At 36.9% G+C, this 144179-nt stretch overlaps 1 long non-coding RNA gene across 2 annotated transcripts; it reads right to left on the bottom strand.

Annotated features, from left to right (window-relative positions):
• Window positions 1-68617: 68617 nt before the first annotated feature.
• LOC116183323 (uncharacterized) lies at window positions 68618-113880 on the bottom strand. Of its 2 annotated transcripts, none has more exons than XR_004147926.2 (3): window positions 113729-113880; window positions 111758-111907; window positions 68618-68696 (listed from the first exon to the last, which is right to left on the bottom strand). It is a non-coding gene; the product is annotated as an uncharacterized LOC116183323 (long non-coding RNA). The 2 variants fall into 2 exon arrangements; XR_004147925.2 differs by lacking the exon at window positions 68618-68696 and adding an exon at window positions 73840-73891 and having other exon boundaries at window positions 113729-113879.
• Between the last annotated feature and the right edge of the window lie 30299 nt (window positions 113881-144179).

A 144179-nucleotide genomic window follows, 5' to 3' on the forward strand; every position in this document is an offset into this window, starting at 1 on the left:
TTTTTCTTGATTAAGGAGTCTTTCACATTTCTGAAAATAAGCTATTGTGCATGTAAATTTTAGAAGCAAGAAGTAATTTTAGAAGCAAGAAAGTAATTAGATCTAATGTGATCACTAAGCTGTAATAAGGCTCATGAAAAAAAATCAAATGGATTTTTTTGATAACAACTCAAGATTGGCATCAGTGTTAATATCATATTTGCTGAGACCAAATCTTGAAATTAGTTTAAAAAAATTAGGTCTGATTTTATCTGTATTACCCATAGATCAAGAAGCTGCATGAATTTCTCTAAAGCCACTCAAAAAATACTTATTGCCTTCCTTGTTAATGAAGAGCTCTTACAATAAATCACTCTTCACATGTTCAAATGCATTTTAACAGTTTTTTATCACTTTTAGCTGCTAAATTCCCAAGATAAATATGTAAGGGAAGAAAGTGAAAATTTTTCCATCCAAAATGAAAGATATTTTTTTTTATCATTTGCTATACTATTTTTCCTCTTAAACATTAAGAAATATTGGGGGAAAAAATGAAATGCAACAGCAACTGCAATTTCAAATTACTTTGAGAGTATACAGATCAATATTGAAAAAGAAATAATGTTAAAATGAACAAATCTATGAATGCAAATACAGGGAAAAAATCAGATAAAATTTTCAGATTAAAAATTGACTTGTAATGTCACTAGAATATCAGTATGTGAAAATCTAATAAATTAAAAAGTTATATGATTATTTAAGCTTTAGAAAACAAAGGTTATATGCTAGATTCCAGATAGGTCTATCTTCATTTTTAATCTCTTCCACTAATTTTTTTTTACATATTGGAATTCCTTGCCTTGTTTTTATTTTTCTAATATGTGTGGTCAATTTCAAATAGTGCTAATTAACCCCATGTTAAGCCAATTGACCCATTCAGATTTAAAAACTGTATTAATATACTATGAAAATGAAAGTTTAAAACTTAGTAACTTTTCATTAAGTTACATAGACCTTTCCCCATTGAAAGAGTGTTAAATCTCTCTCTCTTCCATAAAAATCTCTTTCATAGAAAATTTAAAAAAAGCTCTTGAAATTACACCTGGGGATTAAAACGGTGCCTTCAAAATCAAAAGTTGAACTCTCTTGGCTCTCAGCAAGTATCAGTGCCAGTTTCATCACTGAAGCCCCTCCAGCTCTTTCCTCTGCAGTTTTGCAAAAACGCAACTAACATAGTTCATATCTTTCTTTGTTTCTTCCTGTGAAAACTCCAATTCTGTAATAATAACGCTTAAAATCAATAAAGGTAACTTTTGCATTCCAGATTTTGTATTATACTGTTTGATCAAGTAAACACAATTAGCCAAATAAGAACAAAGAAACACATGAAGGTCATGCTGAAGCAAGTCACTATGTCTACCATCAGATTAGGATCAGATTAAGTGAGACTGAACTGGCATTTGCTGTTCCTATTAGATTTAATTCTGGCCAGTCATGAGGAATTATTTTAGGAAGTAATAGGATTAACTAAGCAAAAACCAAGATGCAGAATTCACTTTCTTTACTAAAATAGACATGATATTAAAAAGCTTATCAGCCCTTTATTATTAATTCACACTTATGACTGGTTCTAGTAACAGATGTTTGTGGAAAGAATATAAAAATAATAGAAAAACAAGGCAGAACACAACTTGCATATCTATATTTGGAAATGTTCTTAGCTGACTGTGTCTGACCAATAAAACACACCTGAGTTAACAGGAGATGAAAGATTTTCCAGCTACTTATGCCAACTTTCCAAGCATTTTTGTGTATTTTACTTTTTTATTTGGTTTTTGGTTTTATTTCTTGTTTAAACATTTTCAGAAACAAGAGACTCAGATAGAATTCTGTGTGTGTGTATACATATTCACAATGGTCATGGTAGGGAGAAGAAAATCCTTAGCATGTGATCTATTCATCTATCCATCTAAGACAAAGATGAGAAAAGAAGTACCAGTATTCTATCTTTGAGCATTGAATATACATGTACACACACATATTAAAATGAGGTAAAAAGAGGTCAGAAACTGGCTGCAAAGGTCAGGCAAAGAATTCTTCTTCAAAGAGAAATAGATTGGGAGGAGAAATGGATTTTCTGACAAAGGAATGCTTTCAAGTACAGAAGAAGATCTCAATTTATTTTTCTTATTTCATTTGCAAACCAAACATCTCTCCATCTCCCAAAATAAAAAGCTCTGTTTTGTTCTTGTAGGAGTTATCAACTTCTAGTTTGAATGAACAGCATACTGAAGAAGAGAAGCAAAAGAAGCAGATTCACAAATTCCATTTAAAATGTCAGAGTACAGTACAAAAGTAAATGTGATCCTTTCACATATGAAAGGTCTTTTTTAAAACATTCCAGTTTAAAGCATCTGTTTAGTGAGGTAAATTACGTAAGTAGGATTTTGGAAAATTCCAGTGCTATAGCACTCATGAACCAGCAACTCAGTTGGGCCTGTAGCAGCTGCTTTTTCCCAGCCTGTGCTGCAGGAAGGGGATCTTCCTGAAATATAAATGGGCACGAGGAACCAGAGCTCCATCACTGCACTGAAATAAGGAGACATATTTTAGTGAGCACAGTAATTGCTGTAAGTATTGGCAAGACAAGGGCTACAGATTAACTAGCTGTAGATGGTTTTATAATGCTCCACCTATATCTCCTATAAGGAGCAGAGAGAGTTCACATGTTCCTTTTGTGTTTGAGTGTGTCTGATGTGGCTAAGTCTGTGGAACATTTGATTGCAGATACAGGGCTTTTTCAGCAAGAAGGCTCTTGAAATTTTGAAAAATGTAGAACACTTAACTGATTCCTGCCAAATGAAATTACTTTAGTGCTAAGGAGTAGCTGAGATTGGTGGATGAATCTTGAAACCCTGGTGAAATCAGTAACATTTCAAATCCCTACTGCGCATTGACTTTCAGGACACTTCTACTAATCACCAATAGTACTGTTTTCTATTGGTTAGCATGTTTCTCTGTGCATGCATAATTCTGTGAAGTACTTCTGTCTCAGTCATAAAACAGAAGAGCCCCAGAGCTTGAAATTATTTGGGCCGTTTAAAAACTCCTTAGTAAATGGCTAATTTTCAACAATTAGCAGCTAAAAATCTAAATACAAGGCAATTTAGGGATTTTGTACATAATCAATATTTAGGGAGAGAAAAAAACGTATGGGAGATGAAAGATGGGAGAAAAATTAAAAATTAAGGAGGAAATGGGCTCAGTTACTGAATATATTTCTATTTTCTTGTTTGCACTTACAAATCTAACAAAATGCTGTTGAAACTTAATATTTCACTACTTTTTAGGTCAGACCTGAGCTATCTGCTTGATCCAGTTAGCTCACAGGCAGCTCCAGGTTAAAGAACAACAAAAAATCCCGCTTGGACCTCCCCCACAAAATTCTCACTAAACCCAAACAAAAAAACCCCCACTAAACCTTAATTAGGATTTATTCATCTCCTCTTTCCCAAGCATTTACTTCAGTGACTGTTGGTAATTCTTTTACAAATATTTTAATTAATTTGGAAAACTTGCAAATGTAACAACAACAAAAAAATTATTTACTCACAGATGTTAAATCTAAATAATAAATTGAGATCTCATATTTTTAATACAACAAAATTAGGTTCTATACAACCATCTCATTCCTGAGTTTTTGTGCTCAGATGAATATCCTAGACATTTTCCAACTTCATTTGCTGAGACAATCAGGGAAAATACCAGCCTCCACACACAGTGGTTTCAGTGATGAAGAATTCCAGAAATATGCAGAAAGGAGGAGTTCTGCTGCTCTGGACAGCAGATGCTGAGAACCTGAAGACACCACAGCACACGTGTATGAGTCAGTTTGGAAGGAGTGTCTGACCATAGGTATACATCCATCTCCTGAGGAGTTACCTCAGACTTTCTGACATCAGTGGCTTCTTTTTTGTGAATCAAAGCACAGATCAGGGAAGACAATACCACTCATTTTTTGAAGTTTATGAGAAACATTTTGCAACAATGTACCAGAATTGTGTTGGCTTTTAGGCTGGCCATGTAAAGAGAACAAGATGGAAAAGTCCTTTTACCTTGCTGTCAAGTGTATATATCTACACAAGCACAGTTATGCAGCCAGAATTCTTTAAGTGCTTTCCAAGGCCAAGTGGGTCTGATACAAATGAACACAGGCCCACTCCTGTAAATCAAAAGACATCTGTGTTAATGTACAGTATATGAAAATCCAATAAAATATTCTACCAACAAGTAGATTTTTTAGCATCAGAATTTGTAGCATTTTTGCAACTGTTCTTTTTCCTTACTAAAAACCATGGAAAAGCGAATTCAGTTTTGTTTCCCTCCAAATTACTCAAACATTGTACATTTAAATATTAGCATTACTTGCATTCTACAAAATAAAAAAAAAAAAAATAAGAAAAGAGAGAGGCAGACAGAGGGGGGAAAAAGCAATTCCTAAATCATCTGAGTCAGAGGCTGTCTATTTAGAATATTTTTATTCAAAACCTAGAACAATGGAGCTCTGTTCACATAACTGGCCTCCTCTATGTTACTGTGCTACAAATAATAAATTGTTATAACCACAGAAAGTAAAAATTTTTATGCATCCAAATGACAAGGAAACTTTGACCCCATTTTCCGAAGCACCTAAATTGCCTTCAGAGTCTGAATGCCATTTAGTTCTTTACATACAATGGCATTTTTCAAAATATTACCTAAGATGTAAAAATGGATCAGTAAGTGAGCCAAGACTGAAATACTGTGAATAAAGAAGCTCAAAGAAGGCAAGAGGAAAATCCAATTTAAATATATAATACCTACACACACACATGCGTACTTGCAAACATACATACACACATATGTCAATTGAATTTATTGTGCTTAAACACCGTAACGTTCTCTTTACCTAGGAAGAATTTTGCATTAGCTCAAACATCTTTCCAAGTGGCAAGTAAGCTTACATTACAAGAAAAACAGTACTTCTGGGCACCAGCGGCCTTTATGAACTTTATGAACTCATAAAATACTTTGTGAGGCGTGCAAAACTTCAAACCACAGAAGCAACAAAGTAATCTAGGAAAAAGAAAATAGTCTAGAGTGCCTTTTTTGCAAGCCTTTCCACTTCCCCTGCTGTTTTGCTTTTAGTTTCTCTGCCCTGACAGCTATATGTGATATACCACACATACTGCTAAGTGTCTGCTGAGCAAATTCAAAGCTGCCATAGGGTAAACCAGGCAAGTCATATATATTATTTAAGGTGGTCCAGATGGCTATGGGCGATTTCCTAAATTTCTTCCCTAAAATTTTAAACAAGTTTTAAAATGTAAAAAAAAGGGAAATTACTCAGTCTTTGCTAGCACCATTTAAACATTTGTAATATTGGAAAATATTGATATGCACTAGAAGATTTTCTCAAACTTGTTTGGTTTTTTCACAGTTTTGGTTTCTAATGAGAACTTGCCAGATTTAAAATTGGGATGACCTAAATTTTTCTGCATCATATCAAAACTCTACCAAGGTAATGTTCGATCAGGCAGAAAGTATTGATAAGCCTCTCAGTGAACAGGAACTTCAAACAAATTAAGTTTTGCATTGCCAGATCATGTCAGACTTCAACAGGATTACTCAGGGGCTGGACAGCTTCTTGCTGCCAGGATTTTCCCAGGAGTAACATCAGGATATTTTTTATTCCCACAATGGTCATAAGGCCATTTTTTGAACTCTATGTTTCCAACACATAACCAAGAACAATGGATAAGCTTAGCCAAGCCATGATAAAAGTGATGATATCACCACTGTCATGAGGGCAGTTCTGAATTCCTCTTCCAGAAGGTCTTTGTCTTAATATTTTCCTGAAATGGAGACTTGGATAAAAAACAGTCTGGATGAGTCAAAATCAAGGTAAGACAGAAATAGTTTACTAGAAACATTTTTTTAAAGATCTTGGAAAAGATCTTGGCAGAGATTTGAGAAATAAGATTTGCAGCATAATTTATTTTAATTTATAATTATATTCTTGATTGCTCTATATTCCTGAGAGGTTTTCATGCCTTGTAGTGTTTTTCCTTCTTAATTTTATGCTCAACAGAACTATTTCAACAATGTCTTTTAGATGGGAATCTGATCCTAGTTACTGGTACCCCTGTGACCTACAAAACAGAAGAGTAAAATGCACCTCCATAACTTTGTCTCCAAGGAAGAAGCTTGGTCTAGAGGGGACTATCATGGAGAGTCAGCTTCATTACACAGACCACAGGGACCTCATTAGGCCTTAAAATCCACTTTCAGGAGTTGCTCAAGGACCAAAGCCATTTTTTAAATCCCTAGCTCTGCTGACTACTGTGTACCCAGGAGGTTACATCCTTCCTTATGGCAGTCCAGTCCAGCTGTTGCACATTTGCCCACAGTGTCTGCAGAAACTCGATGATGACAAACTCTGATTTTCAGACAGCCTTAACTCTGCTTCCTTTCAGCTACTTGATGCTGAAATAGCAGGCCATCAAAGAAGATTGCAGGACCCAGCCATATTAAGGCTTCTGCCCAATGACCTTCCTTTCAAGCTCCCAACTACACAGTAGTTACATATTCTTTTGATATAAACTTGGGGGAATATATATATTTTTAAATGAATATTAGTGGGACAAGACAACAATTACCTTGCAACTATACTCCTCCATGTTGAATATATCTCCCTGTGAATATGTTATTCCAAATATTTTCCAAAGAGATAAATATCCAGTTCATAAAATGTTTGGACTGCTCCTATTAATTAACAGCCTTTTTTTATACTGGTAGATTGGATTGGGATTAATAGATTATGAAGACCACTTAGACCTGTCATTCCCTAAGGCATTGGCGGAAAATCCAGCTGGGTCCTGGCTGACAAGTATGGAAGGTCATCCAAATTACACTAAGAAATAAAATGAATATAGGTCATTGCTAGTTAATGGCTGTTTTGAACCAAAATATAGTTTCACTGTTCATGCATGTTATTTTTATGATGTATTCAGGGACAACAAGGCCTGTCTGGTGTCCCTGTTGACTTCAATTTACAATACTGCTATTTCACGGTCCCACTCTGTCTTTAATTCAGTCACAAAAGGCCATGCACTGGAAAGTTATTATTATTTATATACACCATGCCACTGCCTAGGCACGTAATCAAGGATCGATTGTACTGTGTAGTGCACAGACATATAACAAAGAAAACAGTCCCTGCCTCAGGCACTCGCAGTCCATGCAGCAAGTACAGCAGGTAAACACAAGTGATAAATAGCACAGAGCTAGATAAGTGAAAAATAAAATGCATAACATTTATCAGAAAACAGATGTCCCAACTTCTTACCTAGGTTTTATATTTGTCTTGTCTTTGGCATCCCACTCCAGCAGTTTTTTTCTGTATGAAAGTTACTACTTTATGCTCACATGCACATAAATTCCATGAATAAAAATATCATAATAATTTTACGTATGCTTAGAAACCATATGTATATGCATTACACAAAAAGTTAAAAATTAGCGAGGAAGAATAATGTTAATCACAAAGCTTTGCATGCATATCAGAATGCATGTAATTATGAGTGCATGTAGGTGTTTTTACTGCATACCTCAGTTCATTGCATGTGTAGAGCTAATACAGATTGATATACTACCACATCATTATTCTGTTTTATACTTGTAAGGATAGGAAAGTCACGGAAAAAAAAGCTGGATCAACGGGTTGCAAAAAAGTAGACTAGACAGTTTTTAGAAGTTAAAATGAGTGACAAGGTCACAGCCTTGAATCACTGTCCATATATGTACTCACTAGAAAAGTCTCCCTAATGTTCATCATAATTGTTGTTTAGGGTGTACATTTCATCAACCTAGTTACATTGATCCCAGGGAGAGATAATTGATGGATGACATTAGACAAACAAGTGCAGTCTGACATTCAGGTCTAGCAATCACAGAAGGCCCAGTAGCGAAGTGAGTCAGTGAAAAATTCAACTATCCTACTGTAAAATACTCCAGAATTTAAAAGAAATTTGTCTCACTGAATTCATTGAGTTGACCCTTCAAATCAGGCTGTGCACATCTGAGGTGAAAACAGGATCTACGGTCTCTGCGCATGCAGTGCTTGGGCTGCTCAACAACATCTTCATATGCTGCAACTGCTACCTTTCTCTCTTCATTCTCATTTTAGCAAGCAGAAGGCCAACACCTACTTCATGTATTTTATTATTTACTGATATCTAGTGCCTGTTTTTTACACATGGAGAAAGGTACATGAGCAGACCCAAAACAGACCCAAAATGGAAGCAGAATGAAGGCTTGCTGACACTCCATCTGCTGCTGCACTAGAGACAGGGAGAGATGACATCTGTTTCCAGATGTTTCTTTTGTAGACTGATCTCTGTGAAAAGCCCACATATACAGAGGGTAAGTGAGGAATGATTTAGCCTACACCTATCCTACTACATAAAATAAGGCCAGGACAGAGTCAGAAGTACAGTAAAGTACTGTACCAGAATTGTTGCACTCTTTTATTATCACACTCCTTAAGATTGTTTTGGCATATGCCAAATGATGCCTGGATGTGGTTTGTGGGACAGCACTTGTCAGGAGAAATTTCCATTAGACAGCCTGAACACTGTGATGCCTTCTGAGAGGGTAGACACAAAATCCAGATTAGTAAATTCTCATGGTCAAAAATAATTTGTGCTAGGAAAATATTGCTCACAAGGATCACATTCACACTGCACCTACTCTAAGGATCTGCTCATGGCCAACACTGTTAGGAGACTCCTGGAATAGACCTGATTAGGTCACTAAATTAGGTCACTAAGTTAGGTTTCAAGATGTATTGTGTATTTGTACATGTATGTATGCACACACAGACACAGACAGACACATATCCCCAAAAATGAAAAGGAATGCTGTAAGTGTTCTAAAATCATAAACTTGGAAGGTCAACAACTAATAGTAACATTTTCTAGAGGCTAAAAATATTTCATCCAGAGTTCAAATAAAATATTGAAACAGAAGGTCAATGACTACAAACTAACAGCCTCAGAAAACTAAGTCCTTATTCCTGATCTATTATTGGCCAGAAGAAAAGAGTAAAGCAATGCATTCATATTATATGCCTTTTTTATCCCCATACCCCACTGAGTAAATGATAGTTAAGCACACTTAAACATAGTATCTGAAAAGAAAATTAGCATTTTTTGCTGGTTAATTTGAAGTGTAGCTTTCTGATTAATTTTAATGCAGTTATTCCCTCAGAAACTAGTTTATTAGGAGAGGCTGTAAGTGCTACACTTCTTCCCGAGATGTTGTCTTTTATACACTTTCAGATATTTTCCATTGATGTTTTTCAGAAAAGGAATAAAGCACTCTTATCACCAAATCTATGTACTTTGGGATATGCACCTCAGAGATTTTTCACGAACTTAAAAAAAAAAAAAATAATTTTACAGAGCTGAGCCAGGAAAACAGAGACACAAGGTATTGATATTAAATAACATTAAAAAAGACATAAATCATTTTTACCTCTCTGCTTACACAGAATATTTTTATGTTTCAACACAGTCTGTGTGTTCCTTTTTGTGGAAGGGGCCTTATAGCTGGAATTCTGAGCACAGGCTGAGGACATTCAGTGGTAAAATGCTTTATCTCTCTTGTGTAGCAAGAAAGCAGCCATTCTGCCTCTTGAATCTAAATGTCAGTGATCACGACTGATTGTGCCCAGATTTTCTGTCATCCCTGTTAACTGTGAGCAGAGGGATCAGCATTTGGCACCCAAATTAGCAGATATGGCCAGCAACACTTTGTGAGGACGTGAGGAACTCTTTAGGTGACTATTCTTGCTGCTCTATAATGACTGTAAACAGGACAGTAAAGCAGCCATGGAATTCACTGATTCCAGCTACAAGTTTCAAATCCTGCCAAGATTTTATTCCCCTATGACCATTTTTAGTTGGTTTTTTTTTTTTTTTTTTTTTTTGGTCACCTCCTCCGCACTCCCCCCTTAAAAAAACTAGAGAGATTCTTCAGCTGTTCTGAAAACCTGACACTTTGTCTGCTCTTCCGAGGGGAGGGCTCTTTTACACTGTATTCATCTTCAAGCTGGGACTGCCAATTATAGCTCCACCTGGGCTCAGGAATAAAAGATGTCAGACTGCAGCCTTTGTCCTTTTTTGACTGCTTCATACTGCTATTACATTGATTGCTCTTTGTTTCCCTGCAAATGGTGTTTTACAATTGCAGTCCACCTCCTTCCCTCCTTCTACCACACTCCCTACTCCTTGTTACAAGCTTTTTTTCTTTCCTTTTTTTTTTTTTTTTTTTTTTTTTTTTTTTTTTTTTCCCAGTTCTACTATTAATTTTTGGTAGATGTTGACTTTTGATGAGAATCACTCACCTAGCTCTGAACCACTTCTTTATGAGATTTTAAACCACACTTAGACCAGCAAAGGAAAGTCAGCAGAGGGATCAACACAGACATATCTCTATCCAGGAATAATTCAGCACCCTATGTCTCATTTACACCTTGTGATTATGACTGGTTTTAATATGATTTTTCTCTCCAGTTTAGAGACCCGGTGTGTATTCTTATGAATTAAAAGTGGATCCCTGCCTTTTTTTTGGTTTCTTCACATCTGTCCAGAAAGCAGAAGAGGAAAGCTTTAGCCAACAATGCCAATATAACACTATAAAGATTAATAGGGTACCTGAACAGCAACAAGGACTTTGAGTGATTTCAAGGATTCCAAAGACTCAAGAAATCAATTTCAGTGAAAATGTCCTTGCTAATTTAGTACCTGATAGTATTTGACACCTCTGTGCTCCAGTAAAAACACTAAGCAATATAAGGATTTCTGGGTATGCCTTTTGCAATCAGGATTGCAAATGAAAATTAATGTTAGCTAAATCCATACAGACAGAAAAGTAAAGAATACCTTCTAATACCTATCTATTTAAAATAAAAGTTAACTCTATTATTATCTTCAGATCTAGCAAAAAGAAATAAATCAGTAAAGGAAAGTAAATTATGGACACTGGCTAAGTAAGAGTGGAACATTGTTGAAGCTATTAAATCTTGCATATTGTGTTAGAATTGCTGCAGTATTGCCTTAGCACTGTAAGGCTGCTGGGGGAAAAATCCCACAATCCTGACATGAGACAAGTTAGATGCCAGTTGACTTGATCTTGTCATTGTTTCATTGCACATTAACAAAAACACCAGCTCATGCTAGATGCTCAAAACAGGATAAAAGCAACCCATAAAATAAAACCTCTCTTCTGATGATGTCGTAGGTATTAAAATTCTGTTTATAGCGAAGGTTTTTATATGTCCTAATTATGTGCTGGAACAAACTATTGTCAGTTCTGCCATGCTGAAAGAGCCTTAATGATGACATTATAGTTTGAATAGAATTTTTAAGCAGATCTAACGTAAAAAGAGATGTAATTAATCAAATTTAAAGTTTATCTAGGAATAAAGGCCTGCTATATCATTCCCTAAGACTATTGCAATCTTTTTGATGCAAACAAGGTCTAGATCTATGTACTTACAAAAACAAAATAGGAAAGTAAATTGCAGACAGAGGGCTGCAGAAGGGACAAAATACCTAATAAGGGACACATTCCTTCTTCTAATATCTATAGAAGATCCTATGCCCTCTTATTTTTCTAGGAAACATATTTCATCAGCACTAGCAAGATCATTATTCACATCCCACTTTTAGCATGCCAAAAAATTTGCACATAGAGGAATAACACAAAAGCAAGCAGATGAAGAGGGTTGAGGGGAGAGTGATGTGATACACGCTATTGGATGTTGGACGATATAAGCCAGATATGTGAAGGTTTTTTGTCAACCACTTGCTGGCTTCACATTGCATTATTTCATCTGGGGAAAAAAGGTATCATACTGGACTTCTCTTATTTCAATTTCAGGTTAGTTGAGAGTAAAGATAAGTATTTCACAGAGCTTCACAGAAATCTGTTGTACTTTGTTACATGCCGTATGCACGCTCATTTTGTGTCTAAGTACATATGTTCTCCTTACACAGACACACACATACACCACAGACTCAACATATAGAAGTATGAATAAAGATATATGTACAGTCACACGTGACCAGCAGCACACACCAGTTTATAATGTAGCAAACAACATCCCTCTGTAAGGAAAGAGATAACTGCTGGCCCTCAAAGCATATAAACATTGTGATCCTTAGCTGTATGCCAAAATAAATATTTTATGTTTTAAGGCTAGCTATGCATAGTTCAAGTTAAAGCTTTAGGTTTTATGTTTGGATCGTACCTACCATCCAGCTTTCTCCGTGTGTCTAGTCCTGTGTGAATAATGCAGGTTAATCACCAAGGCACATAGCAGTGTGAGGACAAGGCAAAGCAGAGAGCAGCCCCAGCTCTCCTCTCTCATCACTGCTGGCTGTGCTCTTCACCTGTATGCATTGCCTGGCTTGGCACTGTGGCAAGCTGCACCCACATTTAAATAAAATGTGTCTAATGAGCAAGTCTCACTGATCTATTTTATATTTTTTTATGTTCACTGGCCTCATCGGTGCTGATAAAAGCTTGTGAAAAACTTGTTAAAGGGAAGAGAAAAAGAAAATCAAGGCAGTCAGAATTAATATCTGCTGTGCTACTATGAATGGTGCCAGAAGCGGCCCTTAAAATACAATTACAAGCTAAAACTCAGAAAGAAAATTCTCAAGCAGATACAACAAAAGGTAGAGAGAGGTCATTTGTGCTATTCAAATAACCATCACATGGAAATGGGTCTGCCAGAAAAGTGGCATTTCCAACAAAAATATCTGCTTCTTATGAGTCATCTCAGTAACATCCATGGAGCATACCAAGAAAATGTATTTGAAGGAGAGATGTGGGAATTAAAATCTCTGTGATCATTATTGAATTTGCCACCATGTTCATACAGGACCTTGAACACATTGCTAAATGTTGCTAAGCTAGTGGGTCTTACTCAGCTAAATAAACAGACTAAAAGGTAGTACAGTTAAAATAGAGTTGATCCCACTGAATACATCAGGAACCTGCTCTGGATTAGAAATATCAACCCACCTTCTGCCAGCTAATTTATAGGCATTACTGCTGATGATGTATTTCACAGTTCTTCGATAAATAGGCAGACATGGAAAAAGGGCCACTCAAAGACCATGTTTTACTGTGCTTTGTGCTGATGACTCATTATTTTTCTGGGAAAGAAGGTCACTGCCTCTTGAATCATCAGCAAAATGGCAGTAAATTCTGATTTCAGACTGTGTGCAGTGCCTGGGGGAAGAAAGGAGAGAAAGTAGAGAGCATTTTACAGATGATTCCTGAGAATTTTTTCCATCAGAATTTTCTCCACATTTTTATTGAGCACAGGCAGGAGGAGAACCTGTCCTGTCTATTAAAAAGGCCAAAGACATAGTCCTTGTACCTTGTCACTTAAGAGTTATTGGAAGAGATCTTCTAGAGGCCGTAAGATTCTCTCCAGAAAATTTCAGCTTCAGCACTTCTTTCCAGGTGTCCATGTGGTTTCTGTAGCTTCATGTTAGTCTCTGTTACTGCTACCCCAGTTTATCTGAGATGTGTGGGAAGACCAATTCTACATAAAGGAGCCATATTGAACACTGTGGCTCTGTAAATGGGAGAATCTGTGAAAAGTAATTGAGACTGAGGACTAAGATCTTCAACATCACCACACTCTGTAGATAAACAAAGTATATTAAAAAAAAAAAAGTCACAATCTACTCTAGGTCTTATAACTGGCCTTGAAAAATTGGCCTGTTTTGTGATTCCATTTCTTTTCATTGTTCCATTTTATTGGAATTTTTGACCATTAGAATTTATTTAAAATAGTATGAAATATGCCAAAAGGAATAAGGGTCAAACCTTAACCTATTGTTGTTAAAAAAATAATACATTTTGATTTATATTATGTTATTGTTCTACAATCTTCAACACGATCAAATTTTAAAGTTCTCTGCATCAAAGTATCAAGAGGTTTAGTTTTCTATATGTTGAAGTAAGTTCAGAAACCTGCATTTCCATTTGGAAACCCTCTTGAAACAAAATGTGTATACGTCATTAGTAGCAACAAAGTCTTTTCCTTCTGAGTGCCTTGGAATTTTAATAGGTCAATGGTGCCCATACTATTTTTTTTATTTTCTATTTTCAAAAACAAGAAAATGAAGCTTTCTAATCTGCTGGTTTCAGGTTCCCTAAACTAAATTCTTCAAATAACCAAAGCAGGGATCTAGCACTTCAAAAACCTGATAGCTTTGTCTGAAGAAAGAATTGTCATTGGCATTCCTTAGTGCTTAGTTGTCTTTAGTTCTTACACTTTGTTCCTGTGCTTCGAGCCTTAGCAGTCAAACTAGTCTTTGAAGTCCAGTAGATTCGCAACACTGAACCAGAATCTGACCTAATGATTCTCCCCCTCAAGTATTTGCTAAGCAGTGGCTAAGTTTAATACAGTCTTCTCTTTTCTGTGTATTTTTGCAGGCAGATGAGTCTGGAATTAGACCAACGCATCCATCCAGAAAACAAACTAATGTCAGGCCAGCATAAATTATTAGACAGCAGTTCCAAATTTATTACAAAGGGCAGTTATGTCAAAAAAAAGTTTAGGTTTGCTTTTTTGGATTTTTTTTTTTTGATTTTGAGAGTAGGTTGCTAATTTCACTTCACCCCCTGCTTAGCAACTGTGAAAACAAAATATGTCATAAAATGGCATACTTAGCCTCAACGTTATAAATTGTAAACTGAACATAAGTGACACATTCATCATGTTTTTGAAAGTGTTCTCTGCTCTCCCTTACCCCATGTTTTCCTACCAGCACTCCTCAGGGCAGAGGCCAGACCACTGTGAAAGATAAGAGTGGGAAACAAACACTGTGGAGATGGAGCCCTGAGGAAGAGAGATGACAGACTGCATAGCACAGCCACAAAGGTAAAGTCAGGATGGGAAAGCCCACAGCTTTTTATCCACTCTTGTATGAATCAGAATAGTGCTGAAAACTGCCTGATTTGTGTTCTCTTTGGCTGTAAGTTCTGATTGGAGTTTACATGCAAATTGTGTTCTGTTCTTAGCTAAGGTTTTTAGTAGCAACAGCAACAAGTCAAAAGTTTATACCTTTGCACAAGACGTCTACTAGATTTAAAGGCAAACTTATTAAAAACTCAATCCAAGATATCTAAAAGAATAGATTTACACAAAAGCTGTCTGTTTTTCCTGTGCTCATGAAGTCCAGACCTACCAATTGAAAGAATTTTGTATGGAGGTGCTTTCCAATAATTTATCTTGTACGTATGTATGTATCTTATGATACAGAAGTAGGAATTAGTTTAATTCCTATTCAGTATTGTAATTTCAAACTCTTAATATAAAGCAGGATTGGGGAACTAGTGACCAGAGCTTGACTAAAGCTCTTGACTGATAATCAAACTGAAAATGCAAACCAGAGAGGAGGTAAAATTCTGCTTTCTAGGAAGAAAGTAAGTTCCACCAATTTTCTTGTATCATCACCAGAGACTGGACACCATCAAAAAGGAACAGGAGAACAGCACTTCAACACCTGACTTCAGGGCAGCGTCAGGTTGGGTCTGTATGCTCATGAAAGAAGCAGACCAACTACTGCACATCTGTCTGCCACAAAGGTGTCTTCAACATCAACACCATCATTGTTTGCTTCAAATCCCATGCCAGAAGGGCTTGTTATGAGTTTTTATGAATTTGGGGAGGTTATATAAAGACTGATTGAGAAGAAATGTACATCTGTTTTAAATGAACAAGGAAAATTATCATTTTAGTGGAATGAAAAGGCAGGGGGAACATGGAAGAGAGACACATAAAAGGTAAAAAGAGAATATGCAGGGCAATTTTAGGGCTTTCACTTTACCCTGGAAGTCTGCAGAGAAGCATATCTTGTGTGGTCTTGTCCACACTGCCTGTTGGGAATGATATAGCCATGACTTGAATCATGTCTGATTTTTCTACTGGAAGGTGATGACTAGCAGGAACATGCTGCCTATTAGGAATCTAGACAATCAGTAATCTGTGCTTGAGCTTATTCTCTGGTTTAGTTTTACGTAGTATTATCATTTATAATTTATAATATTGCAAAACACACAGCCCAGAGTAATGCTTATTACTCCCAGAGATTTTCCTTCCAACTTTAAAAGTGAACAGTGCACATGAGACACTGATACTGTGCTTTGTTTCTTTAATAGTCTGATAGTGCTTTAATACTAAATATTATTAGATGGGGTAGTAAGTCAAGAAAACCTGGAGATAATACAATACTCCTAAGAAATATTACGACTTTTACATTCTCATATGTTTTTATTCCAATGTAGAGAAATATTTCTATTCATTTAAGTGTGAGGTTTCTCTGAGTAGATTCTGTTCAAATCAAGGCTTGATGATGGCCCACTGGTGTTCCCTATGCAAATCTGACAAAATGTAAGGGAATAAGGATCTAGCATTAGTAAAAAACTTGAGTGGGCAGAATATACTCCCAACACCAGGATTTGACCCGCAGGACTGTTGAAAAGAATCTCACTTCTTACTCATCTCAAAAGATCTCAGCTAAGCTATCAAAAGTTGCGTGTGTGAACATGTGTTTGTGTACAGGGACACGTGAGCCTCTGTTTATTTATTTTCAAATAACCTGTCAGAATCAGATCTGCAAAAATCATTTTAAATTGTTTTTCTATATGGAAAGAGATGAAAAATATTCATGGCTGTCCTTTTCTTGGACACCTTTCAAGATGCTACACCTAAAACACTTTCCTTTTATGAACTGAAATCAAAGTGGGTCATTTGGCTTGTAAGAGACATCATTATATTGAGCTGTGTGCTAATTAGTTCACATTCACTGATTATCATTAATACCTCTAGCTGTATGATTCGCATAGGCCAATAATATGCACATAAATCCAAGAGAATGCAGATAAAAAACTTAGAGTGACTTAAAAAAGATTAAACACAAGCTGCAAATACGGAAACATAAGAGACCTGAAATGAAAAACCGACATATTAAACATCAAATTTAAATCTGCTTTACAGAGGGATTAAATGCTCACTGTGGACTGTGAGAGAATCCATTTCTAATGGTGAATTTGTATCAGTCCACAGGGAACCCTATCAAGGCACAGCTGACTAATGACTATCATTTTCACTTGATTTCATTAGTATTTAAGTTATAGCATGAAGTACATTCCCTTCGGTGCCCTGAAAGTCAGTGATTTACATACATTTGCTGTGAAGCTTTTGCTTTGACTAATATAAAAATGATTTGCTAGTAGAGAGTGTATGCTTTCTCATGCCTACCCAAGTCTACTCATTCAAAAACAAATGTTAACTTTTCAAATGGTTAGTCACAACACATTTCAGAGGCATGTTATAATAAAAATAAAATAATGCTGTTAGCCTGAAATCATTCTGTCTTTCTGGATATGATGTAACACTCTCTGTTAGTCAGCCTATAGTTGTTTGTTACCAGGTTTTTCTTTACTGTGTGTGTGTGCAATATGTTTTTTTCCTCTGTAGTGTACAAATCCACAGTTAGAGAAAAATATCATAGACAAGCTTCAGTTTATAGACAGCTGATGATGTGTGTCTTTGCAATAATGCCTGTAAAAAAAATTCTGAATATTTGGTCAAGATGGATACCTTTTTGAAAAAGGATAGAAGAAAATGCTGAAAGTAAATGACTGCCTGACTGTCCCTTGCCGACACCTTACTCCTGCATTCCTCATCCAATTAAAAATAAAACCACTCATCTTCACCTCCAGTCTTTCCACCTATTCTCTCACCTCCCATTACTCAGACAATACAACCTACCAAACTAGCTGCTCCTCATACATTTTTTCAGACTTTTCCACCTTTTTAGCTTTACTCATACCCTTCTTTTTCCTGCTGCTTTTCATCTCCAGCTGCATTTTCAACTTCCTCCCATAAAATGACAAATAAAACAGGTAAAAGCAGCACTACTTCAGTATTTTAAAAATAACTCCATTCACACCAGCTTTCTTCAGAATATCCTTTTCTTCTGATCCTTTTTGTCTAAACCATGCACAGATACAGCACACAGTCACTGTTAAGTAAATAATATTCTCTATTATTCTTAATAGAAAATCGCAAAGCCACTCTATACATGACATTAGCCTAAATGTATGTTGTTCCTCTTTTTAAAATTTCATTTAATGAGGCTACAGGAAAGCTTAAAATATTACGCTTAGGTAGGGAGACATATCTGTAAAATATCAGTTCTATATGCATAAAAAGTCCAGGAAACCCTGAGTCTATGTTCAGAGATGAAAAGGGATTAAATCAAAATACAGTTCAAAAAGAAGGCTTAAAAGTGCATGGTAAGATGGTTCAGCAAATGAACAGAAACAGAAAACAAAGGTTATGTGGAGAGGGAGCAAGAGGTGTGGGGGGGCAAAATAATGTGTTTGCTGTGTATAATCACTTGTAAATCCTGGCCACACAGGAAAGGTCCATGCAAAAGACTTTTGATTTATATTAGTACCATCAATTATGAGTGCCAGCCAGATACCCCCATCAAAACTGGAATGCTGCAAACAGACACTGAGGTGAGCCCATGTGTCAGGCAACTGACAGGCTAAATAGTCAGGGTGGAAAAGGGAAACAGAGGAAGGATTGCTATTCCTGTGTTGTACCTGGACTACTAAAATACTGAAATCTTATACAATTTATTCAAATCACTGAAATGTTAGACAGAAACAAGCTGCAAACCCACATCTGCTCCATATCCTTTTGCCCCAGCTAATCAGATTTTTCCATCTTCTTCTTTGATTTCCTCCTGTATTTTGATTTTATGGGATATTTTTATTAGTGGAACTACTCCAGGTTCAATTATTCCAGTAATGGAGCATGCATGTATCAAGATTATGGTGGATTAAAGTATTTTTTTTTTTTGAGATGAATGCATCAAGTTTAAATGGTCCTTTTTCCAGATCAGCTACTGCTTCTCTCCACTCTATATAACACTCCTCTGCTTCGATGCTCTTGACAGAATATTGCTGCTTCAGCAAAAAGCTTTGAAGGTGAAAAAGTTTGTTCCAAGAATGGGGTGTGTATGATCATGTAGCCTCTAAGTGGAGAAGTAATGCTGAACTGGCGAGCTCCTGTGTCTGTTCTTCTCTCCCTACCAATAGAGTCAGAACCTCCTGTTAACCTCTCTAAGCTTATAGAAACCATGATGAAGATTTATCTTGGTTTATGTAGTGGTTGGATCACAGAAAAATAATCAAAACAGGTTTTCAACACTAGAAAAGCAAAAATTTAGTGAAAACTTTCAGTATATAGATAGCATACATTCCAGGGAAATTATGCTAGACCTCTCAAAGTCCATGAAGAACGCATTGTTTTCCCACTTGATACTGGCTTCTGAGAATACTGGGAATCCAGTAGTTCCTTATTTTCTTAAAAACTCAAATCTTAATATACTATTTCTGTAGAAGTTCTTTAATTTCTAAATCCCAGTATAGACAAGACTTTATTGTGCTGCAGAGTTCATCTGAGACAGTAGCTCTGTCTATGTTCCTGTCTGCAAGCAAATGCCCTTTAGCAAATGACACTGCTTTCAAACACTGAATTTCCCTTTGAATTATTTGCAATACCATTGAGTGGTCTGCAGTTTGTTCTCCACCCCACACCCCACCAATACAGTTTCAAAACTAAAGTGCAATATTTTAGATTAAAAAGGAAGGCCCTGAAAATTAAGATTGCCAACATGTCAGGCATGCTAAATTCTTTCATAAATTCTGACCTAAAAAAAAAGTATTGCTAGTTAAGCACAAAGAAATATATTATTTTAGTCTAGTGTTATTTTTCCAACCCTCAAAAATAGATTTAAGTGAACTGAAATCAAAGAAGTATGTGAAAAAATAATTGTTTTAGTGATTGTTCACAGTAGCTGTTGACTGCTCTTTGCATTTCAACTTCATCTATTCATAAGATAATTTGTGAGCAATACTGTCCTTGAGGGTGAAAATATGTGTAGAGAGAAATACTGGCAGGATTTTTTGAAAATGTGGCTGAAGATTAACTGAAAGAATTTATCTTATTTCAATATCCATTATTAGCTGAAACTTTTACATCTCCATTACATTTAATCAGTTCACTTTCTGCCTGTATGAAAGATCAGATTCAGGTTAAAACTTGAAATAGAAAATATTTTCCCCATTATCTACAAATAAGAACATTATTGAAAGTGGCAATGTATATGAATAAACACTGCCTGAAAGTGCCACTAGGGAGGATGATAAACTAGCAAACAGAAAGGCTTTTTGCCTTAGAAGTCAAAACAGAGATGGAGTTTTTCAGTGCCTGGTTTTTTTTGTTTGTTTTGTTTTTCTGTGCAGAATCACAGGAAGAATTTCATTCATTTGTAAAGGATGTTGAACAGCACAGCATGCTCTAAATGGTTGAAAATGCTACCTATTTGTTTAAACTGTGATTAACACTCTGCAGAACTCAGGCTATCCAAATCCCGATGATTAATTGAACCTCATAATTTTCTTATTGTATTTGCAGTAAACCAGACTCTAAAATCTTACACTAAAGTACTTAATCATTCTTACACATATCTCAGCAAGTCTGTGGTTTTTTGTAAGGTGAGGCTGTAACTAAAAGCTTGTAGCTAGTCTAGAAAGGAAAGCATCCCTGGCTGAGAAAGTTTAGAATTTTTTTCAGAATTTAAAAGTCTTGCTGCTTCATGAGATCTGGAGTCCTCTTTGTTACTAGTATGAAATGTAGACAGATTCTGTTAGATTTCCTGGGATTCATTTGAGCGGGCCTCCCTGAAAACAGAATTTCTGAATATTCTTCTGGTCCCCACTGCTTAGGAACTTTATGCTACGCTGGTTCTCGAATTCCTAGCCAGTCTATTGCAGGGTAGCTTAGAGTCAATTATTAGGTGGGAGTTCACCACTGTCAGTGGGAAGGTGGCATACAATTATTTGGAGCTTTGGACACCCATGGATAATATTCCTGTCAATTTAAAACAGAGGAGTCAAAATGACATTTGAAAACCATGGCAGACTTAACCTTAAATGAGAGGTACTTTGATAACAGGATAAAATGATTCCTCAAGAAGTGGCATCACTAGAGGTAGCCATTTCCTATCCTCAAATAAACAGATTTTCAAAAAGTTTGGTGTGTTGCCACTGATAGTGCTCATATGAATGACATCCATGGACCTTTGGCTGCTGTGACAATGGCACAAAGTATACAGAATCGAGTAATGCTTTATTCTACCAGACAGTAATAAGTATGTAATTATATTGTAATTAAAAAGTAATTATTTACTGGCAACTATTGAAGACGTCTTTAATGGTAATTCGGAGTGTGACTACCATGTAATTTGTAGAGAGAAATAAGTGTGCAATTACCCTGTTAGTAACACAGTAATTACCAAATACATCCATGCATCTTTCTATTTTCTGACATGGAGTTACCGACACCTGCAAAGTATAAATTACATGGCAACTACATATGCAGCTGCCAGGTGATGTACAGTAGAATGAAAAGATGGCAGATACCATTTCAGAATTAGGGCTTGATTCATTAATATAAAACTGGCATGACAGATTACAAAACAGTAATCAAATCTGAAATAAAACCAAGCCACTGTAATCCACAGGGCCTGAGAAAGTTATAACTGTGCTGCAAATCAACCCCAAATCTTTGTGTAGAATTATGGGTAAAATAAAATATACTGTCACAAGTCTGGAATTAGTAGCTTATCCCTTTCACATGAATTGGATATCCTATTCAGAAGAGAGAGTTTCTGTTGTTTCTATCATGGGTTCTTATAACAGATGAGCGACAGAGTCTTGCTGTACATGGAGCCTCAAATGTCATCTTCTCACTTCCCTCTTATGTCATTATTGTAGTGACATTTCCAAATAATGGGTTTGACAGAAGGTGGGCCCTGAGCAGAGGAACTTACCAAGTGAGAGGAAAAGCAGAAGGAAAAACCCCAAGGCAAGATATGTCATAAACATTTCATAGAAAACACTAAATACATTATTTTGAAGCAAATGATGTGTAATTTTTTTGACTGGTGTAGGCTACATTCATTCTTGTGACATGGACTCCCATTCTAACAAAGTCCTTTTTTATTCCACATAAATACAGCCTTAGTCTTAGGCATGAGACTTGAAAATAAATTGACTACTTAGGTGTTCAAAGCTAAAGATACTTTTATCTACACTAGCCCACACATCATCTCGGTCTTTAAAACAGTGCATCTAAATCACATCCTGAACACCAAAAGATTCCTGTTAAATATTACACTAAAGCATATGCAGAGCTTAATTTTAAAAAGTCTTGGCAACTAGAAACTAAATGGTCAGAATGTTTGAATGTCAGTCCAATTTTATACAACAGCCTACAATAAAGACATGTGTTTGAGGTTTATTTATAAGTAATTTATCTAAAATGAAAATAGTCTTTGTTTTCCTCAAAGAAATCATTAAAATAATAGAAAAACACAAGACTGCAAACCCCTTCTGAATCACAAATTCTAAACCCTAGAGAAGAAATTTATTGCAACTAATCCAGAGTAATATGAGACAACACATGCTGGAGAGATTTCTCTCTATCTGTACTCCACTCCCCTTTCTTGGTCTGGGAAACTAAGGTTCAGCAACAAAACTAAGTATGACTATTATTTACTTAGCCCTCGGATTTCATTTATTACTATCATATTACTTAGACTTTGCCATCTCATTTTTTATGCTTGCTGAATTTATTCAGAATATAGTGCCAGAATATAGCCACTTAATATTTACAGCAATTCATTTGATGATCTGTCATCCATCAGGATTTACAGCAATACTGTCCCAAGATACCTGAATCCTATATAACAAAACACAAAGCTGTTGATTACAAAATAGAATGGTGAAAGGGGGGCTGAAGTGTCTTTCTATAAAGTTGTGGAAGAAAATGTGAGTCATCTTAAAGCACTGAAGAGAAGCAGGATAATCCCTTCCTTTCACATCCCTGATAATTTAGAATGATATCGATAATTAAAGTTTTCTCCAACAGCTATACTGTGGGAATGCTGTAATCCTTCTTTGTCCACACTGGGTGTTTCAGGATGATTAATTGTTAATTGACAAATGTCAATATGCCCTGGAGCATATTTTACTGAAAACATACAGCCAATGATGGCCATTAATTTTTTCTTCTTGTTTGCAAAATCTCACTGAGAGGCATTCATGTCTTATAATTTATCCAAAGGTTTCTAGGGAACAATAACTTGCATTCTAGATGCTGGTAGTCTATTAAAACCTTGAAATAGGTACAAAGAAGGGTGAGTGTGTTTTGTCTGAAAGACTGGATTCCGCTAAGACAGTGCCTACACATAAATAGATAACTATTCATTTGTTCAGTTAGACATGTGCCTAAATGTGATGGAATGGAAACCAGAGAGTGATTTCATCACAAGCATTCTGTGTCTGCTGCTGCTGAAAATCAAAATAACAACCAAAAAAAAATTTTTAAAAAAATCCACAAAAAAAGAAACAACCCAGCCTTGCTTGCTTCTTGAACTGGCTTCCTGCCGTTTTGTTACCAAAACAACTAGAAAGACTATTAAGCCATGGTGTGGGCTTTTAGTGACAATACAGCTATTGCCCAGTTCCTGTTGCTTTGTTGTATCATTGTTACAGTCCAGTAGTTATAGTCAGCTGCAGTCCTTCTGGAGTCGGTGTGGAGGTTGCTGCTTCTGCAAACATCTATGAAAAAGAAAACCGCTTTTGCCACTAATGGATATCACCGTAGCAGTGTAAATGGAGAGGTCAAAGCCTGTGAACATGAAAACATGGTAGTACAAAAAAAAAAAAAAAAAAAAATATATATATATATATTCTTCTTAGTGTTACATTACTATTATATGTGGGTTCATTCTTTTTTAAAAAGAAATTAGTCAAAACAGCCTAGGTTTGTGTGCAGGGTATGTTTAGCATTTGTGATTATTTGGACTGACAGTGTCTGTATGGTTTCTTTAGGCTGTTTAGTAAAGGTCAAAATACATTACTGTGCTCCCAATCCTACAAGTTCTCTCCCATAACTGTGCGGAGGAAAGTCACTCCTCAGTTGTCTGCTTTTTTGCCTGTTACAGAGATAAACAGAAACCTTCATTCTCTGGAGCTGTCATCCTCATATCTTTCATGTGTGCTAAACTCACTCAAAAAATATTTCAGAGGAAAACAATGGAAGTGCTTTATAACTCCTACACAGTAATTGGTGTCCTGATGAAGTCTGGAGCCTCATCTTGAATTCATAGTACATTTTATGTTTTCCAGGACATCTCACAAGGAATGTGGCACAAGTGTTTGTTGCTGATATAACTTTCAATCCAGATGTACAATATTCTTATTGTTTACTTTCAAAATATTTATAGATATTTTTAAATATATATACATATATATGTGAAAATTTCAGTCTAGACATGTAATGAATAAAGAATCTCTGAATCTTTTAAGGGTATTTTTTTCCACTCTTTTTAGATATGAGACCTTATTTTTTCTATTTTAAGTAACAAGACCTTCTACAAAACCTTGGATGGCATTATTTAATCTTAAAATAGTCTGTATATTTTAATAGGTATAGAAAATAATAGGTATAGAAAAAAACATTATTTTATTATTTTACTTTAACATTATTTTAATGTTTTAAGAGTTTAAAAACTCCTAAAAAACCATGATGGACATCTATCATATGGGCTTTTCCTATTTCTCCTACATGAAATGAAAAAATCAACACTTTTTTCACTACACACTGAGCCCTACTGTGTTACCAAAAGGCACAGCAGAAATTTCAGATATGGCCCAAATTATGATTGTGCTTGGAAAATTATTCCTGTAGGATATATCTGTATATTCTTTACCATTAAAAGAACCACAAGGTATCAAGTTCAGGAAAGTTGCATGTTCTTATCTTGGAATCCAGAAATCATCCCAATGGTATGATTTTTGTATACCTTGTATTTCTGTGGTAGACAGAAGGTGATAAAGAGAGTGTGAAGTGGGGCTGGAAAGTGCCTGTGGTACACACAGAGGGAATCCTGCATCCATAGTGTAGAGGTGACAGAAAATTGGAGCACAGCAATCTTCCTCTTGGGTTGTATATGTTCTACTTCATGGCTTTCCTACAGGGAACTCACCTTGTGTCCAAATAGTAGATTTTTGTCACCAGCAGAAAAAATGAAAAAGAAAAATGGCCATTTCAGAGGACTCAGCTGCTCTGGTAGAAACAAGTAGTTTTTCACATTGTCTGAAAATGTCTCTGTGAGTGGAGAAGAGAAAAACAACAACCAAAACACAGCTCCTTTTCCATTCCTCAATCAGCTCAAAATTTAATGCAAGACTCACCAAGCCTAACTCATTCTCCTTAAGCACCTGCAGTCTTAAGCCTATGGGATCAACTTCATTGGGAAGCCCAGTCACTGATCCAACCTGTGTCTTCTCAAAGATGACATTTTACTTCTAAAGCTTCCATCAGTTCTGGAAGTCAAACCTTGCTCTTCCCAAGAGTGCTGTTCCTCAGGCAGGAAGGTATATCACAAGGAAGTCTTCACAGATTAAAGGAAGCTTGGAGAGAGATGGGGTATGGGACTCCAGAGCACTGACTAGCTCCAGGGAAATGGCTATAATGAGAATAAAAGCCCATTGTTCTCAGGATCAGACATCCGTCACTGAACTTAAAAGGAATAAAGGACAATAATAATAATAATAATAATAATAATAATAATAATAATAATAATAATAATAATAATAATAATGTTGTGTTGTTGTTATTATCATTTTTATTATCACAATAAATAGGTTAATCAGGTCTGCTAAAATAAGAGCAGACCTGAACTCCCACTGAGCCTTTTTTGAGTTTTAAAAAAAGTTAACATTTTTGTGCACAATTTTTTTCCTCCATTCTTCCAACATACAAGTCAGGTCATACTACCAAACATTAGTATTTCTGGAACACAGAGAAAACACCTGTGTCCCTAGACTTCCTAAAGGAAAGATAAGCTATATCACATGTTACATTTCTCAGCTGTATACTTTGCTGAATGTTTATGTATAAATTTAACCACAAATGAGAAGTTTGTGACCATCTCTTTGTCTGAAATGTGTCCACACATAGTTCACTGTACTTTTTCAAATCTGTATGTGTCATTTCATTATTTCCAGCCTATTCAGACTCAATTTCTTATCCTTTCCATTATCTTCCTGGAAAAAATGGATGAAATTGGGTCACTATTGTGCTTATGACATCCCCTGGGCTGCTGGACACCTGGGTTTTTAGGACACTATAATACGACAAATTTAGCAAACTTTTATTGCTTTTTATGTCCAAATTCAATATCTTCAAGATATTTCCCAATATAACATCCACACTAGGATGAAGTGAAAGTATTTCGAGCTCTTTTCCAGTTAATACTTCCCAGCTGCTTCTTTGGAACAGCAATTTGATGCCTCAAACAGCTTAAAGAGAGCTACAGGGTCACACCTAAGCCCACTGCACAGACAATAAGATTCATCCTTGTCTCTACATTTTAGCAAATCTGGTGCAATCATAAATCTCACATAACACAACAATTCCAAATCCCATTGCATCATAATAGGAGGGAAGAGTTTGGTTGGATGTGGTTTGGTTTGTTTTACTTTCTTTTTAATTTGCTTTTAAGTGTGAACTTGCTTTAGGGACAGTTTAACTCTTCATAGGGGTGGTCCCATGTCAGGTTTTTAATTTTACCAACATGCAAAGAAAATTAATGCATCCTTCAATATTTTTCCAAACAATTTTCAGGATTATTTAAGCCTTCCTTGCCTATATTTGGAAATATATTTATAAAATAATCAGTCTATTCCTAATATTAATCAAATTCATCAAACTTTGAGTGGCTTTTATACTAAAGAATGTTATTATACTGCAAAACAAAACAAATAATTAATTTTAATGAAGTCTTTGCTTCACAGACATTTGGATTTGCAAAAACCCATGTGGGGCCCTGTTTTGCTGGAGTTTACAATTATATATGTAATTACTAAACATAAGTGAGACAAGACAACTCATAGGTGTATTTTCTTTTGCTTGTGCACCTACATATAGCATGCTCTTGTTTTGAAGGTTTGTAACTGGTGGAAGATGGTATATTTCATTTACAGCTAGAGCACCAGAATAAGTGGCATTCAGAAGTGTAACCTGCCTTCCTGTCCCAGTCCCATTTCATTTTAGATTAAATTATATTAATACTTCAGTTCTAGAAACTTTTAAATCAACAAAAGTAGGAACAGTGGGCATTAATTTACTTTATAATGTTTATTCGGCAATATAGGCATTTCTGCATAAACTAATATATATTATTTGAATAACTTATAACAGATGGTTTGTATTTCCCTGAAATAAAAACGCAATAAGAATAAGCCTGTAAATTCAAACATTATGATCAGATTTGCTAAAAAGGAAAATCATGCTACCCTCAAGACCCAAGCTTTCAGAGAGCTGGAAAATCTGCAATCAGAAAGGCACAGGATACACAGGCCTGTCATGCCCTATCTGCTACAGAGCAAAAATGGCCTCTGTTGCAATTAGGGAAACACAGTGCTCAGGCTCAACCTGGCACTGCTGACCTCTGGCATTGTCACCAGAACACAGTGCCCAAATGATGTTAACAGGAGCAGACAACGCTCACCCAAAGCACCAGTGGTTTATCGGCAGCACACAGCCAGCACCCAAGCCACCACCAGCTCTACACCAACACTTCCACCCCCACATTCCAACTGGTTCAGCTCCACTGATCATAACCACAATAGGAAGTACTTGGGAAAAAAACACACACTGCTGTAGGAGCTGAAAAAGAAATTCCTCTCAACCATGTGTTTAATGCCTAAAATTAGAATGCAAAAACTGTGTTAGCAAGCGCAGAATGACTTAAAAGGCCCCAGCACAAAAGAGTGAGATCCCTGTCATTATTTAAATATGGCTCCAAATTGATGAGTAGATTTCATGTGGGTTTTTTCTCTGGGTAATAATACAGTGAGAGGTAGCCAGTGAATCAGACTCTGATATTACCAATTACTATGGTCACTAACAGCTAAGTTTGCAATCACTAAAGGCTAAAAGAGACATGGTTTAAGTTGAATGGAACATTGGTAGAGAATAAATGACACATTTTATTAACAGACTATACAAAATAAAGCAGAGTATTTACATGAACACAGGCAAGATTAGGCAAGAAGGACTAATTTATACCTTATCTGAGAGAGGTAGGGTGTTAGTGAAATTTTGAAAGAAGAAACTTGTGCTGTGACAGATAATGTCTAAATATTAGGGAAAATTAAGAAGCTGTTAATTCATTTAATGATATATTCACTATATAAGTTTTCAAAAAGTAGTTTTCCTTTTATCTTTTTTTTAGACACTTGGTAGACTAAAAGCTTCTTGGCTCTAACTGAAACATCTGAAAGCTGATTGCTTTGGGAAAACAATGAGATTTGTGGCTTTATCAGTCAGGATAGAAGGAATGGAGAAGGAGAACAGGTATTTCTCAAGGAGAAAACAGTATTAATACAACTTTCATAGGATGAATCTGCATCTTATCAAGTAATAGAAACACATTCCTCCACATAAACCTCAGCACTATAGTTTAATTTTGTGACAGCATTCATTTGCTGTAATGGCTTGTCAGCCTCCAGCTGCTCTACTGGCATATTGAGATTTCAGCTTTGGTAAGAATGTCAAGACACACAAAAAACCAACAAAGAACAGTTAAATGTCTGTCAAAACAGGTCACAGAGATGCATCTGTCCTCTTTAAGAAAGGAGTGGAACTGTGGGAAATGAGTTCAGATTGGAAAGTTAGAAAGCTGACATTGATGTGGTCACCATAGGGATTCCTAAGATTTTTTAAGTTCTTGTCATCAGTGGTCCAAGGCAATGTAAGGCCTGAAAAATAGAGGAAGTAGTCCTGAGATTGCAATGTCCTGCCAGACAATTTATTGTTTTAATGAAAGAGGGAAAGAGAGAAGTACAATTAGGTATTTTCCAAAATTGTGGCTCAGCAAACCACTTTACAAAATTTTCCAATCCCATCGTTTAAACCTGATGACCCTGGTTCTCCTAGGACAGTGATGAAATGACCCAAATCCAAGGACTATTGTTTTCTTCCCAAATAAGATGTAAGGGTTGCATTTCTTCCAACCTGATTTTCACTCAAAATCTTAACAACTCTTACCCTGTATTGATCACATGCCTTTACAATTCAATTAAAGTACTGTATATGGCCATTGTTCTCAGAGAATTGTGTCCACAAATGCTATTCACATGCTTTTAATCACAGGAACAACATTCATCAACAGTACACTGAAATTGCTATTTTTTTTCTCAGTTCTTGTCATTGGTAAAATAAATTAAGCCTCTCTAGTCTTCAGCCTTCCTTCAATTGATAACAGGCTACTTAAAAAGAAAATATTAAATTTTGTGTCAAAAGTCTTCTGATTCAGATTAAAGAAGCACTTAGTAACTTACCTTGCCTATAGCAAACACCTCCAGAGGAAAGGAAGAAAAGAGTGCAACAAGACAAAAACTAGTTTTTATTGACTTTTAAGCTGCTGAAAGTAACAAGGCGCTGTAGCACTTTCATCAGCCATCAACATCTTGGCTCTGGGGTAACAGACCTTTGATAAAGGGAGAATTCTCCCCAGCCAGATAATATCAGAAAAAATATGCAGGGAACTTTACTTCAAAGATAATCTGCTGGAGCTGAATTTTAAGGAAACTGTCTTGTAACTTGCCACTGTTTCACAGAGCTTTTACTCATCATGGTAGAGGGGTTGATAGATAATCCATCAGTGGCTTCACAACAGCTCCTGGGCCATGTTTGATAGGAAAAAGCATTTCAGAAACATATGCTAAGATACTAGTAGAGTCTTTAGTTACATTTTGCTGGCATCTCAGTCCACTGTACTATGACATCTACACTTGTGAAAGGCAGTGTGATAAATCTCAGCTATTTTCTTTTCCTAATGGGAAGCTATGATGATAGGCTGTCTTTACTAAAGCTACAGACCAGATTTATGATTAATTGACTTTAGTACTACAGTTTTATGTTTCCCTGAATATATACAGAATGGTAATATATGTATAAAAAGTTTGCATAATTAACAACTTAGATTAATATCGTTTCAACAAAAGCCAAACCAACAGAAAGTTCTCACAAAATAATGATACAAAATACAAGACTCCAATTCATAGATCAATACTAATCCATGTCAGTAATACCCAAAAGCCAGCACCAGCTGATGGCTCTTTACTGTTTCTCTGACAGCTATATCCCCAGGACAGGCTGAACGTCACTGTTTCCATCTGGTGGAAGCAACACTGGATGAACAAACGCTAATTTAGTTCTCACATGCACTGACACTAGCGTGAACTAGGATGAAAACTACATTTTAAAAATTTAGCAAATCAAAGGCAAGATCAAAAATGCATTGCTAGCCTCCAGGGTTACCACCAGAAGTACTCATTAATTCTGTGTGTTTCCAGAATTAGGCTTCTGTGGGACTCCCTGCTTATACCTAGCAAAAAAGGAGGTGTGTAAGCCAAATCAATGGTGGAACTTATATGCTTCAATTTTGTATTCAACAAACCACTGATGCAGACTCATGGCTTAAGAATTCATGTTAATTCATCTTTTCTGACATCCTGCTAAATAAGAACTTCCTTCTCTTCTAAATCCAATCCCCTTTGTTAAGAAAAATTCTGCATTGAAAAGTACTTCTATTTATCTTTCTTTTCTGTAAATAGATATGGTGACTCACCCCCATAATTTGACAGGAATCTATTGTAAAATCACACTTGTCAAGCATTCTTTCACTTGACCCATCACCCAAAGAACAAAAAAAACTTCCAAGCAGGAAATATCCATTCCCTCTTCTTGAAGTTGCCCAAGGGCTACAGCTTAGGCCGAAGTTCATGGTATTTATGGGTGCATTCTAAGCCCTATTCTCTAATTGGATCCCCATTTCAACCATTTCCAAACTGTGAGCTGAGACACCAAGGCGAGTAGCAGCTCTTCAGTTCTCTCTGGATATGCATACACTCAGTCCAGCTTATAAATAAAGAAACAGAAAGATAAGGTGCCCTTAAATGGCATGTAAATCAACGCATTGTGTGTCAAACCTCTCTGGGTTGCATATTTGCATAATGTAGTATTAGCTATATAAGTAATTATTATATAATTAATTATTTATTTATTTTCCCCTCCCCTGGAGAGCCAAAGTGATTCTTTCTCACAGCAAGCCTTATTAAATGCACAGCGAGTCCCAAAGCTATGGCACAAAGTGATTTCTGCATACAAAGCAATACTTTGTTTTTCTATAACATACTATGACCATCAAAGACAAAAATGGTTTCACAATAAAGATATATATTATTCCACATGCTTGTACTCTCTAGAAACATATACAACAGGCATGTCTTTTCTGTTACTTGTATCTAAATTCTGCCTACTAATCCTATCTCAATATTTTAAGATTACACTTTTGTCAAAATCTATGTCTGCTCTAGACTATGGTAAACAAAGGCATCCTTCTGTGCTCCCTTGACAGCTTAAATGGCTATAGAAACCATCCTTTCTTTTTTGAGTGGTACCTCATGGCTACCATTTAGGACAAAGTAAAAGCACCTTGACTGCACAGCGTTGAATTCCTAGTCTTCCTATTCCTCATAGGTGCATGAGAATATTTGCTACCAGTTGTAAAAATCAGATGAGTGTTGATTGCCCTCATTTGTAATTAGCACTGAATACACCAGATTGCCATGATCACTTGGAGGCTGACAATGTCCATGTTGCTCAATTCATGTCATTTGAAGGATATTCCCCAGCTAGGTCATCATTAAAGGGATTAAAAAGCTACAAAAGGGGACAATGCTTTTAATTTGTTTGGGGATTTCTTTCACACTTTCCAGTGTCTTTGAAGTTTCTCAGATTTAACAGGTGAAATTTCCACTTGAACATTGAATACAAATGTTCTATTAAACATGGAGTCTTAGCAAAATTTATATTGATAATCAGACCAGGAAATATATAGATCTATATCCACTATCTTCTAGAAATCATCATAAATTCAATCAATAATAAAAGCTCTTTATCAAAGTGCCTTTTTTTTGTAATGCATTCTCAGGCTTGGCAAACATAATGTGCTTATAACATTTCAGTATCCACAAAATCTTGGGGAAGGGAATTAGCCTTTCATAGAAAATAAAAGAATGCACCCCCTCCCTTTACCACAGGTAAAACCAGGTGGAAAATACCTTTCTGTGCCTTTGTAATATAAAAAAGGTACACCTCACTAAGTTATGACACCAAGTTATCAAACCAGAAATCAACTCTTGCCCATTAACACAGTATGTTGTACCATCACTGCCATGCTATTCTCTTTTGCAGTACTCTTTTATTTCTTACTACATCCAATATTCTTTTGTGTCAAGAGTGAAGAGAGAAAAAATAATTAACTATATGACTATGCACTATTGTATAACATCCTGTTAATTTTGCTTAGCAAATACCTCTGCTGGAAGTTTTGCTGGAGAAAGAAATACAAAACTCATCCCTCAGCAATGACACTTCCTACTAAAATGAAGTGTTGGAGTCAGCATATGATCTTCAGAACATGATTAACAGCTTGACATGTCTTAGTAATTCCAGGAAACTGAAAGTGCATTAATCTACTGCACAGCCTAATGTATTTGTTTTCCATAAAAATGTATGTGTCCCATGGGATGAAATTTCTATTTCAGTATTTTGCTGTATTACTCAAGCTAACACACATCTTTAAGAAGTACCTTCAGCTGTCTCATTGTCCTTTGGAAGTCACACACATTTCCCACATAAATGAGTCAGTACTTACCTTAGAGATGCCTGTAAAGGAAAAGAAAGGTATACTTCTGACTGCTGTGGTAGCTCAGGACATACTGTTTTAAGATCTGAAAACAGGAAGATGGAATGTATTTTTATTTTTAGTTGAAAGTGACCTTTCAAAGTACCACTTATTTCTTCAGGTAGCTTCAAAATGTTACTTCTCTATTGTATAAATTCTCTTCAGTAATCCACCAATTCTCAATGACTCTTATTTGGGGGCAGGAGGGAAATGACATTCTTGGAAAGCATCAAATAAAAAATGAGAATAAAGTCTTGCGCCAAAATATTTTTTAAATATAAACTTCAACAGCATTAACTATTTCCAAACCGTATCAATATGCTTGTCTATGTACTGAAAACCAAAACACAAACCATCAGATTATAATAATGACATTTTTAAAGAATTCGGTGTGGCATAGGAAAAGCTGAGTTCTTGTTTGTATGAACTCTTCTTTTCCAAACCCAGTGTTTAATAAAGACAGAGAGTACAGCAATTATTTAATCTGCAAAAATAAACAGATAGCTATTAAATAGAGCAAATATTTGGTTTTTAAAAAGAAAGTGTTTTAAAATATTGCATATATTTGCAAATGTTGTACCAATTTACTTATCCTTGTTTATCTACATTATGACCGAATTTAAGATTGCCCACATTCTGTTTAATTTCTTGTTTTGAATTCAGATAAGCAACATTGAATTTTTCTAATTTGTTTACTTCTGCTGCTTTGCTTAACTGACAAAATATAGTAAATGGCTCATAACAATCTCTGCACCACGAAGGTATTAATGAGCTGAGGGTGCCAGTGAATATCTGGATGAACAGTGTATCTTATTTTCTTTGCCTTCAAGTTATGTTACTTACTTATGTTAGAGCTTGAAGGTCAAGCTCTAGTACTTCCTTTTTCTTGCCCCACACACTTATTTTTCCTGAAATTTTTCTCAGTGTTATATTGCAGTTTATAGGTTCCAGTGCAAGACTAAGCTGATAGAAATGCATCAAGGTTAGTCTATTTACAGTGGGAAAATTTCTTATGCTTTTTGTTAATGTATTCAGAATAGTTGAGGTTTGTTATCCTGTAGTATTTGTATTACCATAACAGCAAGCCTATTTAGGGTCTTGCCAGGAAAAGAAAGAAAAAACTGTTTCTTCAGACATCCTAAATCTTACACAGAAAGTTTAACAATGAGTGGAGAAGAGGAAAAAACACAAAGTCTCAGAGTAAACTATTTCCCAAATAAAAACTAAAAATAAAAGAATAAAAATGAAAAAGCATGTCAATAATATTTAACATATTGATTATGCCATAGTCAAGTATTAGCACTGTAATCACAGCTGAGATGAGCAAAATAATATTTTCTAACTCACTGAAGTTAGGCAAGTCAACAAAAGGGGAGCATCAATAGCTTTGCAAAAAAAAAAAAATAAACCAAAAATCCTGAGACATGAGGGAAACAAACTTCATCCATTATGTGCAACACCACTGTTGCACTTGTATTATCTGTGGCTTCAGTCATGGACAAGTATCTGAGTACCTTAAATAATTTGGCTTTTTAATTCTGGTTTTTCATTCAACATCCCAGAAATTTTTTTAAGTGGGAAGTTAATACAAAGGGAGAGTCAGGGTATGGGTATGATAAGGTAAAATCCCCTTCCTAACCCAGAAATTTCAGCACTGAAATGATTGTAAAGCAGGCTAAACCCGAGGGACAGAATGGAAGGGGGAGAAAAAGAGAAGCAGAACTGGTTGGCAAGAGAACCCATCAATGGAAAAAAAAGCAGTTTCACATCTGTTGAGCAGACTATAAGGAAATCTAAAGCTAGACACCTTCTATAAGTTATCCTCAAATTGATCTGTTCCTCCTGAAATATTATCAGGACTAAATTTTTTTCTAAGATGTTCAGCAACAGATAAATTAATTCCCATTCTCCTAAATCTCACTCATTATTTAGCAATTCATCATTCTCTACTTGATACTGACACTGAGACTGTCAAATATTATCACATATCAATGAAGATTTTTCTCCTGACTAATAACAATTAAAGTAGATGTGTTTAACAGTATTGCATCAGTAGAATCTGTTGCAAGAATGCAACTTTGAGGTAGATTATAAACTAACAAACATTTTCAGAAATATTTTGGCCAGTTATTTCTCTTTGTTCCTTCAGGAACCATCACTGGAAAATAAAGCCTAAGGCTACAGGATTGTGTAGCAGATGGTGTATTTTAATATAAACAATATCATCTATAAATCCCATGTATTTATATTTTTCTGATAAGAAAATATTGACAGTTCCTCCAATAAGTGAGCTGAACTGCTATTTAACCTTAATACACTTCACTTTTTTCTAATTATTGACTTCTTTGTTGAAGTGTTAAGGATAGGGTGGGAATTTTTCTTCTTTTTTTTAAGGAACAGCATCCTAAAAGAACCAGTCCTATATTTCTATGCTTAGTCAAAACTGATTAAGTTTCCTTGTCTGTTTCATGCCCTTTATATATTTGTGTCATAAGCTTTCAACTAGATATCATTGGCACATTCCTTTCAAATCAAAGAGATTGAGCTAGTACTAACCTGGATGCAAATCCATGCTCTGCAACAGATTTCCTGTTATAGCTGACATCCAAATGTTTTAGCGGATCTGGATGGAATTGACTTGTCTCTGCAGCTCATAAAATTTAATACACATGAAATTAATTGCAATGTGTCAGGGAACAGAAGAGGAATTGCTGGGGATATCTCAATGGTATTTTCCTCACATCATATGAAGCCTGAGAGAAGCCATAACTATTGTTAAAAGTGTAGCTATTAAAGAGGGAGAAATATATAATATATATTTTATATATGCAAAACATATATATTCCACATTTACACGTACATAATGTATGACTTATTTTAACATCAGATTTATAGCATTTTCTCTTCTTCCTCTAGTTTACAGAATATAATCCTTTTCTGTAAATAGCATTGTAACTAGGCAGTTTCTGAAAACAGAAAACAAGAATGCCAGCAGCCATGAAAAAATACCCAGAGATGTTCACTGAAAAGCCTTATTTAAAAAGAAAATGAAAGAATAATAATGATAAATATACTAATAGAGGCTGTAGTATAGGAGAAACACTTCCAGTATTTCTTTTTCATAAAGGGGTCTGCTAAACCAGTAATGAAGCATCCAGTGAAACTGGAAAGAGAGCATTTTTTTAAATGTTGAAAGAAAATTCTCCATGCACACAAAATTCACCTGCAAAATCTTTGCCACAGGGGTGACAGTTCAGCACAGGACTGAGCATTACCAAGAAGACAATGAACAGCTGCATTTCCAGTAAATGGAGACTGCCATAACTAACTTAGTGTTTCTTATTAATCCTCAAGCTTGTAAGCACTAGCTGTGACATGACTGGTTAGGATCAAAAAAAGAATGCTTCCCTATAAGAAGGTTATTGACCATTGAAAGTTCTTGGAGTTGCCTTTAAAACACTTGGTAAGGTTCAGTTTGTAGTATGCACAAATTTGAACAATTATGGCATGCCCAACATTATTATATTTGAAAGTAGGATATATATTTAATTTCAAATTACTAATTTGGTTATTAAATTGTGGAAGAAACTTGTGTGTTGCATTTTGAAAATTCTAGGTCCTTTTACAATTTACACGATTTATAATATCAGGCTTCTTAATAGAAAGATTTGGTATGACTTGACATTCTTCTCTCCTAGTATTATTATATTTTCTGCTCAAATTTCCTTTTATATTTATCCATCTGAACTAATGTAATGTTTACATCTGTAGAAAATATATTGGAGGTGAAGTAAACATAAGCAACTCATTTATTACATATTTATTTCTTACAGTACCCTATTGGTCGGGACAGTTTCCATTAGTATTTTCAATAGACAAATAAATAAAAATCAAAATCTGTTTCTATGATGATTTTAAAAAAATGCAGACTTAATGAGAAAGTACTGATTTCTGTAACAGCTACTATACAAATTCTCCATTTAATAATTGTAGTAACGGAATTTAGCCTGACTAACATTTCACTTCTCCTAGATTTAATTTTGACCCTGATAGCAATTTCCTTCTCCTCTTACACATACTTGTGTTGCACCACTTCCCCTATTTTTTTCAGCTTAACCAGTATATTTAAGTTCAACAGACACTGGCCACTAATAGTTGCAGCCTATCAGTGGCTGCGGTTACTGTCAGCCTCTGGTCCCAAGCCATGACTGAATTTTTACTTCAAAAACCACAAAACCCATCTCTTACCAGCTGAATTAAAGAATATTGTAAGAGATGAGAAAGTAGTAGATTACAATTCTTGTGAAAAGCAAGTCATGGTCATGGAAACAAGGTCAGTGTATTTTGCATTTCCCATTATTTATACATTCTGAGCCTTGTCCTAACATTCTCTGTGGCCTTTAAGAGCTCATGTCACTTCCTGAGACCATCTTTATTATAAATGCAGCTATATTTCTTGGAAAGTGTGGGATTGTGATAGTCATTACTGGAGAATGGCATTGTCATCTTCTGACAAATGCTTTAGCCCCTCCCTATCATTTACTGCCTGCATTTCACTCTTGGTCCTAAGTCACAGAAAAGTTTAATTCCTCTGGAAGCCAATAGTGTGGAGGAAAGATGGGGATTTACTACCTACTGACCATGTTTTCCTGAAAGTTGACAGCTTCATCACAGACTCCTCCGTGCTTTGGAGCTGGTCCCCACAGTAGAAACTATTCCTGGCTCTGTTTTCCCCCAGACAATGCGAGTTCCAAGAGATTCTTCAGGGATTGCTCTAATGGCCCTGCAATCCACTGTGAGATGGTTTTAAATGAAATAGCATTTCTTTGGCAACTCTACAGTGAAAGCAAGAAAAGAATGAAATACTGGCTGAAAATAATCTTTTCTGGAAGCACACTGTGGAAAACATTGCTGGGGAATGCATACCATAGAAAACTCACCTACCAGGTGCTGAAATATTAACTTGGACATGTAGCATGCTATGACCCAGTGCTTTTCTTAGACTCTTGTCATAGCAGCATGACACTGTCTGAAGGCAAAAACCACTCACACAGTTTGCTTTCAAGATCACCTATGGTAACAGACACTTGAGGCTTTTGGAATGCTCTCAGCATTTTAGGGTTGAAAGTGGGTTAACTAAGCTAATTAATTTCTTTGGACCATATCATTCATATAGAAAAATTACATTCCTTGTAAAACAGCTGTCTTGATTAATTTTTTTTTTCAAGTCCCTCAGATATGCAGCAAGAATACATTTCTTTTTTATGAGTCTTCTGGCTTTTCCCATAATACCATTATAATGTTCTTTGACAACTGACATTACTAGCATTACTTATATGCCCAGCTCATTGTTCTTAACTTACAATTTTTCCAAACTAACATTACCCAACTAGCTGAACAAAGTGTGCAGCACAATTAATTGCATAAACCTTTCAAATCTATATGAAGAAACACCATGAATCATGGTGCCATAAATATTTATTGTCACCTCTTCTTAAATACCTTTAGCTTTTAGACATATCCACAATGGATAGTCCAGTTTAATGACCCTGAAAAATAGCTATGGTATTTACAGAAATAGCTGATAGACATGCACAGTTTCCTTCCTCCCAGTTCATTTGAAGTAGTGGCAAGGTGCCTGCTCAGGGTCTTCTCAGATTCTATCCCATCATAAAATGTAGTAAATTTGCATAAATAACTTGCCAGAAAAAAAAAAAAATGTCTTTTTGATAATGTCCCATCATGTGCCAACCGTGCCACATTGATACCACATGCCTCTTTTCAAAGGATTATATCAGTCCATATTTAATTGCAGAAAAGAGCTTACATATTTTTTGTAAACAGCATATTTTCAAACCAGAAGTGTTGTGTATAGCTGGTTAACACATAATAAGAAGAACGTTAATTCCTAAATAAACAGCATATGAGTCTTTACCCTCTGCCCCAAAATGAAACAAATAGAACTTGAAAAAACATAGGTGCCTTAGATAAGTCTAATACAGGATTAAAGCCTGTGTCAGTAACTGCAAAAGACATCATTATCCCATGACTTCTGTCTAACTTGCATCTTCATTTAGCTGTAGTTTTGATGCCATATCTAAATATATAGTCATTAATGGTTGTTTTATCCAGGTTTACTTCTCCTTGTGCAAGGTACATTCTTCAGCCCTTTTTAATATTCTTACATGAAAAAAATAAAAAATTACAAATACCTGCACTAATGAAGGAAGTGTATGTGAATGTGCATAAGAAAGGAACATTCTCTAATTAAAAAATTAAAAACAAAATAGCAGTTGCTTGCAATCTGTTCTTGGGAAGAGAATAAGAAAAACAATTTTACCTACAGCACAAAGTTGTCACCCTGCTAAATGAACTGCTCAATAGTATTCAAATATTTGAAGATATTAGAGTGATTGCAGAACTTATGTAATGGGAGTGGAGAAGGTCTCCTCCACACCTAGAGAAAAGGAATTGACCAGATGTATGCTGATGTATAGTTTGATGTAAAGCACTAGACTTAATGTCAAGGGTTATCTGCACATTATTGGAATAAATACATTCTTGAGACGAATGAATATCTGAATGGAAGAATGAGTTATACAAAACATTCACATTTCAAAATCCAAACTTCCTGCCTAAAAGGCAAAGCGTTTGAAACTGGACTTTGAGAAGAATCCTGTCTACTTTACTGCAGCATGAATTTTGACCAGGCTCAGGATAAAAATTCTTGTAATGAAGTCTACAATATTTATGTTGGTCAGATGGAAGAAATATCAGATGCTTCCAACTAGAAAGGAAGTAGTTTTTCTCAGACAGCTCAATGTTTAACCAATCCATCCAAAATCACTCGAATGATATAAAATCTTTTATATCATTACAGCTGTAACTGAAAGCAGATAACATATTTGTTTCCTGAATAGTCATGTAAATGCTGACTCCTTCCTTACATCTCTAGACCCCCTGATTCCTTCTTTGGCATATCCCAGAATATCCCACACAGTATATGAAAACATCACCTGGTACAAAACAAAGTTCAGGTGTATATCTCTTCTTCAAAACTCAAGCTATTTCTCCAGAAGAGATTTCTCACAATCTACAAGTATTCTAAGAGTTAAAAATCAAGTCTTTAAAAGGTGCCACTATTTTTAGATGTTACAAACTCCTATAACACACTTTCAAAAGTATTAGCCGTATCAGCTGTTCTTTAATGGAAGCAGCACTTATACAATTATGTTCACCTTCTCCTAAAAGCTTGCAATCTATACAGCATGGAAAATATAAAACATCCTGAAATACTTGCTTTTCTTTTCTGTCCAACATTTTTATTTCAGTAAAACTGCATTGTATACTAGATGGGAACAATTACCTCATGCCAGTCAAAGGCCAGACTGTAGCCATCATTTTTTCAGCTTGCATTAAAATTTTAGTGCAGGAATCTGAGCAAAACATAGGTTTGCAACTGTCACAGCAGGTGCACTGTATGCAGTGGTCTATTAAAGGAATAAAGATTAGTAAAGTAAGTGCAACACAGTATAATGCTGTAGGGTTAGTAAAATGTCTCTTAAAAGTATAGCACTTATGATGCTGTCAGACTATCGACTGGTGTGACATAAAAACCACTTTTCCTAAAAGCTGAGAGTACTCGGCTTCTCACAAGTCCCAGCCCCATCTATTGGTGAGAGAAATTACAAACATCTGGAGTCAGGAGCAAATCTTTACTCCCTGAGCATCTGCAACTTTAGTGTAGGGAGTATGGAAAATGGAGAAAGGTTTTGGTTTCCTTTTCCTCACACAGAAAGGTACATGTCAGGGATGGCAAAAAGCAAGTCATATTAAAATAATGAGCATGTTTGCTCTGCTTAAGGCTACATAGGAAACTCAGAAGATATATTCCTGATGTAGAAGACAGTAGACATATTGTAAAATTTTATCACTACTTTCCACTGCAAATAGTCTTGCCACTTACTAGTGTTTTCTTATAAATATAACACACATTGCTCTTTAAAAGTATAATGATATTTCTATATATGAGATTAGTTACATTATGTTAGTTTGTCTTAGACTTTGTTTAAGAGGGAGCCACTATTTTTTGTGGCTATTTGTCTTACTAAGCTGTGTTTGCTTAATAAATCTACTTCTCCAATTCCATCATACCTGATTACTAACCTCTCTGAAAATGGTCATTTTAAGTTGTAGCCCCTCACAATTACAGTTGTATTTTGAGGCTATCAGGAGCAAGGAGCAGGCATAAACATACATATCTAAGAAAGATAAGCCTTTTACTAGGGATCAGGTGATTTCAGAGGATCCAAGCAAGAGCAGCAATACCCATGACATGTAATTGCCTCCAACACAGACAATTGTGAGAGATGTTCACCTTATATTCTCCCTGCTCTTTTGGAGCAACCATCACATCATCACCCTAAGGCCAGCAAAGCAGCCAAGATAAGCCAGAGGTCCTGGCTATCTCCTTTTGTATTATTACAGCTATTCAGACTGAAACTGCAATCATGGTTGAGTAAGGGATGAGGTGTAGAAAGCCAAGTCTTACAAAGGTAAACCATTAGACCTTCAGTCAGTTGACAGTCCTCTCACTTATTTGAGTTAAGTGCTGAACCGGGGCTTTTCCAAGCCATCTGTGACTCATCTATGCGGTTCTCTCATTTCAATGTGCTTGCTTCTGCATTTATACCAGCCTTACCATGCACCACACAGGTGTGAATCACCTGTGAGTCACTTCTGCCACAGTGCTGCCACCTGTTTCTGTGCTGTGCAACCACATATCCCAAAACAGGTTAGCCACTAAATTTCAGAGTCCTCTTTATGGTGTAAATGGAGTAACAGAAATTCCACCAGAGGAACCACTAGAAATAACAAAAGAAAGTAAATACAAATTAAAATTTTGTCCTGCATTAACTTAGTAGCATGCTCAGTTACTTGCTTTGTATAACATGCATATAGGGACATAATCCAAATTTCAGCAGAAAAGCTGACATGAGGTAATATCCTAATGTTCAGTCTATCAGTCATGGAGCAGAACTCTGTGCATTAAAAGCACCTTTCACCATTAAGGAACGCAATAGCAAATTGACTGATTTGCATAAATGTAAAAATGTGTTGTCTCTCAAGAGCTATTATCATGCTTTCCAAATGCAGTTGTTTCAGTTTTTAAATTTACGAATTCTCCTGGTTTTTTTAATATATAAATCTTGGCACCCCTATCACACATACTATGATTCCCAGTAGGTAGGAAAGCCCTGAGAAAATATGAAATGAACTTTTAAAAAAATATGTGAAGCTGGGGGATAAAAAGACAGCAATTCAGAAAGGCAATTAGTGTTGGTAACAGTCTCAAATAAACTTTGGATTGGGAAATTTACAGAGTTTAGTCCAGTGAGATTTTGTTAAGCCTTGATATAAACTGCATAAAGCAAATAATAAATTAGTCTCTTCAATCTTTCACTTCTAAAATAAAATAGTGTCCTACTTCTGGTATAGAATGACACACACACACACAAAAAAAAAAAAAGTATGTTGATATTCATAAGACTATTCCCCTTCTGGAGAAAAAAAAAATAATCAGACCATTATCCCTGAAATCCAAATGTGCTAATCAGCTGAATTCAAGTGGTCCTTTCCCATGAAAAGGCAAAGAAACCCTGGCACTAGTCATTCCATTGACTTAAATAGAACCACTTGAATAAGTGAGAATCTCCCAACTGGGCCAGAGCTTTCTTAGCACTACATTGTAAATTATAAAAAGATATACTGTACTGTATCTCTTCCATTAGGCATAGTTCAGCTGTTGAAAATTGTACTGTTGGTGCCTTTTTTATCATCTAGTGAGAATATATCTGAGATAATGAAATCATACATTACCCTTTGAGATTTACAAATCTGACACCACATGTAATGTCTGCTCTCTTTTCTTTACATTAATATATATGAAGACATCTCTTTGTATGTGGAAAATAATTTCTTTCAGTTCTCCATAATTTTAGAGGTAATTTAATGAGGAGAAGGATGATTTGATAGAATCTTTCTCTCATTGTAACTAATCTAATAAGTACCTAACATTTTAGGTAGTACTGTGCTATCTGTATTGCTGCTCAATGAGGCTGCCACTTGTTCCAAAGACAAAAACCAGACTGGCAGGGAAGCAGCAGTTTGGCTAAACTTCACATACTCGCCTGTCGGAGAAATTCAAATCACCCTTCATATCTTTAGTGAGCTCATTCGTTCAGGAGAAACAGCTTGGGCTTGGCAACGGATTTTGGAAGTACATATTTCTCTGATGTTCTATGGAGTACTAATTTGTGCCTTATAAATTATACAAAGTACCTATCAAGCAGTAAATAGGTAAATGGAAGTGAAGGTCAGCAGTGTTTGAATGAATCTGCTGTTGAAGATTTGTCCTCTGATATTTTAATTGCTCCCCTCTGATGCATTCAGAAGGCATGATTACCTTTAAATAATGGTGAAAATATAGACCCTTTTAAACTCCCTCTGCTTGATCAACCAAATCAAGCTCAAATTTTATGTATTCACCTATAAGGGACCTCACAGCTCTGTCTGCAGTACTAGCTTATTTCTTCTCTTTCTCCTCTCCTTGCCCCTTCAAACCTGTCAAGCTGCAGGTTTTTATCTTGATCTTTTCCCATTTTATATAACCATCACTGCACCATTTTTCATCTTGCACAATAGTATGTGTAGTGATATTCTGACTAGTCTTAATAATTTGCCAGGTAATTTAAATTATATACACATGGAGCTCTGCTGTTGGATGTACATTGCCCAGTAGATTAATGCCTGTTGTTTCCAGTGCTTACAGAAACACTTTTTCAAGTCTTGATCCTATTTGCAGGGCAGAGCAGCGTGTTTTTAATGACAGGAAGATGAAAGGAACAGGTTAGCAGCTGTTTCCATACTGCAGCTCTGTAAATCCCCTTGTACAACAGAAGATTGGAGGGTTTGAGCCAATGGTTTGAAACACATCTCGTGACTCTGGGATTTTATAAGTTTTGAGGAAGAGGCGATGATTATTTTTTTTTTTTTTTGTGAAATGTTCACAGCCACCTCCATGTGGTGATCAGTCCTAGGTCAGAGTGAATTTTGCTTAGACTCACAGTCATCATACACTTTAAAGAGTTTGTTAAGCCCTAGGCAAAGACCCAGAACTCCACAGGTCACTTTATTACTGCTGCAGAGAGAAGTGACTGTATCACCTTCTCTTAAAACCTCAAAGCTGTTTGTTTTGAAATTTCTGATTTTCAGAGTTTTTAAGAGGCTACTAGTTGAGTAGTGACAATGATTGTCTTTCAACCTGTTTTATAGATACAGGTTTCTTGTCAGTAGGTTACAAATTAAATTCCCCAGCACACACAGACTGTTCAGTAATTCAGCACAGCTTTTTAATCATAACTCACAGTATGTGAAGTAGTTCTCCACAGGAATGAAGGATTGTCAGAAAAAAAAAAAATAATACAGATACAGATTATTCTATCATTGAGCAAAGGTTAGAGATGATGGACTCTTGAAGGTCTTTATTAGGGCTTCTTTAAAATATTTACTCCTTTTTTAACCTGCATAGTTTGCAAATACATGACTTCAAAGACTACAATTCCCTGATAGTAGAAGTATTCTTCAGGCAGCTTTCTATCAAACTGGAGGATGTTACCGAACTATCACAGTCATCGGGACTTGTTAACCAGAGGTTTGAAGCCTACAATAAAGATAATGTACAAGACAAATCCTCATGCATTCACCACTCACTGTAGATGGCTTCTGCTGTGAGCCACTTCTATTTCTTTTGATCACAAACTTCCCGAGGAGATGAAATAACAAGTATGCCTACGTGTATGCTGATTGTCTACATCAATTCACTGAAATCTGTGGGAGAGATGCAGCACAACAAAACTGCTTACAACAAACAGGTTGTTAAAGAAGTCTAGAACACTTCCTTTTTATTTCTCACCCACATCCCCACACACTCCCCTCTGGTATGTAAGTGGAACCCCTAGTTTATAGGGAAAGAGGCCAGGGAAAGTTTCACTAAACCCAAGGTGTTAGACCTCTGGATTTCTAAATTGTCTGTTTCTGAAGCTTCAGTGCAGCGAGCATCCAGCTCAAGCACTTCATCCACCCACAGACGTGATTATCAGAGCACAAACTGAAAGGAAACACAGAGATGACCTGCCTTAGGTAGGCAGCAGAATGAGCGGCAGAGAAGAAAAAACAAAGCACACCTCAGGCTCAATAAACGCCCACTAGTGGCAGCCGCCTTCCCTGTGCCTTCCCCAACCAATTTAAAAAAGTAATTTAAATCTGAGGATGAAAATCAATACCAAAATTTGAAAGAGAGGGGAAGGAAAGTGTCTTATTATCCTGACTAAACTGCTATAATTCACTCAAATCAAGACATTCCAGATGGTTTGGTACTAAGGGTAGGATTTCTGGTTTATTTAAAGAAGGGAGTTAGTTCTTAGCATTTATTATTTACCTTGTACTTTATTTATACTTATATGTACAAATTTTTATATTAAAATCTTATACCTGCAGTGCTGAAAATATTTTTGTCTGGGATGGTTAAAAATAAAGGTAAACTGAAACAGCTTTTGCTCTTATTAATCTTAAAACAGAAATTGGCTAGAAGAGTCTGTGTTTGCCTTAAGAATAGAATTGTGTAAAGAATATTTAAAATGACATAGCCATTCTTTCCTGGGGACCTCCTGATGGCTCCTGACATTTCAACCTCGTAATGTACCAGGCTGATTTTATTTTGTTTGTGCAATTAGTCATGTTACTTATCAGTACAAAAAGTGCTTTTTACACTAAACTCCAGGGAATAAAATATGCAGAATTCATGAGATACAAAACACATCAAAATTCATTTCCTGAGCAGAAGCACTGAAACACTGTGTAGCAAAAACTATTACTTTTTTCATTGTGTTTGTAATAAAGAACTCAAGCAACCATGCCCTTCAGGGCTGGGCTCCTCACCACTCCACTTGAACTCAGCCTCAGCATTGAGCCATGGCATGTGAAGTTAATTACTCTGGGCATTGGGGCTCTAAACAGAAGAATGACCCTATTTGCAGCTCCGTGTACCGTGTACCACGCTACAGTGAATTCTTTCAGTACCTACACACCGCACACTCAGCGGCTCCGAGTGGAGTAATAATTCTCACGCTCTGGAGGAAAGCTCAGCTGTCATCTCATTTTCACAGGGACACTTGTCTTCTCTGATAACCATTTAATGGGGGCTGACATCAGTCCACATCCAGTCACTGTCACCCTCCCAGTTCAAATGGCATGAAAATGCAAGGGTTACAGCTTTCAGAAACTGTCATGCAGAAGGGCAGGCTTGAAGCAGTTTCCGAGCCTGGATCTTGTGATCATGATGCCTTTCTATCAGCTTTTGTGATAAGGACATCAGAATTATGTAAATTCAAAAGTCTGTGGCTGGGAGTGACTCCCCATCCAAAGAACCAAACACTGTCTGCAGGATACCTGGTTTACATAATTTGACAGGACGGTTGACTGACCAAGAAGATGAATATTTTCACAGGAACTGCAAATAATTTAACAAAAAAGGCCATTAGACATGATTGCTCATCAAATACTACTCTCAGTTACTGTTGGAGTGAGAACTTCCAGCACCTTTAACAAATGAGAAAACAGAAAAATACCCTGCCCCTCTACATGTGCTGAAATGTCTGGCATTATCTGACAGTCAAAAATTATGTCAGATGGTGTGATGTATATCAACAGTAACATTAACCTACAAGAAGAATAAAATAAGTGAGGAAAGATCTATGCCCAGTAAAATATTTTGCAAATTTAACTCAAATAATAGAAGCATTTGGTTTCTTTAGCAGGATCTGTACTATTTTATTTATGTATACTATGATACATTTTCAACTTGAAATAAAGTTCTTAATGCTCAGGATTTTGAACAGTATTTGCAGGGAATTGAATAGCCACTTGGAGGTAGAAGACAAGAGCTGGACAATTATTTCTTGAGATACTCCATTTTTCACCATCGTAACACAATAAGTTTACAAAGTTTTTTCAATCCTTCTTGAGTTTTTATTTTTTTATTTCCTGATATTGGTTAATTATTTTATTTATTTATTTATTCATTCATTAATGTATAACCTTGAAAAGGTTATTTTGCAGCTTCTGATTTTAATGCATCAGATACATAAACTTGCATGTAGGGAGAAGAGAGTACAAAGAAGAACTATGAAATTGCTCTTGAATATTGCTTTAATTCTATATAAAATAGGAAAATAAATTATAGATTGAACTTTTAATTTACTAGGTCTGGACTAATAATCCAGGTAGTTTTTAATCCTGGCCACCATTTACTAATATTCTTTTGTCAATAATTATTCACAGGCCTTTGCTAATCTGTTATCCACCTCTAACAGAAGCAATGGTGTTTGATTGGATGTAGAGAAAAACACACTTGATCCCTTCCTGACACATGAATATGCTGAGAGGGGTTGCATTCAAAGAAGAATTATATGATTAAAAGGAAGAACATTAAATATTCTACCCTTGGGAAACTGTTCCCACTTTTGTATAGCCCAGATTAAGTTATTGGCTATTTCTTCCAATACAAGAAGGACATTCTTGATATGCTTATTGCAATACTACGTTATCAGTAGCTGTAGAGAACTAGATTTCCTCATTACAATTACCTGGCACTTCTTTTCTGATTGTTGACTCAGTAATATCACCATTTATTTCTACTAGATTTTTTTCAGGCCAAATGACAATGTGGGTTTTGGTTTTGGTTTTGGGTTTTTTTGTTTTGTTTTTTTTTTTTGATTAAGGAAAATGTGAGAAAGCATGTTCCCATCAACAAATTTTTTGTCTGAAACTTTCAAAATTCTAAAAGTAATCTCCCATATCTCCTGAAGCATCATCAGGAACAGAACTCTCCTATTTCTTTCTTTTCTTCATTCATTTTTTCTTCTGTTTTCAAGCTCTGAGTCTTTTTTTCTCCCAGAGCAAAATCTGAAGCTTCAAAACAGACAGCAATGAAGGTGACACTTTAAGAAAGCTAGAGTAGGTTAGATCTGGAATGGTTTTGCCTGAAATGACACTTTAATGTACAGAAGTTTCAGGTGACCCTGCAGAAAAGGAAGCATATTTTTCCTGACATACTCAGTGAAGTTACCACAAGCCTTATATGGGCATAACTTGATTATTGAGAAACATGCACTTCCATAAACCTTGATCAGCTGCCTTTATATTAGAAGAATAAACTGGGTTTCTTCCCACTTCCTTTTTTTTTTTCCTCCAAAATATAAGCCTTTATTTTCTACTTTATAAGGAACTGTTACAACAATCCAGATTATGAAATTTCAGATTAATCTATGTGATTTTACATGCTGCTTAGTCACAAATTGTCATAGTAAACCCTGATCTCAATCAGTACACTTTTCAGGTAAACAATACTTCACATAGTATCACTTTCTCTTTTTTATTATTTAGTATCTGTTATAGTCAGTGGCTTGGTTACATGATAATATATTTTCTTCTTATACCTGGATAGCTAAAACAATAAAGCCAGAGAATAAAGACCACAGGGTTGTGATATACAGCATATGATACTTCTAGGGGGATTTTTAAGAGTAGTATTTATTTTGGAATATACTTCTCAAAGTTTTTTACCTATGCATGGTTTTCAAAACTCCTAGACTGTTGTCTGAATAATCATCAATAATATTGAACTAGTTGTATAATGGGACTGATTTAATCTTTCCTTATTTCTGGTGAAAATTGACCTTTAATTTCATGTGTTTCTAGCCATCCTAGCTTACTTCCAATAAACCAAATTTTTTCTCTTATTAAATCAAATCTGATCATATAAAAAAGTGTCATAGTCTGTCAAGCATAAAACATACTAATCATTAATTGATATTAATATTTGACCCATTCCAAAGATTTTAAATGTTCCCATTAAGATATACAATCACTTGGTAGATTTAGAATATATTTAGGATATTTAAATTAATCAATTTGCTATGTCATCGCCAAATGTTCAGGGAAAAGTTGGCTTATGGGATCTAATTACAAATAAAATCACTCTAAGCATGCAGAGATTTGCTGGAAAAACAATACATAACTTCCAGGGTTCAATTCATATTATGTCATGCTTTGTGTGACAAACTCTCTGGATTTTGAAATCTGCAGTTTTATGAAACAATATTGAAAGGTTAAATTTAAAGAAAACACACTAGCAAGCCTCCAAGACTATAGGAAAAAATCAAATGCCATAATCTCACAGAATGTCTACAGCACCCAAATGAAAGGCAAATGTACTGGTTTAAGAAGCAACTGATTTGTGTGTTCTGCAGCAGTGCAGCAATTGCTGATGGAAAGATCCTTTGTGGTTTGCTTCTATGAAATGGAAGCAATTGATCTGATTAATATTTTGCAATTCCATAATTTCCCCTAAAATAAAACTTAATTCATAGAAAAAAAATTGTAAGGAAAGAAGGAACCCACATTGATAAGTACCTTTTAGAGCTCAGAACCAGGGACATGAAAGTCCCTTTAGAGAAGCAGACTCATGCCATTTTCAAAATGTTATGGACTGTTTTTCAATGAGATTTTCCCTTCTGCTCTCATTAAGTTTATTGATGAAAGCCAAAGGCAAAGCATATTCCTGAAAACTTTCCATTTTTATAAACCATCACAGCAAACAACTGGAATTTCCCAGGTACAGAAGAAGCTTGTTATTTGAGACAGAGCCACTCCTTCTAATACTTATTAAATATGCATTAATCTTGTTAATCTGTTATCCCACCCAGTGAGAATCCTGGACACATGGGATCAATTCTAAGGAGAGTGGTGGAGGCACGCTCTTAGATTGGATCTGCAAAATTTGTTCCCTCAGGTTCAATATGGTAGCAGTAAAAGTTGTATAATGGGAAGTCTTTATTGAGTATACAAAATCTACCACTGATTCATGGAATCTGCTGTTTCTGCAAGGAGTGTAAATGATGTGCTGATTTCAATTGAACTATTCTTACTAGCTAGCACCAGCTGAAAATCAGGTTCAGGACATGTAAAGTGTCATTATTAGACACAGCATTTACATAGGATATGTTTTTATTATTGTTTATCACTGATGTATATACCCTTTCCTCTTCTACTGTCATGGTATTTAGAAAGATGAAAATTAAAGAAGCAGCCATCTCACTTCTGTGCTATTCCTTTTTCTCTATTCTTAAGAGTACTGAGCAATGTGCTTTTTTTCCCCTATGGATGTTCCAACTCTACTATCTGTAGAGCAAATTATAGTAAAAAAAATTATAGTAAAAGACGGAAATAAAGTCACTGGATGTCAACATCTTGATTTGTTTTCTAAAAAAAAAAAAAACCAAAAAACAAAATCAGTGTATTTCACAACAAAAAAATAAATTTAAAAAAAATTTTAAAAGGGAAGAAAGGAAAAAAATATGCTGTTGACAAGTGACAAGAGAAAATAACTTGTAGGAAGGTTTTAAGCCCTGAGGATTTATTTGTACCTGCTGGGTTAGAGACGGCCAAAGAGCAGAAATAATGATCAGACAGACAAATACACAACCACAAATAAGCCTGTGCCATTGCTCCTGGCAACTGTTCATTATTTAAAACAAACAAAGACCTGTTCTTTGTATAAAGGTAATGGAAGGCTGTGTTTAAAGATTGAGCATCCTGAGAGAACTTTGAAGGTAAAAGGCAGTCTTCCAGAAACATTTATTGTGACAGATATTTAGAAACAGGATGTGATTTGTGTAAAGTAAATCAAAAGTGTTCCAAAATCTGCAGCTCCATATCTATAGCAATTCAGAAGGGGTTGTAGATGTCCATGTTGTTTTGTTGCCATTTACTGAACCAAATAATTTAATTTCTGGTATGATTTACATGCTCAGCATACTGGGTTTATTCAAAGAATGCAAATAAACTAGTAAATGTAGCACTTTGAAGGAATGGAAGGGGAAAATGGCATACATGAAAGCTTTTCATTATATACACCACAGAATGAATCGGAAGCCCTAGGTACAACCTGGATTCTGAGGGACAGCATGTGACCCTTCATGCATCCAAAAAGGTTGTTTGAATATCCTACAGGTGTAAATACAACTTGCCAGTTCACCCAAGGAGTAAATGGTTTTTATAGTGTCACTTGGAGTGACTCCTGGGATGGTGCTGCACAGGCCAAGAAGTTGGGCCCGGTGATTCTTGTGGGTCTCTTCCCACAAGATAAGAGCAACTCAGCATATTCTGTGATTCTGTGAACTGCTAGTCACCTACACCATGAAAAAATCTACTGGGAGCCAGTAGATTCATTTATCCTTTCTATTCTGACTACTCTGTACTTGAGTTAATTCAACACACTTGCTTAAATAAAAACAAACTTCCCACATACAAGAAGGGAGCTTGATGCAAGAAGCTTGATGCAACAACATTTGCTTCTTTTCTTTTTCCTTTTAACTTTTGAAGAACTACATTGTTCAGCAGTTTATCATACTGACACATCTAGTTGTGTTACTGCCTGATGTGATGTGGCACAGCCCATCAGGTACTTGAGAGTCAAGTTCCACTTCTCCATTTTGGCAGCAGCCATTCAGTCCCAACACAGGTTGCTTTTACTTTCTTTGTTTCCTTTGCTGGTGTCACACTAACACATATTTGAGTGTGAAACAACAGGAGCAGAGCTAAAGTCACAACCTTGTGATGACACATTCCATACCTATGCTTCCCGCTCAGTCCTTCATGGCCACACTGGTGTCTGTAGGGTTTATCTAGATCTTTCATTTTAAAGAATAACAGAAAAATTGTGTTTGTTCTTTCCCAATTCCATATTAAGCTTAATAGTGCATGTCAATAACACTATCATGTCCAGGCAAGTGAATATACAGAGTTTAGGTTAAACCAGCAGGACTGCAAATCCCACAAGAAATTTCCTTCCAGTTTCTTTGTCCAGCATAAATCACCATCAGTATTCTTACATCCCAGACTTATTACTGGGATGCTTCACAACATTACAGTGGTCTTTCTACACACAGCCTTTGGAAATTTTCCAATAAAATGAATCTGAATTTCTCCTTTGAAGACAATGAGTTTACAGACAAAAAAACTTGTGCAGTTGAGGAGCTGACACTCCTCTCTCCTGTTGTTTCTCAGTTTCATTTTAAGTGAATAAAAGGAAATCTGTGTAGTTTGAAGTCCCTAGGAATTCTCTCAACTACAAAGAAAGAAGCTCACGTTGCTGAGGTGACAGCAGACAGATAAAACCAATACTCAGGAGAGAAAATACCAGCAGATCACATGGCTCAATTTGAAGCATTATTTTTATTATTTCCAGCTAAATCAATTATACCTAGTATTTTTAGCTGTAGATCAGATCTGTTCCTAGTTTTATGTGAATGCTGATGAAAGCATCACTTTTAGCACACAGTGTGAAGGTTTCTTTGTAGTGAATAAAAAATATATTCAAGCGATATTTTTCCCATTGAAACAAATATTTAAACAATTTTAAACTTCTCTTTAATTATGTATAACAATGCCCACTTTTATCCTCAGACAAGCCTCATGATTCGAAGATAAGCTTTGCCCAAGGTCTGGAGGCAATTCTAAACAAGTGTTTGAGGACCCCTGAAAATGAGCCTACTGCTATTTGCCTGGAGGGTGGTTATCCCAGTTACATTCTCATATACTGCTTAAGCTAAAGAATTAACCTTTTCATCATACAAGAATGACTTTTCAGTGGCTGCAGCTGAATTAAAATAACAAAGGGTACTAAACATTATAAATTTCATAGTGGGTCAACTGAGGCAGGAGAGAATATAGCACAGATCACTTGCTTAAATAGGTGAGTTTAGCAGTTACTTGTTTCCAAATTGAATTGCCTCTCTCTGGGAAAAGTTAGAGTAATATTTGCAACAGAAGAATTTTTGCTGAAATTTCTTCCCATATATCAATCTTTTCCTCAGTAATGTGGGAAGTTTGTTTTTATGAGCTCAGAAATCTATTTTATAGTTGTGATACTTAGAAGCAAAGATTACTCAGGGTCTGTTTTCGTTTGGTTTGATATGTGGGGTTTTCTTTACAGAAATTAACAGTTTAGATTTCCTTTGCCTTGTGATTGCCTAACTTAAGCAAGGTCACGAGGATAAGTTGAAATTTAGAAAGGAAATGTACACAGTTCTGGGGATCTGGGCTCTGCTGTGCAGTTGCATGATCTCATCATCCACAAACTCATCCTTTCCCACAGATCTCCCCTCACTTTGCCACTTTCTCCTCCTGCCCTCGTCAAGCAGGATGTAAGAGGACAGGCTCACACTCATCCCACACTCATTCCACAAAGCACAGCCAGCAGGGTCACAAAACAAAAAAGATTATTCCTTTCTCTTCCTCTCTTCTGCCATTTTGCTGTGAAACTAAGGGGACTGCATCAAGCAATAAGTACAACAGGCATGTCTGGAACCAGATCATTAGTGCTCACTCAGCAAACTTAAGAGGTATAAGAGGAAGGAAAGCAGAAGCCGACCCATGTAACGAGTAGTTTCATTGACTTGTGGGGCCAGATGTGGCTCTACTGCAATTTCATTGACGTGTGAGATTACCCCTGAGTGAATATGGACTGTAGAGAGATTAGTCCTCTAGGAGAAAATGACACCTCATCAGCCCATATTTTGCTTTCTGGAAAACTGCTTATGGCTTGAGTGCACAGATTTAGGCATGAAAAAAAAGAAAAAAAAAGAGCAATTACCAGTCAAGGTGACTATAGCTAGGTCTAAATCAGTGTGATAGAAATTAAATAGCCCATTTTTGTAAGATAGGAAGCTGTGTGGGACATAAACAAATTACAAAATTTTCTTTCTTTATGCAGCAATAGAGGGTCCTTGGAAAGTAAACAAAGAATGAGCACTAGGAAGGTTTATGTCATAGCACTAGTTTAAATCCAAGCCAAGAAAGGGGAAAATACCTTGGATTTAGCTATAGCAACAAAAATATTTTTAAAAGAACATACAGATATGCCTTCTGATAAAATCCTTAGATTATTGCAGGAAAAAATAGGGAATAAAAATGCACGTGCAGAAGAAGGAAAATACATGCTATATGAAAGCTCAGAATTAAAGAACAAGGTTGTCAGGACTTGGTTTTAGCAAATGCAAGAACCGAGGATCTCTTTAAGCATTTGATTGCCTCCCAGTCACAGACTTAGAAACAGTCTCATGGCTCCAATATAGACCATTAATAGGCCAGATTCTTCATCCTTACTAACTGCATCTGCAGCTGTCAGCCTGTGACTCCTCCAGGGGACAGAGAAGGAAAAAACATTGCAAATCTCAGTAGAGCTAAAACAATAAAAGCCTTCAACGTACATTTGTAAGCTAAACTGGAACAAGGGAGGTGTGGATGAATGTTCCCTTCTGCAGCTGTGTAAGAGGGGTTCTGCTCTCCAGCAGGAGTAGCAGTGCAGTAATAGCCAGCTGGCAAGGTGTGAGGCATGTGAACCCCTTTCACCATCTCACTGGGTTGCAAGGATTAAGTTTTAGAATTGAAGCCCATAAAAGTGATTAAGCACTCACCATTGTTGTAGGTTAAGCCAGGATACTGAAGAATAAAACATCCAGAAGGTGGATCAGGCTGCTAAGATTGAAGTGGCTCAGGTGGATCTGGCCTGGCAACATAAGAGTGAATTATTCATAGTTCTGTTGTAGTTTAACCCCAGACACACTAAGTACCAGCTGCTCATTCACTGCTCACATCTCCACAACCCTTGTGGGATGGAAAGGAGGATCAGATAAAGTAAGAAACAGTGGGTTAAGATAACAATCAATACTTGAAATAAAATAAAATATAATCATAATCATAATCATAATCATAATCATAATCATAATCATAATCATAACATAAAAAAGAGAGTGGGGAATAAACAAAAAAATCTAAGTAATGCCCAATGCAATTGCTCACCACCCACTGACCCAGTCTGTTCCACAGCAGTGATTGTTATGCCACAACTGATATCTCATTTTTCTCCATCCCTTTGGTAGAAGAGTGAAGGTCAAAATTTGCTTTCACTCGGAAGGTGTCCAGTACACCTGGAATCAGCTGCCCCAGGGGCGGAAACACAGCATTACCATCTGCCACAGACTGATCCAGCCTGCACTGGAGCCGAGTGAAGCTCCGGAAATCTGAGATACATTGATGAAATTATTGTGCCATGCTGTATAGCAGAAGAGGTTTTTGGGAAGAGGAGGAAAATGGTCTGAATCCTTCTGAAAAGTGTGTTGCCATAGAACAAAGTATTGAACCTGAATAGGAGAATCGGTTTTTAGAAAAAATATGGCAAGATGGACATCATCAGATGCCAGTGGATCAACTGATGTGACCAACAAAATAACAACTATACTTTCTTCGGCACTGTGAGTTTTGTAGAATGTGTATTCCAAATTACAGTCTGATTGTCAGTCCTCTCTATCAAGTAACCCAGAAGAAGAACAAACGGGACCCTGAGCACTGACAAGCATTTGAAAAAACTCAAACAGGAGATACCTCATGCAGAAGACCTTGGGCCACTTTGGACAGAGCAAGACATAAAAAAATTGTGCTCTACAACTCAGCCAAGAGAAATGTCTCTACCAGGAACCTCTGGCAAAAAGCACTTTGTGAGATTCTAGGTCAACCATTTAGGATTTTGTGTCTGGGATACAGAGGATCTGAGGCTTGCTATACTCCAACTAAAAAAAAAAATAGCAGTTTTATCTGCTTCAGAAATTATTTGTGCTGAAGCCCAGCTCCTGCTAGCACAGTGCTGGGTCGGATGTTTCAAAGGAAAGGTACCCTCTACACATCATGGACCTGATTCTACATGGAGTAGATGGGTCCCACTGATCACACAACTAGCTTGAATAGAAAACCCCAGTCATTCAGGAATTTTGGAAGTGGTCATGGACTATCCAGAAGGCAAAGATTTCATAAGATCACTAGAGAAAGAGGTAACAAGTGCTGAAGAATCCCCTGTTGGACACCAGTAAAAGACCATTGTGGCTTAAGCAAATAGGTGTTTAAATACCACACAGTCAGTCACTTACTCAGAGCCCTGTGGGGACAGGGGAGACAAATGGGGGTGAAAAAGTAAAATTCATGGCTTGAGATAAAAACAGTATGACAGGACAGAAAGGAAGCAATAATAATAGTAATAATAATAATAATAATAATGATGATGATGATGATAATAATAATGATGATAATAATAATAATAATAAATAATTGTAATTGTAATTGTAATTGTAATTGTAATTGCAATTATAATAATAACAATCCTATATACAAAATAAGTGATGACCTCTTGACCAATGCCCAGTCAGTTCCAAAACATCGCCCCAAAGCTACTTTTCCTCCTGGTTTTTATAGTGAGGATGGTGTCATATGGTGTGGAATATACCTTTGGCCTGGTTGTGTCAGCTGTCCCAGCTGTGTCCCCTCCCAGCTTCTTCTGCTCCCCCAGCCTCCTCACTGATCAAGTGGCATGAGAAAAGGAAAAGCCCTTGATAGTAAAAGCCCTTGATAGAAAGTAAACACTGCTTAACAATAACTAAAATATCCTTTTTTTTTTTTTTTTTGGTCAATAATCTGGTCCAAAAGCTAAAATACAGCACCATATCAAATACTAGGAATAAAATTAGCTCCATTCCAGCCAAAACCAGGAACCTGTTTTTATCAATCACAACATAATATATAATTATAATATAGTAACTATTATCAGTTTAATATAATTGGAAAGATAAATTGATCTGATCTATTGTAGTTGAGTTTGGGAGGAGAAGAAACAAAAAAGTAATGAAAGCAAACAACAGAAAGACTGGTTTTTCAAAAAGTTGTTAAAAGTTTTTGCTTCTCCTAAAATACTTGCTTCTTAATGAAAACTTACAGCTATTCCAGAGGTTTCGGGAGTCTGTTTTTGCATTTCCTTTTGGAAGGGAACTTACTGCACTGTTGTAATTCAACCACTAAAATTTCCACACCAGGAACAGGCCAGGGGCAAAGTTACTTTGTTCTTTACTCTGTCCCAGAACTGTGTTTTATTACTGTATCCCCTCAGGTCCCTAAGTTACAATAGATATCAAAGTCAGCTTTCCAAATCTATTTTCACAATAATTCAAAGTGGTTTCATGCCTTTTTTTTTTTTTTTTACATTTTCCATCTGTACCATGTTTAATATATGAAGTTAATTATATGTGAAAATGTAAAATTGTCTGATTTAATGAAAAAAATAAATATCACATGTACACTTCAGTAGAATAAATTGTGTTATTCCTTGCATTTGTCTTATGCAGCAGAATGTAAATACAGGATTTTGTAGCTTGTTCAAAAGTGTTGTTGATAATATTTTTTTTATTCCCTTGTCTCAAATTTATTGAAAATGGATGCAAACAATAAATAAAATTATTGCCAAGGTTACTTTTCCTAAAAGTGGCTGTTATAATCAGAAACCGGATGCTATAAAAATGGTATCTAATATCTCACATTTATTCTCCCTCAGTGACTTTTTTATCAATTGTGCTCATTTTGCAAGTCAAAACAAGATCCTACTGACTGCCAATACTGCAGTTCCACATGTTACTTGGAAAGCAGACAATATTCTTCTACTCTCTGTCAGTGATAAAGATTGCAGAATAAAAACCATACCCACGCATCTGGATGATGATGCAGGAGGAAAACATAAGGGTTTGAAATTCTGCTTTGCAGTTCAGATAGTGGAAAACATATTTATAGTTAAATGTAGGAAAATGTTAAAAACCTGAGGCAGGTGCTTGGGCTGCCAATTTGTGATTGTGCTTCTGGTGCCAGAGCTTTGATTCCAACAGCATGGCAATGCTTGAAGAATGGCAAGCATTGACATTGATGCAGCAGCAATTTTGAGCACACATAGCAAAGTTTAAAATAACTGAAATTATACTGAACTGTTGTCTTAGTCAGCATCTCCAGTGAGCTGATTGAGAGCTCAAGTCTGGGTCTGAACCACAGGGTTTTTATGGCATAGTTTCTAACAAACTGTCAGACCCTTTGCACCTTATTTAGCCCTGAGTAATGTAGTTACAGAAAAATCTCTAAATGTAAAAATAGTCAAGACCCTAATAAAAGTCAGTGTTGTGTTGGCTTCCAAGTTTTCTGGTGGACTTTTGGCCTATGCATAGAAGAACCAAGGAATTCTATGATCAATGTAATAGAAAGTTTTCCACCTTGAATTTCCTTCTACCTTCTTCATAGCTAGCCTATGCCTTTTCTGATTCTTTATTGATGATCAAAGATAATGGAATTAGTACTCTATTGCTACACCTGAAAATGAACTTTTTCTTTATAGCAGATACAGACTGCTGGAACAGAGACAGAATTAAGGCTGACATTAAAATGCCACTCTGCCTTTTTTAATGTTAGTGTTTTAGAGATTTTAGGGCTTCTTGTTTCAAAAGCATATCTTTGGAATTGTGTGTTTCTTAATAATAAATCATGTCTTCCTGTTTTGCATTGAAAAGACCAGTTCATACCCCTTGTATGAACCTAAAGACTTATGTTAAAATAGCGAAGGGAAAATAAATAAATAAATAAATAAATAAATAAATAAATAAATAAATAAATAAAGTTTAGGAGGCTTTGCTTTGGGAATGATGCTTTGTTTGGTTTTTTTTCTCCCTCATAAATTTAACAATCAAAATACTGTTTTTGCTGCAGTTTTAGAAAATTTGGAACTTAAAATATTTTCAAGTGGCTGAAACATATTATTTAAAGAAATTATTTGCTCTAACTTGCTTTCTTTGACTTACTTGGAATCTTTTAAAAAAAATGATCTTTCTGATAACTATTGACAATGTAACCTCTTGTTTGTTAAGCAGTCAAGATCAATTTACAACTTACCTTTTGTTTAAAGAAACATTAAACAGACAAAATTCATGGCATATTATGTGCTGCTTCAGTTAAAAAAATCAGCAATACAAACCTAATAAATGTTCTCAAAGTTCCACTGAACTGCCATTGGAGCAACTGCTGTATTGATTATTCTCTCTTTTCTTCTGTTTTAAAGGGCTACTTTAAAGGGCTACATTTATACAGCTCACATGTCTATCAAAAGAATAATCTTTACTTCAGTAATTTTTATTTTGTCTGAGCTTTTAGCACATTTAATGTGCTGCTGCTCTTTACAGCCTAAAATTTATAAACAGCATTTTGAGTGGCACACAATGGTTCAGTGTGAGGTACCTAAACATATGCACTTGTTTAACTATGGAAATTGTCACAGCGTCTTTCACAGCTCTACCTGCAACTGTGAAATTGTCTGTGCTCAAATACTTTGTTGAATGCATGACTTAGAGCGAGAGATATGCTGAAGATTTTTGCAGTGTCAAACTCTAATTATCACCAAAGATCTTCTTCTAGGTGTTTGTTTACACATATATCACCCCAGCAAACTTCCAGGACTTAACTTCTCTCCTATTTATTTTCTCACATCCCATTGTATGTACCAAGATCTAAACCAGCTTCTTCTTTAAATTTCAGTGAAGGAAACCATTGCCATCAAGTTGCCCACCAGACATTGGTGCAATTGACATGGTTTGCACTAGAATAAGCAACAACCTAAGTATGTTTACAGTGGATGCATTTTATTTTAGATGTTCAGCCTTGGGCACTGTCAGATTACCCTCAGAACCTTCTCTAGATTGACCTTTCCTTGATTATGTTTTTTCCCCTGGCAGAAACCTCTGAATAAGCTTTTCCCTTTGCTATTGTTTTTTTTTTTTTTCTTTTTTTTATAGCTGCCTCTCTTCCTAACATACTGTTCACCCACCACAAATAGTTGTTGTATTTTTAAATAAGGCAGACAGACAGATACTGACTCGTAGCGACATATAGACCACCCAAATTATCTGTAGCTCCCTCCACATTTCAACTTTCTTGTCTGAAATGAACAATGACCAAAACTGGCTGCTATTAAAGTTCTGCAAAGCATAGTAATGGCAAACTTGCCAGTAAAGTTTAATCATGTTTTTCTGAGCCATATTTATCTGGTTCATATTACTGGGATTTATGATGTCTGTGTAGTGCTGGATCTTTGCCCCCTACTTTCATTTCTTTTCCCCTTAACTGAAAATGTAGCCTAGGTTAAACAAAATCCATAAAAAGCTATGATCAGGAAAAAGAGAAAATCAGATGCAGTGAGTGATATTTCAGTCAAGCAGCACAGCTAGAAACTCAACCCAGAGGTGCTGTTGATTCAGTTTATGTGTGATGCTGAATAAGCTGGAAGCTGCTCTCAAGATTCTTTGTTTCAAAACTGAATACCAAAGAAAGAATTTCTGCCAAGTACTGTCTCATAGCAAATGTAAAAGTAATTTCATTCCTTTTTAATTTCCTCAGATTACAGACAGTCAGGAATCATACAAAGACAGAAAATCTATTCTTAGCTCCACTGGAATGGTGAACCAGTTCAGATTAAAGAAGAAACAGCACAAATCTTTCATAGAAACTTCAGCCAAAAAAATTTAAATATTCTAGGATAAAAAGGGGCATAGTTAGCTCTGTGCTATTATTTCTATCAGATAACTTCATCTTTTCTAGTGAAATCAAAATACTAAAATAGCAAAAAAAAAAAAACAAAAAAAAAAACCCTCATGTTGTTTCAAAATACCTACAGGTTCTTTTTAGACATATACCTAACAGTATGCAGAATGTTTTTTCACATCTGGCTGAGATTGAAAGCAAATTAATAGAAAATGATAAGAAATAATTTTGAAAAATATTTTAAATTGTATGCTGGGGCAGATATGCAAATTAGTAATTTGCAAACAAGCTCCTCAATAGAGTAGTGGCAGCTGGGTCCATACCTCTGTCCTTGTTAGAACTGATGGGCAGCACATGTGTCATATTTAAATCCTGCTATCTATAAACTATTGTTTGAGTGTAAGCAATTCATTCTATTTAGCTTTAAATATAATATACTATACAAGAAAATCTAGTAAATTATAGAACTAGACAAAGCAGAGCAGTGCACATTCTAGGGCTCCCCATTTGCAAAAGAACCTTTCTGAGCTTGTGCTACTAATGATGTTACTGTGTGCTGCTGGAAGCTCTTTTTCAAAAGCTTCAGGATTAATTTGCTATCAAAATGGATGACAAGTATTCACACAGAAAATAATGATATTTTTAATTCATAATTTATCATGTCATGTGATGCCATAAATTAAATAAAGCTGTATTAATTCTAAGTGAAAACATCCTTTCAGGGGATAGCAATCAATTCACACATTATGTTTTTCAGACGAAGTGGGAGGGTCTGTGAAATATTTCTCCCTTAAAAAATGTATTTTCAAAACCTGGTGAGAAAGTTTACAGGAAGAAATGTCTGGAATGATAAACTGAATACAGTCATTGTTGGAACTAAAAAAAGCAAAGCAGATTAAAATATTTTTTAATGTAGAAATTAATTTGATATCACTTTTCAGTCTCTCATTCAAATAAGATTATTTTTGTTGCCAGTAAGATCATTTTCAGTGTGGATAGGATAAAAACTGAGGGCCAGACTGAACAACCCTTCCTCTAGTGGAAAACATATGAATGAAATAATGACAAAATTTGATATAAAAAACGGGCAGAAATATTTCACAAAATACATGTTGTTCTTTCTAGTTCTTTCACTAAACTATGAGGGACAAGAAGCAACATAAGCTAAATATATTCAGAAAAAAATTGGTCAGCTAACCTTCCTCCCAGACATAACGATAGAAAGCATAGCACACTGCATTTAAGTGGGAAACTGAACAAAACCCAAGCAATTCTAACAACTCCCATGCTTCTGCTGCACTTGTGAATATCAGAGTGCCTTGGAGACAAGGCTTCACTGCTGGCTAGAGGAGTCCTTGGGGAGGTGGGAGCTCTGGCTCAGATGTCTCTCTTCAGTTTGCTTTCCCTCCCCTTGCTGGCTGTCCTCATTCTCCTCAGAGAGCTCTTACTGCGTCAGAGAGAGCACAGAGCATTATCCCCTTTGTTCCAGGAGATAGCTGGGAAGTTGGAAGTTGGAACTGAGCTGCTTGACTGCTTGACATGGCTCATTATGAGCATACCCCAAAAAAATTACACAGGGAAAAATTGCAATCAGAACTTAAGGTGTACCTAGATATTTAAGGGGTGAACGGAGATATAAATGCCAGTGAAACACAAAAGAACATTTTGGCACCTTGGAATTCACCTAGACTGTGCAAGGGCCGGGCAGAAACTCATCAAGCTAATAGTGATCAGATTTCTACATCCACACGTTTTGGGTCAGCATGATACAAAGATGCAAACTAGGTATTGAAAGCAAATACTGTCTTGCTAATGCACAGCTCTGACTATAAGTAGAACATGTTAAGCCAGACACTCATTTTGCAAAAAATGGAAACGTAATCTTGCAGTCCCAAATCCAATGCAGCCTTCTCCGGTTTAAGCCTTGTGCTCCTAGGAAGTTCATGCCCACTACACATCTTCTCTGTGATTATAACTTTGGATTAGATTTTCAGGTCTCTTAAAACAGAGAACTGTAAATGTGCAGGTCATTACGGATGGAGACAGATTAAAACATCACGTGTTTATAGAAAAAGTGGAGTCAAATAATTCCTTCCACTTTAATTTGATATTAAATTTGTTACTTCTTTTCATGTTGTAAATACCATTGACACAAATATTGCTAGAAATTTTCTGATCGCACAATGATTCTTAATCTAGCAGGAAAAGGCATAACAGGATCTGAAGGCTGGAACTCTAATGAGAGGCAGAGAACAGTATTATTCACATGAAGAGGGGTGGTACAGATCATAATGGTAGGTCCCCAGCAACATTTGTACTAAAAGCTGGTATATTTGTACCAAAAAAATGAAAAAAAAAGAAGAAGAAAGAACCAAACCTAGTGTTTGGATCTTCAGCCCAAAGAACTGAATTTCATCTCTGATTTTGTCAACAAATTCCTGTGTCACTCATAAATCACTCTCCTAATTTCTAATTTTCTGAGTAACCATCTTAAAAACATTTAGTTTGATTTTAAGATGATCTTAAAAACATTTAGTTTGATTTTCAAAGGTCCTGAATAGTTACATCTGTAATTAAAGCCATGGGAAAGACACACAGAAAATGCTTTAAGTATGCTAAAGTCTTTGAAAAAGCAATATTTTGTGGTACAATGTTTGAAAGTTTAAATCTTTCAAACTGCAGCTATTTTGGTACGCATCTGGCTCATATGCAAATGGAGATTATTGTCTTACATTACCTAATGGGCATTTCAATAATAAATTCATTACACATATAAGGCAAAATTTATTCAATACTTGGCTACCTAAGAAAGTCAGATGGAAGGCTGGCAGTATTTTTTTAACACATCACATATCCCTGTGGCTGCACATGAATTCTATACTTGTATGTCTCCTCACACAGCAGTGATATGAGGGAACAAGTTTCTGACCTATACCATCTCTACTCCCTTTTTTTATTTTACATTTTTTCTTTGTGTGCTGCTTTTCATGGAAATTTAGTTGAGCTGATCACTCGTTATATACATTAATCCTCATATACTGTTTAATAGCTTTACATAAGTATAGTGGTGCTTAGAAATTCAGGAAGGCATAAGGCTTTCCAGTTTCATCAGACATGTTCTGGGCAGACAACAGTGTGTAGTTAAAAATATGATACTGAAACAAAGAAAATTACATTCTGTCCATTTTTCACTTGAAACAACAGCCAAACACATTGCTTATAGCAGTCAATCTGGACATTTCTAGGGCCCTGAAGAGAGATGGGAAAGCTGTTGGGCAGAGCCATCAGGTGTAGTAATGAGATAAGGGAGCTGGAGAGATCCTTTGAAAATAGTTGTTGGAGAGGCTAGGAGGAGGCAGTTTGGAGGTTTGGGTTTTTCATTTTGGGGCCACATATGCTCCAGGAAAGATTCATATTTCCTATCTCAAAGGAACACACATAGTATACCAGTAGGAAATACCAAACAATCATAAGCAGTGCCCAGCAACTTCTGCTCTCAGTGGATCTAAGTACAGAGATGATGAAAAGGCAGCTAAACACCAAATTGAATAACACTGACTCTAAAATAAATCACAGTACTCAGTTCAAGTGTAACCAATATTATCCACATTCTTTTGCCAAAACAATAAGAAATTATTGTCAACTCTTCACAGACATTTTAAGGCAACACTGTTTTTCCTTCACTTCTAGAGAATAAAATAATTGTGTGGAGAACATTTAAGAATGAATCTTTTTCCCTTATCAGACATTCCATAACTGACTAACCTGTTTATTCTCTTGGAAAAAAAAAATAAACCGATAAAAAAATTAGTTGAGTGGAAATTATATGTTTGACAGTTCAGCAAAAGTTCAGTTTTTTCCAAATGTGGGTATACTAAACATTGTGGGTGAATTCCAGTAATCTAGATTATTCATGCAAACTAGAAATTACTCAGGAAAATAGACATTTTATTTATAGAATTATCTAATTTTTCTTCCTCTTGATTATAACCTCTACTTGCTTAAGACATATACAGATTGCTCTAAAATCATACTTGACCCAGAAAATAGAGATCTGAAGTATTTTCAGTATTTCTTTTTAGCTTGCAACTTTTCTTGCCAATCAGTTCACACCCATTAAATTTTATATGTATTTTTTTCCCACTAATGATGACAGAAAACTGATTTGGAAAAGTAATTATGCTGGATTTCTTCCATTTAAGGGACTACTTCATTTTCATATAATAAAAAAAGAATATGAATAAAAACTCACATGTTCTCTTATGTTCTTTCAAAGTTAATGCTCCTTGTATCTTTTGTCTCATAAACCTTTGGGTTTTCTGGAAAAATGTTCACACAAATAAATGCTTTGTATATTTTTAAAAATAAAAATAACTCATGCTTTTTTATGAATATGAGATAATCATATCTCTTTTGAAACACCTCTATGCAAGTGTAAACTACAAAATGCTCTCAGATCTTTAGGAGATCAAAAAGCTCATAGCTTTGAAAGTCAGTCTCTGTTAACTGCAGAAACTTCTACACATTTGGATGTTTTATGATTGTTAAAATTTTGAATATTTAAAGATAGAACTAAGATTGACAGAAAGTGGGGTAAGGTACTTGCATGTATTTTTTGTCATATGGGTTCAAAGGAGACTAGTGTACAAATCTGCTTGTAGAAAAATTAATTTTGGAGGTCTTAGCCAGTAAGAATTAATTTATTAATTAATTAACATTTTCAGACAATTTTATATAGATTTATTCAGAAATTCTTTCTCTAATGATCTCACCCAGACTTTGCTTTGATGTAACTGGGGCTTGTGTATCAAGCTGCTGAAGATTACTAGATTTGCCCTCATTCTATCTGAGGAAGAATATTTCCTCCTTCCATCCAAATGAGGTCCTCCCAGACCAGTCTATTAGGTAATGAAAGGAAGAATGGGGTCAGCTAAAGATGACAGAATACCATGGAAAACAGATGTCTCTTGAGACTAATGCATTACAGGATCTTCTAATAAAGGAAAGAATTCATGAACTTCTTCTCTTCTCTTCTCTTCTCTTCTCTTCTCTTCTCTTCTCTTCTCTTCTCTTCTCTTCTCTTCTCTTCTCTTCCCTCTTTTTTTTTCTGTTCCTAATAGAAGATTGAAATTGAAAAACCATGTGTTTAAAAACAAAGGCAAAATTCATGTCTGTCATGTTATATCACTTATAACTTTCATAATGAAAATTATGTAGTGTATATTTTTCTCAAAACTTGAATCAACTCTAAGGGTCAAGGACACTATAATTGACTAACCCAGCAATTAACTTCTCTATTTATTTATTTTTCAGACACTATCTCATAAGAAAAAATAAAACCTTATATAAAAAGAATACAGAATAGGAATGTGGGGAAGAATGGGAGGAAGCCAACACAAACCAAATCAAGGATAAACACAATATCTTAGAGTTATATTTAGTCACATTCACCTGGGACATGGGAAAGGAGACTAATTACAGAGGTTAGATGGGTCAGAAGTTAGGAAATTAACCTTAGATTTAGAAGACTCACATTCTATTCCCTACTGTGCCACAGACTTCCTAGGTGAAATTGGTCAAATCCTTTTACTTCTGTCTTGATTTCAATTATTCATATGAAAAACTGAGGATAATAATACTTCCCTCACACATTCTGCTAATGATTTTCATTATTTCAACATTACAGTGGTTTAGATTGTATAGATTTGGATAAGGGCAAAGAGAAGGACAAAAGAAATGGTGTTTTTTTGAGAAGCTGAACTGCCTGCAGGGAAAAAGACTCCAAAATAATAATAACCATTAAGACAAACTCTGCCTTCAATGGGTTGCAATTCAGATAGCTGAAATTTATGCTGTAATGTCACTGTAGGTGTTTATTTCCTTAAATCTCCTCTTTGTTTAAATCAGAGCCCTACCATTACTTTGGCAAAGTTTTTTTGTGCTGAAATAGAATGGTATTTATTAATAGGTTGCTTTTTTATTTTAAGTCTATAATTTAAAGTAACTATGAAAGTCAAGATTCAGTAAAACCTGTGTCCAGAAGTTCACAGAAGCTCTGGTAAGGGTGGCACCTTTTTTGAAAGTGTTCCTAAATTATATCAATTGCATGGTTTGTGGTATTATATACACTTAACAGTTTTTAAAGAATTAGCTGATGATTGAATCTGTTTATGTACATTCATTTAATTTAAAAAGATATCTTTTATGTTTATAACTTTCAGTATAGCTGATAAACAGCTTAGGCTGAAACTTATAATGCCACTCTGAATCCAGTATAGTCCAGGACAGTCCTAAATTGCATCAAATTACACAATTCTTCCTGTAAAAATTCAAGCCATGAAAAGACATCTCACAGAGAAAGTTAACAGTAGCAAAAAAAAAAAAAAAAAAAAAAAAGTAGAGAAGACCAGCCAATAAATTAATTTATATGCACACCCAGAGTCCCTTTTTTCCAAGGGCAAATATGCAGACAGCTCAGCTGTCTACAGCTTTCTCTCACCTTTTCAGTACCTCTGTGTATCACTTATCCACATGGGTATTCAAAGGGGTAAAATGGGCATGAGAGCAAATAACTGGGCAGTCTAATGGAGTTGTGGCCCTTGTTATGTTCCCCTTATTTGCATCACCTGCTCCAACACTTCTTCTTAAGAGGCATCTGCCAAACTGCACAGCACTCTTCCCTGCTTGTGCAGGTAATGCTCTTCGTGTGGCCTCTTAAATGGAACAATTTATCCTCGGGGAAGTGAGTCACACTTCAGTTAATGATGATGCTGAAGCTAGTAGGGGACAATATAAAGGTTAACAGTAATATTTTGCAGCTGATATATTAACAGTATCATCCAGTTTTCCTGGGAAAAGAGCAGTGGCTAGCTTGGTCCTGTTTACTATAAATGTCTGTAAAATCAAGAAGATCCAAAGAATAAATTTAATTCAGCCACAAACTCACTAAACAGCATCCAAAGATAGGGGAAAATATTTCCAAATTTTAAAAATTTATTTCATCAGGCTCTCCAGAGACCTCTCATGTAAATCAACTATGATTTACAGCTTGTGCATGACTTTATGCCCCTACGATAATGTCTTAGAGTTACAGACTCTTGAAATCAATTAAACTACTTATCACTAGCCTTTAGAGTAGGCTATAAGGACAATGCAAAAGTTCTGATATTGTTTATTAAAAGCAAGAATTGATAGGTAATTTATTTCCAAATATTGTGAAAATGCCTACATGCATAATAATTACAATGGTATTACAGGTCATGCCAAAATGCCATGAAAAATCATAGAGACTAAAAACATCTAATCAAACATTTGTAGCATTTTATAATAGGAATCCATCAGATTTATATTAGTCTATAAAGAAATCTACAAGTAGAATTTATAAAATATATTCAGTGTTCTTTTCTGAATTCATGAGTGTCGCTATATAAAAGTTTGCATCTTAAATGAAACTAAAACAGAAATTCAACCACAAAATAAATATTTTGCAGAAACAAGACTTTCTTCAATACTTGTGAAAGCCTAGAAATTGTGTCAATGTAATATTCTGCATACTATTTCATACTTAATTTTATTTTCATTATTCTTATTATATATGACAGAACATTAATTAATTGAGTGTTTCTGCTGACATTTTTGTTCTTTTTTTGTTTTTTGACTTTAAGCAGCACTCTTGCATGCTGCTCTAAGGCTTGAGAGGGCATGAGTCTTGGGTTTTTTCATTGAATACTTGAAAACAAACAGTTTAGAGTACTAAATTTGCAGACAGAATTGCTCAAGATATCTTTCCTAAAGCATAAGAATAGATGGTTTTCCTTGGTTGTTACTCCCAATTCCCACTCCAGTAGCAGATCCAGCATATCCTGAAGACAACACAGGACCCAAGTGGAAGTACAACCAATATACCAGTAACAAAAGTTGTAGCTCAGAAAAATAAAGATGAAATAGCTCTTCTCTGAACATACATAACTAAAAAATAATTTTAATCCATTTTTACCATCTCAAAATACTTTCCTTACCTGAATGCTTTTTCTTTTACAAACACAAATCTCTACATCGGATTCCTTTGCTTCCAGGACTGACTTGATGTGAGTCAGATCTCTTACCCTGAGTGACAGCAAACATACCACTCAACACAGCTCATATAGTAAGAACTGACCAGGACCAAATTCATCTCTCTAGTTGATCCCATGTTGATTCTGCTGTGCAAAGATTTTGTGTACAGAACCAAGAGAGCTAGGAACTTAAATACAATAGATGACATGAAATCTAGCCCAATTTCAACTTAAGGTACATGGTGGACTAACCCAAAGGAAACACTGATGATCCCATTATATGCTATGTGACTCCCAAAGGACCAAAATCAAAGCCACAAATAACCATCATTTCTTAGGAAGATTCTTAAACATGTTGATTAATTTTACACCTAGTCATTGGTGATTTTTTGTGCAGCTGCTGAAACAGCACCTCGTCCTGCAGTATTCAAACTGACAGCAGCCATCCATAGCAGTAATTGCATATAGCTTTCCCTACAACAGAATCACAGTTGTCCATGTTTGACCCTGGCATGGAAGCCACTCATAAATGCACAAACCCTCATTTAAACAGCAGATGGGTTGGGAGGAGTGGGAAGTTTCCAGCTTTACTGTGGAGTTGCGTTATTTGTATGTTTTATTATCCCTGTATTATGTATTGGTTTATTCCTTTGTACCCCCGTGTGCAACTTGGTTTATCCCCAGTTTTCCCGCCTTGTCCTCCCTTCCCGCCTTCCCAGTATCTATCCATCACCCTGGAAGGGGCACTTTACCCCCCCCCGGTGCCTTGTCTGTCACTCGGTGCCCCTTCCCATCCACCCAGAAGCTTCCACCTTGGGCACCGGGTGATTGGGCGAGGACCTGGGGCTCCCCCCATATCCTTCCCCCATTGGACCCCACCATATCCCCCCATCCCGGAGCCACCCCCTATCCCTATCCCCATTGGTCGTTGGATACCCCTCCCTTACAGTTTATAAGCCAGTGCAAGCACCTTGTGCTTGTTCCTGTTGGCTGGCACCGTTCTAGGATATTTGGCCCCGTTGGGCTACAATAAACTCGGACTTAGCCCCCAGCAGGATCCGCTCTTCATTTACCACCGCGAGGCTTGCTAGCGCTGCCCAGAACCCACAAAGGCACTCTCCAAACCCCAGCTGGGAGCGGCGGAGGGTGCCTCCATCGCCCGCCCTCGCCCCACAAGAGCTAGCCAGGGCTGAGAGAAAAGGGATTTGGGGCAGGAGCGCGGCACTTTACTCCTGCCAGAACCTGGCTGTGCTGCTTGGCTGTCGGATTTGGCTGTGACAACTTCCACCAAAGGGGAGAGACACAGGTTGTGCTGCCCCGTGACTGAGAATGCTGCACTGCATGTCTGGGGAGCCCCCTCCAGAAGCAGCAAGATCTCTCCCTGTACCCTATGTGCAACAGTGGCTGCCAGGCCACTTCCCAGAGCAAGGTTCCCTCTGCCTACCCCAACACAAACTTACCTGTAAAAGGGTTCTTGAAGCCACTTCAGAGTAAAAGCTGTATTCTCTTAACATATCCTTTCTCCTTTCCCTTGGTGAAACTCATCTTTCAGAGTTAAAAGGGAATATATCTTATGGCGTAAATAAGAATCCAGGCTAACATCTCTCTAAAGACACTTATAATCAAATAGCATAAATCATATAGTTAACCTTCTGACACAACAATTTTAATTAATACATTTTTAATCATACGTGACAAGTTGTATCTGCTAATGAATGATGACACTGGCTAGAGAAAGAAGTACAGTATTGGGCCTCAGAAATTTTGCATTAGGCATGGCTGTGTGGATTTTAACAATCACCTCACCATTCAGGAAAGCTCCTGAGCTGAAGCTTCAATATGAACATATGAGTTGCCTACAGACATTCTAAAAAAATCTCTTTGAATCAAAGTCTTCACTTCCAGGTAGCATTTTTCTCAATATGGACAATAGAGACTACTTAATCTAATTGCTCTCTCACAAGAACAGAAGGATAACTTCTAAACTCTTTGGGGCTAAAAGATATCACTCACACTTTCATTTTGAGATACTTTAATTACTAATCTCTACAGATGGGTTTTTCTTCTTAAAGACAATGAAGGAAGATGGAGGAAAAAGGTTTTATTTCCTTGTAATGTTAGTGATGTGTTTGATGGTCCAGTTCACTAGAAGATCAACAGCATGTGAAGATTTCCCCAGAGACCTTCATTGTTACTGGTGTAGATCTCACCACAATTCAACACATTTATTGCTCTGTCTCTTTTCACAGATGGCTGTGACACTAGTTTTCCTCCTTGGATTTTTTTAGCAACTGTACTTTAAAGAAAACAAGCTGGACTAACAAATCTTGTTAAGATTCTAACATAAAACACTAAAAGGGTAGAAAAAAATCTCAGTTAAAAGTGAAATGTACCATATGCCCTCAAACAACTATGCATCATTTAGAACTGCCTTTGTGACTGTCTTATTGTCCCCAATTGCACCTGGATGTATGTAGAGATAAAACTTTCACTACAAGCTGTAAATATCTTCCTTTTCATCATTCTTTTTGTCAGTACTGAAAAATACATTTTTTTGCATAGTTTTTCTTCTGAAAGATTTCATATACAAAAGCTATGCAATAGTTTCATAGATAGCCTTTACTATGAACATTTTTAGTTCAAGAATGTAAACCAATTTTAATTAATGAGGATGAGTTTTTAACCTACTTCCTTTTTACAGGACTTACTAAAGATAAAACTGATATATGGAGAGTTTTCCTCTTTGAGTGTTATAACCCTTATTTGCATAATAAAAGAGACTATGCATAAGCTTAAGAGTAATCATAAATGTATATTAATGAAGACATTTATAGACACATGAAAAAGTATACCACATTGGGGAAAAAATCTAAGATATTCATGTTGACAGATTCAATACAGATGATGTAATGTATGTTAATATTATTATAAATTCTTACTGTTATTCATAGGCTTATATTAATATTGTCATTATGAATCATATTCTGTCAGTTCCCATGAGAAAATAAAAATACATGATGGCAATACACAGTGGCAAAGTGGCATTGTCATGTTTATATTAATGTCAAGTTTGAATTAAAATTAGTTCTAAAATTAGTGACAAAGACATTGTTTTGCATTTAAAAACACTCAGCATTCATGTTAATGCTGCTAATAAATTGATATTGAAATAACCAGCTTCAATAACTATAGATTGAATGTGTTTGTTGTCAAAGTAAATGGAAATATAATCTTTTGAAGTTGTCATTACCGAGCAATGAATAAGAAAAGTGATGTGCAGACTCTTTGCTTATGAATATGATGGTCTTGATTCTTTTTCCTGATGACATTTATTTTGCCCTAGAGTTGGTTTATGGATGTCATCCTGTTCTGTGTTTTTTTTTGTTTTTTTTTTATGCCACAACAGTCAGGTTCAGGACTTGCGGAAGGGCATATATGGCTCTGAGATCAAAACAGAGGGTAGTCACTGGGTATCATAGGGTTGATTGAGCAGTACTTCACCTTCCTTCACCTCAGTTTCAGCTGTGGACCACAAGCAGTGTTGAATTTTCTTTGGTCCAGCCTACTGCAAGAAGAATCATGATACTTGTTTGCTTAGTTACATCTCCATTCAAATTCCTAAGAAATATTTCAATGAGAACTTATGGTACACATAGAGGGTTTATTAACATGATGACTGAAATTGTCTCTCCTTTCTTCTTCAGTACGGTGTCAGTGAGGAGTTGTTGGTTGTATACATAGTACAGTCAGCCTTTTTGTTCCTTGCAGGCACAGTTTGTTGTAATTGGGAGTGGAGTTGAGGCCGATCCTCATCCCCAGTGGGCTACAGCTGTGTAGGACAGGTGACCATTGTTGAAGGCAAGGAGATCTGGAGTGCTGAGGTGTACTGACAAATCACAAAAGGGCAGAGAGGGCACATAGGTGTAATGTATATAAGATGAAGGGTATAAAAGGTTGTACTGAAAGTGCTGATGTTTGAAGCCTTCTTCAGTGTCAGTCATATCTTCACCTGTTGTTTTCATCAGTTGAAATAAAGTAGCAAGGGTCTGCTAATAACAAACAGAAGCTTAAGCCTTGCAGCACTTGTTCTCCTCTATTTTATTTTGTTTGGGCCACAAAGAGATAGAAAAATCAATGTATAAATAGGGCTTGGTATATTATTATTTCCCAGACAAAAGCTAAAACAGTTTATATGTTACACCAAAACATATAATGAGCACCACTTGTGAGAATCAGTTTGGATTGAATTATGTTGCTAATTTGAAGAGGATTTAAGAAAATCTAATAGCTGATCCTTTGAGAAATATGATATCTATACAGGGAGAGGTTAATTTTGAAGAAGTTGAGTTGTATATAGATTCTCATGGACACAATGTAGCAGTACTTGAACATCTGTATACACAAAGGACATTGAATGCATACAAGAAACTATCTCTTTATGCACTCATTTAATTTTCTTGTTTACTTTCCATAGATACTTCACAATGTAGATATTTTCATATTATTCTACCTATGAAACTTGTCCTTATTTTCATAAATATTTGGGCTTCACAAAAATACAAAAGTCTATACAATGAGAAACTATGCACAAGATATATGCATTAAGAGTTTTCTATCCATCTTTCTATTCCCTGACAAGTTACCTTTCATTCCAACTATGCACTACTAGTGTCACAAGGGCATTGATAAAAACACAAAATACCTGCATAGATGGAGCAACCATACCCAATTGTTATCCCATTTGAAAAAAACATATCCCACTCTCTTTCACATTAATGCAAACTCTCTAGATTATTGCCTTCTCTCAGTTGAACTGAATTCTGCAGTCGCAGTGGTTAAAACCTAATTTAATCTATATCAGAAAAGTTATTTCAAAAACCAAGGCTAATTAATAGTATGCATTAGTGTACAGATGCTCTAGGTAGTAAGTGCACAGAAACATTTGTAAAATATGAAGAATTCAAAAAGATATAACTTTAAACTAAAGAGATTCAAAGTGAGAAAGAAATGTTACCTCAAATCCACCCAATCAGAACTGATAATTCTGTCTGCAAAGCCCTAATCTTGTTTCCTGTTCAGGAAAATATTACCTCAGTAATGCATAGAACTATGTTTCAAAGACATTATTGGCATGATTACTTTAATAATGGAAATTATCCCACTAACATCTATTTACAAAATCAGTGAGTAAGATACCTCAGAGAGCTTCATCCTTCAGTCTCTTCTAGAAAGGCACTCTTTTTTAGCCTAGAAGCACAGAACTTCGTGTCAATGTCTTGGCAAAAAAAAAAAAAAAACAAACAACTAAAAAGTGCTTCAGAATTGCATTTTCTACCTAATGTGCAGGAATATAATCAAGGTCTTTTCTTTAGGTGTATTTTCAGACTGTCTTGATTTGTGTATGGATAGGTCTCACATTAATTAGTGATGGTGCCACATTTGGATCATGTCTGTTCTGATACCATCAAAACTGGAGCAAAATACTTAATTCCCTCCCTTCTTTTTTTTTGCCCACCCGCCTTTCATTTCTGGGGGATGAGAAACCGTGTCTAACCCAGGGAAGGGAATGAAACACAGACAAGCTACGCAGCAATCTGCAGCTTAAGCCTGGCAAGAGATCAGCCTCTAAAGTGCTCCCTTTCAGCGAAGCAGCTTACCTACCTTCCATAAGTATGTGAAAGTCTGTTTCTTTTCTACGTTTTGTCAACACTTGTTTATCTCATCCTACCAAATCTCCTTGAATTGAGTTGTGTGTCTGCAAAATGAATCCGAAGCTCAAACAAGCCATTGACATTCTCTGCTCCCACCCAAGAGAAGTTTCATTTTTCCGCTGGCGATGATCCATGACATTTAAATTCTGTCTTCCAAAAGAGGCTTATAGAAAACTACGGAAAGAACTACACAGCCAGTGCAGGAAACATAACTTTATCACTCTCGTTTAAACCAACTAGCAAAGCCTGTCAGGATAATGTGAATTTTTGTTTACTAGCTCATTTCTTGACTTTTTACATGACTGACTTTCCAACATGCTGTAGTATGTCATCTTCAAGATGCAAGTATGGTCTGCAGGACAGCAGTAATTTCCATGATGGTGAAAGAATAACAGCCTTGAGACTATACATGAGTTTTTCAAGAACCAATTTTAAATCCATTTTAGCAAGGCTAAGAGCTGCTGTTTTAAATGGAAGTGAAAAGGGTGACAAATTCCCCCAACCAACCCAGGCTCTCAGCTGGGTTCTGCCTGGCCATGTTCATGCCACCACTGGTCTGAAGGGTCTCTAAAACAGATGGTCTGGCTGTCTGCTGTATTTCTTCTCACTAACTCTTGATGTTAACTCGAGGCAAAACTTCTCTTTGATGTGTCGCCTTAAAAAAGCAGCAGTACCAGAAACCTTGTCTCTGGGGTTTACAGAAATTCAAGATATAGGGAAAATATGTCCAGACTTTTGGAAAATTAATTTCCTTGAAGAGATATCCCATTCAATGTCACCTGATAAAGCTCCTATGATTTCATGGCAGAACTTTGAGCACTCAAGTCTTCTTCCCACCGATCTTTAACTCATGCTTTGCATTCCATATTTTTCCTTTTACATCTGATGAAAAATAAATTATTTCTTGCAATAATTTGTGACTCTGATGAGGAACATATAGCCACAATTTATCTTCTTTCCTGCAGCTCACGATTCCCCTCCCCTACCTTTTAAATATAATATAATATAATATAATATAATATAATATAATATAATATAATATAATATAATATAATATGATATAAATATAAAGATATTCTAAATGCATTCTTATAACTACAAATTCATGATTGCTCTCTGACATATACTCTCCAGGGTTTTTCTCAAACTTGCTGTAAAAATGATGGCATTCCCATGGGGAAAATTTTACCATGAAAAAATTACACTGTTTTGTTTTCATATGCAGCTGATATTTATTTAACCATAGTTAAGTCTGGATATTTTTCTCATCCTGCTTCAAAATTATATTTGTCTTATATTAGCTCATCCATTTCCATATTTTCTATTGGGCTGAGTAAAATAGTAGGGACCTTTTAATTGTTCTTCATCTTTAACTCACTCTTTGAATCATTGAATCATAAACCTGTATTTATTGGTACCTTTCTGTAGGTGGTGGAACTGGAGGCAATAGTGCTGGTGTGATCTGGCCAGAGAGGTACAACTACAATGCTGCTGTGCAGAGTATTTGTTTCATTGCTTTACTACACAAGATCACATTGCTTTTTATTGCACTAGCACCATCCTAGCTATTTGGTAGCTGTCAGCCCCAGATCTTTTCCAGCACAAGGCATTTCACATACCTTCTTCTTGAATATCTGGGCTTTGGAAGCACTTTGGCTCTGTTCTATAAACAAATCACATTTTTCTGCCTGGACATGTGTCAGAGTATCCAGTGTATCAGAGTATCCAGTTATAGGAAAAAAAACCCCAAACTTTTAGTCACAATAACTAGGGACATGCAAATAGTAATACTTTCTCTGGTGTTTTGGTGAGATTTACTTGCTTTTCTCACCATTCTGCAGAAGAAGAAAAGTGTTATGTTCCATATTTCACAGACCCAAGAATCCAAAGAAGACTCGTGTGGCCTAATTAGTACTCATCAGCTCCTTATAAACACATGCATTATCACTGAAAGATACTTGATAACATAGAAGTCTCGTGCAAATTAGGCAACACTGGCTTTCCAGTTAACCTAGTCTTGTGTTCTGTCTGCCTTTCAAACTCTTTTTTATTTTCCAAGTATCTAAAGAGTTTTCAAGAACGGAAGGAAAAGGAATTGTACGAAGAAACTTGCTGACCCCTTTCTGAATGTCATGTAAGTGACTTTGAAGACAGACAAATCTCTTTTCTCTTGGTTCCTATGGAAACATCCACCTCTACTCTTCTTTATCACCATATACCTTATTTCTCATGTCTCTAGGTATTTTCTTTCTGCTTCCCAAAATGCTTGAATTGAATATACTCTCCATATTTATTCCTTATGTGATTTGACACTTCCCTTATCATTGATGGAAGCATTCAGCAAAATTTCAAGATAATCTTTTACCCACCCATTGGAAAAATCTCCATGATTTCACTAGAGGAAAGAATGGACTGTCAGAATTTCTACACAAAATTGTTCCAATTTTAGATGTGCTTCTTCCAAAGAGATTATGGGTGTTCACCACTTAGACTGGTAGGATGAACTGCTGAAGGCCATATGCACCTCTCTTCAGCATTAAAATCAGATGTTGCCTGTGATATTAACAAAGGTAATAACTATAAGCACATATTTATGTGTATGTAGAAAAGTGAAATACAGGTTGGAAAGACAATGTATTGCTTATTTTTCTTGAGCAAAGTGATAATTGTGATAGGTTCAGTACTTTAATTGTACCTTTAGGAAAAACATAGTATCAGAAGAAAACATTACAGACTATGAGTGATAGTACAATCAAATAATGCATACATCATTTTAGCACTGATGTATTTTTTATTAAATTTAAATGAAGGGGGCACAGGGAGAAAGAAGCCCTTTTCTGAATGCCTAAGACCAAAGCCTGAAACAGTGTTATCCTCTATCTACATGTGAGTTTTTATATCACCTGATAAAGAGTAAATTTTATCTGACTTCAAGATAAATTGTTCTTCAATTTTTTGTTTATAACACCTCTTCTGCCTTCCCTAAAAAGAACTGTCTTTACCAAGGATATATCATCAATGAAAATTACATTGTCATCTCATGAACAATTTTTTCAGCAACAGTACCTAAGTGCAAATAAAAACGTACGACTGTGGATAAAGAGAGAGAAATGTTTTAAAATAGTTCTAATAACAAAACCAATTGCAACACCAAGTCATGAAATTATCACTAAACAGCAGTGATGGAACTGCATATTGAAGTGTGATAAGAAAGCAAGCTAAAGAACAAGTACTGGGCATATTTCTAAAAAAAAGAAGGCCTAAGTAACCTTCAGCTTCCTTTCTTTTTGCACTCTGCATTCTTACTAGATGATGTGCAAAGATAGCAACATTTATCATTTTAAAACTTGAGAAAATTTCAGAGAGGGTTTGTGTTTGGGGGCACATAAGTCTCAAGGTTGTCTTTTTGCCAATGTGCTGTACTGTTATTGCACTCAGGGTGCACTGCTGACAGTCACTCTTCTGCAAAAATGACAGAAAATAGGGAACCAGAGTAAGCAGTTTCACTTCTTGCACACAAAATGTCAACTTAGCTGTTATCTCATGGCCTAAGTGATTAGCAAAAAATACACAATCATTCTGAAGCTGTTTACTGTATCTGCCACAGAGGCAGCCAAATTCCCAAGCTATCTGAAATACTCTGCTTCCAATTCTCAGGGTTGCTTGCTTATATTAGAGATGATGCTTCAATCTCTCACAGTGATTTTGCTGCCAAATTTTTGTGTGTTGCTGTATTATTTTCTAACTCAGTTCCCTTTAAGTCATGTTTATTTTACCAGAAAGTTGAAATGATCAGGCACTTTTCAGTACAAAGTCACCAATCAAACATTTGTTGCATAATTTAAACATGTGGTGAGGGAGTATACCTGTATAATTCCATTGTGTTGTTTACTCAACATACTGAGATAAAGTCCCTAAAGGCACTGTAAGCATACAAAAGAAAGGCAAAAAAATTTTTCCATCTTTCTCATTCTCTTGCTCCCTCATTGCTCACTGGGCTTTCTTCCAAAATACTGGAGGTCAGTCTGAGGGGCTTTTTATAACTTAATCCTTTGAATCTAAATCCGCACTTATTTTTTCTTCAGCTAAATAAAAAAAAAATAAAATGCAAAACATTTCTCTCAGTTATAGACCACTTTTTCTGAAGAGAAAGTTGGATTCCTAGCTCCAGTGGGAATTACATTTTCTTTTCTTTCACAAAAATGTCTCTGGTTTTCATAAGGCCTTTAATGTTCTAATATAAAATTGCCTGATTTGTCTTTTCTAATGTCTCATTTAAAGCAGAATGCTTTAATCTGCCCCCTCTGACAGACTGCAGCTAAAGAAATACTTTATTTTTTAATTCTGAGATTATTTATTATGATAAATAAATTACTTTATTATAGTAGGGAATTACATTCATAATTGCTGTTATATTGGCTTCAGGGTTCATTAAAAATATATGTTTCTGTTGTAATAACTATTTCTCACCAATGCATCTTAGTACTGTGCTTTTTAAAAATATATACCATGATTATAATAAAAATACTGAATTTATATGCTATTTTTCACGTAGGTGGAGACAAGATCATCTACAATATATACCTGTGAGAGACTCCTTGGAGAATCTTAGCAAGAAAAAAAGAGGGTTAGCATTCTTTGGGTGGACACAGAACAAAGTCCAGTATGAGTCCTCTGACCCCTTATTCTTTATGTGAAATTAGATTCAAGTACCATCTGTCTTTCACTAAAAGATTATTTGGAAATAGTATTATCAAACATTAAAAAGAAGTTTTCTTGGGGGACACCACAGATATCAACACTCCGGGGTTTCTCAAACTGTCATCTGTGGAAATCCAGGTTAAAAACATCACCACACCCTTCTTTGGAGAGTACGCATCTTTTCACCAGTTCATAGCAGGGATATGATGAAACCGGCAATAAATCAAACTCTAAAAATGGTATTCTATAGAAAGGGAATGTGTTTGCTGTTTATATTCACATAATGGTAAACTGAAAAAGGGTGTCATCTTGCAGAATTCCTCTCTCATAAGTGTGCATCACACGAATTTTATGCTGAACCAGAAGCAGCTGTGAGAAAAAGGCAAAAACCCTTCCTCCAACTTTTGAGCTTTTTTAAAAAAGTCTTTAAGAAATAGTGCACTGTGTTTTGCTTCAGTAATAGCGGAAGAAAAACCTCCCTGCAGGTTTACCATTGAACAGCCACAGTGCTATTTGTTCCAGACTTAAATGTGTTTCCCACTGACTTTGATTGACAAGGGAAGTCAAAGATGCCTAAGACTTTTGTTCCTCACGGGATCAACCAAAAAACTTTGATATATCTACGTTAGGCAGAACACTGCCTGTTTTAGAGAATTTGTCCCCAAAAGTATCATCTAAAATCAAGAGCTTTGAGCTGTGCTCCCTATATAATATGAGAGAATTGAGTTCCTTAGATGTATGATCCAAAAGCCCATATCCTTACCTTGGAAAGCAATTGGACAGTCAAAATACAAAGGTGTACACTGGTTTTTCTTTCATTATATTTTCATCATATTTCATCCTGGCCTGTCAGCCAGGACTGCCCATGATGTAAGGGTAGTCACAGCAGCATTGCTTCCCTCCTAACACTTTGTCTGAGCATGAGTTTGTGGGCTGGGATGTGAGAAATCATTTTGGGCCAGTCTGTTTTCATGTGGACCATAATATGACAACTCCATGACATGCAAAAGAGTAGTTATTTAATTGCTTTAGCCAAACATGGAACCATATATGAGGTTGTTTCCACTCAAAAATGCCTGGGGATTACAATGAACCTGAAAGTCCATATATTTTGCAGTATGCTGTGTAAGAGCTGGAAAACTCTTGGAAATAATTTGCTCACCTGCAGGGAGCAATGTGAGTACTTTATTAGTCACCTCCTGACCAGTGGTCTTAACCAGAGAAGTGGCAGAGGCCATCTTTTTAATTTTGAGAAGAGTGCCACTGTAAAGTTTTGGGAGCTGAAGGGCAGCCTAGCTTCATTCTCAAAGTAAAAGCTAAGCAGCAGCAATAATGAGTAGGATACACTCGTCCATCAATGGCAAGCCAACTGCAAGCTTTTTAGTAACCATGTGTAGTGGCCAGGTCATGTTTCCTGTCACCAGAAGGTGAGAAAAAGTAGTCTACAAGTCCTGCTCTTCTCTGAACAGTTCTCAAGTAACTCAGGCTGCAGATTGCTACTTCCTTAGCAATTACATTCAGGAGTGTTCCCCAATTTCTATCTTAAAAGTCAGCTGTCAATTCCAATTGCCAGTTCTTCCCTTCCACAACTTTTCAGTTAATGGACTGATTTCTGAACTGACCTGAAGTTTGCTTAACCACAATAGGAAAGTTCATTCAAAACAGAATGTTGGGCCATCTCTAACTCAGCTGATAAAATCACTCCCCTTGCAATGACAGAAACATCAATATGTAGAGAAAGTAAGGAGAGTTTTTAGTGTTATTGAAGCATTAGCCTTGGATGCTAGGTTTTGGTAATAAGAAATTGGCTCTCTCCCTAGCAGTGTTAAGGCAAAAGGTATTCAACATTATTACATTGCCAGCAAGAAAATTGACTTAACAAGGTTTTCTGGTTTTATAACCGGTAATCTAGCTGCTAGCCTGCTGAAAATTACCTGTTTAGTGATACTCCATAGTAACTGATTTCTAATGCAAACATTTATTGCAGTCCTTAGTTTCAATATCTTTCCTATTTGCTTTTGCTAGTGCTGATGGTTTTGTTTGTTGAGTTTTTCCATTATCCTTTATTCCAAAACTTAAGTCTTACCAGGACAGAGAGTCTCGGGTTAAAACAATTTTTAACCAGATCTCACCATGTTATAATACCTCTATATTTCTCATGTTGCCAGATTAACAGACCTCTCCTAGAAACTGATGGTCTGAAAGAGATTAGTTGGATTATTAGGACTCCAGATTTGGAGCTAGAATGGCTGGAGTTTCATCCTCCCAAGCCTCCAAAGAGGTCAATTCTTCAAAATCATTTAGTAGGAAAGGGCTTTGACTGATTCAGTATTTTCTTATGATTTTAATTTATAGAATCAGACCAGTGAAGAAGACCTATGTTAGAAATATGGATTGCAACAGTTTAATGACCGTATAAAATTCCTTTACATCATTTTCACAAATAATGCTTGGGCTAAAAAAAAAACCTTATAAATATTTAGAAAGGAACAGAAAAGGAGAAAAATGCAGTTTGTTAAAGTTATTGCTGAATGTGAAACTGAGATTCCTAAACTATAATTTTCAAGTAGCATGTGCCACTGTGCCATTAGCATGCACAGAGTGCAGGTCTTCACCAGCTCTTAAGGGTGGTATTCTTACAGGAGGATTTCACTACAGCCAGTCTTCTGATGGAAAATTTTAAGTGAATCAGCACCCATTCATTTTTCCTTCCTTGGATTCTCTGACAAGTAGCAGTTTTGTGGTATTTGTCTATTAGGAACCTGGTAGAAATTACCAAGATCTTTCACATAGTTTAAGGCAAATATTTATTTCCTGGTATTTTTGATAGTTAAACTGTGCTAAATTATAAGGTGAAGTTTTAATGAGACAGAACTCTATTCAGGTGTTGTCAATGAAATACCTTTATTTTCTTTGCAGTTATTTAGGGTTTTCTTTAAAATCTCATCAAGGTCAAGTATTTCTGATCAAACTGGAGAAAGAGATTGACAGGCAGTACTGGACTTTTTAGTAATATCATTATCTTGTTTTTATTCTGGATTTGGGGATCATTTTTCCACAGATTACTTTAAACTTTGACTTGGAAAATCAAAAATTACACAGATCTTTCTGAAGTTGTTGATATGATTTCCAGCTATATCAAAGACACCTAATGCATACTTTGTAAAACATTCTAGGTACAAAAGGTTTTGGTGTAATGATCAACATTCTGGATGGTGAACAAACTTGTAGAGCAGATGGTGGCTGATGTGAGAAGCAGGTCCGGTACATATAGATGTTAATGTAATTGAAAAATATGAGTATGAAGGGGCATGCAGTTTCTACATTATAAATATATAAATTTCCCTGACATTGTAAGAAAAAACTATAAGAACAAATTTGCCCTTCCAAGTAACCCTCCTCTGTCATATATACCTTGATCCACTACATGAAACCATAAGACCAGGTATTAAAATAGAAAAAAATTTCCATTAGATGTGATTCTAAATGGCTTAGAAGTTCTTCAAAAACTCTTCTGCAAGCCTTATCTCATTTTAAATGAAAACCCATGCTTGTCTGTCTTTTGAGCTGAGATGAAGGACATTACATCACCTACTAGGCATCTTTGACCTACAAAATAAATCTTCCTAGAAAAAGAGATAGATCTTTTAATCTGCTGCACCTTAACAAAATTAAATATTTGCTTAATTTGGAAAAATAATTTGCATTCTTCATTTTAGAAAGACTTTAGCAATGCTGGAAATTGCTCCTGCAATCTAGAGACCAGAACCTCATCTAATGTAAAGATTTTTACTTACATTAAATTCAAAGTTGCAAGCCAATGTACACCAACCCTGAATCCACTACAGCTGCATGTTAAGCTTCATTCTATTTGTTGAAATGAAAGGATGAAGATATGATGTAGCCAGATTTCTCCTTCCTAGCATTGTCAAGATTGTACTGATGTTGGCAATACAAGTCTGACCAACCATCTCAACAAAGAGATTGGTTTAAACTAAGTATCTGTGTGCCTTGCAGGCCTGTCTCAGAAAAGATGGCAATTTCCTCTTGCCCTTTTTCAGTACTCTTTATACATAGTTTTATGAAAAGCTGTAATATTCCCTGAGACATAGAAAAGATCCAGCTAGTCTTACTCAGAACTGAAAGTTTTAAGGTTAGTCTTGAGGGACATTATTGCACTGCAGGTCAATAATTCCTCATAACCTTTGCCGTGCCTCCTGAGGGCAAACACACATATTGTGATACCCCATTCTGCTCTGCTACAGATGAAAGACTTTGTAAAGGCTGGCTTAAGGTTAGGAGCCCTATGAAGGAATCCCCCCAAGGATGTTCTGTTAGGGCACTAAGCTCATGTGGAACAGCAGCAGGCTTGCCTCCCCTGAACCTTGCTGTGTATCACTTTATCTTTAAAGCAAAGGTACTAAAGGAATTCTTGGCTATAACAGAGGATGACAAAATGTTTTAAATCCATGCTTCCCAGACCAGGAAAACATTTGAGACTTCTCTGCTTATAAATACTGTATTTCAAGGCTGAAAAAGAAGACACTGGGTGGGAGGGCTGGTTTGGGGTGGGGATGCCAGTTTAGGTGGGGGTTTAGGTTGGGGGGAACTGAGTTCTATTCAGTTTAAGATTGACTATGCTCTACTCCATTTTGAAGTTTCTCAGATAAGTGTAAAAATTGCTCCAGGAACTTTTCAGTGAAGAATCATTTCCATTTTGTATTGCACTTTTTTCAACAACCTTATCTTAACCTCCTGAACTAGAATGACCATACTAGATTTTGCTTCAGTGACAGGCTAGTGTGATAAACTTAGTTTTTATGTTACAATCTATTGGATTATAGCAGTGAAATTAAAAATAGCTATTTGTCTAATTGAATCATAGCTAAAGGAAACACTTGAAATCTAAACTATATTTATTGTGTTTCGTGCTTACAGTTCCTTCTTATTTATTGTGCATTTTAGTAAATCTGGATGTCACATTTCCTTTCCAGTTAAAAATTATTCCATGATATTTAAAAGTAGAAATTATTTTTAAATTGAAAGGAGCAGAAAAAATTCTGCCTTGTCTCACAAGGCCATAGAAAATCAAGGTAAATTAATATCCTCTGTCTTCTGCTAATAACAGAAGTCTTACTGCAAAAATTAACTTTCCTATGTAGGCTGCATTGCTTAAATTCTAAAACACTTGGATCACGGGTCCATTTTCACTGACAGGAACCACAAAAATTAGCAGAGAAAATCATATCTTCAGCTGACATAAATAAATTGCACTGAGCTGAAGTCTGTTGTTCTGTACTGATCTGAACAAATTTCAAATCTGGTCCTTTAATGCGTAGGAGGAAAAGTTCAATAGTTCAAGAAGTTTATATTGCAGCAAGCCTTTCTGATTTGGCTGTAAGAAATTTGTTTCAGAACCAGTCTGCTTCCAACTATCTAGTTTGACCCCAAAAGTTAGTAACAGTGCATTGCACTCCTGAAGTAGAGGGTTTAAAAATAATTAACCATTTTGAACGAGCTCTGTTGCCATATTTTTTGCAGGGTTTTTTTTTCCCATTTACATTCCATACCAAAGAATTTTATTTCAGATTCAGAAGAGATACAAAATTGAAACTACCTTTTTTTTTCTCTGCTGTTGCAGTGTCCATTTCCTTCTTGGTTAAAGTAAGGTGCAGCTTTAATGCTTTCTCTAGAATCAGGAGAAATCCTTGCCAGCCTCACAGAAATAAACACAGTAAGGATCATAGCTAGAAAACACGGACAGAAGATGCAAAGACATGTTGATGTGGTGTTGCATTTTCTTGTCCAACTTTAAAGAAGTGGCAATTTGCTGTTTACAATATGTGTCTTTTCTATTAGGGTTAATTACTCTTGTCACATTCTGGCACATTCTGATTTTTAGGCTACTGAGCATTGAATCAGAACTATTACATCTCAAGTGCTGAGTGTTTGTCACCTAATCATCCCTTCTCCACACAGTCCTACGTCTACACCTCATCCAGCAATTAGGAAAACTTGTTCCATACTCTATACAAGCCCCATCTCCAAACCAGTCCTTCATTCCACAGCTGAAGCCACTGCAAGTAGAGTCTCGCACATCAGAAACTATTAAACTCAAGTTTCTTTAGTGGCTCAGTGGGACACCAGTAGGCCCAGCACTACAGAAAGAAGGCCACTTATTTAATCACCTAAATGTAGATTTAAGTCCCTATTGTTGAGAATCTAGGCTGCAGAATATGAGCCATTTTCACAGGGACACCCTGGCCCCTTTTTCATTGCTCTAGCAAACAAAGCAGCTGTAAATCCAGCTGAGTTTATGGCTCTGTTGTATTACTGGAACAGCAGAAAGCAGCCAAAGAACACTAGTGAACCTGTCCATATAAATGAAATACCTCAACATTGTCATTTTTAACTGTCAGATTTTTCAGATAAATAATTTTGAACTTTTAATGTTGGTTGTATAATGGACAAGGAGAGTTAAAGAAGAAATTTCTGCTTTCTTTGCCCTTCCACTACTGAAATCTCATATTTTCTAGCAAGAATTTTCTTTCCTGAGAGCTACCTGTTTAGAACTTCTGGTTGCAAAATGATGCCAATATAGAAAAGATTTATAATATGCACCATTAAGTGCATATTATGAATAGATAGCACAATAGACACTTTCATCATCACCAAAGAGCACATAGAGGGTAGCAATCTGTACTTTTCCAGCACCAGAAAAGGTGCCTGTATTAAGGTATCACAAAGCATTCTGTGATGGAGCTGAAAAACCAGGTCTGTCACACAGCTGAAGGTTCAGTCAGCCATACTTAATGTCGTTCCTGTGATAAAGGGTGTTCATTGCACGCTTATATGTGCTATTTATATGGACTCACACTCTGAAAAATAATCTGTCATTTTGCACTTGCTTGACCATCTCTCCATCAGTTGTTTGCAACCATTTAATTATTCCTATTTATTCAGCACAGACACAGAGGCCTGATTTGATGAGTGTATTCATGGCATACACAAAAATTGCAGGTGAAAACTCATAATTTGATCAGACCTTTGCCTTACTGTACATCACAGCTGGCAGACACCCCTGCCATTGAACATGTCAATTCCATAGTTAGAAACTGATTAGGCAGTAAGCCAAATCACAGAGCTATACATTGAATTGCAATAGATATATTCTGACTACATAATTGGTATATTCTGTACTGGGAGCAGTCACTTCACAGTTACTTTATTTTCCACTTTGAGGCAATACTTCCCTGAAGAGTATTTCAGTGCAAATATATTCACAATAGAAAAAAAAATCATAATAAATAATAGGTAGTAATAAATCACATATGAAACATAAAAAAGTTATAACAAGTTGTATGATTTTCTGGAAATGTATTCTCAGTGCAATATTCTGTCAGAGGCATTAAAGAGCTAAAAATCTATTTATGCTAATTATTTCTGTCACTAGTAGGATAGCCAGCTGGGAATAGTCACAAACATGGATATGGCTTGTGTTTTCTCCCCTAACAGAACCCTGCAATGGCCTTCCCAAGGGGCCCAGTACGTCACCACAACTGCTAACAGCAGCCAGCATGTACACTGTAGGAAAACATCCATATGTCTTAAGCTACAAATCACAACTTTTGTATTTGCTTCTATTGAAATCAGGTTGTTTCCACTTGTTTTTAAAACAAATCTGATCATTTGAATACTTTACAGCCATCAGAATCAAGCAATTTTCACTTCATCAGAAAGAAGACGGTGTGCAACCATGACAGCATCACTTTTTGCTAATACCACTACAGTTTCTGTCCTACTTTTGCAGTTTTTCTTCAACTAATTGCTGAAACTCCTTAAGCATACTCCTATTTTCATTCTTTTTTAAGCCAAACCATCTCTTTCTTTGCAGATGAAAGAAGGATTTGTGTGTAAATATTTACAACTCCCTCAGCTGCTGTGATAATTTGTTAGCTGCCTTTTCATCCATCACTGACCCAAAGAGCTGAAATCAATACAAAAAACTTCCTTTTATCATTCTCCTAGCCATGCTTCTGACATGTCTTCTCTACCAGAGGCAGAGATAGTTCCCTGTGCAGGAGATGGACATCTACCAACAGAACTCAAAAAAAAAGTAGCCTTTACACAATGCAGACAGTAGGAAATGTGTGAATTTCAGTATCAACACACAGCAACCAAATTTCTGGGTAAGTAGTAAGTGCCAATATAAATTACTTAGTGCTGTGTACCAGCCACCAGTGATAGGTACTCTGCCTTGGCCATAAATATCTGTATAGTGTTCTGTACTGTGTGGTGACAAGGTTTGGGTCCGAACTTAGGCTGCAAAAACTTTCATGAAGCAGAGCAAGAACAAAAGACCATTTATTAATATAAAAGTAGCATTCATAGGTTGTGCCAGGACCCCTTCATTTATTCAAAGATAAAACTAGAAACAGTTCCTTCCCCACAGATACAATAAGTCACAGTCCTGATTTACATCATGTCTGCAGTAAGTGGCCATGTGCATGCTTTTGTCCCACTGTAAATGTGAAGTTCAAAAGAATGAGGAGAGGGAAATACATCTTAAAGTTAGCTATATATTTCAATATGGGCTATAGGATATTTTTCTTCACCTTGAATAATACTTTATTGTTTAAATAATACTGCTGGAATGCAAATACATTGCTATAATTTGGAAGTGATGGATAGATAGATAGATAGATAGATAGATAGATAGATAGATAGATAGATTAGATAGATAGATAGATAGATAGATAGATAGATAGATAGATAGATAGATTAGATAGATAAATGCCCAGTGCACACATTGGAACAAATGGAACACAGGGGAAAAATATTGTGCCAGCTATACCTCCATGAGCTGTATTCAAGATATCCATGCTATTTTGAAAACTCAGCTATTAATAGCTATATGTATATTTAATAATATGCCCCTGTTAGCATATGTTAAAAAAATCCAAGTCTTCTTTTTGACAGAAAAATTGTCATAAATTTACTTGTTCGACTTTAGGGAAGGCTGGGGTCTGAAATAGCAGTGGTGTCACAGGTTAAATCTCCTCCAGTGTGTGCCTGCTAGCTAGGTCTTCTGATCATCAGCTGAAATTCTGGGGACAGGATGAATGGTGAATTAAATTTATTTGCTGTCTTTCCCTAACATATGTGTGGCATCACTAGTTATATCCTGGGTAAGGTATTCGGAGCATTGAAAATGCACCAAAAAGATAATACTGATTAAAAAAAAATAGCTCAGAATGACTGGCTGTCTAAGCAAATCTAAACTCTTTTGTGGAAATATTAATTTGTGCTTTAAACATTTTCAAAATGTTGAAAGATTAATCTATGCAATTTCTTAATTGTTTTCACATTATTTTGAAACACAGTAAGTACAGTACACAGAGGGAGTCATATTATGTCTAGGTGTAATAAGAATAATATTGTATAATTCTGTAATATTTTAAAATATTCTATTTATCATTTTATTAATTAAGTTTTACATAGCTCTGATTAGTTGCTTTTTCATTTGGCTTTTGTTTTTTTCCTTTAATCAACATATCTTCAGTTTCTTAAAGCTTTGCTTTAAGGTTTGTGATAGAAAATATAATTCCAAATTTAAAAGGAGAATTTTAAGAGTGAGTTGAATCTTCATTAATTTTATGGGCACAGTTTCTAAAGTAGTAAAATATTGAATATTCAGAATAAATGAAACTCATTATTTTCTTGCCTTTTCCTACTTAGAATGAGAATTTAGCAATAACATAACTATATATTTTAATATAGACTGTTACAATCTCAACCTTGGTATAATACATACATAATACTTACTATACTAGAACTCTGATTTTAGGATAAACTGGCTTTTTCAGCTCTGATATGGTATGTGCTGACCACTGCTGGGAGATGTTCCTAAAGGAAAATGCATTTCCTGGTAAAATCATCAGGAATTAGCCTGATAAAAAATGGTACATGAAAATATGATGTTGGATGAGAAGTGGTTTTTCGTGACAAATTCTGCTCTTGAAATGCTTCAATAAAATTCAGTTTTCAGTGAAGTAATCCACAGCCTTGACCTTAAATGTTATTCTATATCACCCCCTACATATGCATAATGGTTCTATTTTTCATCAAGAGAAGTTAGCCTGTTCACACCAATACATGCACCTGAATACTCCTAATTTGAAGGGACGTCTCTGCTTTTAAAATTCACAGTCACCTTTTTTCTGCAACATGTGGGAGTTTTCCCAGCCTGAAATGCGGGAGCGGTGCCATAAATAAATGTTAACATTAAATCTAGATATCACTGTTCCAAATGTCTGAAATGCAAAACGCTATGTCTAGTTCTCTACTTTTTGTAGAGAACTCTCTCCTACATACCAATGTCTCCTATGTACCAATGTTTATAATAAGAACCTTTCCTAATCATTGATGATCAGAGCACAGGGCATCTCTTCTATGAAGACAGGCTGAGAGAGATGGGCTTGGTCAGCCTGGAGAGGAAAAGGCTCTGAGGAGACCTTGGAGCACCTTTTATTACCTAGAGGGGCTGGAAGAGAGCTGGGGAGGGACTTTTTACAAGAGCATGTAGTGACAGGAAAAGGTCAAACAGCTTTAAACTGAAATGGGAGTAAATTTAGATCAGATATTTAGAAACTTTCTAGTGGAAAGTTTCTCTGACCTTGGCAGTGGGATGGGAATTAGATGGATCTTTAAGGTCCCTTCCAACCCCAATAATTTCATTCTTCTGTGCTTGCAAGTTTCTCTGATTTTAGGAGTTCGTACAGTTTACTGTCCTTATCCATTGAGATGGTTTTACTGCAGTTGTGATGGGCAACTGGCAAGAAACACAGAAGCTGTGTAGCTTTTATTTGACTAATTGGCATTGCAGGAAAGCTTTGGAGAATGTAAACTTTGTTTAGTTTTTTTTTTTTTTTAATCCAAATTAAGCATTGTATTGACAGCTTGAACATTTTGAATGGATGTCAGTTAATTAACTATCGTGACAGTGAATTGACAAAATCCTGTTTCCTTTAACAAAGAAACTTTAAAAGATCCTTAGTGCATCCTACTGCCTAACAGAAACATCTACATAATTTCTAAGCTATCTATCAAACAGGCATCTGAATGCTAGCCACAGTTAAGTGAGCTACATAAAAAATGTTAGCCTATGATTATACTCATTCCATGACAGGAAACTTGTTTATTAATATGGGGGTTTAAAATGCCACTCCACAAGTTAAAAGCTTTATGCACATTAAAATACAGCACATATTCCTACACTGGATTTCAACACATATTATTCAGCACTTGTTACCTAAAAAAGCTTTACTTATTTCTTCAGTGAATGTCTTATTCTCTGTAACTACAGATTTTTGGGTTTGGGGGAAGAAGACAAAATAATGACAGATCATAAAATACCTTATTTCTACCTCATGAAACTTTTTTACAATACTTTCCCTGTTTATAAGGGCCTTAGAAAAAGAAAAATTCCCAATTTCACTGGTAAAATCTTGAACAACATTCAATTTAATATTGAGCCATGTATCCTTTTTTTTATTCTTTTCTCTTCTGTTCATTTTTAGTTCTTGAATTTATGATAATCAGCTCTGTTTCTTTCTTTATATTTTCGTTCTATTTTTGTAAGGGATGCTGTCTTGGAGCACTGATGTTTAAAACTGAAGGGTGCCAGACCCAAATCCCACGCTGTGTGGTAGTCTGAAAGATTATCTTCCACATTACAGTGATTAAATTAGACCAGACAGTACCACAGACCCTGATGTGCATGCAGTTAATACTTTGAAAGGACAGAAACTGTTCCCAACAGCTTCAAAATTGTCCAGCACAGAGAAGCTGCTGTGTGGGCTTTTATCCTCCTACAGATAACGTCAAGCATATCTACTGCTGTGTGCATTCTGCAGCCTTGATAAGAGGAAGAAGAAAACTTTTCAGGACTACAAGACATAGCTAAAACTAGAGCTTTCTCTCAGGCAGATTTTTGGGATTAAAATAGTATTTTGTTAGTTTTATAGATATTGAGGCCATAAAAGCATTTGGATTCATTTTTTTCTGGAGTTCCTACTAGAAAAGTCTATGCAGGTGCAATGCATTTAATAATTACATTAGTCTTAAACAACTAGAAACACAACCACAGTATACAGTGACCTTAGAGATAGGACAGATAATTACTGTGCAGTGACAGAGAAAACTTCAGACAGCAAAGTTGTTGTCTTTACTGTTAGCAGTGATAATGCAGCACATTTAAGTTATGTAATAGACTTATATGTCAAATTAATCTTTTCCTCAGCACAATCCTAGGAAAGCACCTTTGTTTCTATGTACCCTCTAAAGTACATCCGTCTGTAAATCATCAGTCCATGTTATTATTAGTCTTCTGCATTTACTCTGTAACATGATGGAAGGTGGCTTAAGCAAAGTGACCTGAAGCACTGCAATACATTTAATGGACTTGAAAACTCAACTGGAGGCAGAGGAAGGAAGCTATCTAATGCAAATGCCCACCTACCCTTTTTTCATTATTATTTTGTTTTTCTTTGCTTTATTGGTTTTGTTAGGGGTTTTTTTTAATGTAGTTTTCTCCTAAGGAGATGGAGGCACTTTGATGAAAAACATAAACAGGTTATGTACTCTCAAATTAAACACATGAAGTGAGTATAGCAGGAAGAGAAACATCCATATTAGGAGGATAAAATCCACAAAGAACCTGTCTTGTGCCTGATGCTTTGTCTTGATTCCATGTTTTCTTTGGCAGTGAGGGCAACTTAAGTGCCCATGATCCCCACAGACTTCCCACCAATTAGATGTATTTGTTTGAGGAGATTTGAAAGGTTTGGGAAAACTCTTTGTCCTTGTTTTGGGATGTATTTTTTTTTAACCAGCAAGGCTTCAGGAACCTGCTTAAGAGCCTGCCACCCCAGCCTGCAGTAGCACAGCTGAGGCAAAAGTTGAACAGAGGCAGGAGAAGACATAAAAGGTCAAGGGAAGAAGAGAGATCAGTTGAGTAACATAAACATGCAGTCACACTAGAAGACTCTGGGCTCATTTTTGGCATCCAGTGCCTGGTCCTGAGGATGTCATCAGGTTCTACAAGTTCCTCTCACCCAGTGACTCCCCACCTGTCCTCAAAGTCAGTGCTAACATGGCACAGCCACCCTGGGACCAGGGACCAGGATACTGTGAGAGGGCTATACAGGATTAGCTGCTGGTCTCCCTCCTCCATTTTTGCTCCAGAGCTGCATTTACACCTAGGTTCTTGCCTGAGCTACTTGTCTGTGTGCCTGCACTGGCTATGCACCTTGCTGATTTTGACCTTGACTTATTTCCAGATTGTCCCTGGATCTACCCCATCCCTATGGATCCACAGAGTGATCTGAACTGGGGCTGACCCTGGTACTGTCACTGGACCTGTTCTATTCTTCTTGCTGGAGTCCCACAGGGCTGCATCCTGTGTGTGTGAGGGCACTGCCACACTGTCACTCACACACACAGCTCTCCACTGATGCTGGTGCATCGGGCTGTGTTGCTCCCTGATATCCTGTTTCCCAAGTGCTTCAACAGATGAAGCAGGTCTAAGTTACTGCTAAGTCTGCTGAAGGCTTGTTCTTGTCTGTGCAGTCCTCTACTTTACCCACAAGCTTACTTTTCTTACTCTTATAAAGCCCCTCATCCAAGCTGCCATTAAGTTAGCTTCGATAAATCACTGGTTTTATTAGCTTGTTTTGTTTTATTTTGGCTTGGTTTGGTTTAACCTTGGTTTTGGTGTGAGGGACAAGATAAAAAGGTGTTATTAAGGCCAGCAAGTCACTTCTTACATCCCCTTAGCTGCCGTGAGAACATTCATTTAAGGTTGAATGAAAGCTCCTATGCAGTTATGAAAGTTCTTTAGTGCCTAACCCACCTTAGTCCTTAATCACAAAAATGAACTGAAAAAAGACTGACTGAATTTATCAACTGATGATTAAGGTACTTCTGTTCAAATTAGTATTTCATTAGTTATTCAAAATAGATCAGCTTCAACAAGAACTCATAAACTAACTCTGTAATACACCCAGGTAGAAGGTTAGGGCAGTAATACATAAGCAAAGACAGATGGATTAATAAATGCTTCTGAAGAGAGAGAGCAAAGTATTTTAAATTAAAAATAAACATTATTTTCTCCTTTTCTTTTTCTGCCAAACCTCTAACTAAACTTGATCTAAATTCATAAACCATTCCAGTCAAATTCTAAATTATATTGTGCAGCAAATAAAAAATAATTCATTTTCTCCTCTGTACTTGCAAGATTTCATTGCTGCTGAAATAATCCTTTGTAGATATGCCCCCCATAAATCAGGCTTTCCTCTCCAGCAGTAGCTGCAGGTGGCAACTGTGCTAAACCATTGGAAAAGATTCCTTCTCAGCTAAACTGAGGAAGTTATTTCCCCTGCCTCTATCCTCTGCCTCCCCTGCAAAAGTTTGTTACAGGGGCAGTGGAGCAAGTAGTAGGTCTACTCCTGAGAGCAGGTCTACTCATAACCAAGGGAAGCAATTTAACTTATCACATATTTCTGTTTTAAACTTCAATCACCAAGCAAACATATCCCTTTATGAACTTGGGAAGTAACTTCAGTTAGAGCTGGTAACTGAGTTTTTAATCTTTCCAGTCACAGTTCCCAAGTTCAACACAAGTTCTGTAGGCAGGGTAGGATTATTTGAAATTATCAAGTAAGCTAGCTAAGAGAAGTTAATGTTCTTCATGTGAGACAGACACTAATTATTTTTCTACTCCTAGCTAGTTTTCAGTGGTGCTAAAGTCAGTTGGTCTTGGGAATTTCCCAGCCCTTGTGGGCAACCACTAGACTTTCAACTGAGGTTGCTGAACAGCATAAACCAGAGCAGATGATGACCTTATACTGCCTGATGTGCCAGCACTGCTTCTTGAACGACTGAAGTATTCTTCAATCAGAGAGTCAAAACAAGAATCCCTTTAAAAATAATAATAATTCAAAAAAAATTACATTTGAGGGATTTTTCTCTCTGAACTGTTTCATCCTGAAGTGCATACAGGTGCAGGTGGCAGTGAAAGAAAAGCTATGGAAACACCTTTCAGGAGCTGCCAATAAAGGCAGAACATGCTGACTTAGACTGACTGAAATTGTCAAAGGATTGTCCCCTCTGGGGACAGAAATTTCCAGCTGCAGGCACTAGTCTACTAAAAAAACTTCAGTCACTTGTGATTCTGTGACCATAACCTGAGGTTAATGTCTGACATTAACTGAGTCATGGTTAATGTCATAACAGAGCTGGCATTCAGTGTAAATGACAGCAATTTTAGGCAATGTTTGTTTGAGGCAAGTAAACATTTCCTGTTTAGCAGCCATGATAAAACACCCTCACATATTTATTAATGAGGCTGATGGATATGAGCATTAATAAAAATGGACAGGTAGGTAATGAGGGAGGTACAGTCAGAACATAGGATTAAAGTCAGGTACAATTAAAGTTCAGCTTCCTAGTCAAACACAGGCTCCTTTGGGGCCCTAAGTAAATCATTTATGCACAGCCTCTCAGTTTTTAAAGAGAGGATAATAATATTCATTATCTTCACACATACATCTTGAGAGTGTGAGCAGTTTTGCGGTATTTTTTTCCTTAATTCTCAGAAGTGCCCTGTAGATTACCAATATCATGATTACAATACTGGGCAGAGCTGGAGACAAACGAATATTGCATAAGTTTCTTTATAGAACTCTAACAACATATTGCAGACATCTTTAGCCCTTATCAGTTATGCTCTTCCACTCTAAGCTTAAGACAAGCTGCCAGGAAAATAGCTGCTACCTGTAGGAATGATGCCACATCATAAGACAAACTCTAATGCAGAGCTGCCTTTAAAGACTACATCTCTGGGAGGGACTTGAAAGACTCAACAGTCAATGGCAGCACAAATTTCAGATATCCTATAAAGGAGAAAGCAGAATACCTGTCCTACCAAAGGTTGTAAAACAGAACCAAACAATACAGAGAAATTGCAGGATAAGGAGTGGAGGGAGGGAGTTAGTGAGAGGGAGAGAAACCACTACATCAAGCCATCTGGATTAAAACCAGATCCATCATTCTAAATTGGTGTTTGAGTGCTGAGCAAATGAGCTAAAGGAAGAAGAAAATCAGTGTGTTTGTATAGATGCATCATAGGGCATCAAGGAAGTGCTGGTTTACATTCTAGGCAGAGGAAAGTCTGTGCACAATCTATTATCTCTGGCTGATATTATGAAGCTGTTACTAAGAAATGAAGTGTATTTTGGGATATCCCCATGCACATGTACTGCTGACCAAGGTCTGCATTACAATCTATCCAGAACTTAGGCAGCAGTTAGTAATTAAATCTTAATGGTTATCTGCTGAGATGAAAGCACTTGGGACAGAAGAAACTGAAGTTTAAGAGGCTCACCACTCCATAGAAAGAGAGTTTGGAGCCAGGAAGGGTTACCACAGGCAAAATAAAGATATGGAATGAAAGATATGGAAGGCAGGCAAAAAAAAAAAAAAATAGCAGCAGTGAGATAGGGAAGGAAGTCAAGAAAGAAGAAAAGATCCCTGTGGACAAGCTAAACAGGAGTTAACACAAGAACTGCAGAAGCAGCTTAGGTTGTCAAAGAATGAAAAGAAACTCCCACTGGGAATATAAAGAGGAGTTGTTATTTTAGGCAGGTTTGAAGATTTTCTTGCTCTATTTAGCAGAGAATAAAGATAATTTGTTTACAGCACTACATGCACCTGAGAAATGGGCTGCAGCTCAGCATGTTCAAGCTAGATAAATATGGGAAAGGGTAATCTGAAGTAAGGACAAATCTCAAGGACTAAAGTTAATCCTAAAACTATACAGATTTTGTTCAGATTTCAAGGCTTAAGGCAACACATATTCTAGTGTCTGGTCAATGTCTAGCCAGGCAGCTTAGCCAGATCTAAGACACAGGGGCTATTTATATATAAATGCCTTAAACAACTGAGCTTGCGCCTTGCCTTGGTACAGCATCTAGTGTAGCAGAACTGTCCCTAGACCATGCTTCCTTGTGTGCCAAAGTCTGTCCAGAAAACAGGTGAATCCCTGTAGACAACAATACATTTCTCTTCTTTCACAGCATTTTCTCCACAAGTAATCTGGCTTTTGGTGATAAACCTGATGGTCATCTTTTAAATACAAAAATCATCAAATGCATTTCAAAAACTTTTTTTGCTTTGTTTTCTTACATCTACAGCATTATTCCAGCTAGAGTGAAACTGCTGTCAACTCAGGTGCTTAGACTCAACTGTCTGTGAGAAGAGATCCTGGAAAGTTCACTGCTCTAGGAACAACAGTGAATCACAGAATCACAAAATAGCTGGAGTTGGAAGGGACCTCTGGAGTTCATCTAGTCCAATCTCCTGCCAAGGCAGGGTCACATAGAGGGGGTTACACAGGAATGCATCCCAGTGTGTTTGGAATGTCTCCAGCAAGGGAGGCTCCAAAAACAGGAGGCAAGGTGCTATTTAAAAGCACCTCACTCATCAACCATGCCAGTCTAGACTGTAAAGAGATGTGGAGGAAATCTTTTTCCCACAAGGATGGATATCCTTACCTTTGTGAAATGGAATAATTACTGCTTCAGATTTTTTACTTCACAGTCAAATCTGGTTGAAAGTTTGAGAGAACACTAGGTTGAAAGTTTGAGAGAACACTAGTACACACTGCAGCCATATAACCTGTACTGCTTTAGAAATCTGGATACAGATATCTTGAAATTACCTTCTCAAGGATATACATAGAATCCTAACTTGTATTCTTTCTTCAGTTAGACCTGAATAATCTGTTATATGGTAAAGATTGCTGGTTTGTTCCTTGCTCTAGTTTCCATTTAACTTAGCTTACTAAGCTCAAGAAAAGATCAGTCCACTTACAGCAGAAGTTGAAAAACACCAGGTGTTTCACTATCTTTGCTCAAACTTGCTTAAGGAATAAATTGTTCATGTCATATCCCAGACTAATCCTTCTCAAGAAAACTATCTGCCTAGTGATTTTCAGAGATGCTGAAAGGAAAAGAAATACTTAATACTTTAACAAAAATACTTTGAGCAAGTTGGTTTTTCACTTAAAATTCCATTACTTCCTTCAGAAAGCAGCTTTTAAAATCAAAAGAAAAATCAGCTTCTAAAATCAAATTGGAGACAGACCCTGCTTCTGAACCTGTCAGCTTGCAATATCTTAGAATTGAAAATCCTTGCAGCCCCAGAGTCATCATATCATTCTAGGTCGATTCCCTTCGGAAGCAAGGCTTGAACAGTTCCACTGTGTACAAGTGTGTATACACACATTTGAATCCTGTGGCTCACCTCAGCTGTGAAGAAAGGTGGAAAGCGCAAAGATAATTTTCTACAAGTTTCTCATAAACTGGCAGCAGAGAGAAACTCTCTGCATGCTCTGGCAGATCCAAGAGACCACTTCCAAAACAAAATCTCACTTTATCAGACTTTAGAATCCACACTGCAGGACCACTTCAGCAAAGATCCCAGTCAGAGCTCCTGAATAATTAGAAGATACAAAATCAATAGGAAGAGGTCCGGCACTCTCAGAATAACTTGTTAAAAGTCAAATAGCTCCGTAAATATACAAACAGGTGAGCATCCTCTGCTTCCTTTCCCAGTGCAGGTTGGAGTACTGCCAGGAAAAAATAAAAAAGATGAAGACCAAAAAATCAATATAAGAACTTCAAGCAGGTTCCACATTTGTGCTTTTGTGATTTTTTTGTGATTTGAAACAATGTGGTGCTCCCAAACGTAAATAAACATATTTTTAGCACTATGCTTTATTTCCTTCCTCCCAAATGTGATATAATAGTAAATGGTCAGAGTCTATAAAGCACATGCAAACTTTGAAGAGATAGGGAAGAGCATGGGGCTACTGGAAACTGCTGGTCAAATTACTTTGTTTAGAGAAATACATCCCAGACAGATGCATGACTCATATCCACTACCATCTGTTAGACAGAAATAAGCCATCTTTGCCTCATTAAGGTAGAAATTATCCTCTTTTGTAGTCAAAGATGACCTGCTGACCTGGACCCCAACAGCTCAGATTAAGCAGGTTGGGACAGTTGATGGTATTAGGACCATTTCCTTCCCACTCTCAAAAATTATAATTTAACCAAATTTCCATCCTCTCCTTCTGAAATAATTCCTCCAGGCATTAGGATTCATTTCCCTCCCTTCTGTCCTTGGTTGAAGGCAACTAAACTGTATAAACTGTAGCAGAGCATCCCTAATCATAATAAATCCTTGTCTCTCCTGGAGCCTGGTGAAAATCCCCTGGATATGGGAGTGATGCAAGATGGGATTCACAACAACTGTGAGGCCTAAAGACCAATTCTGTGGGTATCAGCATCCAGACAGCAGGTAAAACTGCCAGCCCCATGAGGAACAAAGCCAGAGGATCATCAGCTTTGCAGCTCTCAGCCAAGCTAGGAACTTCCAGGTGCTCCCTGCAGCCATGGAGCCACAGCAGTGCTCCTGAAGGGGTCCTGCCAAACGTGTGCCACCTGTGAAAACCACTGACCATAGGGAAGCTATGGGCTGACAGGACAGAGATGGCTTTTGCATCCAAGAATTCAAATTCAGATTCCAATAAAGGCATATTCTGCTTGCAGTCTGTGTGGGTGCAGGCTAATTTTGTGTGTGTGCACAAACTACAAAGGGTTGTGTTTCTTGACCTTCCTCACTCCCAGCAATGTGTTATCATTTTGGGTAAAAAAAATGTAACACAAGAGCGCTCTTGTATGCACATATCCAGCAAAAGTGCTGACAGCAACTGTAAGCTGGTAGAACTACAAAACAGTCAAATATATGCAGAAGGATGAAGTTAAGGTTTCTATTCCAGAATTTTCAGTTATTTTACAGTCTACTTTCCATTTGTGGACTCCAGTTCTGAGCACGGACTACAGGCTGAAATACTAGGAAACACAATGGCTGAGCTGAGACTATCTCAAAATTATGGATTTTTCTATCACCACAGGTACAGCATCCAGTTATCATAATATCAAGTGGCTTCAGAAAGGGAATATACTTTCTCTTGTTGCAAATTCTGCCAAGATTACCTCCCCCTGAAGATCAATTTCATAGCTATGGCTACACTACAAAGAATACTCCTCCCATCTAATTCACAAATAAAACAATAGAGACATTATAAATAAAATGTATCCAATCTTTACAATTTATGACAATTTAAATGCTGAAACATGATATTCCTTTTTTTCTCTAAAACTGGTGTATTATGAGACCAAAACTTTTCTTTCACTCCCCACCCTCACCAACTACCATCTCAGGAAATAAATGGTTTGCACCTGCATTTTACAAAACACCTGAGCTGTGCTGGAGTGTGTCTGACCTGATGCAAACAAGCAAGCACAGCATGATGCCTACTTCCTAGCAGTGTACAGCCTAATTAGATGGAGACCCAAAAGTTCTTGTCAACTTCTATACCAGGGGAACTTCCTTCTAGCTCTTCAAAAAGCAACAGCATTCCTGTGATGCCTTAAGTTTTAGCTTTCATATTTTTCAGATTCTGTACTGCCTTAGTGTGTAACTCTGAACTTCATATAAAGTGTTAGCAAGTTCTCTTCACAGTTTAGTTAGACAAAAATCCTTTTCCAGCCTGAGAACCAAGGACACCATTGCAGCTTCAGGCCCAAAAGTACAAACAACAGTGAATTGAAGAGAGAAACTGGGAGGATGAGACTTCTTAAACTGAAGCTGTAATTGGACAATTGACTCCAATCTGTAAATCTGTAAAACTTATAAAAGTGTGAAAATCTCATGACCTGTCATCCAACTTGCATCCATCTTGGGTCCATCTTGGGTGGAGCCACGGCCAGTCTCTTGTACTGCCCAAAGTGTATCCTTTGAAGGCCTTTTAATAAATGCCTACTTTATTCCTTTAACACTGTCTAGCCTCTTTTCAAGGTAGCCACTCAGGCATCACCTGCACACCACAAAAGCAATTAATTAGGATCTCCATAAGTATGGGAAGAATGGCTAAAAGGTTTTAAAAGCTCAGTATTGCACACAAAGATATTGAATACAGCAAGAGTCGCAATGTGGTTGAGGGTTTGGGGATTTTCATCTAGTCTAGGTTGGAATTTGGAAAAAAAATGGGATGTGAATATGTCAGAAAATCTTGGTTGTCTTTTAAAGCCCTACAAAAATGTTTGAAGAACTGCCAGGGACAGTTTCACTTTTCATTTACTGTCCATCAGACCTTTCCCATTATTTTCTGTCAGAAGATGAAGAAAAGGGATAGATGAATAAAGAAGCATTGTGGAAAAATATTTATTTGTTTTGTTTTAAAAAGTTGTAATCTTGTTGTTAGAATTAGAATAATTTTAATTAGGCTTAGACAGAAGTTAGAAGCTGGCTTCCAGCTGTACCTGTGTGCTTGCAGGGACATGCTATACCTGCTAACAACAGGGGATTTGCATGTGTGTGTGTTTAGAAATTATCTGCAACATTTTTGAAGCCTTCTTTCTCAAGTCTAATATCCCTGCAATGATACCCAAAACAGAGGCTGAGATAGCCTGGACATGTCAATAACATGGATGAAAGCTTTCCTGACTTAGATGAAAAATCCATGACTGATATTACTGATTACTAGTATGACTGATATTACTCGCATTACTGACACTAATACTCTTTTTAACTATTATTTACCTTATTAGAAAAGTTCTCATTTGCTTCATCTCGTAGTTTTTTCGGTTCACTGTACCAGTGCTGAGCTTTTTTTCTTCCATATATGCATAAATTGTTGCTGGCTGACTGCAGTCACATCTTTAAAGCTCACTTCTACAAATGCGGAAAGAGCTAACTGCTCTGAATACCTGATGTTCACGGGGGTTTAGGTCTAAACTAGTTTTCTAGCCCTTTAGGCACACACATTTGAAAAATTTGTTCCTAAGAATGTCCTTCTAGTTGAATAATTTTAATCATAGAACTTGGAGTAGGTTTCTTTTCGTCTCTTCTTTTTTTTTTTTTCTTTTCTTTTTTCTTTTGCATTTTCTTTTTTTTTCTTCTTGTTTTTTTTTTTTTTAATTGCATAAACACTTGTGTGTGTGTGTGTGTGTGTGTGTGTGTGTGTGTGTGAAATGCTACTGCTGTAGAAAGTGTGACATACAGTCTAGTGCAACTTATCAAATCCAGGCTGTCTGGCAGTCGATTTCCAGCACATCATGTTTGTCTCATGAGCTGTGACTACAGCCCATATAGTTTTGATTTCTAGATCTCGTGACTGACCACATACAGCTGCTGTTTACAGAACTGTCATATTTAGGCAGAGAGTGTTAAAGCAAACCTTCTTACGCTATAGAGATAAGTTGCAAGAGTTTAATCAGAGAAATAAAATAGGAGCAGATTAGAAAAAATGTCTAGGTACTGCAAAAACTCTGAGTTAAAGCAATAAGAGCATATACAATACACCTACACACTCATATGTAGACAGGTGGGTACAATTATATACTTAGGTGTATATATAGTAACACACTTCTATGATAATTGAAAAAATAACTTTAATACTCATGAATTGTATGCAGTAAATAGAATTCATATTCAGGTTACAATCTGTCAATTAAGAAGGTTGTTCCAATATATTTTGCTGTCAAAGACATATTAATCTCACTTGCAAACAAATCCCTCTTTTATTTAAGAAAATATTTAAGAGATGCTTCTTTTACTGAGCTCTTTTTCTGCCAACCCTTTTATAAGAGAAGGGTACAGTAAGTATCCTAAACTAAGAATTATAGATGATGACATTCTCTTTCATTATCCAGGATAATAAGCAATTTTCATTCCTTGGAAACAAGCAGACTCTACAGCAAGCCTTCAACAAATAAGAAGATGCATAATAGATGCTAGGATCATATAATGTTTATCTTAATTTCAGGAGTTTTTATGGATGAAAAAGTTACACTGTGGATTGAAGATTATTTGGGACAGAAAATAAGACATCTTGCAAGTAAGATATTTGATTTTAGAAATATTATTATGCTTTCAAAAAATGATACTGTCTAGGATGTAATGTCAGAAGAGGTATTGAAATTTGCAGTTCTGGAGGTATGCATTTGTTCGTTTTTAGCTGATTATAAAAGCATCTATGACTCAGAGGCTTCACCTGAAATTAAACAGTGTCTTTAGCAAGCAAATTTGACAGAACAAAGAAATATTTTTTTAAAAATTGAAACATATCCACGAGAAAATTGCTGATAAACTTCAGTAAGAACTAAATAGAAAATAATTCACTGGAAAAGGATAGATGGAAGCAGCTACTGTTGATTTTTTTTGTAAGTCTCTTACCCCCTGTACAATTTGGCTTTAAATAGTAGCTTAGTTAGAGCCAAACTGACAGTCTAAGAACATCAAGATGTCAACTCATACACTGCTACTGCTTTTAGAAGAAGACAGTAACTAATTTTAAGGGGGTACATGTTATACAGACTCTGGTTTATCTCACAGAGCTGGTTCATTTCTTGTCCTAGCCCGTTTCTGATGCAAGCCCAAATTCGCGAAAGGATTTACAATTAATTTTAAATGGCTGAACACTGTCCTTTGAAGGACATACTTAGTTTCTTTAAAGGAAGGAGAAGGCTAAGGACTAGTAATGGATTTACCAGAGTAACAAAAATGTCACATAAGTGCTTTCCTGCACTCTCACACCAACCCCAGATAAACACTTTAGTGCCATCTGAAACTGTATGCATAACTCCAGCTGTGCCATTCCTCATCTCCATGCATAATGGTGGCCTCTCAGTGCTTCTTTGATTTGAGACATTTGTTCTTTTGTCCTCTGTGGTAAAATTGCAGGATGTTATTCCTCCCTCTGGCTTTACAGCTAGAAGTTGACATGTAGAAGAACTGAGGCATCAGGTAAATTTCAACACACATTGTCACTAACAAGAAGAGAAGACCCAATACAAGACCTTTTCTGCATTTCAGAGAACATGTGCTTAAATGACATTTGCGCATTACCTAAATATCCCAGCAACAAGTGAAGAAATCCTGTCCCCTTGTTCTCAAACACGTTATGTCCACATTGCATGAAGCCTGTCATATGAGTTTAAATATAGTTTGCAGACAGAAATAATAAAAAAGGTAAAAAGAAAAGAGAAGCCACTCAAAAACCAAAGGACAGAAGGCATATTTCATTTGGAAACAGGTGTCAAATCAGATAGGGAAGGAGAAAGAATGGATCCAGAAACAGGACCAGCAGAGATGAAAACTCTGGTCAAAAAACAGCAAACACTATAAAAGCTATCAGATACACTGCTTCTAGAGGTGACAAAGATAAAATGAGTTAGAATTCATTTCACATGTGTTTTATGGTTGTTGCACACTTAAAAATCCATCCCTCTACTCAATCATAACTCTTTTGAAACACAATTAATTCAGCAACTGTTTCCTACCCTTTTTTCCCAAATAGATACAAGTCTAAAATTCATCAAATACAGAAGCTATATAGACTTCAGTATATAATATGTTCTATTGAAAAACAATTATTTTTTTGGCTTTGACAATTCACTGGGTGTTTATTGTTTAGATAAAGGGAATCTAAAGGTCTTCTCTCAAGAAAAGTTGTTCCTTTGTAGTTGTCAAATGGTAAAGGACACTAATAATGGAGTATTAAAACAAAGCAAAAATTGACAATGAAAATACATACACCTGTTTTATCCAAACTCAAATGCTGCTTGTCACTTATCAGAAAAACAGATTGCAGTACTCACAAAATATTTTCGTTGCTGGTATAATGAAGAACTTTCTTTTCAAAGGCAGATGACTGAGATAAATATTTATTCTGGTGAGCCTAGTGTAAAATGCCTATATTCTTTAGAGAAGCATGAAACAATTAAACAGACTGGGTTTCATTTGAATTTGAAAAATTAGAAGACACTTTACACAATTTAGCATAGTAGCTGCAAAGTAGGACTATGTCCCATATAGGTGACAGACTGAAGCTCAAAACAGGAAACCTTGTGTTTGAAACATTAGCATTTACTTTCACAGCAGTGGCTTACACAGCATTCTGCTACTCAACACCACATCCTTGGCTTGTGTAAAGTATTTGGAGGATTTAATAGCCCAGAGCTCTGACTGATTTTATTCTTCACACCTGCAGGGCTGTGATCACAGAGAAGTAGTGGGATGGCTCCTATGGCTGGAGTGTTGGGAGTGAAGGATGCTTTAGGAAGGACAGGCAGGGGAAATGCTGAAGAATGTCATCAGTGATCAGCTGGAGTGCACAGAGCTCTGCCTTGGGATGGATGAGAAGACAACAGAGAACTTGTTGGATCAAAGGATCCAAGGAAGGGCAGGGACAGGTTACTTTATAATGGGCATCTGCTGCAGTCTGATGCCTGCCAGGAAGATTGAGTGCCTGAGGTGCTCTATAGACAGGTGTGAGCAGTCTCACATTTACAGGCCATAGTCCTAAGGGGGAACTTCTGTTGGAGGGTCAACACAGCAGGTCAGTAAATCCCGGAGGTTCTTGGAACACAATGATGGTAACTTCCTTCTCCAAGTGACAGAGGAACCAAAGAGGAGAAGCGCTGTGCTGGACCTTGTTCTCACCAGCAAGGAGAGGGACTGGTGGGGAAGGTGAAGCTCAAGGACAGCCTTGGTTGCAGTGACCAGGAATCGGTAGCACTTGAGACGCTTACAGCAGAGAGGAGGGCTCACAGCAAGCTCCCTATCCTGGACTTCAGGAAAGCAGACTTGGGCTTCTTCAAGGATTTGCTTGGTAAGATACCAGAGAATAAATCTCTGGAGGAGAGGCCCTGGAAAGCTGGTTAATATTCTTATCCAAACTCAGGAGCAATGTATCCAAGTAAAGATTAAGTCAGGCAAAATCACTAGGAGGCCTCTGTGGACAAACAAGGAGCTCCTGGTCAAACTCAAACACAAGAGGTTTAGAGAGGATGGAAGCCAGAACAAGTAGCCTAGGAGGAGGAACACAGACATTGTCTGAGCTACTAGAGATCGTGTTAGGAAAGCTAAAGCCATGTTAGATTTAAATCTGACCAGGAATGTCATGGGCAACAATAAAAGCTTCTACAGATATGCCAATGATAAAAGAAAGATTAGGGAAAATGCTGCTTGTCTCCAGAAGGAAATGGGAGACCTGGTTACCTGGAATATGCAGAAGTCTGAGGTACTCTATGATTTTTTTTTTGCTCAGTCTTCACTGGCAAGCTCTCCGGCTACAGTGCCCAGGTTAAGAAGACAAAGGCAGGGACTTAGAGAATGAAGAATTTTCAGCTGTAGGAGAAGATCAGGCACAAGAAGATCAATCTCAAGAATATCTAAGGAAGCTGAAAATGCGCAGTGTGACCAGCAGGTCAAGGGAGACAATTCTGTCCTTGTACCCTGCTCTAGTGAGACCCCACCTGTAGTACTGTGCCCAGCTCTGGGGTCCCCAACAAAACAAGGACGTAGACCTGTTCTAACAAGTCCAGAGGAGAGCCATGAATATGATCAGAGGACTAGTTTACCTTTCCTGTAAAAAGAGGCTGAGAGTGCTGGGGCTATTCAGCCTGGAAAAGACTACCTTGAGACCTTACAGAGAAATTGCGAATGTTCCATCCCTGGAAGGGTTCAAGGACAGGTTGGATGGAACTCTGAGCAACCTGGTCTAGTGGAAAGTGTCCCTGCCTATACCAGGAAACCTGGATCTAGATGATCTATAAGATCCCCTCCAACTCAAGCCATTCTATGATTTTATGATTCTATGGGAAGTGACTGGTTTTACAATTAAGTCATTCCAAATCTTTCAGATGCTGCAGCAGTTAAGACCTGTTCTTTATTCACCAGGCAGGGCAGTCTTCACATCTAGACTAACATCTAAAGGGAAAAGGTATCAAACTGAAAGCACTACTAATCATTTATGTATACTGTTTGGAAACAATTCTCAGGTCTGAAAAGTGCCTTTCGAATAAATACAGACCAAGGAAATGTAATCATCAAAAACAACTTAGACATCACACTCTTCAAAAGGAACAAATTGTCATCATGACATGTAATAGCTCTTGAACAACATTCACAGCCCTGTCAGGGGTTTTAAAAGATTGACAAAACGGGATGTGGATATTAAATTTATTTTCTTTCCTACATAAAATGCACGTGCACGATAACAGTGTCCTGGCAAGCTGAACTTCACAGTTTTTGTCATTTTTTTACAGGCTGTCTTGATTTATAGGAAGTGTTATTTCTAGTATGTGAGCCACAGTGCAAGGGGAACTGCTGTCTCTGGCCATGCACAACTGACCCAATTCTTTACATGTGGGGATTAAAAGCAAAGACTCTGGAAAATATGATGTTGACCCCCACATCCAGGTTCTGAAACATTCACAGTACTCCCAAGTTGAGTCCCAGAAGCCAAAGCTTCCCTGGGACTAATCTTTCCCATTGGTATCTGTTAAAACAAGAAGGAGACAATTTCTGGAGGCTGTTTCTTTCATTCCATATCCTGAGGCTGAAGCTCTGGATTTGCCCAGGGAGCCCTCTAGCATGCAACCTCGGAAAGAACTATGGGAAATTCTCTCCTCACTCTGGGAGACCACCCACACAAGGTTGCCCCACTGATCCGAGGCTGAAAGGCCTTAGTTCCCCTTCTGCCACAGAAGTGTATCCCAAAAGTCACACCAGCTGTCCCAGAGCTGGCTGGTTCCTCCTCTGCAGCTTCAGGCAGCGTGGGAGACAGGCCACCCACTGCCATGGCCTTGCCTCCCTCAGGCAACTTCGTGTTTCTCTTTTCTGTTTGCTTGTTGGCTTTTTTCCCAGTACCAGGGGCAGGTCTGAGTTGTCAGCAGCTTATCACAAGAGAAATATTGGGCTTCACTTCTCCTACTCCCACCCCATCTACTTCTGCTCCTCTGCCCTGGTTCCCAGTGAGAAGGGGAAGGGATGGAGAAAAAGGAGTATCTTTTACACGTTCAGTGCACTGACCTTTGCTACAAGCTGGTCTTTTTTCTTGAATAATGTGGATAAGCTATCAGCAGAGTGTTTCTCTCCACAGTGGTGGCCAATGCCTCAGACCCACAGACGTCCCCCTCCCACCTCAAACTGAAATGTGCATGCAGCATACTGAAGGTCACAATAATAACAATGGATCTATTCCTCAGAGTTGGTTTTCAAAGCACAGAGAATGAATGAAATCCCCATCTGTTGCTTTATATCCTGCTGATTTAATCCTCTGAATCACTAGCAGTGATAAAGGAAGTGCTGGACATGTGAGAGAGCCATCCTAAGTCCTTTCTGCCACACTGCCATGGCTGCAGGAAGAAAAGCCACTCAAGCTGAAAAAGGATGGTGGTTACAGAGAAGTCTCTGTGAGGAGTTCTCATCTCTGGGAAGGACTCAGTGGTCTGAAATATCCTGGGACTGTTGATCTCCAGGGTGTGTTGGAAGAAGATGAATGTCTCAAGAAGCATTTCTCCGCTCATACCAGTGATGACCGTGACATCTTCAGAGAAAGAATTTGTGCCAGCTCTGTAACAAGTGAGGGGAGAATGTGGTCGTCTGCTGTAAGTGTTGACAGCAAATTGCCAGGTTTTCTTACTTTTTCTTTATATTTTGTATTGAAAGAACCTTTGTGTACATCCCAAAAAGGTGACATATACGTGCAGACAAGTGGTGATGTTGTGCCTTGGTTTCCCCCTGCCACCCTCCTGTGATGTCACTTACTCTTCAGCTGTTATTTACTGGAATTGTGCAACAGGCTCATATTTCCCTTGTGCAGGTATATCTACAGCCTGGACACCACCTGTAGCCATAATACTTTCAGCTCAGCTTTAGCCTTGAGGCACTAGAAGCTTTTCTCTCTTTAGTAGGGCTGGGAACAGTTGTCCTTTGTTCACTTTGCTTTAGTGTGGAACCTGTGCTGCAGGGAGGGAGATGAAGGAAGGGGATGGAAGGGTGATTTAGAAGTGAAGTTGTTAAAAGGGAGACTGGTGTCTCCTCTCAGTCTCAGGTGGATTTCCTTTTGTTTAGTCTAACAGAAGAGAATAATATTTCCTGCTCTGCATGCACAAACAAAAATATATATTAAAAAAAAGCCTCTCAATAACAGTATTAAGAGTTATGGGCTTCGTGGGGAAAAAATGAAACAGGAACAAAACAGCCCCCCTCACAATCCCAGCTTCCTTGGATGGCACAAAGCATCATAAAACAAAATTCTACAGCAAATACTGTAGAACAGGGATATACAGTATTGCCCATAAAATTAGTCATGTGTTATTGCACAAAGTGGTGTTTTCCATAAGAGATGCCTATTTAGCAAGCTTGAGCAAGAACATTAAATATGAAAATAAGAAGAAAACATTTAACATTGTTGAAAAGTAATTAAAAATATATTTCACCATATGCTTCCCTGCCATTACTTCATTTCAGCAAAACAAATGCCTAGAGCATTTATTATCCCCCATCATTTTTTAAAGAGGCCTAATGTTTCCATTTGGCACAGGAGACACACAGATAAAATGAATCAGCCCTGAAATGAATTGTGTGAAATGCATTTGTCTGAATTCAAAAAGCTTCTCTGTAATCAAAAAATGCAGAAGTATTTCTATTCTCTCAAAATGTGTATCTGAAAAATAACCATTTTCTCCTGGTTTTGCACTGTAATCTTTGACACAAAGGCAAAAATTCCTTTATGTTTATTAGGGTTCTGCTCCAGTTAGAGTCAATTTTACAAAGTTCAGGTTGCTAACACAGCTCCAAAACAGCCTTAGTAGTAAAAAAGCAAAACAAAATTTAAAATTTTAAAAACATAAATAAAGTACAACAATACATCAAAAAGCTTTCAAAGCACAACTAAACTCTTGAGACTGAGTTTATCCACTGTGCAATTATGCTGTTTCTTGCACTGTGATGCCAGGCATAAATTTGACCACAGGGTTTTAAAAGATAGATTATAAGTAATTTTATTTTAATTCATGGTGGACAGAAGAAAAAGGTATCTTCTTTCATAAGTGATGACTCAAAGAACAGTAGTTTTCAGGGCTGCATTTTGAGATTTATTTTTGAAAGTGATGTATCTCTGGCCAGTTAAAGGCAGAGAGAGGAAGGCAGATATTATTCTTCAGAAGAATAATGGATTAATAAAACAGCCACTTAAAAAAAAAGTCCTTGTTTGTGTCAAGTGATAAGAACAACCATAATTAATGAAAATAATTTATAAACACAGCTGGATAAAGATGTTCGTGCTGTGTAGTTGATGTGGTAGTTTATTCATTACTGGCACTGAAACACACGCTGTGTCTCTTTGTCTTTACACTGACTCCTTTTGAGCATGTGAAACCTGACCCACCAGCCTGTATACCAAAGCTCTGCCATGCAGGACAATCCACTGGCACTGACCTGGCACGTCACGGTGAGACAAGTGACCTGAGACAGAAATCAAACACAGCAGATTCTTCCTGGGTGACCGGAGGCAAGGAATGCATTAGAAGTGATGTGAGAAAGCCCTACGATGCCCTGAAATGGTCTGCAATAGTCCCTCCCTTTCTGGGAGCAATGAGGGGAGACAGAAGCAACTGAGGAGGAAAGAGTATATTACATTAGTCCAAAAGATCTGGCTTTTTCTGTCACTTCATAGAAGGAAGCACAGAGAAAAAGGTGGTAGGAATCAGGGAAATGTGGATACGGGCTTTGTGTCTTTCACTGGACTCAGCAGGAGCAAATTTTGCCATGGTGCCACAAAGCCCATAGCATATTTTTGATATCAATTAAGATGTCTTTCCTTCTCCCTTCTTCTGTTCCACCCAATAAAGTATTTCAGTTCAAACACCACATTCTTGTTCTCATTTGAAAAAAAATTGAAAGGGCAGCACTGGCTTCAAATGATATCTACAAATGGAAAAGCTGGATTGAAATGTTTCAACTGAAAACCACAATGGGACTTGGTAGCCTGGAAACTCCCAAGGGAATTATTATCCTTCACTGTTGACCACCATTAAAGAACATGACCAGGAGAAATGTCTAAATATTATCAGATGCATAGTTAAACCACGTTATCTAACAGAAGAGTGTGTTTTGCAGCAGATGCAATTTTGTTATGGTTCCACATGAAAGAAGCTGGCTCTTCTATTCAAGAGATGGGTTCGTTCAGCTCTGGAAATCCCTTTTTAAGAAACACTTTATCAGGCAAGAGTACAACACTGATGCAGAGAGAAGAGGTGGTGGAGCTGGGGAATGGAACAGATTTCCATCTTTATCAAGCAGACCAAAGGCCTATGCTGATCAATGAATCCCATCAATTCAGTAATGTATTTCGAGCACAAAGGTCACTTGTCCTTTACAGAGAAAAAATAATCTGGGTTTGAATGAGTTTCTTTAGCACTTCCAGTTCATGATTTGATCTACTCTTAGAAGTTGTGCTAGCATTACTGAGTGGAAGGGGAGTATAAAAAGAAATCACACTTTAAACCAGAGCATGGAGACTTAGCTCCTCAAAAACAGATTTTATTTTCTACTGAAAGAGGAATAGTTTTTCTAATGTAAGCTGCATTTCCACTTCAGAAACCTGCTGGTGTCAATTGGTATAACTATACTAGTAGACCATTATAGATGTAAACAATCCCCATAAAACAAACTAAGAATTTAAGTACAGATTCTAAGAAGTTTACTTAATGTTTGCAAACTGATGTGAGCTATCCAAGTGAAAGGAATTCTTAAATGCTGCTAGATTAACTACTAAATTGGGAATATTTGACTAATTCAGTTAGTTGAAAGATCTTGCACTATTTTATTATGTCTAAAATAATCTATAATCTTCTAAAGGCTCAGCACGGTGGATTTGTAGTATAAAGCTGAAAAGCAGAGGAAGGAGAAATGTCAACAACACTCAGCATGGCTACTCCCCAGATTAGCTGTATATGCCTAGAAAAGGCATTTCCTACATACCAGCCTGGGATGTATGTCATATATCCTAGGATATATGTCCCAAGGGCCTCTCAGCTTCCAGGACCCAGACATTCAGTAGTACCAAACAGCATTATAAAAATGTTATATCTATTTCCCAATTACTGTGCATACTGTAGATATTAATCCAAGATATGTTTTAATTAATTGGTATTTTTAACTGCTCAGAATGACTGAAACTCACTTTTCTCCACCAAGGATGTATATTGTGTTAAGTATAAATTAGCTCTATTTTGAGCTCAAAAATTGTGCATAAAACTGTTGTCCAGATTAAAAAAAAAAAAAAATCTGTCTAAAAGAGAATGAATAAATAATTGTCATCTCCTGACAAACATAAAAGCAGAGGAGGAAACACATATGTGATTTAGAAACAGGATTACTCATAGATTCAGAAGTAATAAATCCAATTACCTTGCTTGATTCATCAATAAATGGGAAAGTAGTATTTGTTTTATTATCAAATTAAGTTATTCTTTGTAAGTAATCCACTTAAAATAATTGTTTCCTAGCATCAAGGAAAAGTAATCAGCAAAAAGGAACATAAAATGTCTTTCTACTGCTTTCTCTGTAAAAGGTTTTTTCACATTTTTCTGAGCACAAGATAAGACTATTATAAACAGTGGAAGAGAAATTCATGGAATCCAGATAAGTAAATGCTGCTTTTAAAACATCTTTTGCTCTAACTACATGGCACAGTGATTTAAAAGCAAAATTCTCACACCTTAGATTCAGAATAAAATGGTCTTCTGGGAACTTCACAATTCAGCTACTGTTGAATTTTCTGTCCTCAGTGAAGCAATGTTGGTGAAACCTTTGACTGCCAGGGCTGAAGTATTCCCAAAAGTATCCTCTGCTCACAGGACATTACTTTCTGTGTGTAGAGTACAAAAATATTGTCACTGCTAGTTCACCAATATTGGCACAACAAATACAGGTTCACCTATCTCAGGAGTAATAGTTTAAGCAGAGACAGAGGGAGATGGAAAAACTTAAAACAAGCTATCTGTTGTGGCTAAACTATACTCCTGCAATTTTATGACTTAAGTGTGTGGAACCTGAAAATGTAATATAAGGAGCAAAACAGGAGAAAAATACTAAAAATCGTAACCTTTTATTTTTTCTAAATCTCCTTTCTGCAAGGCAGCAATGTCCCCTACAGTTTTTGAACTCTCAGACAGTAAGGCATCTAGAACACTGTCTCATGTTCAGAGTTTGGTATGCAAAATAATAAAACATCCCTCATCTTATTGAAAAGGAAATCATAAATCCCACCAATGCAGAAAAGGCTTTTATTTGTCATCAAAGAACTGATTCATCTCATGCAGAGTGAGATTCAAAACTTGGATTACAGAGATTATCTGGCAGTGACCAGAAGTTTATGTATTCACCATATTCTAGCAAGATTAAGTTTTTGGCCCTTCTGCTAGGGAAGACTCCACTGTGCTCCTTTGTGAAGAGGTGAATCAACTTGCATTGCCATGCTAGACACAGCAGCATAGAGTTTAAGACAAAGCTATGACTCACTGATGATAAATTAATTTTTAAAAGAAAAGTTTTCTCACTTTGTACAAGTCACAGTCTGGAGCAGCCCTGATAGTGTAAGCTCCAAGCAAATGAACAGTTGCAAACAGTTACTAAAGATATTGATTTATGGCAATGTCTGTGGAAAGCACCATGGTATGAGAATCTGTTTCCATAACCTAGACACCCCTTTTTCCCCTGTATTCTATGCTCCTAAATTGCTAGGAGCTGCAGAACTGTACCAGACCACAGTTCTCCAATGAAAGTAGCCATTAACCCCTCAGATATTCAGGCTGTTCAGCTTTCTACTCTTGCATATATTCAAGCTAGGACCTAGCATAGTAATGGACAAGCCACTGAATCCTCTGGAGTTAATTATTTCAGCTCAGCAATCTATTTCTGGGTGTCACTAATATTAATGTGGAGGTTGTATGTTCTTGTCTAGGACTGTATTTTTAGCTGGCAGAGACCCATCTGAAGGCATAGTTGGCTGTCTAGGGTTGGAACAAAATGTCAAACCATCCAATATCTAAAAATATTAATGTAATTGCATGCTGAAAAGTGATAACTGAGTAAGTAAATACAAATGAATGTCAGCTTCAAATTGTGGAGTATGCTATTCTATTTTTTTCTTGCATTAATTGGTATCAATCACTTTAATTTTTTTAAGATTCAGTATCCAAATATTTTTTTCATACAACAGTGAAGTATTTTGGTTTAACTTTGAATACCTCATGAAATAATGCATCTGAATACTTAACAACAACAAAGAAACCCAAACAACCCAGTATCCTAACACATTATAATATTTACAAATATTTAAATATTCTTTAAAATAATAATTGTATTGAAAAACACTAAGTTAAAAATCTCATAAAACACTCAGGTGCTAGCATGAGGATTGGAATTGCCACTATAAACATTATAGAAACATTATAACTGCACATTCTGCTTCTGAGATAGTTTAATTCCACAGTTTCTTTTAATGATACTCATCCTCAAATGAGATTGCTGTACTTTGAAATTTTGGGGAACCTGAATTCAGTGGAGAACTGTTTAGCTCAGAATAACCAATTATGTATGAGAACAAAAATCTAAGATAGTCAAAGGGAGAGAAAACCAACAGTGATTAAAATAAATGAACAACGAACAAAACTCATAAATCAAATACCTTTAGGCTCCTGTGAAGTCTGAAGCATAGCATTGCAGTCTAATTTCAGTGAGAAAAATCAGAGGAGGAATTCTGCAGTGATTCTAAATAAAGTATACTGTGAGCACAAGGATTAACCACAGTGCACTACATAAAATATTAATCTATTTTTGTCACTTTGATTCTATGATTCCATATTTTTCAGCTCCACTATAGGAGCATTTGTGATAATTTTTTCTCCTCTTCACTACATATACCTAATTTGTCACTGAGAATTCATTTGAATAACAGATCAGAAGCACTTCTGGTGTGTGCACACAGCAAGACTGTATGACCAAGAAGGAGTATTTTCCCTTGCAAAATTCTAAATTCTGAAATCCTCCATTATTTCCTCATATGAAGTCCATGGCTTTTACTTTTTAAGTTATGCTATGGACAGAACTCAGTGATGACAAGAGTAGCAATAAGAGACTGAATCTAGAGAGTGAGAACCTGGGTCTCTTAACATTTGAGAGTCTGGGTGGATTAATCTCTGCTAAAGAAGCTGGAAGAGCTCTGTAGTCCTGGGTATTGCTATGTTCCTTACCTGCAGGGGAACTCCAAACTGGGGAAGACCCAGACTGCTCTGCAACTTTCCAGTTCCTGACTTCCTCAAAAAAGGAAAATATGGTTGTGACTGAGGTGGGAACTACTGAGTGTTTCAGTTTGTATGCAGAGGGGGAAATCAAAGGACCAGAATCCAAAGGTAGAGCCTCTGTGACAGGTCAGACATTGAACCAAATAAATAGAAGTGCTTTGGGCAGAAAAATCTAGCCCTTTCCCACCTTATTTTTAAAACCTGAAATCCCCAAAAAAGGTTAACATAAAAATGAATGGAAATTAATATTTCCATTATTTGTAATTCTGATAAGTCTTATTATTTCAAACACATAGCCAAATCCCAAAAGGGTGTGTGATCTTAGGGCTTCTCATCTCCAGCTTGTCATTTCACAGAACTGGGCAAACAGAGCAGCAATTAATAAAATATGGGATTTATATTTGAAAGGAGAGAAATCATCAAGGCAGACTCACTGCCAAAGGTAAGGTTCTGGGTGCATTCATCAGTTCGGACTCTATTATTTCTGAAGTACTTTGTGGGACAGAAAAAGCCCTACCACCATTCTGTCTGAATAAGGCCCCCTACAAGGGTAGAACTCATGCCCAGAAGACATCAGAAACCTTAGAACCTCAGTGCTTTTAGAAACCAGTGTGGGACTTGTCTTTTGCGCTCCGTCTTTCCTCAGAAACTCACACAGAGCAATCTCATTTTTCCCACCAGCATGGAGAAAGCAGATAGTCACAGAGATCCCTTTCTGTCTATGATGAACAGCTGCCGGGCTACAGATGTTGGGTTTCATTTGGTGGAGCGCACCATTGTATCCTCGGCGCTGAAAGGTGCTGAGCTGGGGTTTGATGTGCTGTTGTTAAGTAGCATAGCTCCATTTGCACTTCTTGGAGGTCCAGACCCGTTTCTCTGTCTGGGTTTGTCCTTTTGCTAGCTGAGATCAGTGAACTTAGGTTCATACAGAGAGCACAAGCTTTGAAGTTATCTGAGGCAGGTGTCAATGTTATCATCAATAGCACTTCTGACACATGTCTTCAACTGGGATTTTAACTGCATTTTTGCCAATACACAATCCTTTAACTTCCTCTAACTTAGCATAATTGCATTACAGGAATTTCAAGGAGTTCTTTGAACCAAGATACAATTAACATCCTTTCAAAGAACATTCCCACCCAGCATTTACCCTAGGTAAACTTCCTTTCTGAATAAACAGTCTGTTTAAGTGTAAATCCGCTTTTTCACTTGTAGAAGCAGTTTCCAGTCTCTTCTCAAATACACTTTCACACCAAAACCAGCCTGCAAGGCTTTGCATGTTATAAGGTGCAATTTCAGCTAGAAAGCAGGTAAAAAATGAAGTCAAAGATTATGAGGACTCAAAGAAAATGAGTCTCTGCCTCTAGATCACTCACCCATGAATTCAAGAAAGAAAAGCTACAGACAATGGATTCCTAGGTAAAAAGATAACAGTGGTCTTCCATTTTTAATCTAATTTTTAAACTGTCCTGAGAAATCCATGCTGCAAGCTTTAGTTGATTGGAAAACAAACAGCAGCTGTAGAAGACAGATGAAAACCGATCAGAATGAAGCAGATAGGATTATCCTGTCTTCTGTCCACTGCTGAGCAAAAAGGAGACTTCAGCCTCCAGAGCTGTCATTTTAACACCTCTATATAGCTCTAAAATATAAATAAAGAAAAATCTATGTAGTGTCTTAATCACTACATGGTGATTTAGGATATCATCTGACATTAGCTAATCATGCACATCCTCTTCACTTTCCTAAGTCAGGCACTGCTACTGAATGGGAGAAGATAAGACCTCCATTTTAAAAATATTTTTAAATTGCAATGTTTAATATCATCATTATTTTTAGGAAAGAAAAACCTTTATAAGCCTTTTAAATAACAATCCACAGCCTGGCAAGTGTAGGTGAGAGTACCGTGCTATAAGAAGCTTTGAAATGTCATAACAAATTCTTTCCTTTCCTTTACATCTAATCATGCTGTGCTCAAGCCATGCAATTTCTAGAGGCAGCCCATTCGTATGCTGTGAACATTTATGAGTTTATACATTATATAGTATTTATTAGAATTTGGATAGAAACCCAAGAGTTTTAATGGTGGAGTTTTCTAACATTTTGCTGAACACACACACAGAAGAGCTTGAACTACTGCCTCTATTTTTTTTTCTCTTGGATTATCAAGGATTAACTTAATGATTTCTGTGGGAAAAAGAATTCTCATAAAAAGAAAGAGAAGGAGTGGAGAGTTTTCATCATATTTAAACAAAAGAAAACATTCCTAATTGCTAAGTAGATGTGATGAAAATATAATTTCCACAACTTAAAAGTTCAGATTGTTTCTTCCTGAGCCAAATGTTCAGCCTTTAGATGTCTTTGCACTGGAGAGCTTCATCTCTTTTCTGAAATACCTGATGCTATGATTAAAATACAAACTCCTTCAACAAAGGTTTTTTAGTCAGGAAAACACTGTTCAGGGATAACACATAACCACTTATGGATCCGTCAAAATACCACTTACCTGTCAAGCCAGGATCAGACATTTATTCCTTGACTGCAAGAGAATGTGTGCACCATTGGATAATCCATTTCCAGAGTTCAGGGCCTGGAATAAGAAATCTTAATGATTTTTAACTTCCGGGTTTTGTGGTTTACACTACATATTGTGATATTTCTTGCTTGGGTCCAAAGCAATAAAAGTGCTTATAAAGTTCATCCTACATCTGGCAAGTACATGGTAGAGGAGATCTAAATCTGTGTTCCAGAACTAATTCTTTCAAAATGGAGTCAAAGGAGGATTTAATCAAGTAGAGTTAATAAATTCACCAAGACCTTATGATCACTATGGTCATGCTTTTAGAAAAGATCACAAATCTCAAAGACAGCTGCTCTCAAAAAAAAAAAAAAAAAACAAACAAACAAACAAAAAAAACACACCACCACAGAAAAAAACACAAATAAAGCAGAACAAGCTTAAGCTCCCAGAAACTTGTTTCTTGCTGTGCTAGTCCAGATTGTGTCTGGGGTGAGAAGATAAAAAGCACTGGATTCACACTGCTCCAAAATTGAAGGAGAGCAGGGGTGAAACAGGCCATTAAATTTGTAATAGATCTGCTGACTGTAGTGCTTTTAGTTCTGCTCTGTTTTAAAATAACTGGAATTTTATTTGAAAAGAGAGCATATACTTCAAACAGACTAGTAATCCTGGGAAGCTACTTGAAAAAGCTAAATGCTCAGATTGTCAGATAATTTCTTAAAAAATTCTATTCAGATTAATCCATTACAAAATCCACGTTGGAACATTCCTGGGAGAGATTTCAACCTGTGAGCATTTCTTTTCCATTGAGATCAATGTCTTCCAACTTGTTGCATTTGGGAGTGTTTTGGTTGGGTTTTTGTTTGGTTTGTTTGTTTTCCATTTGCACTGATAGATCACACCTGCTGGTGCTTCCTTCCCAGGCAAAAAAAAAAAAAAAAAAAAAAAAAAAAAAAAAAAAAAAAAAATAGAAATACCCTAACCTTTCTCAGAAATTATTTTGCCAAAAGGTTCCAATGAAAGAGAATGGATTTCTTGCTAAAACAAATGTGTGATCACTTACCTTTGCTCATGCTTGTTTCCACATTCATTTCTTTGTCAGAAAAGACATTAAAATATAATTAATATTTTAAATTACTTATATATAGATATATTTACATATGCAGACACACATGATTTCAGATATGAGGTTAAAAAGTTTTTAAATTGCAGACATAACATACATTGACAAAATTGCCCAAATAAGCATCAATAACAAAGAAGTTAGCTAGTCCTTCCTGGAAATAACCTTAAACAACACTGCTTTAATCATTTGGTGGTCAACCTTGGAGTGGAGACAGAGAGCATTATGTATTTCCCCCACAGCTATGGAGTCATTTGTCGTGTACATTATGAGTATATGGAAAGGACATTCTTTAAACAAAGGCAGCAGGAAATAAAGTCATCTTCAATCACTGTCATGAATATTCTGCTTAATTGCTGATGGCTTTTTTCACTGCATTGCAATGCCCAGCCTGCTGTCTTGCAGCCAGGCATTGCAACAAATCAAAAGTTACAGTGGGCTTTTACCCTTCTCCAGAGGTCCAGAAACAAGAGCAGAACCTGCCAGTTCAGACCAATAACTGCTGTGAGGAGATGACGGTGCTGCAGGAGGAAACAGATTTCTCCCTGAGAAGGCACAAGACAAATACCCTTCCCACTGATTGAAATGACACATTGCTACATCTTTCTCTTACACATGACTCTTACAATCACAGCTCATTATCCTTGACCTGTCCTTAATGCTGTAGTAAGGGCTGAATAGACTTTTTGACTGCCCTGTTCCCACAGAAAACTTGTGTTTTTCCTGTCAGAAGCCATACAGTTTTTTAAAGTGTCTACCTTGACAATTCCAAGAGACCTTGGCTGTATCTGCAAAGAGTTCTGCTCTTTTAAAAGAAATATCCCCAGCCTTGACAAGAAGTAAATATATCACCTGAAGCCACCTCTGCTTTTCTCCTGAGTTTGACATCCAAAAGGAGATCCAGAGTGTGTGTCTGGCTGACTGTGGAAGTGGTAATTCTGTCCTAATGAGGATAACAGGCAATTCTGGAGGGAATCCAATCTACAGGGAGAAGGAATCAAATTCAAAGACCATGGTGTTGTTGGTTGCCACATGCTATGGTCTTCCCATTTTAGAAAATTCCATATTCCTTTGAAGCGCTCACAAAAACATCTGTGGGTTTGTGGCTTGGTCCTTGTAAAATGTTAACTACTTTATGCCACAGAGCAGGATCTCTCAGCAGAGCCTGTCATCTATTTGAACAAAATGCTGCAAAAGAAGCAGGGTAAGTTTTGAAAAGCTGTCTATCCAAAACTTAGTGAACATAAATAATATATTTCTTCCTGGCCCTGGTCTGTTTTAACATAGCAGAAAAATAGCAGCCTTGCCATTGCTGCTGAGTGCAGCTAATGGTCTTTTTTGTCTAAATTACAGTTGGTCCCTCTAAAAGTGTGTTTCCTGCCAAGTGTGGTTTCACAAAATGCTGAGTCAGAGGAGCTGGGGTGAGGGACCAACAGCAGCAACAGCAGCTGTACACGGCCCATGGCATTAATGGCACTTCTAAAAGAAGGTTAAGAAACAAGATTGTTACCGGGCAAAAGGTGCAAAACTGGAAGGAAAATAAAATGTACAGCAGGGTCATTTACAGTATTATTATAATACAGTATTATTTCCAGAAGGGAATGTCCTACTATAGTTGCTTGATGACATATATATATATACATATATATATATATATATATATATATATATATGTCATATATAGACTAATGCCTTAATATTTAGGAGTTGGTCCTTTAAAATATTAATGGGCTTCTATTGGACTAAGGACTCAAATGCAAGTCACCATGCATCAGCACAGTGGTCTGCCCCAAGAAATTTGAGGCAATTTGCACTAGTTCAGGGTTCTACATGAGAGACTTAAGTAAGGCAGCTCACTTTATTTTTGCTTGAGGACCCCCACGTTTGCAGCTATTGTACTCCAATTGATAAGATGTGGGCTGTTAAGTCACAGTATTATCCAGTGAACACAAAGTCTGAACAATTGGGAGGGTGTTTGCTGACTTCCTGTCTTCCAGCTAGGGTAAGAGTTGTGTCACCCCATCTACATGGACTTGCCCTCAGCACTCCCACCCAGAGCCATCTCTGAAAGACAGAAGATGACTGGGCAATAGCAACGATGAGACAAGATGAAATATACTTTTCTTTTTGCATTTCATGTCTGAAAATGGAAACAGGGAAAAGGTAGAATGAGGTGGTGTTAAAAGTAGTTTAAGCAACTCCCAACTTCTCTGGCCACTTCTCCTTGTTCCTGTCACCCTCAGTTGTTGTGATTGCAAAGCATAAGTGGGAGCACAGAATGAACAACACAAGAGATTACATGCATTTGCAAATTAATCCCCACCAAAACTTCTTGTTTTCCACACATAAAAGTAATTTATCTCCATGTACAAATTCCGGGGTCAGTGTAACAAATAGGGCAAGAACAAGTGACTGCAGGGCTGTTTCAGTCAGCACAACAATGGAAAAATGTCCATGTAACCACAACCACCTTTTTAACTCTCAATGTCTTTTCCTGCTCCAAGCTCTAATTCTAGCAACCCGTGACCTGATCTTTTTTCTACTTAAATAAACGCTAAATTTGCCATTAACCTTGATATAAGTAAGATTGATTCTTAATACGTGAAGGATATGATTTTCCACATTTCTTCAAGGGTAGCATCAAGGAGTACATTGGCATTACTGAGTCCAGTGCCCCTCACTGGCTGCCCTGTAGCAGATACTTGCTCCCCAAGAAATCAGAGGCCCACCCATACCCCACAGAAGGGCTCCCAACACCACAGCACCAGAGAGCAAGAACTCAGGTGATCCCACAGAAGGACACATTATTCTTCTGCAATATGACCCTTTTATGAGGGCAGAAGGTGTGTCCACGCACAGGGTGGGGTCCTGCAGCAACTACTGCTGAATGAGCGCTGTTCTGCCCAAATCCCTCCACAAAAGAAGGGTCACAGAAGCAGGAAAGGAAAGGCCACATCAGCAGTCACAGAGAGAGCCTTCATTTACAGTGAAACCACATGTGTAGGATACCAAGTTCAAAGAAAACAAATACCAACTTCTTGCAGTTTCGCCACAGGCAGGAAGCCTTGGCCAAGAGGACGGACCCTGGCTTAACCCTGCAACCTAACACAGCTGCTGAGCAAATTCTTTGCCCAAAGCAATGAAGAGGCACAAGTGCCTCACATTGGTTCTTTCTATCTCCATGAAGAAAGTAAGCACAGCTAGACTTCCTTTTTATCCTGGTCCATGTTGTCTCCTGACCCGTTTCTCAACTTTGAAAGGGGTTAGAGGTTTTAGAACAACCTGCTATTTCTGTTTCTTTTTTTTTTTCTCTTTCTGCTCCTACTTGAAATGGATTGTTGATGCAGATAAGCAATAGGAGGAAAGGGGAAATGCACTCTTTATGTTCTTTTATACATCTTATGTTCTTCTTAAACATCATCTGTGGAACAGAATCAGCAACACTAACCTGTAGGGATGTTTTAAGAAGCCACTAATAGATTGACACAGTTAAGGTTCAGCTCTGATGTTAATGGGTCCCTTTTGGAGCCAGTTATACAATGAAATAATGAGAACAATTTCTATGACTATTTTCTGTATCATACCTTTTCTTTCAGAGTTGGTAGGTTTTGGTTGGGGTGCTTTTATTCAGGAGATATATTTGTTGCATTTAGCTGACTCTTGGCCCAGATTTTCACTTGTAAAGAATGTCACAATCTAGAAGCCTAAATTTATTCGTGCTTGATTTATTTATTTTCTCTTAGGAAACATTTTGCATATCAATGGAAAATACGAGGGTGTTTCTCTCAAACCATTTATTAGAGTAACTGTTAAAGAACGCTGTTCACAGTGCACTGAGGAAGCAAAGGATACAGACATTTTGGGTATTCAAATATCAGGCTGGACATTTGTGTGCTGCAGGAGCAACCTGTGGGCTTTCTGCTGATCGGCTCAGCTCTATTTTACATGTACTTTTTATCACTACATTCTATTGTTGCTCATAGTAACTCACTTATACATTCCTTTTCATTCCTTAATATTTTTCCAGATGAAAATCTGCCTGAAGCACTTTATGTACTGATAGAGTTCTCCTTTCTTTTAAGTTTTATTTCACTTTTTTTGTAAGAAAACTAAACAAAACTGATAAGCTGGCGTATATAAGGACAACAGAGATGCAAACATCTGGAGAGAGAAATGGGACTGTGGCTCAGGAAGGCAATTCAAGTTGGACAAACACCAAGTGAAGTGGCCTCAGAGAGACCCTCCAAGATGTGACTACTTAGTAAGCCACTTTGTCTGCTGCTGGCTCCTTTACTTCTCTTTCCTGTGCATTTCTATGTGTTCTTCCAGATGTGTCCCTCATTTTTCCTCATATCCTATCACGACAGAAAGGTAACAAGGTGCAGGGTCTCCAAAGTGAGCACACAGATTTATGCTGCGTCACAGCTGTCAGTTTTGTTTGGATTGTGTTTTCCTCTGCTGTCCAATTTTCAGCCCATAGCTGCTGAAACAGTTCAGAGGAGCTGAAAACTGTGCACTACTCTGTTAACAGGGTGCAAATACTAAGAGGAAAACACCCATTTTTCTACTTCCAAGACTGGAAGGCACATTGATATACATGCAGGCAGCATACTGCTACTCACAGAAACCAGTTACAAATGAACTTTAAATCTCTTTACTGTCTTACTTTTTCTAGAAGTGTTAAAGAGGTATCAGTTTGAGGCCTGGATTATGCAGAGACATTGGAAAAATCATGGCCTCCTAATAGCCCATTTAACATGTTAAATGAGCATAAATAAATGTAGGATTGTGTGTTTCACAAGATTTAATTTTATGCTAGTTTCTGTACTCATCGATTTTCCCCTTTTCTTTCCTCCAAGAGCACCCATAAAGGGAAACCCTATAGGCTCAACTTCGCATGCTCATAAGGATGCACAAGGACAGTTAACTGCTTAAGCCCCTACATTTTCAGCTTTAAGGAAAAGCAGGACTAGAATACTAATGTAAATGGTCATTATTCAAAGCAGCTGCCTCTGGGCATAGCAACTCTGCCTCTCTGCAATGAGCTCCCTCATTAGCTGGCAGGTAGGAAAGGGTGAGGTAGGAGGAGTGGGCTGACAGGTGACTATTGACTATTGACTGGTGGAGATGTCTCCCATGGGCTCTTTTGGGAGACTGGTGAGGGCTGCTGCTGCCTCAGAGGTACTTGAACCCTGAGTTTTGTCTCATCCCATCTACGGTCTGGATGGCACTTCTGGTAATTTTCAGTTAGTAAGAGCAGATAATGGGGAAGGAGCACAAAAGATCCATTTTGAAAAATAAATGTGAAGTTTTAGTCAGAAGGAAGGATTTGAGTAATCATATACTTGTAGAATTTTGAGATGGCTGGGCTTGGTGCAGGGTCAGAGCTCATACCCCCTGTAGCAACATATAACGATTCATTGTTGACAAAAAAAAATGTTTTGGTTTAGTTTGGTTTGTTTGTTTGTTTTTAAGTAACTCAAGATTTTCCCTGGACTGACAAATATATGGGTTTGGCTTGTATCTCAGTAATGCAGGTTAATGATTAGTGCTACCAGCTAACTTCAGTTTACCATAAGTCTAATATATTTGAAATCTGATTTCTTTTTGAGAAGGATAGCTTGTTAAATACCATGATGCCTTCTTAATACTAAACTTCACAGTGTCTCTGCTGAAATCATAGAATCACAGAATTGTTTAGTTCATGTAGTTATGTATTCATGGCCAATTCCTAGAATTCCATAATCTTGTTTGAATAGTGCACAGAGTTTCTTAATAGCAAACAACATTTTTTTTTATATAGCTGGCCCTGCTCTGGAGCATTCCAAAGTCTGATATTTATGGATAGAACAGAGTTTGATGTTGTTCCAGTAACAACCAGGACAACCTCTAGACATAAACCTTTTTTCACAGACTGAGCCACCTGCATGTTATATTTTTGTGTTAACTTTGAAACCACTAGACAATATATTTTAGGTAAGATGTCATTAAATGTAGTACCTTTTCAGATTAATAGTGTTATGCATTCCTCATTTTTATGTTAAGGTTGCCCCATTGATCTTAAGCATGAAGTTAAGGTATACTAGGGCCAAACTGACTCTTGATACTTAAAAAAGCTTTGTAACAGCAGCTGAGGATTTCCCCACAAGTTCTTTCATGCACTGCTCTTGTATAGGAAGAATGAGGTAAATAGAACAATTTCCTTCAGTGATTCAAACATGTAGTAACTGCCCCGTGGGACCACTGCAAGTTGGCAGATCAGACCAGACTTGCTCCTCCACCATTGCTCATAGGGTCTGATTTCCCTTTTGCCTCCTAAAGATGGAGCATTTTTTTCTGTGAAAACGAGCTGGCCATAAAGCACACCAAGGAAATAAAAGGGTGACAGGATGTACTTTTTGATTGTTGGATAGCTGCATTCATTGCTGTATTTCAGTGCGGCTCCAAGAAGCATTAGTCAGAAGACTGGTGCTCTAGTCATGGCACTGCCAACTGCATTCATCAGGCCCCCAAAGAGGCAGAGAAAGCTTCAGTCCAGAAGTATTAAACAACCTCCAGACCCAGTGTCTCACTAAAATTAATGAGGCAAAGTCATCAGCATGCTCTGGCTGTTATGCACTGCCCCAGCTATAGAAAGAAGATGTAAAATTAGTCTGATAGGTCAGACAAACACCATTTGAGATTGTTTCATATTTCTAAAGAAGCACAAGAGGAGCTGGAAGACCAGACCCAGGCTATTTCTAATTCCCTCTCAGAGTCAAGATGGTACTTAATTGCTAATGTTGCCAAACATATTGCAAAACATAGTAATATGGAAACCATGCAAAATAAGAGATCTAGGTTGTTCTCTACCTTAGCCTGCTAATATGGATTATAATTTATAAAATATGCAATTATGTTTCTGGGCACGGCTGTAAAATACACTGACCAGTTTTCAAAATCATGCATTACGGGGGCACAAATATTCTTGGTTTTTGAAGGAATTTGACCATAAAATTATCTTTTTCTCAATAAAAAGATGAAAATATTACTTGCTAGAGACACAAAAGCATTTAGGAGCCAATGCTCAATAAAAATCAATGAGAAATAAGTGTTTAAATGGCTTTGTGGATTCAGCTGGTATGTAAATAATAGAAGTTTCTACTTCTTCTCCACTCCTTATTACAGATGGAAGACAGCATTGATTGCAGAATCTGTAAAATATCAAGGGGACAGGAGGAAAACCTTTCCATGCTGAGATTTCTGGTATCCATAGCACTAGGATTATATCTCCTAAGTTATGTAGTTGGAGCTTTGAAACAATTTCTCCTGATTTTCAAAAAGGAATTTGTGCTTTCAGAAGCAAAGCCTTCATCATCTGGTTCCTCAGTTCATTCAAGGGAGCATATGGAAAATACACACATCAATATGTCAAGCAATGGTTTGAAGAAAAAGTAGATGTTATAATTGAAGTAGATGGACAATTGAAATCTTTTATGAAGTTTTCAGACTTTAGGAAGAATTTATCTTCTCTCTCTGAACTACTTCCAGCCCCTGTGGATTTCAAAATTGTTTTTAGATACATGACTCCATTGTCTTTATTCTCCACACATATACACACACACATATACAACTTACCAACAATTTTATTAAAATGCTATTCACATGAAAAGGAAGAAAAAAATCTCTTTTTGTCTGTTCACCTTTTATTTCATACATAGAAAGTAGAAAGTTATGCTTACTAGGTTAGGAAAGACCTCATTAAGTCAAGGCACTGAAATATCTACAGTTTAAAGTGTTATGGAAAAGGAGGACAAAATGCATTCACAAATAATATAATCATCACATCAAAAAGAGGTTGTCAGATAAACTGTCACAAATGGCCGACAGTGAGCTCTAAGTTTGAGAAAAACCTCTTGAGTAAAGATATGCTTCTTCCCTCCTAACAATACTATTAAAAAAAAAAAAGAAATTCTGAAAGTTTGTGGAATTACACCACTGTGGGATATGAAAACATCAGATTAATAAAATGCACACTGCATCAGCTCATACAAGAGATTCCAGATGGATTAGGAATAAAAGCATTTTTGAGCAGACCTCACCCAGATTGCAGGCACATTCCTGCCACTGTATCTGTAACTTGCCCTGCTCTTTTCAGAAGCCCTTGCAGTGTGCTGCTCCTGTTCCAGATATGAGGGCAGCATCCATCCAGAATTTGGCTAGACCATCAGAGCAGAACCCAGAGCAGCTTCCTGCTGAGCAGACCTGAATAAAATTATCCAGAGGACTTCAGTAAAAATTAGTGATCTTCAGTAAAATTACACAGCAGACACTTGGTAAAAATTAATTGCGTAGTCTAACCTAGAGCACAAAGGAAAGCAGTACCAAATGAACAGCAGCAGAATTTGGCCCGTATTGGAAAGAGTTGATTTTAATGCTGGTCAAAAAATAAGAAGGATGATGGGGGGGGAAGGGGAGGAGGAAGGGAGGGAGCCCTAAATTTATTTTGTTACTGATTCCAGCAGGAAATGAAAGCAGATCTTTCTTTTAAGGCTGTTTGTTGAGTCATACTCTTCTGAAATTTTCTTCTTTGTATTTCTGGGAATTATGTGCAGTGCCAGAGTACCTTCTTGTTTAAACAATGTTTTGGATTGCCAGAGTGGTGAGGAATGTGTGCCATGTCACATGGTTTCTGTAATTCCACATAAAGAAGTAGATGAGGCTGGTTTGACTGCTGTAGAAGCCTCAATTGAAGGTTCCTTGTGTTTTGTAGCACTATAATCAAAGGGTTCTGTATAATTCAACATCACTAGATTAATGGCTGATTTGAGAAAGTACAAGGATACAAGTAGGAAACTGAAGAAATTTAATTCAGCAAGACTCTGTAAGACTTTAGTGGGATTATGGAAAACAAAACTATTCAGGCAGTAGGCTGGGTTGCCTAGAAATGGGGTAATTGTTTAAAGTAGTTAAAAAAAGAAGTCATTTACGCTCCTGGGGCCTTTATTGTTAACAGATTGCTTATCTCTTAATTTTCTACCTTTCTCAAAGTGCAGGTGATCTTCACATAGTATAACCAAGTCACACCACTCTGTAAAATTATATTGTTTTGTGCTGTAGATATCCACATTTCTATAGAAAGGGATTCATTTTTCAGAGAATTACAGCCTTTGGAGAGAGAAAAGACCTATTAGGTCATAAAATCTGTACCTCTGCCAGCACAGGATTTATTTCATCGTCTATGTATATTCATTAGTGTTTTGTTCAAGCTGTTTCTCAAAGAAGCAAGGGGACTTCCAGTGCTGAACCAGGGAAACAGAAATGTGGCTGAGTTCCTCTCACCAGACAGTCACCCTTTATATCCTCTCTACCTTTACAAGTATTATTATTAAATACACATTTTTCACTTTCAGAAATGCCTCTGTACTAGCCAAATATTGATTACAATTCCATCTTAATTTAAATTAAAAATTAATTCTCTTTCAGACAGCTTTGTGTCTCATATTTAGGCAGAATTGAGGTTACTGAAATTTAGGAAAAGAAAATTATTCTTTTATGAACCAGGATGTAGGGGTTGACAGGTGAAAACTTTGAAGAAAAAGCCATGTACGATGTATCAACATAATGTAACGTTTCACCTGTATATGTCTTATCTGAATTTCAGATAAATCTGCATTATGGAAATTTATCTTCACTTTTGAAGAGGCTTAAACCTATGCTCTAGATCAAATGAGAAATTGCATATCATTAAAGTGAACCACAAATAAGGGCTTAAGGTCAAGCATGTATCAAACTGTTGTTAAACGTCCTTAAGGAACAAAATAGTTCAATTAAAAGAGAAAGATATGTACAATTTCTTGTTCTCATTCATAAATGCTTTTCAGTATAAAAACCTACTAATTTCCTCTAAATCCAAGTTTTTTCCATGGAATTCAGCTCAACTGTGCAAATATAGGATTTATTAAGAAGCACATAATCATAAACCTCATCAAACAAAATCACATAGAATTTCACATAATTGCATAGCAGACATATGTCTTACTTTCTGATAGCTGAACTCAACATTATTTTGGCTTTTTTGTAATTTTAAAACAGGCTTTGTGTGACTTTCCAAAGTTGTTTTGGGAGTTACTTAACTATTGTTCTTACCCATTTGTATGATGATAAAATTAATATCAGTCCCACTGATCTAGTGATAATCAAAATCCCCATGTCCACATTGGCCACTCAAATCATCTTAGAGATTACAGGAGGATAAAATTGCTAAAATAATTTCCTTGTTCCTTGTCCACAGACCTAATAGTTTTGTAAGCCAATTTGTTGTGTGATTTGGCCACTTTGTGTTGACCAGTCCTGGTATTTTAGCACCTTTCTAAGAAAAAAATCCTGTGCATTAGGATTGAAGAGTGTGGAATTTTTTTTTTTTTTTTTTTTTTTCTGGTGAAAGAAGACCAAAACCTACTGCCATCTTTTGCCACTCTACTTTGTTATTTGGCTTTGTGAGAAAAAAGCAAGCATTAGCAATCTCTACCTGACTTTGCTGAGTATACTATGAACATATTCAACTATTGAAAAATCTTTTCAGTGGTGCTTGTCAAGGGCCATCTAGAATGACAAGCAGGAAAGAGACTCCTGTGTGTGTGCTCATGTTCAGGGGCATACCATACCTCACGAGTCTGCATGAACTTTCAGCATGCTATTAAAAAGGTTGCAAGGTTTATAGAGCAGAGGTGCTTCTAGATGGTATCATATTGGCCAGTCACACTGGTACTGTAATCAACAAAATTGCTCAGCCTAGAGCTCTTTCAGTATAAACAGGAAGGTGGGACTGACAAGGTGTTTTCAAAACCTTCTGCTAGGGAACACATATTCCTGTTATTGAAAAATCAGATCTGTCAAACTTTTGGCCTCCTGTGTGTCTGTATTCCCCCGGGCTTCCAGGGGCAGGTTTCTAGCCCAGATGATGAAGATTGAAGGTAGTTGATTGTCTTCACAATAGCTGGTGGATAGACACTCTGCTGAGGCCTGCCTGTCACATTATTTTTATAGGTTCTGACAACAGCACAGTTGAGTTTATGAAACAGATGATTCATCCTATGTATAGCTTTTTCTACGCCTGAGATATATATACATATGCATTAAAAACATGGTGGGAACTGTTGTCGTGGAATATGACTGCCTAAAGAGAGACAGTAATTCTTCTTGAAGGGGAGAGCCCACAGAACAGAAGCGACACGCTGGCACTCTGAAATGCTGAAATGCCAGTCTAATGAGATAAGCAGCATTTAAATTTTGTGCTCCACTGTATTTTCAACTGCATTATTTTCTGTGCATCGAAAACTTTATTAGCAGTGTAAGGATTTGTCTGGGAGTAATGTGTGTTTATTTGTACACTTTTTACAGAAAGAAACATGTTTGAAAGCCCCGAAAGTCTGTTCTTTGGTTGAATGATGGTCATGTGGGATTTACAATCGAATTGTAAGGACAGGAGGACAGGAAGAATACAAGTGACAAATAGAAGAATCTCTCTGCCAGCAGGGAAGAAGAGCTGTAATGAGCAAAACTCCCAACTTGATCTAATTTAGAGCCAAGCAGAGCTTCAAGAATGTGTGGGAATTAATCTTTTTATTTATCCAGAATGAAGGAGGAGAATTAAGGGTAAGCGGAACAGCACTGAAATGGACAGATTTGTATTCCCCCCTGAAAAACATTGCATCTAAGTGCCTGACAGCTAAAGTTCATAAGTGCACCAGCATATTTTTAAGAAACTGTAAGAAACTGTTTGTTCTTTCCAGATGGGGGATGGGAAAGAGGGTCTGAATTTGACCAATAATGTGATCATTGTTGAAAATCTACAGCAGTACAAGAAATGAATGCAGAATTTAGTCTTTAAAAAAAAAGGAAAATAGGAAAGTAAAAAAAGGAAGACAAAAGTAATGAGTTTTCCTGACTTAGGCCCCAGCTAAACAAAATGTCTAATCAGAGAGCTAAGGATTTGCAGTGTTTGGCCTCTCAGCTTGAAAAGATGTGATCAGCATGCTAGCATGGTTATGGTTTCTGCTCATCTGGGTTTCTACAGCTTCCAAACATCCATATCAAAACTCCACTTGTCTGCTCAAGCAATTCAGTTTCAGCCTAAATAAAATTAAATATATTAATGACTCATAGAAATAATTCCATGTTGGGAATCTCATAATGTCACTACTGTTCTTTTATATAAGTCAGGTCACATAGTTGGACTTAACTTGCATATAAACTTATTCCTATAGTTGCTGGCTTTTTGCGCTCACATGCATTTTTATGCCCCCTTCTCCACAAACTTGTTTCATCTTTCCTTTTGGCGGCTTGCCAGTATAGTAGCCAGATCCCCTATTATATGCCAATTAATCCCCTCTTGATGAATTTGAGTCATTTGTATTTTATTGTACACAGTACGGAAATACATCATGGCAAAATGTCATATAAATAGGGCATGGGTTACTCAAGTATAAAGGCTTTTTTGTCCTCTACTAGATGCACATTTATCATTTCAAATTAAAATAACCAACATCTTGATACAGTAACCTTTTCCATTGTGTTTGAAAAGCTTTTGAATATTTTTTCCCCATCAAAATGCTAACAGTGCAATTTGCCATGTTTTGGCTTAGAAACATAGCAAGGAGATTAAGTTACTATACTGTGTAGTTCTTTACAACTAGAAGTAATATTTAGTAGTGGTATAATAATCTGCATCAATTTAAAAAGGCAATAGTCTCCAAGGAGGTTTCTGCATACTGTGGCCTCTGCCCAGAGAAGAGCAGGTTTGCTCCTATTAGCAACACACTAGGAGAGTTCTATGCTTTCAACAAGGCAGGGGCATGTGTGTGAACCACAGCCAGAAAACATTTTAATTGGATGCCCACAATGGATTGTCAAACCTACCTGTGCTTGAAGCAGATACTTAAATCCAGCTGAATTTACTGACACTGCTCGGCGAGGTAAATAGGGTGTTCAAGCACAGCTGAGCTGAAGATTTTGGCCTCCTTAGAGCACAGTCCCACACTGTGACTGAAGTGAAAAATGGTCCACAATGCCTGAAAGACAGATTTTGCCCTATCTTTTTTTTCTTCCTTCCTTCTATTCCCCTTCATGCTGCTTCACTAGCTATTTACCCTCTCCCATCCATCTCATTAGATAGTGATTGGCTGATCCCTAGGAAAATTCCTTCAGTTTGCTTTACAAATAAAAAATTCCTTATACACTTTTTTCCCAGGTTGTGCTCTGCCATTTTATTTTGTTGAGGTGCTGTATTGATATCCATTACCAAAGCCAGTACAAAGTGGGTAACCAGGAGCAAGAGCAGAAGAAAGCTTGGAGGAAAGGTAGGGTCTTCACCCACATAGTAGCTGCTCTTAGTTCTTATCAGGTTGCATTAGGTACTCTTTAAAAAACTTACATGACTTCTGAAATTTCAACATAGTGCCATCTCTTTAAATGCACTTGTGTCCATAAGGGCATTGGCTGAACTGATCTTGTTAAGTCCAGTTCCAGTTATAAAACCCTGCAAAGGCATTTCCTTGCATAATATTATTATGACGCCTAGATGCTTTGCTCAAAAGTCAAAAGGAATTAAAGCTCTGTTACACAGCAAAACTGTGTACCCAATTAGAATACATAAATGGTGCAGACAGAAATGCCTGTATGTTTAAGAATAAGAAGGATTTAACTTTTAACCAACCTTAGAACACATCCTTGTATGTATCCTTTACTTGTTAATCTGATTTTATTTAGTTCTAAAAAGGGGCTTTGCATGCTAATTCAGATTAATTGGGTCTGACTGCATGTAATTAAAAATTAGTAAAACAAAGGCAGACCCTAAATCAGTTCTTAAAGAACATCTTCCTTCAACTACAAAAGATTAGACTTTATGCATGAGTAGCTCTGAAAGGAAAAACAGTTATTATTGAAGAGTATGCTAACATTTTGTCATTAAAAAATGAAGCACGTTTGCCTAACAAAATTAAATGATCCAGACAATAAAGCACATTTGCTGAGATCAAGAATGATAAAACTAACAGTAGAGTAAAATCCAATGCAAAAAATATTAAAGCCCATTACTGCAATGAGCTTTTGGCAAAGGACCTCTGTGCAATAGAGGTCATATAACATTTCAGTGTTTGCACTGGATATAACCCAAGGAATTAATTACAAACTTACAGTGGAAAAATTCTTGGTATTTTTTTGTGCTTCATAAACAATGCAACCTGCACATTAAATTGGATTAAAATTAGGACATTTTCCTTAATTACCTAGTCTTCTTTTTAAACCCAAAGAATTTATTTAATTAATTTAATTTTTTTAATCCATTTTGAATTTGAGAAGCCTTTTTCACCCAGTTCAGTTTACTGCAGTTGGATACTAATATCATAGAAAAATATTAGCAGTTCCAAAGATTCCTATAGTTTCTTTAGATTTATTTTTACGAAAGAGAATATTTGGAATTCTTACCAAAAGAAAAAAAAATTGCAAATATCTTTAAAACAAAAAGCTTCTTTACAGGGACAATGAAATGACCAGAGCAGACCCACAACAGTTTCTTTCACAGCTAAAGTCGTGTCCTTGGTTATTTTATGTAAAATGAGAAGAGGAAGGTTAAAATTCAACTCTATCTCCAAAAACAGGCCTTCTTCTGCCCTTTTTAAGTCCCATTTGTGTTACTAAACATCTCTCAAAGGAGTCTTCAGCCTGGTCTTGTATGCAAGTAAGAATTCCCCTGCTCCCCCATCTCCGTACAGGTATCAGGGCCAGAAACATCAGCCCTGGCAGCTGCTCTTACAGCTACACTGAGGTTAAGATCATATTGCCAAGGGAAGTGCTCCTCTGGGTACTGAATATAAACCATGTGGATATTATGGCCCATCTAGGATAATCTCCAGGAGTGATGAACCTGGGTGCATTGGCTTGCAGTGGTGCCTTCTCAGCAAATGAAGAATCTCTCTGGTGAAGGGTAGAACACTTGGCAGTGGCCTCCAGCAGCTGGCATTTATTTGCCACAGCTGGGAAGGATGTTGCCCACTAACTCAGAGGGCAAATAGCCCCTGAGTAGGGGGAAGAGAGGGAAGAGAGGCAGTTACTAGTAGGGAAGAGAGGAACTTACTATATCATCCTTTGAGAGGAGTGTAGGCTTTTTTCCTATAATAGGTATCTATTGATGCTAAAAGTCCCACATTTTCACAGAAAGAAAAAAAAAAAAAAAAAAGGGGAATTCAATATATTGAATTCTTCATGAGGGCACCCAGTCTGGAAAAGTCTTATTTACTTCTTTGGAGTCAGTATTTTAAGATGAACACTGTCTTGTCCATGTTACTTTCCAATTATTAATGGCTGCTGCAAGTATTTGTCTAACATAGGATTTCAGAATGCGACACAGTTACAGTTGTACATATGTTAAAATATAGAGCTTAAATTTATCTCAGGACACATAAGACATCCTCTGGGAAAGCTGCACAATGCAACCATGCTTTCTATTTTTGGCAATAATTAAACTGTACTATGAAGAGTTATTAGACTAAATGACACTGTAAACCCCAAAAGCAAAATATCTAACATCACAATATGATGTTCTTAGTCCTGTCTCATACCTCATTCTTTTCAGCTCTACTGCAAATGAAAATTAGAGTCAATGGAAGCTAAAAAGGTATTTTATGCATGGAATAACATATCAACTCAGTGAGAAAATAAATACTGTTTACCTTTTTCTGTTTAAAAATGTAAATTCTTCCTGCTGCACAAATTTGTAAAGTAAAATTGCTCAGTACTTATACATCTCTCATGCTTATCTTCTAAATCAACAGTGATAAAACCAGAATTTTGAGAGTAATAGAGTATATAATAGGAAAATCCCTTTGTCCCTTGCATTAACACAGTGCAATGAAGTCCAAAATATAAAAATATAAACTGTGATTCTGACAATAGTCACTTGGAAGATAAACTTATCATGGATTATATATCTTCTTTTAAATAATGCATCACACACTTTTCTGAACCACTGCTGTTCCTTCTCAAGGTGTTGTAAAAGCTGAACAACCTGAAGCATATTTATACAGATTAAGTGGTTTCTAATACTCCAAAGAGCACTCAATCTGCATGAATATGCTTCGTGTTGCTATGTGCTTCTAAAGCCTGAACAAGGAGCCTAAGTGATTCTGAAAGTCTGCTGCACATTCGTGTTTTGATAAGTCAAACAAAGGCGAAAATGGAAGAAATATGTTAATTGGCCCTGGCAAACAAGACAAGCAATTGGCAATCAGAGGCTTTCCAGCCTGAGATTCTTATTCTCCAGCCATGTCCTTAAAATGTCTCAAATTATACTAATAATGCAAGTTATTATGCTAATATGGACTCAAAAATGGGATAATGCTGGAAATGATGTATCCTTGATAAAAATGTCCCATAATCACCATGACTAATGTTTATTAAAATGCTGCCCTAGAAACTGAAGCAAAGGCCAGCTGGTTTACCTTAAGGGTTCTGTTGTGGCATTTTCCAAATATTCTGTGTTTATCGCTTTTTCTAGCAGACCATCTAAATGAGAAAACAGTGGTAAAACACTTGGCAAAAAAACCTTCAGATTCTGACACCTTCCTCTGGCAGAGCCATGAAATGGTTATTCAATAGACAGCTAACATATCTATAAGGTATGCTGAAAGTGAAATGCACACAGAGAAAATTTCAACATAAAACCAACTGATTTGTATATCAGTTCCACACTTTGCCCAGTGTTGACTAAAATAAGGGGAAGAAATTACAACAGCAGAATTAGCACACAACTGATTGCTCTTCCTGACTAACATGGTGGGACAGAGTTAGTGGTGTGTTTTGTTGCAGATGTCCTTCCTCTACCACTGAGTTAAGGGCACAAGAAATGTCTTGTGGCGAGCAGAGGAAGATATTCTCCTACTCTATTTGCTTGTGGGACATGAAGAAACTTGATGGTAGGTAGGTTCTGAAGGCACTATGAAAATGTTGGCATATATGAAAAATTTTAGATTTGTAATTCAGGCTGTTATGGAGGGTAACTTTGAAAGACTTTCAGAATGAGGTGTACTGTCAGCAAGGTTCACTGTTTAAGTTTCATCCAAAATAAATGCAAAGGCACCAGCAATTTTTTGTTGTTGTTTTTCTCTATGCAAAGTAATAGTGTGTGGGATCTTGTAGAACATGTAACAAATATTCAGTACAAACTACTTTTCCAGCAACTGGGTCCCAGAGCTGTATAAATATATCCAGAAAGCAGTGCCCAAGGCTTTAAGAGTATGTGAAATGAAAAGGATACATCTGTCAGCTGGTGTGTAGCACAGGAGGCAAACTGCTGAGTGAATTGGCAAGGGAGAACAGAGGATGATAATGAAGACAGCACTAAAGTCACTGGAAGAGATGGAAGGTAACATTTTGCTGGTCTTCAGTTCAGCGTGGTTCAGAGCGCTGGATCTTTTGGAATAGTTCATTGATTCCTAAGGCAAAAAGGTACTTTCTTCACAGAGTATTTGCCCCAGATATCTTCTACTGACACCTGTCCTGAGAGACAGAAACAGTTTTCCAAGCTAATAAACAATTCACTAAGTGCTTGCCACAGTAGAGTAAGGAGTCTTTGGGGTTCATAAAGGACTAAAGTAATAGCTGTAGAGGAAAGAAAAAGTGAAGGATAAATGATGTGTGGCTCAGAGTTGCCATTTCTTTTTCTTGTTTATATTTTCAGTAAGTTTATTTACTGTAATCCTAAAACAGCACAATAAGCTGACCCCAGCCTCAGGGGGAAAGGGAGGTCTGCCATAATATATTTGGAAGGGAAAGCTACAGGTCAAGAAAAATACAGGCAAATAAATAGATGCTTCAACCCAAACAGGCTACAATACTGAATAATTTACACAAATACATTTATGTGGGATGTGCCCTGATTCCAACTGTTCAGAAACTGCCATATTGAACAAGTCCTTTGTATGCATAGGGATAGGATGTTTTTTTATCCTGATACCTTAAAATGTTAGAGGTAATAAAATCAGTATAATGTGCAAAGCATGACACATACCAAACTGCTTCTTCCTCACATTTGTCACTTTAATGAAGCCATAAAACTTGGGCATGCAGTGAGGATGGAGAAATCAGTGGTGTTCGGGGTTTTTTTTTAATACTTGGGTCATGAGGCTGGATAGGTTTATAGGTGGAGCAGAACAGCCAGATCTCCACCCTTTTAGGTTATTCAAAAGTTGGATATTAGGATAAAATTCAGAGCTGTAAAAGAGTTTTCCCTGCAATCATTAGTACCCTCTTATTATTGTTACTTGAAATTTTTAATATGCCTCTGACATGTCCCAGAAATTTAAGTCTGCAGGACAGCCAATTTCTAGTAAAACCTTTGGCTTTTGAAAAAGCAAGCCTAAAAGGACCAGTGCCATTGCACTGCACTTTATTTGCATGCTGTAGGATGGTTTCTTCTGCATTTCACCACACACTGGTTCCAAAAGAAATTAGACCATATGGTGAGAAATTTGCCCGTGTGTGCAGTTTACCAACTTTGCCCCTAACAGGTGTGGCTATCGCAGCAGGAATGGACTAATGGGATTTTAGTCACTCAGCTGTTTGCCTGCTGTGAAAGGGCACCCTCCTCATTACCAGTCTCCATCACTCCATCCTCCAGACAGCTGAATGGCTAAGTGCAGCATGTTGCCTGATGTTTGCCCATCTCTTCTATGTCATCACTAGGTTACTTTTTGACCTGGTCTTTTCAGACAGCTGTTTGCAGCTACCCCATTATTCCCATCCTTTCTGCCTTCAAAATGTACCAGACACAACTTCTGCGGGACCATGCTTCAGCTCCATTAACACCTCCCACCTCCACAAGCTCTGGGACTGCTACCTGTTTTCCAGTGGTGCAAAACCATGATTTTCCTTCCAGTGGGCTGTCAGGGCCAAGGAGTTGGGTCCTACCTGATCCCAGCAGATCTTGAACTTTCTTTTTTGGGTGCTTAAGATCAGCAGTGGACACAGGGAGCAGAAGGTCCTTGTACAGCAGCGAAGGATCTCATTGTCACTTCTCTTTGTGTGCACCTCTCTTAACCCTGGGAAGAGATCACAGCACAAAAGGTGTTCAAAGCAACAAGAGTGCTGAGTTCACCAGTATTTTCATAGTGCAGTTTTGTAGATACTAATTTTTTCCAAAAATTCCCCTTTCTTCTTCTCTTACCTTGCCTTTCTGGTTGAAGCTCTGCCAAGCTAATGAATCTAACAAAAGCAGGAAAAGCAACATAATAATCCAACCAAGACAAAGTAGTTATAAATTATTACAGGCAGCTCCAAATTCAATCTGCTGTTGTCCTGGTGACTGACTGGGAAGCAACAATAATTTTTTTGTTTCTTCTTAGGCTGCAAGATGTCATCCACAACTGTCTTCGCTCTCCCCCTTCCCCAGCCTTCCTTTTCTAGCCCTTGATGTTTCTCTTTTCTCTCAGCTCGTTTTCTAATGATATAGCTTTGGAGTTAAGCAATCCTTCAACTTTCAGTGCTATCTGCTATTTTACCTTTTTCTTCATTGTTTCATTTCTTTTAAGGAAAGCTCGGAGGCATTGGACCCTTAGTCCTCTGAAGAGTTCCCTGCTCCCTGCAATTCCTGCATTTCCTTTTTTACATGCTGTCATGCAGCCCTGTGTGACATTAACTCAGTCCAGGAGCCAGTACACCACTCTGTCACCCTGCTGCTTTGTGCTCCTTTGACTCCTTTCTGCCAGGCACACCAGTATTTCTACTGCCGATCTCTGACTCGGAGCAAACGAATAATGAAGCTGACCTCATCTCAGAAAATAAAGCAGTCTTTTACCTGGACACATGGTAGCAAAGGGGCTCAGGACTCCACCTTAGCTTCTCCAATTCACTGCTTCTTTGTTCTCTGTTTTTAATTTTCACTCATCCTTTGTAAAGAAGAAATTTTCTAATATATATTTTTCAGAATCCAAACTTAGTATTTTTTGTGACTTTCCTTCTCTTCTATCTAAGATTTTTTTTTAGGTTTCCTTTTTCCTGTAGAACACACAGAAGTGAGGCAGTTTGTATGTTTATCAGTTGTAAGAGCAATGATGGACACTAATATCACATATTTACTTAAACTGTGTCAGTACTCTGTCCTCCATGATGAGTATAGAAATTTGTCTAGAAAAAGCATATATTAAGTATGAAAAACTGCAAATAGAGAATGTGTGCACATTTGATGCCACAATATGTTAGAGTAAGGTGTATATAAAAGCAAACAGAGATACATAATCCCTATCACCTACTTAGCTGCCTTTGTTTCCTTCAAAAATTTCCTCTGTCAAAAGTGAAAGTACTATCCAAGAGTATTAAACACACTACATTTAGGAATTAGCTGGAATGGTGGCGTAACACTCCTATAAAGCAACATTTCTAAAGTATCACACAAGGCACAATGTTCTTTATAAAAGAGACCTGGGCAGATGTTTGGTTCAAATTGTCCATTGCAATAGAATCTCAGTACCATTTGTTAACGCAAAAAAACCCAAAAAAAATAAAAGAAAAACAAACAAACAAACAAAAAAAAAACCCACCCACAAGAGCAAGAGTAAATTTCTTGGAAGTTCACAGCTGGGATTTTAAAATGTCTGATTCCAAAAATTAGTTGTACAGCCATAGGTGATTGCTCACATTAAAAAAAGAGAAATTGTGAAGATGGCTAGAATTCAATTCAGCTAAGTAAATACTTGTAATACAGCTATATAGGGAATAAATTTTTCTTTAAAATTCTCCTGAAATATGTGTTTGCTTGAACACATATCAAATTTACATCTGAGATCAGAGAAAGACCCAAGAAAGTTATGCCAGTCATATTCTTGGCAGCCATCAATAGAGTAACGCTGTCAAATATGGTATAAATTTCTTATTAACACATTGTACATTCTGCTCCTCTTGCCTCACCCATGGCCATGCAAACAGGCGTGGGTGGTGGCTGGTGACAGCTTGGTCCCCAGGCAGGGCCAACAGGTGGCTCTTACACACCCAACAGCACTGAATGTGTCAGAGACCCCACAACAGAGGGGTAATCACCACCAGGAAGAAACAAACGCAGGAGAAGACTCCTTCAGCTGGTATACACACAAGGTGTCAGAGAACAGCAGGAGGAATCCCACGGCCTTGGTGACCATAGCACAAAACATATCTGTGAGCAGAGGATCCATAAAGAGGCTGGCAAAATGACAAAAAAGGGAAAAAAGCCAAGGAGCTGCATCCAAGAAAGACAGCAAAAATCTATATGGAGAATCAAGAAGACATTTGCTGTCATGATGTCAACAATTAATGGCACACTCTGGTAATATTACTCTGCTAATAGCTTTTTGCTCAGCAACAGTGAGATTTAAAATGGTTTTGAGAATTCTCATCTACCTTCCTTTCCTACTGCTATTTTTCCACACCACACCCTTACTTTTCTGGGCACTGTTGCTTCTTGAACCCTAAATAGAGGAGTTGCTTCCACTTGAAAACTTAACTAGCATAAATGACAGTGAAAAGAAAGGCTGTTGTGGAATAAATGAAGAGGTGATGATTTCTCAAGACAGCACTATTGGAATGTGAACTTTGCCATTCTGTCCTGTGTTCCTTTACAGTTACATTTCTTCCCCCAATACTGCTATGTTCTGCTCTAATCCCTTGAAAAACTGAAATAGAAGGGTATAATCAAATGACTCACCCCTCCTGTCTGCCCAGGACCCACATGCCCTCAAATGAGGGCAGGCTGGGCAACTCAGGGAGCCCAGAGAGACTGACACCCACTGTTCAGGCATCTGAGACCAGCTCTGCTGGTTGCTTCCCCTCAGTCAGAAATCTGATTCAAAAGGACGAGCTGGAAAAGTCAATGGAATAGCCTGACATTCCCCTCTGCACAGACACACTGCTTCAAAAGCAGAGATGAAAGACAGCCTCGCCTTCCTGCTTCCCTCCCCATGGCCACCTAACCAGGGGGCTGGTTGTTAATATACTCTTTGGGAAACCGGGGTCCTTAAAAACACATATTAAAAATGAAATGGCCTGAACCACATTTTGGAAAGTGCCCTCTACAGATGATACAGATTGGTGTACATCAAGAGCACTTTCAAATAGAATGCAGTTGTTCCTGACTTTAGGATTGCAGGTGGGCCACATGCCTTAACTGGATGCCCACAAAGACATATGCTGGAAGCTGAAAAGCAAGCAGACTTGCTCCAGAGAGATAACACATTAAGAAAGACCACAGAAGCCACAAGATTCACCCCTACTGCCCACTACACATCATGGTTTAACCCCAGCTGGCAAATAAGTACCACACAGCCACTCACTCCCACCCATTCCCTGGTGGAGAGAAGAATCAAAAAGAAAAGGTAAAGTTTGTGGGTTGTGATAGGAGCCGTTTCAAAATTGAAACAAAATAAAATATAACAACAGCAGAAGTAATAATAATAATAATAATAATAATAATAATAATAATAATAATAGCTATTAAAAGGAGATAGAGGAACAAAACCCAAAAAAAATAATGCACAGTACAACTGCTCACCACCTGCTGAGAGATGTCCAGTCCATCCCTGAAAAGTGATGAGTCCATTCCAGCCAACTTCCCAAATTTATATACTGGGCATTGCATTTCACAGTGTGGCGTATCCTTTGGACAGTTCAGGGCAGCAGTCCTGACCATGCTCCCACACAGCTTCTTGTGCACCTGCTTTCTGGCAGAACAGGGGAAACCAAAAAATCTGTGACTTAGAGTAAGCTTTGTTTAGCCACAAGTAAAACATCAGCATGTAATCCACATTACTCCCATACAAAATGCAAAACACAGCATTGTTCCAGCTTCTAGGAAGAAAATGAACTCTATCCCACCTGAAATGAAACCAGAACAGCCCTGTCACAGCTAGACATGTGCTGTGTTACCCACTAGCAGGTTGCTATTGCACAAAGTCCACCAAAGTTGCATTTTAAGCACCTTCATTCATTGTTGGCCCCCAAATCTCAGTTATGTCTATATATGGCTTCAGGTTTTTACAAAAATTCAAGCTGGATGCAACCTTTCTGAGAGGTACTTGGACAAACCCTGTGTCCAATTTCATAGGAGCTGTCCTGGGCCCTGACCTGGGTGAATAGGACAGTTATAGCACAGGCTGTCTGTGGGTCATGCTTCCACACAGTCCTTCAGGGCATGTGTAGATGGTAACAAAAGGGAAATGCCATTTAACACACAAATTTTGTCCATGAATTTAAAAGGAATAGATCTGCTCTTTCTAATAAGTACTCCTGCTATGCACTGATTAGTTCAGATACATGCACACACATGTATTTACGCGCACATGTCTATGCAAATATACATTTATACACATTTTATAGTATAACAATTTCTTAAGCATAATGTTTTTTCTAAACAGATGGTTGCACAGAAAGATGCAACAAGTTTTGTTGGATAAGTACTAGACCTGTCAGTTGACACACAACAATATTTTTTATTATACATTTGTCTTATCTTACTGTAGGTTTGAATTGCAATCAAAAGCTAATATCAACCTGTTTGAGCATAATGGAAATTATTTAAGGCTACTTAGGAAAAGGATCACTCACTTTTCGTTGTGCCCCCACCTTATTTTCAAGTTAATACACAAGGCAGACCTTGGGCAGCCTTAATTTAGTTTGGTCTCTTAGCTCTCAGATCTTTCATCTGTACACTGCCATCCAGCACAGCAGGGGTGTCAGGTTCTCAGACCAGAACAATCCAGTCCCTCTAATTATTGAGTGAACTTTGTCTTTGGCTTTCACTGTGGTAATGGAACCCACAGGGAGCAATGATCAGGTCTGAAGTATAATGAAGGTCATTCTCATCAAGGTATTTATTTCTTTAAATTAATAAGAATGCAGAAAACCACCTATCCTGAGCTGTAAAGACATGTGTGTTGTATAAGTGAATTATAGATAAAACTGTTCCTCATGAAGAAGCACTAAGAATTTCTGAAATGGAAAATAAAGAAATCTGCATCATCTGCACTGCATGTTGCACATAAGAATCTCCAAAGTCTCATTTTACCACTCGTGTATCCCTGCTGGGGTGACTAGCATTCAGCCTATGGAGTGGGATAGCTGCTTAGAGTTTCCCAGGTTTCCCAGGTACAAGCATAGATAAGCAGCCAGAGACGTTTGAAAGAAAAATATGGGATAAAAAGAAAATCTTTTTGAATCACATTCACTCTAGCTTAGTCAGTTGGGGAAGATAAATCAGCTGTACAAAACCTGGCTGAATTTGTTGTCTAGACAAAGTTAAGCTGGATGAAAAGGAAGATCCTTTCTTCTTTTAGAGAAGGGATGTGTTTGTGGAAGATACTGATGAAATAACCCTGAGGGATGAAATCTCCCCTTTGCTCACAGTGCAGGGAGCACACATGGAGTAAGTGGAATTTTTGAGACTCTCGTGCTATGGGGGGACCTCTGCAGTCATAAACTCAAGGCTATGGACTATGTTAATTACAAATCTAACAGGAATATGAGTGTAGGGAATAAGCCTTTTTTTTTAAAGACTTGGGGAGCAATGATAGAGAATGTTATGTTTCAAATAAGTAGGGTCAAGAAGCAGGTGCATGGTTAGCGGTGTTAAGGATTGATTCAACTTTTCACATTCAAAAGGCTTCAAAAAGCATCAGAACACAATGCCACTAAGGGCTGCAAATGCAAGCACTGCTTTGGGGGCTATTGCAACTGATACCAAGGTGACTTTGTGTTAAGTCAATATGCTTTAGCAGACTCCTCTAATGAAAACAAACAAACAAGCCAACAAGCCAGCTGCTAAAAATCACCGCAAGTAAAATGTCATTCCAAGAAAGTCGAAACAGTCTTTGTGAATGAAGTTTTCTTTCACAATATTAAAGACATGCCTCCCAGGTCTGAATGGGGAACATGGCAATGAAATTGATCCTGTTTTCTTTTGTTTGGGATTTTCAGAGCTCTACTTAATTATTCTTTCCTCTTACACAGAATAAATGAGTACAAAAAAGACCTTTGTGTTTTCTAAGTAATTGTAAGATTGACAAGGAAAACATGGCATGTAATTTCTTTCAGCCCTTAAAGTCTCCTAAATAAAGTACATCTTCCCTGGTGAAGGATTCACAGTAGCACTGAAAGACCTCTTTGAAGCACCCAGCCTTCTTCCAGAGAGGGTATCTCATGGTATGTTTCCATTCCTGCATCTTTGATTCAATTAGATATTATTCAGAGCATGTTGAATCTCCAAATTTTACTCTAATATTCAAATATCAAGCTACCAAGTCTTATTAACTTTGAAATTCAGCCTTTTTCTTTTTTTTTTTCTTTTTTTTTTTTTCTTTTTTATTTTTCTGTTACAAGGGGATTTATAGCTGATTTTGTGTTTGGTGGTGGCGATTTTTTAACTGCATGCCTGCTTGATTCCTAACCACAATCCTGCTAACACGACTTTTGGACAAGCTGACCTTCATGTCTGGATGATTTCATAATTGCACCCTATTCTGATCCTTCAGACAATGCATCCTGACTGTGTCATGCAAGCTGGGAATGTTTTCCTCTTGTGCATCTCCTAGCCCCCTCCTCACAAACAGAATCTTCTGCTCAACAGAAGTACATGCAAGATTTTCTTCAAAATGAAACACAGTTTCAAATTCATTTTTCTGCCTGGGATTTTGAGATAATTCTTTTCCTCTGTTACTCAGAAAGTTCTGAAGATTCCTTGTGTTACAGATATAAATATAGGTATATTTCTCTCTCTCTTTTTTTTTTTAAGCTCTTCTATTTTGTTTCCTTCTAGTGTCTCTGTTAACTATTTAGGATATTCCTTTGTAGCCTTTTTGAGATGTGACAAGCATTGTTCTCTCTTCACAGTACAGAACTGAAAGTAAAATTTCACTACTCTATTTTGCCACACATCTCTCACTCATGGAATGTAAGGTAGCTGAGATGAAAATAAATGCAACTCTTGGAAAACTCTGAACACCCTCCAGTCCTACTAATTCCAAGGGAACTGTAGCCTATTAACATCTCTGAAGACTTAGTCTTGTTCATGCAGTCCTTTGCTCCTCTGCAAAGCACATAGTCAATGCCACCACAGCGGCACACACTGAGTGACATATGCTTCAGTTAGAGTGGGTTTAAAACTGTCCCTTTGAATTTACTTAGCAAAATCCTATTC

This window comes from Lonchura striata, chromosome 1 (assembly GCF_046129695.1).
Source record: "Lonchura striata isolate bLonStr1 chromosome 1, bLonStr1.mat, whole genome shotgun sequence".
In the NCBI taxonomy this organism is placed as follows: domain Eukaryota; kingdom Metazoa; phylum Chordata; class Aves; order Passeriformes; family Estrildidae; genus Lonchura; species Lonchura striata.